Below are 144,179 nucleotides of genomic sequence, written 5' to 3' on the forward strand. Positions count from 1 at the left end.
TGGATTAAAGTATTTTTTTTTTTAATCTTCATCAGTTTACACACAATACCCCATAATGACAAAGTGAAAACAGGTTTTTAGACATTGTTGCGAAAAAAAAATGCAATTGATTGGACAAGATTTGGAAAGGCACACACCTGTTTATATAAGGTTCCACAGTTGACAGTGCGTGTCAAAGCAAAAACCAAGCCATGAGGTCGAAGGAATTGTCCGTGGGGCTCCGAGACAGGATTGTGTTGAGGCACAGATCTGGGGAAGGGCAGCAAAATATTTCTGCAGCATTGAAGGTCCCCAAGAACAGTGGCCTCCATCATTCTTAAATGGAAGAAGTTTGGAAGCACCAAGACTCTTCCTAGAGCTGGCCGCCCGGCCAAACTGAGCAATCGGGGGAGAAGGGCCTTGGTCAGGGAGGTGACCAAGAACCCGATGGTCACTCTGACAGAGCTCCAGAGTTCCTCTGTGGAGATGGGAGAGCCATCCAGAAGGAAAACCATCTCTGCAGCACTCCACCAAATCAGGCCTTTATGGTAGAGTGGCCAGACGGAAGCCACTCGTCAGTAAAAGGCACATGACAGCCCACTTGGAGTTTGCCAAAAGACACCTAAATGTTATAGCCTTACTTTATTCATGGCTCTGTTCTTCGGCAAAATTGTGAGTGAGCCCACTCCCTTGGCTGAGAAGCAACCCCACACATGAATGGTCTCAGGATGCTTTACTGTTGGCATGACACAGGACTGATGGTAGCGCTCACCTTGTCTTCTCCGGACAAGGTGTTTTCCAGATGTCCCAAACAATCATAAAGGGGATTCATCAGAGAAAATGACTTTACTCCAGTCCTCAGCAGTCCAATCCCTGTACCTTATGCAGAATATCAGTCTGTCCCTGATGTTTTTCCTGGAGAGAAGTTGCTTCTTTGCTGCCCTTCTTGACACCAGGCCATCCTCCAAAAGTCTTCGCCTCACTGTGCGTGCAGATGCACTCACACCTGCCTGCTGCCATTCCTGTGCCCCGATCCCGCAGCTGAAATCAACTTTAGGAGACGGTCCTGGCGCTTGCAGCAATATCCTTGCCTGTGAAGCCATTTTTGTGCAAAGCAATGATGACGGCACGTGTTTCCTTGCAGGTAACCATGGTTAACAGAGGAAGAACAATGATTTCAAGCACCAACCTCCTTTTAAAGCTTCCAGTCTGTTATTCTAACTCAATCAGCATGACAGAGTGATCTCCAGCCTTGTCCTCGTCAACACACTCACCTGTGTTAACGAGAGAATCACTGACATGATGGCAGCTGGTCCTTTTGTGGCAGGGCTGAAATGCAGTGCAAATGTTTTTTGGGGATTAAGTTAATTTTCATGGCAAAGAGGACTATGCAATTAATTGCAATTCATCTGATCACTCTTCATGACATTCTGGAGTATATGCAAATTGCCATCATCAAAACTGAGGCAGCAGACTTTGTGAAAATTAGTATTTGTGTCATTCTCAAACCTTTTGACCACGACTGTACAATGACACCTTTGATTTCTAGGCCCTTGATATTATTGTTGGATCTGATTTTAATAGCTAACATTTCGATGGCCATAATAAATAGATACGCCGATAGTGGACAACCTTGTTTTATTCCGACAGTTTAATACTTTCTGAGATAGCCATTATTTACTATTTTACACCTAGGGTTACTAATACACAACTTTAACCTATTGTATAAGAGATTCTCCAAAACTGAAATATTCCAGGAATTTATATATAAATCCCAGTCGTACTTTATCAAAAGCCTTTTCAAAGTCAGCTATGAATACAAGGCCTGGTTTCCCATATTTTCATGGTGTTCTAGTGTTTCCAGTACTTGTCTTATATTAAATCGTTAATGTATCGTCCATGTAAAAAACCTGTCTGATTAAGGTGTAATGTCCGACAACACCTTTAAAATTCTATGCGCTATGCATTTTGCGTCATAACACTGAAGTGTAACAGCCCTCCAATTTTTTTTAATGTACTGGATCTTTATATTTACCACCTGGGTCCTGTTTATGTAATTGTGAAATCATTCACAAAGTACTGAGTAAAGGGTCTGAATACTTATGTAAATGTGATATAATTTTTTTATATATATACATTTGCAAAAATGTCCAAACCTGTTTTTACTTTGTCATTATGGGGTATTGTGTGTAGATTGAGGGGGGAAAAAACTATTTAATCAATTTTAGAATAAGGCTGTAACGTAACAAAATTTGGAAAAAGTCAAGGGGTCTGAATACTTTCCGAATGCACTGTATACCGCAACTGGTATGCCATCCAGCCCTGGAGTTTTCCCGGACTTAAAGGCTTTAATTGCATCAAGAAATTCCTCCTCTAATTTTGCTTTCAAATGATTATTTCTGTACAGCTGTTCATTTTCCATTATTAATAGAAAATAAATCCCTACAATTAACTTCGGTTAGTGGAGATGGAGGAGACAAACGAAAATATGCTTAAAGTACGTCGCTTCCTGTTTAAAAATATCGTTTGGTGAATCATGGGTGACTCCATTTGTAAGTTTCAGTAAATTATTTTTGGTAGCATTTCTATGGTGAAGATTAAAAAATAATTTGGTGAATTTTTCCCCATATTCCATCCAGTTCATTTTATTTTTATAATATATTACACTTGATCTTTCTTGAATAAATTCCTCCAGTTCTTTTTATTTTTCCTCTAATTTATTCTGTGCCTCTGTTATTTTTTTTTATTGCTATCTATCTGTACTGTTAGTCCCTCTATTTCCTTTGTTAATATGAACTCTTTGAACCTAAACTGATTTTGTTTTAAAAGAGGAGTATTGAATTGCATGGCCTCTAAAGGCACATTTAAAAGTGTCCCATACAATAAGGTAATCTGCTGTACCTACAGTGGGGAAAAAAAGTATTTAGTCAGCCACCAATTGTGCAAGTTCTCCCACTTAAAAAGATGAGAGAGGCCTGTCATTTTCATCATAGGTACACGTCAACTATGACAGACAAATTGAGATTTTTTTTTCCAGAAAATCACATTGTAGGATTTTTTATGAATTTATTTGCAAATTATGGTGGAAAATAAGTATTTGGTCACCTACAAACAAGCAAGATTTCTGGCTCTCACAGACCTGTAACTTCTTCTTTAAGAGGCTCCTCTGTCCTCCACTCGTTACCTGTATTAATGGCACCTGTTTGAACTTGTTATCAGTATAAAAGACACCTGTCCACAACCTCAAACCGTCACACTCCAAACTCCACTATGGTCAAGACCAAAGAGCTGTCAAGGGACACCAGAAACAAAATTGTAGACCTGCACCAGGCTGGGAAGACTGAATCTGCAATAGGTAAGCAGCTTGGTTTGAAGAAATCAACTGTGGGAGCAATTATTAGGAAATGGAAGACATACAAGACCACTGATAATCTCCCTCGATCTGGGGCTCCACGCAAGATCTCACCCCGTGGGGTCAAAATGATCACAAGAACGGTGAGCAAAAATCCCAGAACCACACGGGGGGACCTAGTGAATGACCTGCAGAGAGCTGGGACCAAAGTAACAAAGCCTACCATCAGTAACACACTACGCCGCCAGGGACTCAAATCCTGCATTGCCAGACGTGTCCCCCTGCTTACGCCAGTACATGTCCAGGCCCGTCTGAAGTTTGCTAGAGTGCATTTGGATGATCCAGAAGAGGATTGGGAGAATGTCATATGGTCAGATGAAACCAAAATGGATAAGAGCGTCTGCTAAATGACTAATTATTATTATTATTATTATTATTAAAATATAACTTTTTGGTAAAAACTCAACTCATCGTGTTTGGAGGACAAAAAATGCTGAGTTGCATCCAAAGAACACCATACCTACTGTGAAGCATGGGGGTGGAAACTTCATGCTTTGGGGCTGTTTTTCTGCAAAGGGACCAGGACAACTGATCAGTGTAAAGGAAAGAATGAATGGGGCCATGTATCGTGAGATTTTGAGTGAAAACCTCCTTCCATCAGCAAGGGCATTGAAGATGAAACGTGGCTGGGTCTTTCAGCATGACAATGATCCCAAACACACCGCCCGGGCAACGAAGGAGTGGCTTCGTAAGAAGCATTTCAAGGTCCTGGAGTGGCCTAGCCAGTCTCCAGATCTCAACCCCATAGAAAATCTTTGGAGGGAGTTGAAAGTCCGTGTTACCCAGCGACAGCCCCAAAACATCACTGCTCTAGAGGAGATCTGCATGGAGGAATGGGCCAAAATACCAGCAACAGTGTGTGAAAACCTTGTGAAGACTTACAGAAAACGTTTGACCTGTGTCATTGCCAACAAAGGGTATATAACAAAGTATTGAGAAACTTTTGTTATTGACCAAATACTTATTTTCCACCATAATCAGCAAATAAATTCATTAAAAATCCTACAATGTGATTTTCTGGATTTTTTTTTCTCATTTTGTCTGTCATAGTTGACGTGTACCTATGATGAAAATTACAGGCCTCTCTCATCTTTTTAAGTGGGAGAACTTGCACAATTGGTGGCTGACTAAATACTTTTTTTCCCCACTGTATGTTATATTGGAAAAAGTAAGTTATAAATGCTTCTGTCCTGGTCAAAAACAAGTTGTCATCCAAAAGGCTTTGATAAAACTTCCAATAACCTTGCCCACGTGAAAATTCATTAAGAGTAATGTATATGCCAATTATATGATGGTCCGACCGTATTCTGTCCCCTATCAACACTTTTTCAACTTTTGGTGCCAGCGAGAATGACTTAAGAAAGTAGTCAAGACGACTAGCTTGATTGAGTCTCCGCCATGTACATCTCACTAGGTCAGGATATTTAAGCCTCCATATATCCACTAGTTCCAATATATCCATGATATTTGTGATTTCCTTAAGTGCATGAGGGTAATAGTTTGTGATGTGATTTCCTTTATGATCCATTGAGGTATTTAAAACAATATTATAATCTCCCACCATAATAATATAGTATTTTATTGCTGGTAGGGAATAAATTATTAGATATATTTTCAAAGAAGCGTGGATCATCATTATTTGGGTCATATAGATTAATGAGCCAAATCTGTTTATGGTCCAATAACATATTTAAAACAATCCATCTACCTTGTGGATCTGTTCGGACAATTTGCACATTCGGATCAAAATGATTGTTAATTAATATCAGCCCTTTTGAGTTTCTTTGCCCATTTGAGAAGTATATTTTGCCCCCCCCCCCCCCCCCCCCCCCCCAGTCCCTTTTCCACACAACTTGTTGAATGAGTTTCATGTAAACAATATATATTACATTCCTTCTCTTTTATCCAGGTAAATACTGACCGTCTTTTCTTATTATCTGCTAAGCCATTACAATTATAACTGGCTATACTTATTTCACCATTTACCATAATGAGATACATTTACATTTTTTTTTACATTTTAGTCATTTAGCAGACGCTCTTATTTCAATTCTATTTATCATGTTTGTAAACTTACCATTAAAAAGTACCATGATGATTGAGTGTCCATATAGCTTGTACCATGACATTTGCACTGCTATTGAGTAAACCTCAAATTGTTCTTCACTATTCCACCCGCTAAAACCTCCCCCCATCCCAAGTTGGGTTGTCCTCCCAGTGACTGGCAGACATCCTCTGCCCACCTTTGAGATTGGGATCCATCCTTTAAAAAAGACCACACAGTGCCACCTACAGAACATAAGCAGATTAACAACCAAAAGCATTTCCAACGCCCTCACCTCAATTCTATTGTATGCTGATATTTAAAAAAAATCTTGCATATCTTAATTTATGCTGAACAAAAATATAAAAGACGCAACATGCAACAATTTCAACGATTTTACTGAGTTACAGTTTATATAAGGAAATCGGTCAATTGAAATGAATTCATTAGGCCCTAATCTATGGATTTCACATGACTGGGCAGGGGCGCAGCCATGGGTGGGTCTGGGAAGGCATAGGCCCACCCACTGGGGAGCCTGGCCCAGCCAATCAGAATGAGTTTTTCCCCACAAAAGGGATTTTTTACAGACAGAAATACTCCTCAGTTTCATCAGCTGTCCGGGTGTCTGGTCTCAGACAATCACGCAGGTGAAGAAGCCAGATGTGGAGGTCCGGGGCTGGCGTGGTTAAACGTGGTATGCGGTTGTGAGGCCGTTTGGACGTACTGCCAAATTCTCTAAAACGACATTGGAGGAGGCTTATGGTAGAGAAAATAACACTAAATTCTCTAGCAACAGCTCTGGTGGACATTCCTGCAGTCAGCATGCCAATTGCACGCTCCCTCAAAACTTGAGACATCTGTGGCATTGTGTTGTGTGACAAAACTGCACATTTTAGAGTGGCCTTTTATTGTCCCCAGCACAAGGTGCATCTGTATAATGATCATGCTGTTTAATCCGCTTCTTGATATGCCACACCCGTCTTGTGGATAGATTATCTTGGCAAAGGAGAAATGCTCACTAACAGGGATGTAAACATGTGTACAAAGTGAGAGAAATAAGCTTTTGTGCGTTTCAGCTCATGAAACATGGGACCAACACTTTTCATTTTGCGTTTATATTTCCACAATTAACAAAAAATATGCGTAATAATGTAGGCACTTCATACGAAGGATTGTTACCTATAACCAGGAGTGGCATTACAATGTTACTTTTTTTTGGCAAGCACTTTTTTGGGGGGGAAACAATTATTGTGATTCATCCTATACTGTCCCTAACATCACTACCCCTTAGCAACAGATGTGGGATACATACACACACTCTCCCCACCCTTCCCCCACAAACAACCAAGAGAAGACTTGATGTGCGAATGCATATACAGTTGTAGCTGTTTGAGAAGGCATGCAAAATTTAGCAATGGGGAGATTTGCTTAACCAATGTGGTCCTAGCTGATGGAGCTCAGATACACCCCTTTCCCCTGACCCACACACATGCTTGTCCCCGGTTGTGACCATCTGCCCAAGCAGTTCAAACTTTCTTTCAATAATTTGCCCCCTTTCTGATTGTCCAAGTGTGACCCCCCTCCCGATGGGTTACTGCAGTTGGTGTTGCCAGCACTGCCACTACCTGGGTGGGGGTCTACCAGAATTCCCACCAGTTAGGTACAAGGTCGTCAAGGTTCTCATTAGCAGCTTTAATAAATTCCTTGTATATTATGCTCACCCACCCGGGGGCTTTGACTTTGTTGGACCAACTCTGCCAGGCAGGCTCAGACTCTTGAGGGGGCGGTGCTACTTTACTGGGTCTCTAATGTCAAATTAGTTTTGATTTAGAATGGCCCATCATCAAAATGGGCAGGAACAGGGGCAAGTGAAAAAAGACAAATCGAATAGCGAATGGAGACCACTTTCCTGCTCGTTTGTTTTTCACTCATGCCGGGTAGGCTACTCTGGTTATTTCACTCCACACATCAACCACTGTTTGAGGAGCATGCAGCCTCTCGCTGCGTGACAGGTGACATTCCGCCCAAACTCTGTATGCCATGGGCTCTCCAACCCTGTTCCTGCAACTACCCAGTGCTTAATTTGGGAAACTGTTCGGGAACAGCGATAGTAACATGTTTTCACAACTAAACATATTTCATTAAACTGTTGACAGCCCCTCTCTCTGTGCGCTCGAGAAAGGAATGAAGGATATGGGGAGAAGATGGAAACGCACGGTGGTGAGATATTCTAGAGCTAGAAGGTAATGTGTCAGCCTATTAATTATGAACATTTTAAAAATGCCCTATTAGTAGGCTATTCAAAATAAAATACAAAATCACTATAATTGTAGGCTATCTGTGTAAGCTGCCCTACACAATAAATAAACCAACAGCATCGCCTAGGGCTATATGTTCTCTCCCAGACTCATGGACAGAACGTTTGGAGCATAGCATAAGGTAACCAGTCCATCCAGTATGCATAATAATACAGTCCACACTCAAAGAAGATTACTATAATTTATTTAATTTTAGTGTATAGGCTACACCAATTATGTACCAACAATATCTTAAATATGTAAGGAATAATATGTGGTAGGCAATGTATTGTGTAATGACACAATCATTATTTTTATTCAAAATATTTTTCTTTGGGGGGGGGGGGGGGCTAGCGTATGCATAAGCTCTAATATGTGAATTGGTATTTTGAATTAATCATCACCTTAGAAAGTGCTGTCCATTTCGTTGTGTTAGGCTTTGAAACAACATCCACAACAACCATGTACTCCACACAGTTTCAACTTTTGTTGAACTTCTTTCTTCAAATTGATCAATCACAGTGAAGTGAGTTTTAAAAGCACATACTGTTTTGATGATATGTTTTTGATGTGATTTTAGATTGCATTGATGTCAGAGTGGTTAGAGGGACAATAGAGTACCAGGCCATTAGCGACCTGATGATTACTAGCGAGTTGGGTACTACCTATGCATGTCCAGAGTGCATAAGAGGATATTACCGTGACTCAATGGTCTCGTGGAATTTGACTGCGGTCATGACTCATGACTGCCGGTATGGTGGTGATAAGGTCACCGCAACAGGCCTAGTTCACAATCGAATTTAAATTACTGCACACTAAGACGTCATAGAATCAGGTTTAATTTAATCAACAAGATTCTACATTTTGGTTCACAGTGCACACAAAGAACTGTGAGCGTCCATCATGGGGTGTGTGTGTGTGTGTGTGTGCAGTCCAAACAAAGGCCTATTCTGCAGGATTTGCTGGCTCACGTTGAGTTGTCCTCTCCTAACCATGTCTTCCTGCCATGGCACACATCCATGAGGGGAGAGGAAGAAGTCCTTGAGCTTTTTTCTTGTTTCACTTGCAAGCCATGTCGCCCTGGCATGAGAGCTTCTCCCTGGCTCTTGGAGATTGTTGTCCCCTGCCACAACCCTCCTTCACTCTCCAGGTTGGTAGTTGGGGCATGTCAGCAAAAGTTAGAGGCATGCATCTTGCGTTTGGCTCATGAGCTTCATCCGTGGAGGACAGGTAGTTGTGGAGGGCCACATGCCTTCACAATGTCCTTAGCCTTTTCAGGGGTACACTCAATTGAGCGACCAAGAATCCTCATCCTTGCATCCATGATGCCAAATGCATTGTCTATGACTATCCGACAACGAGAGTGGCGGTAGTTGTAGGTACGCCCAGGTTCATTGAGATGGACAGCTGTGAATGAGACGTAACAAGAGAATATACTGTATGTCAGATATAAAATATTGCCTATTTGGTCAACAACAAAAAGAACACCATACCATTTTCCAGGAACCATATTCCAAAAGCCTTGATAAAATGGCATTTCTCATATAGAGGTGCACACATGTATGCAGTAACAAGGGAAATTAGAAACAGAAAAAGTGAAATTGATTCCAACATTCTATTATCAACATACAGTACCTGTCACGCCCTGGCTCTGGGGACTCTTAAATGTTGAGCCAGGGTGTGTAGTTTCTATGTTAGGTTTTCTATGTTTAGTTTCTAGATCGTTTAGATCTATGTTGGCCAGGGTGGTTCCCAATCAGAGGCAGCTGTAGCTCGTTGTCTCTGATTGGGGACAATACTTAGGCAGCCTGTTGGCACCAGTTAGTTGTGGGATCTTGTTCCGTGTAAGGTATGTTGTGTGTATGCTACCTTGGACTTCACGCTGCGCCTTGGTCCGTCTCATCCGTAAACGATCGTGACAGAAGATCCCACCAAATTAGGACCAAGCAGCGTGCCCAGGAAGAGAGAATAGCGATGTCTCAGGTGGGCAAATGGTGGTCATGGGAGGAGATATTCGCGGGGAAAGGGCCATGGGCGAAGGTAAATGCCCAGGCAGGAGAGGAGAAACGGTGCCAACCGTGCCGACGACGGACACCCGAGAGGCAACCCCAATAATTTTTTTGGGGGGGGCACAAGGCGTGGACGACGAGGCAGCGACAGGGCGAATCTGCAGACTAGGAGAGGAGGCCAACAGGTTACGGGGGCTATTGGTCCAGAGGGAGCAGGAGTTAATTGGTCAGAGGGAGGAGCTACAGGAGGCGATAAGGGAGAAGGAGAGTGTAGAGACACGGCGAGAGGAGCTGGTTAGGCAGCAGAAGGAGCGGTGGTTTATAAGGGAACCCAGTCCCGCTCCTCGCACCAAGCAAGTGGTGTGTGTCGCCAGTCCGGTCCAGCCCGTTCCTGATCCCGCACTAAGCCAGTGGTACGTGTTCCCAGTACAGCCCGACCCATTCCTGCTTCCCGCACAAGGCCAGTGGTGTGTGTTCCCAGTACAGTCCGGCCCGTTGCTGCTCCCCGCACGAAGCCAGTGGTGCGTGTTCCCAGTCCGGCCCGGCCCGTTCCTGCTCCCCGCACCAAGCCAGTGGTGCGTATTCCCAGTCCAGCCCGGCCTGTTCCTGTCCCTCGCACCAAGCAAGTGGTGTGTGTCGCCAGTCCGGTCCGGCCCGTTCCTGATCCCCGCACTAAGCCAGTGGTACGTGTTCCCAGTACGGCCCGACCCATTCCTGCTTCCCGCACAAGGCCAGTGGTGTGTGTTCCCAGTACAGTCCGGCCCGTTCCTGCTCCCCGCACCAAGCCAGTGGTGCGCGTCGTCAGCCCGGTCCGGCCCGTTCCTGCTCCCCGCACCAAGCCAGTGGTGCGTGTTCCCAGTCCGGCCCGGCCCGTTCCTGCTCCCCGCACCAAGCCAGTGGTGCGTATTCCCAGTCCAGCCCGGCCTGTTCCTGTCCCTCGCACCAAGCCAGTGGTGCGCGTCGTCAGCCCGGTCCGGCCCGTTCCTGCTCCCCGCACCAAGCCAGTGGTGCGTGTTCCCAGTCCGGCCCGGCCCGTTCCTGCTCCCCGCACCAAGCCAGTGGTGCGTATTCCCAGTCCAGCCCGGCCTGTTCCTGTCCCTCGCACCAAGTCAGTGGTGCGCGTCGCCAGCCCGGTCCGGCCTGTTCCTGTCCCTCGCACCAAGCCAGTGGTGCGCGTCGCCAGCCCGGCCCGGTCTGTTCCTGCTCCTCGCACGAGGCCAGTGGTGCGCGTAGCCAGTCCAGTACGTCCCGTTCCTGCTCCCCGCACCAAGCCAGTGGTGCGCGTCGTCAGCCCGGTCCGGCCCGTTCCTGTTCCTCGCATCAAGCCAGTGGTGCGCGTGTCCAATACGGCACGGCCCGTGCCTGTCCCACCGGTGCCTGGTCCGGCACCGGTTAGCTGCTCCACTCCGGAGCCAGAGCAATCCGCTCCACCGGGGTCCAGTCCAGCTCCGGTCAGCGGATCCACTCCGGAGCCAGAGCAGTCCGCTCCACCGGTGCCCAGTTCAGCTCCGGTCAGCTGCTCCACTCCGGAGCCAGAGTAATCCGCTCCACCGGGGTCCAGTCCAGATCCGGTCAGCGGCTCCAGTCCGGGGCCTGAGCAGTTCGCTCCACCGTCGTCGGGTCCAGCTCCAGTCAGCGGTTCCAGTCCAGACCCAGACGTCAGCCCCTCTCCAGGTTCGGGGTCTCCCACACCAGGGTCCAGACAGGACTTGGTACGTCGTGGGAGGAAGGAGAGGGGAAGCAGTGCGCCGAGGTCCAGACCAGACCAGGGGCGTAACAGGGAGGCGGATAATAGGTGGTGGTCACGCCCGGAGCCGGATCCGCCTCCGAGGCGGAATGCCCACCCGGCCCCTACCCTGTTATGTTTAGGTTGCGCGGTCGGAGTCCGCACCTTTGGGGGGGGGGGGGGGGGGTACTGTCACGCCCTGGCTCTGGGGACTCTTAAATGTTGAGCCAGGGTGTGTAGTTTCTATGTTAGGTTTTCTATGTTTAGTTTCTAGATCGTTTAGATCTGTTGGCCAGGGTGGTTCCCAATCAGAGGCAGCTGTAGCTCGTTGTCTCTGATTGGGGACAATACTTAGGCAGCCTGTTGGCACCAGTTAGTTGTGGGATCTTGTTCCGTGTAAGGTATGTTGTGTGTATGCTACCTTGGACTTCACGTTTCGTTTGTTGTTTTGTCGTGTGTTTAGTCGTTAATAAATATGAATGCATATCACGCTGCGCCTTGGTCCTTATAGTACCTGGATAAGGGCGCATTAGGTTCTCATGAAGGAGGAATCTCCAGTAAAACATGAGGACTTGGCGTTGTGGTACCTGGCAGGACAGCTGGCGGTGGTAAATCGAGGGTCTTCTGCAGCAGTTTGGACCCAAAATAACGTTTGAAACCATCATTGCTCTCTTGGCCGTATGCCCCTACATCCACCATTTTGTGAACCTGTACCGGACATCACACACTGCTATCAAGATAACGTAAATGGACTGGGTGCCTTTGTAGTTGATGTAGACTCTTAGCTTTTAAGTGACAACCAATTTGGACGGGTTGGACGGAGACCCAACATGTCTCCGTCCAACCCTCCGCATCCCCACCCCACCCGGAAACAATGTTTTCCACCCCGCCTAGCAACACAGGTTGGTCGTCAGTCCCCCACCCCACCATGGGTCATTTTAGATGGAAATGCCCAGAGGTTAAAATCGATTTAGCCGTCCTATACAGCCTAAGGCATAACCCCCACTCCACTGAGCCAGACTTGGCTGAGAAGGGGATTCCACATGTTTATTTTCATCATTTTGCAGATTTCTAGTGTATATCCAGGGTGCAAATAAAAGCATAAATATTTTCATTAAAGGAGACGCAGCAAGATATTGCCACGCGCAGCACTGCAGGTATTGAGATGAGCATGATGCAAGACTTTGCCTTCACACAGTCACACAGAGTATTTGCGCATGTGCACTGGTGGGCTTCACGCTGCTACAACGGATAGCTACGGGACCAAAACATTGGAGAAGTTTAGCCTCGCGCTTCTACGCTCTTAGTTGTTGAGGAAATTGACCCACTACTGCTGTTGACTTCGTGCATCTACGTCATCTCACTGAGTCTACCTCTAAAGCGAAGGCCCTGATTGTCACCTGTCAACACCAAATGCAACATGTTGATCGAGCTGGAACATTTTGCAACAAATGAATAAACATCTCTGGTAAGAAACAGAACAAATCTACGAATAACGTGTCCCTGTATACATACCATACATATTCCTTATTCACACAATACGTACACAGAACGCACTTTATGTAAACTTCAATTTGTACGTTCAATTCTAAGAGCCTAAACATCCAGACTACCATCAACTGTCAAGTAGTAGTAGACCAGCCAGATCATAACAGCTATCTATTGTCCAATACACTGTAGCTGTAGATCCCTGCTGTCTCTCTGTGTGTAGCCTATTGCGGTTTCTTTCTAAGCCTACATCTCCAGGCCAGATCAGTTTCTCCCTCTCCTCAACTAAGCCTCATTACACTCTTATTCTCCAACCATATCCCTCTTATAAATTGTTGCCCTCTCCTTTCCATCCATCTCCTCACCTTCATCCCTCTTTCAACATCTCTCCCCATCCTTTTCATTATCTCTCATGACCACTTTACTTTCCTCCATCTTTCTCACCTCATTCCTTTCCTCTATCACCCTCACAACTTCTCTCATTACCTCTCCTTTCCTCCATCTCGCTCATGACCCTTCTCCCTATCCTTCCGTCCATCTTTCTCACTTTGCCCCCTCTACATCCCTCTTTTTTTCCCTCCATCCTTCCCTTTTCTTTCCTCAATCCCTCCCTCTCCATACCTCCAGCCCTCTCGTGACTTCCACTTAGACACTCTTTATTTAAGGGAAAACACCACTGGGCATACCTGCTCATTCAAACCCATTTATCTTCACACACACAGCAGAAGAGAATACCATCTAATTAACTCACTCACTGTCATCCCCCATATGTCTAGCCAGGGAGATGTATGGAGACTCATTATGTGGGTGACTCACTCTCCTGTTCCCCCTCAGTGTCAGTCTGTCTGTCTGGCAGGGCAAAGGCATGCAGGATGGGTGGCTTGCTGGGGTTAAGTGAGCCGGTAAATTATTTGGCCTGTGATTGTGTGAGCACTGTAAGGGCACGGCCCTCATGTCTGTCTGGAACACAGTGACTGCCTGCTGACACTCCATGTGAACTGAACTGCTATCACACAACCAGGCACCTCAGAGGGCTTCTGAAAGTATTTACACCCCTTGACTTTTTCCACATTTTGTTGTGTTACAGCCTGAATTCAAAATGGATTATATTGAGATGTTGTGTCACTAGCTTACACACAATACCCCATAATGTGAAAGTGGAATTATGTTTGTAGACCATTTTACAAATGATTTTAAAAGGAAAAGCTGAAATGTCTTGAGTCAAATCAAATCAAATCAAATTTTATTGGTCACATGCGCCGAATACAACAGGTGCAGACATTACAGTGAAATGCTTACTTACAGCCCTTAACCAACAGTGCATTTATTTTAAACAAAAGAAGTAAAAATAAAACAACAACAACAACAAAAAGTGTTGAGAAAAAAAAAAAAGAGCAGAAGTAAAAATAAAGTGACAGTAGGGAGGCTATATATACAGGGGGGTACCGGTGCAGAGTCAATGTGCGGGGGCACCGGCTAGTTGAGGTAGTTGAAGTAATATGTACATGTGGGTAGAGTTAAAGTGACTATGCATAAATAATTAACAGAGTAGCAGCAGCGTAAAAAGGATGGGGTGGGGGGGCAGTGCAAATAGTCCGGGTAGCCATGATTAGCTGTTCAGGAGTCTTATGGCTTGGGGGTAGAAGCTGTTGAGAAGTCTTTTGGACCTAGACTTGGCACTCCGGTACCGCTTGCCGTGCGGTAGCAGAGAGAACAGTCTATGACTAGGGTGGCTGGAGTCTTTGACAATTTTGAGGGCCTTCCTCTGACACCGCCTGGTATAGAGGTCCTGGATGGCAGGAAGCTTTGCCCCAGTGATGTACTGGGCCGTACGCACTACCCTCTGTAGTGCCTTGCGGTCGGAGGCCAAGCAGTTGCCATACCAGGCGGTGATGCAACCAGTCAGGATGCTCTCGATGGTGCAGCTGTAGAATTTTTTGAGGATCTGAGGACCCATGCCAAATCTTTTTAGTCTCCTGAGGGGGAATAGGCTTTGTCGTGCCCTCTTCACGACTGTCTTGGTGTGTTTGGACCATGATAGTTCGTTGGTGATGTGGACACCAAGGAACTTGAAGCTCTCAACCTGTTCCACTACAGCCCCGTCGATGAGAATGGGGGCGTGCTCAGTCCTCTTTTTTTTCCTGTAGTCCACAATCATCTCCTTTGTCTTGGTCACGTTGAGGGAGAGGTTGTTGTCCTGGCACCACACGGCCAGATCTCTGACCTCCTCCCTATAGGCTGTCTCATCGTTGTCGGTGATCAGGCCTACCACTGTTGTGTCGTCGGCAAACTTAATGATGGTGTTGGAGTCGTGCCTGGCCATGCAGTCATGGGTGAACAGAGAGTACAGGAGGGGACTGAGCACGCACCCCTGAGGGGCCCCCGTGTTGAGGATCAGTGTGGCAGATGTGTTGTTACCTACCCTTACCACCTGGGGGCGGCCCGTCAGGAAGTCCAGGATCCAGTTGCAGAGGGAGGTGTTTAGTCCCAGGATCCTTAGCTTAGTGATGAGCTTAGAGGGCACTATGGTGTTGAATGCTGAGCTGTAGTCAATGAATAGCATTCTCACGTAGGTGTTCCTCTTGTCCAGGTGGGAAAGGGCAGTGTGGAGTGCAATAGAGATTGCATCATCTGTGGATCTGTTGGGGCGGTATGCAAATTGGAGTGGGTCTAGGGTTTCTGGGATAATGCTGTTGAGTCAATATGTATTCAACCCTTTTGTTGTTATGGCAAGCCTAAATAAGTTCAGGAGTAAAAATTTGCTTAACAAGTGACATAAGTTACATGGACTCACTCAGTCTGCAATAATAGTGTTTACATGATTTATGAATATTTACCTAATCTCTGTACCCCACACATACAATTATCTGTAAGGTCCGTCCATCGAGCAGTGAATTTCAACCACAGATTCAACCACAAAGAACAGGGAGGTTTTCCAATGCCTCGCAAAGAAGGGCACCTGACTTTAATAGTTGTGATATGAGAAAACTGAGGATGGATCAATAACATAGTAATTACTCCACAATACTAACCTAAATGACAGAGTGAAAAGAAGGAAGCCTGTACAGAATAAAAATAGGCTATTCCAAAACATGCATCATGTTTGCAACAAGGCACTAAAGTAAAACTGCAAGAAATGTGGCAAAGAAATTCACTTTATGTCCTAAATACAAAGCGTTATGTTCAGGGCAAATCCAACACAACACATCACTGAGTACCACTCTTCATATTTTCAAGCATGGTGGAGGCTGCATCATGTCATGGGTATGCTTGTCATCTGCATGGACTAGGGATAAAAATAAACAGAATAGAGCTAAGCACAGTCAAAATCCTAGAGGAAAACCTGGTTCAGTTTGCTTTCCAACAGACACTGGAAGACAAATTCACCTTTCAGCAGGACAATAACCTAAACCACAAGGCCCAATATACACTGGAATTGCTTACCAAGATTACATTGAATGTTCCTGAGTGGCCTAGTTACAGTTTAGACTTAAACCAGCTTGAAAATCTGTGGCAAGACTTGAAAATGGTTGTCTAACAATGATCAACAACCAATTTGAAGAATTAAAAAAATAATAATGTGCAGATATTGTACAATCCAGGTGTGGAAAGCTCTTAGACTTACCCAGAAAGACTCACAGCTGTAATCACTGGCAAAGGTGATTCTAACATGTATTGACTCAGGGGTGTGAATACTTATGTAAATGGATTATATATTTCGGTATTTCATTTTCAATACATTTTCAATAAATTCGAAAAACATGTTTTCACTTTGTCATTATGGGGTATTGTGTATAGATGGGTGAGAAAAAAATATATTTAATCAATTCTGAATTTAGGCTGTAACACAACAATGTGGAATAAGTCAAGGGGTATGAATACTTTCTGAAGGCACTGTACACTATCACACTTAAGAGAACACACACACAATTACACACACTCACACAAATGCTCTTTCTTAGAAAGCACACACCAACAGACTCACTCTCACACACTCGCCAAACCCTCATTCTCAGAATGACAAACTCTATCTCTCCCTCTCACACACATAATTTCTCAAGAAACAGTATATCTGAATAGTAAACCGATCCAGTGGGATGCAGATGTAGCAATCGTCAGACGCTTTTTTTTATATATATTTTTTTTTTTTACAGATGTCTGTTATCCCCGTTCCCCTGGGCTGACCTCCTGGTACAGACCGGCAGAAGGAAAACACTCCAAACTTTGTTATCATCCACTTCTTTGCTCCCAGCGAGCCCTTGTATTCATGCCACATCTGGGATAATCATATTTGTAACCATAACAAAGATACGAGGAGGTAAATCAAAGACAGACTTTCCCAGGCCAAGAGAAGTGTTATTTTTTGCTCAAAGAAATAGCAAAATGGAGTTTCCTTGGCTTTCATCACGTGAGTGTAATGTTTACTGTTAATTTTGTATTGTTTATTTCACTTTTGTTTATTATATTTTTCACTTGCTTTGGCAATGTAAACATATGTTTCCCATGCCAATAAAGCCCTTAAATTGAATTGAATTGAATTGAATTGAATTGAATTGAGAGACAGAGTGAGCGAGAGAGAGAGTTATGCTTTGAACAAACAAGCACTCATTAGTTTGGTCGTTCTCCCATGGAATCAGACCCTGCCCCGTTCCAAACTGAGTGACCTTCCGGAGTCTCCCTTCCCTTCGAAAAACAAAAAGGCCTATTCTATATTAGGCATGTTAAAACCCACTGAGTGTGACTGAAAACAAAGGTTTTGATTTGTCAATACCAGATCAGTATCTGACATACATTGGAGTCAGAAAACACTTATTTCTGTACAATCATACAATTATTATAACATCTATCAATGTTGACCTTAAGAGAGTCATCATCCAACAGGCTGCATTCCATGATAAACTGATGGAAAATCAATGAATTTAGTCTAGTTGTAAGTGGCCAGGAAGATTTCATTTTTATTTTGCGACATGCAGATGTACACTACCGGTCAAAAGTTTTAGAACACCTACTCATTCAAGGGTTTTTCTTTATTTTTACTATTTTCTACATTGTATAATAATAGTGAAGACATTACAACTATGAAATAACACATATTGAATCATTAAGTAACCAAAAAAGTGTTAAACAAATCAAAATATATTTTATATTTGAGATTCTTCAAAGTAGCCACCCTTTGCCTTGATGAGAGCTTTGCACACTCTTGGCATTCTCTCAACCAGCTTCACCTGGAATGCTTTTCCAACAGTCATGAAGGAGTTCCCACATATGCTGAGCACTAGTTGGCTGCTTTTCCTTCACTCCGCTGTCCGACTCGTCCCAAACCATCTCAATTGGGTTGAGGTCGGGGGATTGTGGAGGCCAGGTAATCTGATGCAGTACTCCATCACTCTCCTTCTTGGTCAAATAGCCCTTACACAGCCTGGAGGTGTGTTGGGTCATTGCCCTGTTGAAAAACAAATGATAGTCCCACTAAGCCCAAACCTGATGGGATGGCGTATTGCTGCAGAATGCTGTGGTAGCCATGTTGGTTAAGTGTGCCTTGAATTCTAAATAAATCACAGACCGTGTCACCAGCAAAGCACCCCCACACCATCACACCTCCTCCTCCATGCTTCACGGTGGGAAATACACATGCAGAGATAATCTGTTCACCTACTCTGCGTCTTTCAAAGACACAGTGGTATATAAATGCCTGGAGCATTTCAATTTTGGAGAATGTCATAAAATGGGTTAAAATCATGTATAGTAACCCTATGTGTAAAATAGTAAATAATGGCTATTTCTCAGAAAGTTTTAAACTGTCAAGAGGAGTGAAACAAGGTTGTGCACAATCGGCATATCTATTTATTATGGCCATCGAAATGTTAGCTATTAAAATCAGATCTAACAATAATATCAAGGGATTAGAAATCCAGGGCTTAAAAACAAAGGTGTCATTGTACGCTGATTATTCATATTTTCTTTTAAATCCAAAACTTGAATCCCTCCACAGCCTCATAGAGGATCTAGATACATTTTCTAACCACTCTGGATTACAACCAAATTATGATAAATGTACTATATTACGTATTGGATCACAAAAAAATACAATTTTTACATTACCATGTAGTTTACCAATAAAATGGTCTGATGGTGATGTGGATATACTCGGAATACATATCCCAAATGAAATAAATAATCTCGCTCCAGTACACTTAAATAGAAAGTTAGCAAAAATAGATAAGATCTTGCTACCATGGAAAGGTAAATACATGTCAATTTGTGGAAAAATCACCCTGATTAACTCTTTAGTATTATCCCAGTTTACCTATTTGCTTATGGTCTTGCCTACGCCTAGCAAACAGTTTTTTAAATTATATGAGAAAAAAATATTCCATTTTATTTGGAACGGCAAGCCAGACAAAATTAAACGGGCCTATTTATATAATGAATATGAATTCGGAGGACAGAAATTATTAAATATTAAAGCATTAGACCTATCACTAAAAGCTTCAGTCATACAAAAGTTATACTTAAATCCGAACTGGTTCTCTAGCAAATTAGTAAGAAGAAAAAAAATATATATATATGTAAGTCGCTCTGGATAAGAGCGTCTGCTAAATGACTAAAATGTAAAATGTAATTGTCTCACCCAATGTTCAAGAATGGTCTTTTTCCCTTTATTCAGATTACAACCTACTATTACAATAACTTTCAGTTATTTGAAAAGGAAATAATCTTCCAAATATCACTATTTCTAAAACAAGCCATAGAAAGTTGGTTGCAATTTCAATTGAATCCTCCAGAAACGACAGAACAAATATTGCAACAAATATTGTGGTTAAACTCAAATATACTAAATGATTTTTAAAAAACGTTAAAAAATTAATAAATAAATAAAGGTATAATCTTCGTAAATGATATCATAGGTAGGACTGGTGGAGTTATGTCGCACATGCAGCTAACAAAAACATATGGAAATATCTGATCTACCCAAAATTGCAACCAAATAATTGCAGCATTACCGCAAAAAACGGAAGAGGAAAGTGGAAGGGGGGAAAAGTAGGGAACTTGTCTGTCGGCCCTGCATTAAAGAACATAATTGGTTTCAGAAAATTGTGATAAATAAAAAAGTATACCAGTTTCATTTCAGGACCAAAGGATTGACAGCCGTCCCATATAGATTGCAAAATAGTTGGGAAGATTTTTTTTGACGTACCGATCCCATGGAATAGTGTTTATGAATTGATATGCAAAACGACGCCGGATTCAAAACGTAGAGTGTTTCAATTTAAATTATTATACAAAATGCTTGCTTAATGTTATTTATATGGGGGATACAATCTTCCCAGCTCTGCAGATTTAGCTGTGAAGAGACAGAATCATTAGATCATTTGTTTTGATACTGTCCATTTGTAGCTTGTTTTTGGACACAGGTCCAGGAATGGCTAAAGGATTGCAATATTTACCTGGAGTTAACCTTGCAGATAGCACTACTGGGTGATCTGAAAAGTCATAGTCAATCGAGCAATAATATAATAATACTTTTAGAAAAAATATTTATTTTCAATTTACAATCTGTATAAACAATGAGAATAGAAGGGTTCAGAACTTTTTTTAAACATCACAGTACAGTTGAAAAATATATGGCAAATAGAAATCCAATATGGGTGGTGATAAGAGATAGATGGGTAGTGTTGAATGGAGTTGAAGGATGGGACTAATAACAACTAATAACAACAAGATAACTAATAATAAGCATACTGTGTCCATAATAAGTATATAGGTTATAGGTTGAGAGCTTTTGTGAAAAAGCACAGTTAGAAAGATATGGCATATAGAAGCAAACCGGATGGACATCATGAAAATGATCGGAGAGGTTGAGGGAAGAGGAAGTTCAGGAGTAAAAACAAACAAAATAGAATTATTGTAAAATTGACTGTGTCCATAAAATGTATATACTATGTATAAGCTGGAAGTAGAGGCCTAAGCATTGTTGTTCACTAGTTTACTCCAATTAGGGAAGGGGTGGTGGGGTTGGAAAGTAATAAAGGGAAATATATATATACAGTGAGGGAAAAAAGTATTTGATCCCCTGCTGATTTTGTACGTTTGCCCACTGACAAAGACATGATCAGTCTATAATTTTAATGGTAGATTTATTTGAACAGTGAGAGACAGAATAACAACAACAAAATCCAGTAAAACGCATGTAAAACATTTTATAAATTGATTTGCATTTTAATGAGTGAAATAAGTATTTGACCCCTCTACAAAACATGACTTAGTACTTGGTGGCAAAACCCTTGCTGGCAATCACAGAGGTCAGACGTTTCTTGTAGTTGGCCACCAGGTTTGCACACATCTCAGGAGGGATTTTGTCCAACTCCTCTTTGCAGATCTTCTCCAAGTCATTAAGGTTTCGAGCCTGACGTTTGGCAACTCAAACCTTCAGCTCCCTCCACAGATTTTCTATGGGATTAAGGTCTGGAGACTGGCTAGGCCACTCCAGGACCTTAATGTGCTTCTTCTTGAGCCACTCCTTTGTTGCCTTGGCCGTGTGTTTTGGGTCATTGTCATGCTGGAATACCCATCCACGACCCATTTTCAATGCCCTGGCTGAGGGAAGGAGGTTCTCACCCAAGATTTGATGGTACATGGCCCGTCCATCGTCCCTTTGATGCGGTGAAGTTGTCCTGTCCCCTTAGCAGAAAATCACCCCCAAAGCATAATGTTTCCACCTCCATGTTTGACTGTGGGGATGGTGTTCTTGGGGTCATAGGCAGCATTCCTCCTCCTCCAAACACGGCGAGTTGAGTTGATGCCAAAGAGCTCCATTTTGGTCTCATCTGACCACAACACTTTCACCCAGTTCTCCTCTGGATCATCCAGATGGTCATTGGCAAACTTGAGATGGCCCTGTATATGTGCTTTCTTGAGCAGGGGGACCTTGCGGGCGCTGCAGGATTTCAGTCCTTCACGGCGTAGTGTGTTACCAATTGTTTTCTTGGTGACTATGGTCCCAGCTGCCTTGAGATCATTAACAAGATCCTCCCGTGTAGTTCTGGGCTGATTCCTCACCGTTCTCATGATCATTGCAACTCTACAAGGTAAGATCTTGCATGGAGCCCCAGGCCGAGGGAGATTGACAGGTCTTTTGTGTTTCTTCCATTTGCGAATAATCACACCAACTGTTGTCACCTTCTCACCAAGCTGCTTGGCGATGGTCTTGTAGCCCATTCCAGCCTTGTGTAGGTCTACAATCTTGTCGCTGACATCCTTGGAGAGCTCTTTGGTCTTGGCCATGGTGGAGAGTTTGGAATCTGATTGATTGATTGCTTCTGTGGACAGGTGTCTTTTATACTGGTAACAAGATGAGATTAGGAGCACTCCCTTTACGAGTGTGCTCCTAATCTCAGCTCGTTACCTGTATAAAAGACACCTGGGAGCCAGACATCTTTCTGATTGAGAGGGGGTCAAATACTTATTTCCCTCATTAAAATGCAAATCAATTTATAACATTTTTGACATGCGTTTTTCTGGATTTTTTTGTTGTTATTCTGTCTCTCACTGTTCAAATAAACCTACCATTAAAATTATAGACTGATCATTTCTTTGTTAGTGGGCAAACGTACAAAATCAGCAGGGGATCAAATACTTTTTCCCCTCACTGTATATATATATATATATATATATATTATATATATACACATACAGTGGGGAGAACAAGTATTTGATACACTGCTGATTTTGCAGGTTTTCCTACTTACAAAGCATGTAGAGGTCTGTAATTTTTATCATAGGTACACTTCAACTGTGAGAGACGGAATCTAAAACAAAAATCCAGAAAATCACATTGTATGATTTTTAAGTAATTAATTTGCATTTTATTTCATGACATAAGTATTTGATCACCTAGCAACCAGTAAGAATTCCGGCTCTCACAGACCTGTTCGTTTTTCTTTAAGAAGCCCTCCTGTTCTCCACTCATTACCTGTATTAACTGCACCTGTTTGAACTCGTTACCTGTATAAAAGACACCTGTCCACACACTCAATCAAACAGACTCCAACCTATCCACAATGGCCAAGACCAGAGAGATGTGTAAGGACATCAGGGATAAAATTGTAGACCTGCACAAGGCTGGGATGGGCTACAGGACAATAGGCAAGCAGCTTGGTGAGAAGGCAACAACTGTTGGCGCAATTATTAGAAAATGGAAGAAGTTCAAGATGACGGTCAATCACCCTCGGTCTGGGGCTCCATGCAAGATCTCACCTCGTGGGGCATCAATGATCATGAGGAAGGTGAGGGATCAGCCCAGAACTACACGGCAGGACCTGGTCAATGACCTGAAGAGAGCTGGGACCACAGTCTCAAAGAAAACCATTAGTAACACACTACGCCGTCATGGATTAAAATCCTGCAGCGCACGCAAGGTCCCCCTGCTCAAGCCAGCGCATGTCCAGGACCGTCTGAAGTTTGCCAATGACCATCTGGATGATCCAGAGGAGGAATGGGAGAAGGTCATGTGGTCTGATGAGACAAAAATATAGCTTTTTGGTCTAAACTCCACTCGCCGTGTTTGGAGGAAGAAGAAGGATGAGTACAACCCCAAGAACACCATCCCAACCGTGAAGCATTGAGGTGGAAACATCATTCTTTGGGGATGCTTTTCTGTAAAGGGCTACAGGACGACTGCACCGTATTGAGGGGAGGATGGATGGGGCCATGTATCGCAAGATCTTGGCCAACAACCTCCTTCCCTCAGTAAGAGCATTGAAGATGGGTCGTGGCTGGGTCTTCCAGCATGACAACGACCCGAAACACACAGCCAGGGCAACTAAGGAGTGGCTCCGTAAGAAGCATCTCAAGGTCCTGGAATGGCCTAGCCAGTCTCCAGACCTGAACCCAATAGAAAATCTTTGGAGGGAGCTGAAAGTCCGTATTGCCCAGCGACAGCCCCGAAACCTGAAGGATCTGGAGAAGGTCTGTATGGAGGAGTGGGCCAAAATCCCTGCTGCAGTGTGTGCAAACCTGTTCAAGACCTACAGGAAACGTAAGATCTCTGTAATTGCAAACAAAGGTTTCTGTACCAAATATTAAGTTCTGCTTTTCTGATGTATCAAATACTTATGTCATGCAATAAAATGCAAATTAATTACTTAAAAATCATACAAATGTGATTTTCTGGATTTTTGTGTATCAAATACTTGTTCTCCCCACTATATATATATATATATATATAGCCTGATTGGCTCAAACACATTAAGAAGGAAATAAATTCCACAAATGAACTTTTAAGAAAGCACACCTGTTAATTGAAATCCATTCCAGGTGACTACCTCATGAAGCAGGTTGAGAGAATGCCAAGAGTGTGCAACGCTGTCATCAAGGCAAAGGGTGGCTACTTAAAATAATCTAAAATATATATAACTTTTTTGGTTCCATGAGATATTTCTGTATTTCATTTTCAATACATTTGCTAACATTTCTACAAACATGGTTTTCACTGTCATTATGGGGTATTGTGTGTATATGGGTGAGAAAACTAAAAATATTTAATTGATTTTGAATTCATGCTGTAACACAAGAAAATGTTGAATAAGTCAAGGGGTATATACTTTCTGAAGGCACTGTAACTATAAGTGTGCCAAATACATTTTCTCCAGCTATGAGTTGGTTTGCTAACTATAGGTGGCTAGCTTGCAAGCTCAAGCTTCTTTGTTACATTAGAGAATCCTGGATCAAGTGTGAGTAGCCTTTTGTGTGAGTAGCCTTGAAATAGTTTGGTCGTTTCATTTGATTTCAATCACTTTTTGACCGCACCCCTTTTGATTTGAACAAAACTTCCCATACATATTTGCCCATGGTAGAAGTGGTCAGAAAGTTACTTTTTGGACCTGAATGCCAAAACATTTAAGGAGACTGAGGTGCTCAAAGTTGACCCATTATGCAAACCCCCACCCTACCATGAGACAGCCATGTCTTCATCACTGGAAAATATAAATGGTTGAGTTTGATTTCATTTAAAAAGCTTATAAACAGGGTAGTCAAATACTTTAATAATTTCTTGAATTATTTTTTATACAAATTGTCACTTTTTTACTTTTACCGTCAAGTATCTAAAAACACGTAAACTCAGATTCTTTGAAATGTTCACAATGGTTGTAGCTTAGTCCCTATTTTACGTCATCTGAGGTGTTTGTTGTGCCCGCTATCGGTTGAGACACAGCATACTCTTGAATGCAGGGTGGGTGTCATTTCAATCATAGAAATATAATTCTGTTACAGGCTTTGGTTTTTCCATTTATGTTTTGAGGTTGGACTTTAGCACGTATTGCTCGTTAGCACGTAGGGCGCACCGATTGGTGTCACCTCGTTAGTCAGTATGTGTTACACCTATGCTGGTTGCCATCTCATTAGTGGGAAGATGTTTCACCGGTGCTGGCCCAGGTGCTATTTAAGAGTGGCTGGCCCAGTGCTCCATTTGTCTGGAGAGCTGTGGAGGGTCAAGACCTTTAGTTGGTATCCCTATTTAATTTCTAGAAAAACATTCCTTTGTCTGATCTTCCCTGTTTTCGTTTTGCTAAACCTTTTGGTGTACTTCCTGTCTAAGTTTGGTGTGGGTTTTAATTTTGTTTGCATGTTAGTGGGCAAATTTAGTGGGCGCTCATGGTGGGTGTCTTTTAGGTTCCACTTGTTGTTGCTAGTCAACTTTCAGTGCATACCCCCATGAGCGTCTTTCAGAATCCCTCCTAAAACCCCACCTGTTTTGTTTTGGTTGTTATCAGTGACTCCTTGTTAGTTCTCCTTGTTAGACTCCTTGCCCCATACACTACCCACCACTGTGACCTGTACGCTCTTGTTGGCTGGTCCTCACTACATGTTCGTCGTCAAACCCACTGGCTCCAGGCCATCTATAAATCACTGCTAGGCAAATCCCCGCCTTATCTTAGCTCATTGGTCACCATAGCAGCACCCACCCGTAGTCTGCGCTCCAGCAGGTATATCTCACTGGTCATTCCCAAAGCCAACACCTCCTTTGGCCGCCATTCCTTCCAGTTCTCTGCTGCCAATGACTGGAACGAATTGCAAAAATCTCTGAAGCTGGAGACTCTTATCTCCCTCACTAACTTTAAGCATCAGTTGTCAGAGCACCTTACCGATCACTGCACCTGTACACAGCCCATCTGAAATTAGCCCACCCAACTACCTCATCCCTATATTGTTATTTATTTTGCTCTTTTGCACCCCAGTATCTCTATTTGCACACATTCTCTTGCACATCTAGCATTCCAGTGTTAATACTATTGTAATTATTTTGCACTATAGCCTATTTATTGCCTTACCTCCATAACTTGCTACATTTGCACCACTGTATATATATTTTCTGTTGTATTTTTGACTTTGTTTTTTTTACCCCATATGTAACTCTGTGTTGTTTTTATCGCACTGCTTTGCTTTATCTTGGCCAGGTCGCAGTTGTAAATGAGAACTTGTTCTCAACTGGCTTACCTGGTTAAATAAAGGTGAAATAAAATAAAAAATAAATAAAATAAAAGTTCCCCCTTCTGTTTGAGTGACTTTTGGTTTGCTTGCTGGAAAATGTAACAAAGAATGGACATATCCATTCAGACCACTGCAATTTAGCTGGTACATCATTGACATTTTAACTTCCAATTACTACCACAAAGATGGCTGCCGGTCCACCCACCGTCAACATTCTCTTTTTCAATAAAATACAATAGTTTGACAATCCTGTTTGTAAGCTTTTAACACTAGAACCGCCTGACCTTTCAGCCTATAAGTACCGCTAGAGAAAGTTGCCGGGCGTCTCCTTTAGCAGATGCATATCAACCTGCAAGGTGCAGCAAACATAAGCACCAACACTTGATAAATAGTGCATCAACTATCAGAAAGGATTAATTGCATTTAGAAATGTGGAAATATATACATAAAAAATAACAAAACCATTAGTGTAATCCATTTAAAATCAACTTTATTTGTAGATTCGATCAGTAATAATTATAGTAATGACACAGCTGTCACGATGTTAGAAATGGTGTGGTGTGGAATCAGGCGCAGAAGCAGAGAGACAGTCCAACAAGACTTTACTGGAGAGTGCAAAATAAATCCAAAAACAGCCAGAGGCCAAAAGACGCACACAGGCGTCAAAACACGAGCGCACAACACAGGGCGCAAAACTCTCCTCAACCGAGGAGGAAGCTAAATAGCAAATGGCGTACCGAAACACGGGTAACGCACAAACACCTGACACAAAACAATTACACACAACACTACACTAACAACAAGGAAACTAAATAGGGTGCTTAATGAGACATAACACAAGACAGGTGTGGCTAACAGACAAAACTAATCAAACAGGAAACATAGAGCGGTGGCAGCTAGTACTCCGGAGACGACGACCGGCGAAACCCGCCCGAACAAGGAGGAGGAGCTGCCTCGGCCGAAACCGTGACAACAGCTTCTTTTGACAAAGTAGAAACGAAAAATATAATAATAATAATAATAATAATAATAATATAACCAGGCAGGTGCACAGGTGAACTTATTTGCTGTATTCCTAAACAAAAGCACCAGTGCATGAACAATTGTAATTGGATGAATTGCAAATATATTGGAAATATATTAATGACAAGATATAAACAGTCATTTGTATCGGACACTGTATTGTGCCCTTATACGCGTGCCTTTACGCATTAATCAATCTTGTCTTCTCTTTATGCTTTGGGTCCACAGTCAGCACACAGCTTCGCAGCTGTGTGTGAGCAAGCCCAACAAACAAATTGGTTGCACTGCACAGTTTTCATGGGCCTTGTTTCATGTGCACCTGCCGCAGATATCGCATCATTTCTCTGAAGCAGTTGCGTGGCATGGTTTCTCTGAAAAAGTTCACCCCATAACAGTGGAGGCTCCTCAGAGGAGGAAGGGGAGGACCATCCTCCTCAGTGAAGTTCATAAAAATAAAAATGTTTATTCATTTTTAAAAAGTTATCCTTTTTAGATAAAACTATACTAAATATAATCACTTCACCAAATAATTGATTAAAACACACTGTTTTGCAATGAAGGTCTACAGTAGCCTCAACAGTACTCTGTAGGGTAGCACCATGGTGTAGCCGGAGGACAGCTAGCTTCCGTCCTCCTCTGGGTACATTGATTTCAATACAAAGCCTAGGAGGCTCATGGTTCTCACCCCTTCCATAGACTTACACAGTAATTAAGACAACTTCCGGAGGATGTCCTCCAACCTGTCAGAGCTCTTGCAGCATGAACTGACATGTTGTCCACCCAATCAAAGGATCAGAGAATGAATCTAGTACTGAAAGCATAAGCTACAGCTAGCTAGCACTGCAGTGCATAAATGTGGTGAGTAGTTGACTCAACGAGAGAGAAAGACAATAGTTGAACAGTTGAACAAATTAATTTCTTCCAAAATGAAGGAGAAGCGAGAGAGAGTCACTTTTCACTTTCAGTTTCACTTACTTAGCTAGCAAATGCAGCTAGCTAGTTTAAGCTACTCAAACACCCTGCTCAAACAGAGGAATGCTATGTTAGCTAGCTGGCTATGACTATCCAACACAACACTGGAACTCTTCCAAGTCAAGGTAAGCTTTTACTAATTTATTGCCACCGGGGCCCGTCGGTGTAACTGTTTGCTAACTGTACACTAACGTTACTGCATGATTGTAGCGGGTTTCCTAACGCGTTAGTTAGCTTTGTTGACTATGATGTTACTTTAGCTAATGTGGTGACAACGATGTAGGCTATGTGTAGATGTTATGATATGGTTTGGCTTGGAAAGGCTTTTTCGCCAGATCACATACAGCTGATGTGTTTGTGCATTGAAGTCCACAAGCGAAGGGACAAGTTGAGAGGAGGAGAGCGCATAGATGCGAGAAGGAATACAATATGGCTGCTATGAAAGTGAACTGTGTTTACGCGTGATCAGGGGTGTATTCATTTTGCAGATACTGTTGAAAAATGTTTATTAAACAGAAGAAAACGGAACAATACCTGAATTTGTCCAATAGAAACTCTCGTTTGCAACTGTTGGGCTAATGATTACACCCTATATCGGCTAGATGCAGGCAAGAGTGCGCAAGGCGGTATTGAATGTGTCACTGTCTGCCAGCTCAAAATTCTCTCGACCTGTGTGCACCTACATTGTAAACTTTCATTCATAGGCTAAGTTGTAGCAACCTCATGATGGGTTTAGGGAAAATTTGAGTATCATGTAGTAGCCTAACCCTATCGCTGTTACATTGAACTGGGTGAATGGAATATGAATGACAGTCATCCAATATGTTGTAATAGAAATAAGGCCATGCACATGAAAAATTAATATCGTCCTCCCTCATCTTAAATGGCACTGACCGCCACTGCCCCATACCTATCAGACCAAAATGACTCCACATCCATGCTCTTTCCGCCGTATGCCCCGCAGAAATACAAGATTGCAATAAATGTTTAGAGTTCATCCATGAGCAACAGTACAATCTCTGATGTGCTGCAACATCTGCATGTCACAAACTCATCCCTTTTTTGTACCCAAACCGTGCCATCCCTCCCAGACTCCTGTCTCAGTTGGCTCTGTTCTGAGGCGAGGCTCACATGCTGACCACACACACGTTACATGCGCGAGCGTTGCAAAATAAATGTACACATACAGGTTATTCAATCATTTCATCAAAACTGCCCGTGAGCGTCTGTGTAGTATTCAGACCCCTTGATTAAATTGTTTCTACACACAATACCCCATAATGACAAAGCAAAAAAAGGTTTTTATACATTTTGAAATATGACATTTACATATGTATGCAGACCCTTTCCTTAGTACTTTGTTGAAGCGCCTTTGGCAGCGATTACAGCCTCGAGTCTTCTTGGGTATGACGCTACAAGCTTCGCACACCTGTATTTGGGGAGTTTCTCCCATTCTTCTCTGCAGATCCTCTCAAGCTCTGTCAGGTTGGATGGGGAGGGTCGCTGCACAGCTATTTTCAGGTCTTTCCAGAGATGTTCGATCGGGTTCAAGTCCGGGCTCTGGCTGGGCCACTCAAGGACATTCAGAGACTTGTCCCAAAGCCACTCCTGCATTGTCTTGGCTGTGTTCTTAGGGTGATTGTCCTGTTGGAAGGTGACCCTTCGTCCCAGTCTGAGGTCCTGAGCACTCTGAAGCAGGTTTCCATCAAGGATTTCTCTGTACATTCATCTTTCCCTCGATCCTGACTAGTCTCCCAGTCCCTGCTGCTGAAAAACATCCCCACAGCATGATGCTGCCACCACCATGCATCACCGTAGGGATGGTGCCAGGTTTCCTCCAGACTTGACCCTTCGCCCTCATGGCTTGGTTTTTGCTCTGACACTTTCAACTGTGGGACCTTATATAGAAAGGTGTATGTTTTTCCAAATCATATCCAATCAATTGACTTTACCACAGGTGGACTCCAATCAAGTTGTAGAAACATCTCAAGGATGATTTTTACATTTTAGTCATTTAGCAGATGCTCTTATCCAGAGCGAGTTACAGTTAGTGAGTGCACACAAACTAACCCACAACCCTGGCGTTGCAAATGCCATGCTCTACCAACTGAGCTACACGGGACCAATGGAAACAGGATGCACCTGAGCTCAATTTTCAGTCTCATTGCAAAGGGTCTGAATACTTATGTAAATAAGGTATCCGTTTTTTTTTTTTTTTTTTATAAATGTGCAAACATTTCTAAAAACCTGTTTTGGCTTTGTCATTATGGGGTATTTGTATATTGTATTTGTATTTATTACGGATCCCCATTAGCTGCTGCCAAGGCAGCAGCTACTCTTCCTGGGGTCCAACCACAATTTACATACAATAAAACAATACATAGCACAACACCTTATTACATTGTGTGTAGATTGATGAGGATTATTCTTTTTTAAATCCATTTTAGAATAAGGCTACAACACCCAAGGCGTGCTGTCAAATTATTTGCTGCTGATAAATAGGCATAACAAACTCATCATTACACTATTGTCTGTGTAAATTAAATCAACCTCTTCACCCTCCTTATCATTCAGTTAGGCCTAATTTAAATTCAATTGTGAAGTAAGGTGCACAATTATCGCCCATTCATCCATTTGTCATTCATTCAGTGATGAGAGAGACTCATTAGCACCTGGATGGGTACCAATGTCCTACAGCACAAAGTATTGGCAGGTTAAGCAGGGAATAGGTGTTTAAAAAACAGGGAATTTCAACATTCGGACAAATGAACAGTGTAAAATACAAACATGTCAGTGGCGGTTCTAGTGTTAAATGATATCAAACTCAACCTTTCATATTTTCCAGTGATGAAGACGTCGATGTCTCAAGGTAAGGTGGGGTATGCAAAGTGTGTCAACTTTGAGCACCTCGATCTCCTAAATGTTTTGGCATTCAGGTCCAAAAAGCTACTTTCTGACCACTTCACCATGTGCAAATACTGTATGTATAGAAAGTTTGATTCAAATCAAAAGGGGTGCAGTCAAAATGCGATTTGAAATCAAATGGAATAACCCAGTTGTATAACTGTATGAGCTGGGTTGTTTGTCCTTGCATTTCGTTTATGTTCGCTTGCACTTGTTAGCATTTAGCTAGCGTCCTCTATGGGAATTCGCTAGTACTTTTTAGCATTTGTTTAGAAATAAATAGCGCCCGTTGTGTGTGCACTGCCGGTAATACCATTTAGTAGGGCTGCACAATTCATCTAATTCATATCGAAATTGCGATATTGACGTGCAATATCCATATAGCAAGAGGCTGCGATTCTCCTTTCTTTGACACTCCGTTAATACAAGAAAGACTGCGGTACCTTCTCCAGTGAGATGTGCTAGACTCCATTCATTCACTCTCTACATGCACAGATGATGCGGACCAATCACAAGCGGGCTCTCGCACTCTCTGCATGGCATGCACATGCTGGCCAATTATAAGTGTTCCCTCAGAGTGTGCAGTTAGATGCTGGTGAGGAGAGAAAGGGCTTCACCTCACGGGAGCTCCATTGTAGGCCGAGTGTGTGTCGGAAACATAAGTGCTGCTAGTGCTAATGAGAACATTGATTCAGTGCCAAAGAAGGGCGCACCTTCAGTGGTATGGCAGTATTTCGGCTACAGGCAAACAGATGTCAGTCAACCAAATGCAAGTGTTTTGCAAAAAGTGCCTCAGAGTTGTGGCGACAAGACGCAACACAAAAAATTTATTAAATCATTTGAAGAAGAACCATCCCCTACTTTACAATGATTGCATGACAGCAGCAAAGCCCCTCAACCACTAACATTAAACAGACATTGATTGCCGATGCGTTTTCAAATGTAACGCCCCTACGAAAAAGCATCCCGCCGACACACAAAAAAAATATTGAGGCTATCACCCATCACATAGCCAAAGACATGGTTCCTATTAATATTAACACAGTCAGCAAAGATGGCTTCAAGAAGATGACAAACAAGCTGGACAGGAGATACAAGATTCCATCTCATATTTCTCCAAAGTTGCCATACCAACACTGTATAACAAAATTAAGAGAGAAGTTGTAACAGAGCTCACACATGTGGATTATAACGCGGCTACATCAGACTTTTGGTCTAGTAGAACATTTGGTTTAGTGGGTCATTCTCACGAAACTGACATTTGATGGAAAAAATGTAGTGTCATTTTTTATTAAATTAACTCTTGGATCACCGAGATCATGATCTTTACTTATCAATCAATCAATTTTATTTTATATAGCCCTTCTTACATCAGCTAATATCTCGAAGTGCTGTACAGAAACCCAGCCTAAAACCCCAAACAGCTAGTAATGCAGGTGTAGAAGCACGGTGGCTAGGAAAAACTCCCTAGAAAGGCAAAACCTAGGAAGAAACCTAGAGAGGAACCAGGCTATGAGGGGTGGCCAGTCCTCTTCTGGCTGTGCCGGGTGGAGATTATAACAGAACCATGCCAAGATGTTCAAAAATGTTCATAAGTGACAAGCATGGTCAAATAATAATCAGGAATAAATCTCAGTTGGCTTTTCATAGCCGATCATTAGAGTTTAAAACAGCAGGTCTGGGACAGGTAGGGGTTCCATAACCGCAGGCAGAACAGTTTAAACTGGAATAGCAGCAAGGCCAGGCGGACTGGGGATAGCAAGGAGTCACCACGGCCGGTAGTCCCGACGTATGGTCCTAGGGCTCAGGTCTCTCAGTTGGCTTTTCATAGCCGATCATTTAGAGTTGAAAACAGCAGGTCTGGGACAGGTAGGGGTTTCGTAGCCGCAGGCAGAACAGTTGAAACTGGAATAGCAGCAAGGCCAGGCGGACTGGGGGCAGCAGGGTGTCATCATGCCCGGTAGTCCTGACGTATGGTCCTAGGGCTCAGGTTCTCAGAGAGAAAGAGAGAACGAGAGAATTAGAGAGAGCATACTTAAATTCACACAGGACACTGGATAAGACAGGAGAAGTACTCCAGGTATAACCAACTAACCCCAGCCCCCCGACACATAAACTACTGCAGCATAAATACTGGAGGCTGAGACAGGAGCGGTCCGGAGACACTGTGGCCCCATCCGAAGAAACCCCCGGACAGGGCCAAACAGGAAGGATATAACCCCACCCACTCCGCCAAAGCACAGCCCCCGCACCACTAGAGGGATATCCCCAACCACCAACTTACAATCCTGAGACAAGGCCGAGTATAGCCCACAGAGGTCTCCACCACAGCACAAACCAAGGGGGGGGGGGGGCGCCAACCCAGACAGGAAGATCACGTCAGTAACTCAACCCACTCAAGTGACGCACCCCTCCCAGGGACGGCATGAAAGAGCACCAGCAGGCCAGTGACTCAGCCCCTGCAACAGGGTTAGAGGCAGAGAACCCCAGTGGAGAGGGGAACCGGCCTGGCAGAGACAGCAAGGGCTGTTCGTTGCTCCAGCCTTTCCGTTCACCTTCACACTCCTGGGCCAGACTACACTCAATCATATGACCTACTGAAGAGATAAGTCTTCAGTAAAGACTTAAAGGTTGAGACCGAGTCTGCGTCTCTCACATGGGTAGGCAGACTGTTCCATAAAAATGGAGATCTATAGGAGAAAGCCCTGCCTCCCGCTGTTTGCTTAGAAATTCTACTTATCTATTTCACAATTATTATTCGTTTTTTCATCAGATATTATGCATTTTACCACAATTTCCACAAAATTCTCATTACAGTCCAAACAAGTAATTAACAAATCAATTTCAAAATATGTTTTAATATTGCTCCCGTAATGAAAAGGCCTGAGTTAAACATAACACTGAAAATAAAATAATTCTAAAATATATATATTTTTTTTTTTTGGGGGGGGGGGGGGGACTTTTTAGCCGTTTTGTTAATGAGAAGGCCAAATGGGGTAAAGGGATTGTTTGAGAATAAGAACCTCATTCTGAAGGCATAAAAGCGAATAAATTAACTTCTACTAATCCTCTAGATCAGGGGTGTCAAACGTACGGCCCGCGGGCCGGATCAGGCCCGCAAACGGGTTTAATCCGGCCCGCGAGATGATTTTGAAAAAAAAAGAAAAAAAAAAGATTTTTTTTTTTTTTTTTTTTTTTTTAAGTATAAAAATGCGCTGCAATTTTTCAATAAAATAAAATGCTGTTCCAATTGCGTCCACTGGATGGCGCAATAGCAATTGTGTTAAGCAAGCAAACTGTTTATACCGGGGCAGAGCAAGTAGGTCAAGCACGTGCAGCCAATGAGCTACTTTGTTTTGCCCGCGATATTTATTTCGGCTTCTACTTTTAACATTATGTGCTTTGGCACCCTCATTGCCCCAATATGTCTCTGTCAAAAAAGAGAAAAGTGGACGCAGAGTGCAGAGTGCAGTGTTCCAAGAAAAATTGTCATCCTATTTAATCACGGAATTGAATGGGAAAGCTGTATGTTTGGTGTGTTCAGAGCATGTTGCAGTGCTGAAAGAATATATCCTTCGTCGCCACTATGTGAGTCTTCATGCCGACAAATATGACAACTTTCAAGGACAGCGGAGATGAGAGAAGGTGAATGAACTGTTGGCGGGTCTGAAGAAACAGCAGTCTGTGTTTACTCACAGCCGAGACATCAGTGACGCTGCAGTGAAAGCTAGCTACCTCATTGCTAATGAAATCGCAGTGGCTTCAAAACCATTTAGTGAGGGTGAATTTGTAAAAACATGCATGATGAAGGCAGCGGAGATTGTGTGCCCTGAAAAGCGGCAGGCTTTTGCAAATATCAGCCTGACAAGAAACACAGTTGCAGACAGGATTTCCGATCTTTCAGTGGATTTGGACAGCCAGTTGAAGCAAAAAGTAAAGTCATTTATTGCGTTTTCGGTTGCAATTGATGAAAGCACGGACATTACAGATGTTGCACAACTGGCCATTTTTTCATCCGCGGAGTTGATGACACATTGACCGTCACCGAGGAGTTCGTGGAGTTGGTGCCGATGACAGATACAACGACAGCAGCTGATATTTTTACCGCACTCGTCGGCGCGCTGGACAGGGTCGGAGTGGACTGGTCCCGCGCTGTCAGCCTGGCTACAGATGGTGCGCCCTCAATGATCGGGAAAAAAGCAGGCGTTGTGACAAAGTTCAGAGAGAAAGTGCAATCTGCAAATGGAGGACGTGATTTTTTGACTTTTCACTGTATTTTGCACCAGGAGGCTTTGTGTTGCAAGTCATTAAAGATGGATAACGTCATGAAGGTGGTCATCCAAACTGTTAATTTCATCTGATCCAGAAGCCTGAATCACCGTCAGTTTGACAGCCTTCTCAGAGAGAAAGACCACATCTATGGCCTGCCATACCACACTGAGGTAAGATGGTTAAGCCGAGGTGCTGTGCTGAGGCGTTTCTTTGATTTACGAGAAGAAATTGAACAGTTCATGGAAGAAAAGGGCAAAACAGTGTTAGAATTTCATTCCGCAGAATGGATGCCGGACCTTGCATTTATGGTGGATGTTACAGAGCACCTGAATAACTTGAACAAACAGCTGCAAGGGCGCAACAAAGTTGTCATGCAGTATTATGACAGCATACGTTCTTTCAAGTTGAAGCTGTCATTGTGGGAGACGCAACTCGCCGGTGGTGATGCAGCTCACTTCCCCTGTCTGAAAAATGTGTGCGCGACCCAACATGTGGCAGACATGAAGTGGTTCAAAGATAAAATAACTGGACTGTTACGGGAGTTTGAGCAACGCTTTCAGATTTATGTTTATATGTTTTTATGTTGATGTGCTATTGTTTTTAATTGATTTTATTTTATTTGTATATTTAACCTATTCTTGACTCTGTGGTTCTTGCACTTGTTTGGGGAACAGGATTTCATTATTTTTATCTACATTTCTGCCTGAGAAATGACACCCTGATATAGTTCTGTGATCTGTGAAACAGTTCTGTTAATCACTGAGGCATTGTGTGTTTGTGTGTTCTTTTTCTTTAGAATTTTCAAATAAACATGACGTGTTTTATGATTAATAGTGATGTTGTGCTTGTACTATTTTGGACACACTGTCCTCAGGCTCCAGCTTTATGTTGTATGTTGATCGTATTAAAACAAAGAAAACAATCTGAAGTTGTTGTTTTTAAGTTATATATACCATGATTTTTCCGGTCCGGCCCACTTGGGAATAGATTTTCCTCCATGTGGCCCCTGAGCTAAAATGAGTTTGACACCCCTGCTCTAGATGATGCATCATGGGTGAATACAACTTTATTTCAAAACTGATTGGTGTTTTTACAGGAACTTCAAAAAGTATTACGGTTATTAGACATGTCCACAGACACTGTTTGTACATAATATTACAGTTTAATGTAAACTTCAACTAGTATAAACATTTTATGATTTATGGCCAAACTACAGCAACATATTTTGTGATTTATTCAAATAAGTTAGATTTTTCTAAAGTATAACTGTATAAAATGACCTGATAATTTAATTTCGGTAAGGAGAATTTGGGGTGAAAATGTACAAAATTCGGGCAAAAATGTCAAATCTATTTAAAATAAGACCCTTTGCCAAAAACTATACATCTTAGTCCTCAGAATGATCATTGATTTTTGCAGATGCGTCATGTATTTTGTAACTCAATTTGCTACAGACATGTTTAAAACTGGTTTCATGAGAATCACCCTTGTATTCAGTTAGCACAGTATGTATTAATTCATATGATCTAATTTTAGAAGTGATGTTCTTTACCCTGACACTTATTTTAAGCATGTCTGACAGAATAAATAAAAAACACTTAGGTGGTTGTTGGTTGCTTACCATATTTACCACATTACATAAATTCTGTCTAAAACAGACGTGACCACTTCCAATTGGGCACACATTAAAGAACATTAATCATGAATTGTTACGTGAATGGAACCGGCAAATGGCGGCAACCCAGTAACATATAGCGGTGCGCAAAGGCACGCTCGCTCCTGCCACACAACTCAAATTACACAGACAAGACAAGACACACGGAGCTCCGACACAACGTGGGAAGTATGAACAAAGGAAAGCATTAACTAAATGAAGCAAACAGTTTCTTGCTCGTGAGTGTTAAGATGATTCTGTGCACAGAAACAACGTTTCAGTCTGGTAGGCTTGAGACACAAAAATAACCGCATTTCTGTGTGGAACAGATTATACAAAACATGTCCTAACGAACTGGGCATGAACTTCAAACAGTAGTTTATTGCTAACAAAAAAACTAAAGAATAATAGTCATGTACGGTATAATGCTTCTAGGAAGAAATGGCTAAATGCATAAGGGAAATAGAACACGCTATTGTAAAATAGGGCCTAATGGCAGATTAGACAGTGTGCCTGTTTGTGACGAGTCGGCATAAATCCACATCACAGATTATTTTTTTTAAATAGCAAAAAGCCATTTCTCAAGCAAGAATTTTGCTAGGTCTGTCTGGGAGTGGTCTGAGTGAGGAGCTTAATGGGAGGGATATGTAACCTGAAAATTAGCTGTTATTGGCAGTGAAGTTTGAAACTCTCGTTGTTATTGGTCTGTACCACCTGGTGATGTCGCCAGTCGGTCCAAACCCCACCCATGCAAAATGAGCTGAAATTTCAGGTGGTCTTTTCAAACAGCTCTTACACGAAAAGGTCATTATCATAATTTTCTACATTTCACAGTATTATTCTAACTTCATAGAAATATAAATAAAACACAGCACTGCCACTTTAAAATAATTGTATTATTAAAGTTTCTGGATTGTGCATCACATTGCACCTTCATGGGAATCATCCAAAGAACACCAATGTAGAGTTCCTGGGAGACCACTCATCATCCTCCCTTCTTTCTTCCCAGTAGCTCTCTCCAAACCTCCCCTTCTGCATTACAACACCCACTCTATAAGCAACAGCCTAATGAAATACCTTTCCAAAAGCCTAACCCTGTTGATGTTGCTGTGACAGTGGCAACCATAGGCTAAGCCAGGGTTTTTTCATTCAGGCCAACTTTCCAGCATTGGGGAACATCCCCCCCCCCCCATGCGCACGTGCCACGTCTATTTTTATGTGCACAAGCACTGTTTATGACAACCCCCCCACCCCTTGCTGGCGGAGAGAAAATATTGCAGGTTTAAAGCTAATTTCCTGCAATTCCACACATTTTTGCCATGTCTTATGTGTGTTCATGTGATATTTGAGTGACTCAAACAAAATCAATGGGCTAAAATTAGCTGACATGGGCTAGTTGATCTGGACATTTCTGACAAGTTATAAATAGCTCTCTAAGGTCTGCAATGACTGACTTGACTAGGAAAACTGATGCACTACCCAATTTCGAAATTGCACCTTGTGTTTTCTACTGTTACAACTTTCAGGAGTAAGTTGAAAGCCAGACAGTTCCTTGCCGTTTCTAGTGGCCGTGCTCCACAGTTTGGGAACCACTGGGCTAAGCTACCTCACACCTACAGTCAATAGTGTGCAACTGCAGCCCGCAATTTGGGACGTTCCTGCATCTGCACCATAACGTTGGATGCCATCTGCAAGCAGGTGGGAGGCTGGAGCGACACTGTGTGCTAACTAGCTAGCTTGCTAGTTAGCGACACCATGTGCTAGCTTACTAGTTAGCTAGCTACACACTGTGTCGCATACGCCTCCTGGAAGCTGTGTACCGGAGAAAACTGCTAGCTACTCCGGTACACAGCAGGCAGCACCCACGCCTCCCTCCTGCTGTGTACTGGAGTCCTCCTTAGGGCTAGCTGGCTAAGCTAGCACACAGTGTCCTTCGCTCCTGCCTGCCGAACACCTGCCCTTGACGTCGTTAACAGAACTGTGGGAAAACAGTGGCTGACAGGCAGGGGGCGAAGGACACTACGGGTGTGTTTTTCGCCACTGCCTGCTGTGTAGCGGAGTCCTCTTTGCTAGCTAGCGGGAGCGACACCGGTAGACCGTGTCCTTCGCTCCTGCCTGCCGAACACCTGCCCTACCGTTGTCACCCCTGCCGCTTCTTCTTCCGTGTGGTTTATCGGCGGTTGGCATCCAACGTTCTGGTCATTACCGCCATCTACTGTACTGGAGCTCCCCTGCCTCCCACCTATGTACTGGAGTCATAACTTTAAAATGTACCAATAGAAGTATAAGGAGGGGTTCCTGCATATGTAGGAACGCCCCGAATTGCGGGCTGCAGTTGCACCTTTCTCCCTACAATACCAACCATGTGCATGTGCCACTGAATGCAGTTGTTCGTGTGACATGGGGATACGTCATGTATCACATTTTAAATTCCACTATGAAGTTGGATGTACAATTTGCACACAATAAATACTGTGTAGGCTCCCTCATTTGCGCATAAAGCATATCCTCCACCTCGCTGTATCGCATTAGTGGGATATGACTGTTCTCAGGGAAAGTCTGACGGTTTTGACTAGCAGAATAAACTTTCCATGGCAGGTTAGGAAAAGGGTTATGCCTCGATCACACTGATAGCATCATTGCACAAAATAGTATACAGCATCACCTGGATATGTGTGCAACAAAAGTTCAACATTCACCTTCTGCTACCATTTATGTCAAGCCGTCTACACATACAGTTTGACGCATACATTTGATAAATCCAAGGTATGCACCACACAGAACGCACTGCAGCTGCCTCTGCAACGCAATGCTGCAAGGCAAACGTAGCATTACATTGGAAATTAATGTACTTCTGGTGTACCAAAATGCAATGATGCTGTTGACAAATCCAATGTATGCACCACAGGAGGTTGGTGACACTTTAATTGGGGAGAACGTGCTCGTGGTAATGGCTGGAACGGAATCAGTGGAATGGTATCAAATACGTCAAACACATGGTTTCCATGTGTTTGATGCCTATCCATTTACTCCATTCCAGCTATTATTATGTGCCTTCCTCCCCTCAGCAGTCTCCACTGATATGCACCACACAGAACATACTGCATCTGCCTCTGCAACGCAATGCTGCAAGGCAAAGGCAGTGTTCCATTGGAAATGAATGTACTGCTGGTGTATCAAAATGCAAGAACACTGTTGGTGTGATCAAGGCTTTAGCTAAAATTGTCCCAGACACGACTCGAACATATCTAACTGTACAACCATGCCTGCCCTGAGAACAGTCTTGGTTTCCACTATTGCCTCCACATGAATGGGCTCAAAATAGCGTTTAAAAATCATATGAACTAGCCTACTGCACCAATGTAAATGCAATAAATGTCACCGTAAACGGTGTATTTAAGAAGTACATATTTGTCAATTTAGCAGGTTACGAGCTTGTTACCGACTGAACCTGTCAAAAGTTGTTTAATTCTCACGTCACCACTTCCGAAAGTTCAACGTGAGGACAATGCTGTGGTTTCCAAAACCGGCTCGGGAAAGAGAGGACGCATACAATGTCGTTTTCAGAGGTTAAACTCACCTACGACTTCCAAATGTAAGATGTCCAGGCTGCAATATGAGCTGTCATTTATCTTTCCGTCAGAACTGTAAACTACACTTTTCTTGTCTCTGCTCGAGCCACAGTACAACCTTCCTGCTCGAGCCCCAGTGCGCGGAGATTCCCTCCCCACAACCAAAGATTATATATAACCAACACAAGATAGACCACAGTTTATTGTTTCCAATGGGAGCAAATTAATCCTAGTGGGCAGAACAAGCAAGGAGGTGGGCAGAGCCAAACACGAGCTAGCGAGAGCCTTTTGGCGCGTTCTAGTATATGTTTGCATATTTCCATTAGGGAACGCCTACTCTGAAGTGCGTGTGTGTTATAACTCAATTCGCCCTTGCACTCCTTCTGAACAACGCATTAAAAAAAAGCTTTGGCAAAGGATAAAGTCAACAAAACGTAGTCCACTTTGTTCGTAACAGATTCTAGTTTTGGAAACAGAAAACTGTATTGAGATCAAATGTTTCATCGATGAGAAAATTAGCAGAATGTCGGCCATAATCTATCTCTCTCCATCTTCTCCCACTGCCAGCTACTGGGCTTCCGCTCACCACCATATTTGGTAGTGAGTGGAAACGCCAACCGGATGCTTCACATTTATATATACATCCGATGAATATCTGTCTCATTGTTCTATCTGTGGCGTAACTACTGCTCGTCCGCAGGAGAAAGGGTCCCTGCTATCCGGAATCATTGGGACGTCCCTAGCCCCATTGAAGTTGAAATGTAAAATGGTTAAGGCCAGGTAAGGGTTACTGATGGACTTTCTTGTAATTTGGGGAATATATTCTTATAGGGCCTAGTCTATCACGAATAATTCTTTAGAGGGCTCGGTGCCAAATTAGGCTATGTAGTGTAGGCCTACATCATTTTTTTTTTTTTTTTGAAAGGTAGGCGCGCGCGCGCACTACACCTGTGCGTCCGCATCTCACTCATCACTGCATGTTTAGGCTACTCCGCCCAATCCAGTTGTGAAAATTGGGCATTTTGAACAGATCTTGCCACACAGAGGATGCAATGTCAAAATATCCAACAATCTCATGTTGAAGACAAGTAAAACATGTTGTGTACAAAAAGTATCCCTAAAAACAAGTGTCACAACAGGCATTTTCCTTCATATGAAACAGACTCTTGGAGTTGAAATGTTGCATAAACTGTGCCTAATGTAACAAATTAAGCAGACTGTCAGATTTATTCAAACATTTAATCCAATATGGGATAGTTCACCTAAATTACACAAAATGACAAATTGGTTTTCTTACCCTGTAAGCAGTCTATGGACATGGTACCCCAATCCATGCTTTGGTTTAGTTTCCATGGCACTGTTTCCAAAATGCTATTTTAAAAAATTGCATTCAAGTCATGGTACCAATATTAACATTTTTCGCGCATCATGTTCAAATCATCTATAAGTGACTTTGTTAAGCTTCACAATCAATTTTAGATACTTTTCTGGATGATTTTTGATGTGCGGTCCTCTCAAATATGTTTTGCTCTCCTCTGTGTCGTCCCACTGGGCAAACTGGTTGAATCAACATTGTTTCAACTTAATTTGTCATCTTATTTTGACGTGGACTCTATGTAGAAAATACATTGGATTTGTTGTTTTGAGGGTGAAATTTCAACCACAGGATTGTGTCATCATGGTAACCAAATTTCAACATAGACAACCCTTGTATAAAATATGTTGAATTTGTACCTTTAAAACAACAACAGATTTTCAACTTTATATCCACTATCAGAAAAAGAAAAAAAAGGCTGGGCAGCACCTCCTGGAGAATTGATCTATCTACAGCAACCCTCTGGTCTCCTATCCAGGGTGTTAACCAAGCCCAGGCCTGTTTAGCTATGATATTTGTCACTGCCTATTACCACCCGCTATTGTGAGTATGATTGTTGTGAGATCTCCACTTAAAAACTAAATAGATTCACTATTGCTATCAAAGTTATTCCAAGGGGTAGGTTTACTAGAGCAAATGAAATGTGACCATACTTTCACTCATACATCATCAATGATGCTATTTAGGCATATATAGCATTTTGCAAAGTCCTCAACAGCTACAGTATTGTTTCAGTTCAACACAGAATTCAACTAAAAACAGACAATACAATAAGCTCTGATTGATTTCAAATGTAATTATATTTAGTGATACTGAATTGTGTTTGGTTATCAACGCAACCAAATATCAACATTTGAAGGAGATGTACCTTCTGCTTGCACTGGGGGCCAGTATGAAAAATGTATGCACTCACTAATTGGAAGTCGCTCTGGATAAGAGCGTCTGCTAAATGACTAAAATGTAAATGCTTGGATAGTTCCATCTGTGCCACTGACTTAGTCTGGGCTGGAGATGTGAATCAAAACATATACATTCTTAATTTGTTGACAAACTGAAATTAAAGCCAGACTCAGTCAGTGGCACAGATGGAACTATTCAAGCAGAAGATAAATAAATAAATGTTGATATTTGGTTGCATTGACAAACACAATTCAATATCAGTTTTGAAATACAATAAATAGCCTATTAACTTGTTGACAAGTTAACAAATGATATGTTGGATTAATGTCTCCAACTCAACCAAAAATAAAAGTTAAAGAATGGGAATTAAGCCATTGTTTGTATGATGTAGTCGTTTGTATGTTTTGTATTGTTTATAAAATATTAAATAACGTTAAAAAAATAATAATCTTGAATGGCATTAATCACTTGCACCATGTATTTTTTATGTAATCTCAACTGCAATCCTGCGCATTTGGTTCTACTATTAGATGAAGCACAGTGATACCACATTAATCTGTTGTATAAATAAACAAAATATCTGGCATTGTATTCCCATTTAAACTTTGTTGTGCTTTTAAATGGTTGAAAGCGCAGTGATAGACATTTGGGTGAAAACTAAACCAAAAATCAGACAATGTTTTTCCATTTGGTTGTGCTTTTAATAAATGATTATAAGCATAGTGATAACACATTAGAAATTCAACTAACTTTTGACTGTCTTTTTGAGTGGGTGAATATAGGTTGTAATCTCTGATCAACGTCTCAACCAAATATTACCCAGTTATCCACGTTGAAATTACATGGTGTGCCCAGTGGGCTTGGCCTGGCTTCCTCAAATACTCAATATGCATATTTCCTCCTTCACTTCACTGATGCAACACAATTGAATAGGTTTAAGTAATGGTTTAACTTTTATCACAGTTTTCACCCATCATGTTATATTGGCAATTACTTCAAGGGAAAGAGAATTTATAGGAAAGAGAATTTAACACCCTTGACTATTCCCATTAGAACGCCAGGTGTCTTGATAGTTAACCTACAGCTGGAACGTCTTATTGGCTCAGTGCAGTGCAGTCCTGTTGGTGGTCTCCACTCTCCAGCCTGCAGGTAGTTGGATAAATAATGGGAGCTGGAGTTCCTCAGACTCTCAGTGATCCCCATTTCTGGATGATCAATGTACCTGTCATGTCCGTGGACAACTCCACACAACATATGACATCTCCAGGCACTCAATGACCCAATTCTCTAATCAAACCAGCGTAAACACAACGCAAACACTCACATTTACTCATTCCCTAGTCAACATACAAACAATATCTCTCAACCCTTACCCAGCCACAAATCCCCTTGCACAAGACAGATTCATTCTACAGGGACACACACAGTTTGTCAGAGCCTGGGAGATGTAAAAGGGGTGGTGAGGAAATGTGTTAGCCGTAAACAGTGACTTCTCGGCCCTGGTGTTTCAGCTGAGTGTGTGCCAGCATCCGAGACATCCTGGCTCTGGGGGACTTTGTTTTTACAAGATTATAACAAGTGCTGATTTATTTCCCTGGAAACCCTTCATGTTTGGCTTTTATTTTCATTTCAGTCCAAACTATGTTCTCCGCATTTTATGTATCCCAGGATAACCCTTATCCTTATTGTAAAACTTCACTAGGGGGGAGATCTCCAAGGCATGGAAGCGAATAGTTCCCTGGTAACCTGGTCCCAGAATGTGCTTTAGCCAACTTCCCTGACGGCCGTTGTCATGCTATACATACAACTCATTGGACAATTGTTGGATCATTCATGGCACTCTGAGGAGTTGGCTAAGTACATACCGATCTACGATCAGGCTGGATGCTTGATGGGCCTGCCATCAAAAGAACATGGGAATATGTAGGTAGGGTGAAATGACTCCCTTCTCTCAACACCTCTCTCTTATTCTGGTCTCTGCCCATCCCTCCCTCCTTTAAACTCAGCCACCCCATCCCTCCATCATTCATCGCTGTTTTTCAGCAGATTACTGTGGTGGCGCCCAGAAGGCCCATGTCGTTTCTGTGGCAACCGCTCCAGTCCCCTGGCCAGGGCCCAGGGTTGTAAAAAGTGAAGGTTCCAAGCCGTTACGTCCAAGGCTGTTATCCTCAGCTTCAGGAAAGAGGACGGCCAGGTCCCCCTTGGAGGGATGGAGGAAGGGGGGAAGAGCAGGCCAGGGGGAGGCTGGGGCTGTCCATGCCAAGACTTACTGTTCCACAGTGTCAAAGAATGTGAGAGTCAGAGTCAGACAGAGGAAGAAGAGTCAGACGAAGAGAGAAACCAAGTGGGTTTGAAACAGAGGAGAGGCAGAGTGGAAGCAGACAGAGACACAGAGAAAATAAAAGGAAACCGTGTAGAGATGATTCTATCAAGTTCTGCTCTCCGAGTACGACTGGTACTTGCTGTCACTCCAAAATACACCATTACATCACACTGTGTGTGGGAAATCTCCCTGAAGCACAAAAGTGTTTTCTAAAGAGCCCCATTTATTTCCTCTTAGATATTCATCACTGGAACAGAATCGCTCCTTACACACAAATGCTGTATGCATGCACACGCGTGCGTGTGAGCGCACACAGAGGAAGTGAATGCTTTGAAGGTATGGAATAAATGAATAAATGATCAGTAGAATTAATCTATTTGAGCTGACAAAGTGTGGAAACTTACATCAGGTAACGTAAGCCATCCAGTAATATTACCCCACTGTGAATGTGTACATTTTAGTCATTTAGCACACTTCTCCAGAGCGACATACAGGAGCAATTAAGGGTACAGCGACAGATTTCTCATCTAGTCGGCTTGGGAATTTCGTACCAGCGACCTTTCGCTAACTGGCCCGACACTATTAACCACTAGGCTACCTGCCGCCCCAGGTATATTCCACCCTGAGCATGTCTAACGCTATGTAGCTGCATGTCAATCTTTATCAGTGTATCATGGTTCTTCGTAGCGTTACAATACATTGGTAATGTTTCTTTACCTGGATTGCATTAGATGGAAGACAGACCAACATGAGCGTCGGCCATGTGTAGTAGATCACCTGCTGAGTGTTGACAAACACTGGCGATTCAACATGTAGAATTGTTGGGTAATTCGTAGAAAATAATGGCTGATGTTCTGTGGTCAGAGGCGATAGGACGGCCACCCGCTTGAACACAACCATCATTTGTGATGGTTTGTCTTCCCTTTTAGAGAGGATAGGCCTTTAGAGTGCATTGAACACTGTTAAAACAATATTGCACAACATTTTTGACCTCAATCGCAATTTAAATGGAAAAAAACACAGACTAGCTCAAAAATAGCACAGCAATAGCATATCATCACACACCATAGACCCAAACACCCAAGTGCGTTACATCACACTCCCCTTACGGAAAAACAACATGAATTTCCAAAAACAAATTTTCATGTGATCTTATGTGAAGCGAATGTAATTTTTAAAAATTTTATATTTTACCTTTATTTAACTAGGCAAGTCAGTTAAGAACCAATTCTTATTTACAATGACGGCCTACACCGGCCAAACCCGGACGACGCTGGGCCAATTGTGCGCCGCCCTATGGGACACCCAATCACAGCCGGTTGTGATACAGCCTGGCAACATATGACAACATGTAAAGCAACATGTGATAACACTAAACTACACATGTGAAATGTGATCACCTGAGGTATTCCAAAAACATGTTTTCACATGTGAAATCATGTGGTTTTTCTGTAAGGGTTAGCACTGAGCACTCCCTCACTCTTTCAACATCTCCACAGAAGCATATTTCTGTACTAGAGGATTTTAAAATACATGTCAAAGTCAACATCAAACATTTTGGAGCTTGTTTTGGAGTTTGTCGACCACTGTCTATGGAGAGGAGATTAAAATACCATTGAAATGCAAGAGCAAAACACACATTTGTGGCAACCACAAAACATTTTATTCACACAAATATATCCTTCACAGAAATACAGCAGGAAAAACAAAAAAAACAAAAAATAATTCTGGGTACTCTACATGTAACTCATTGTCATGTATTATCATGAACATCATCTTTGCTATTTCATGGTCGTCTACCTCCAACCAAAGCTCTGCAAATATTTAGGCATGGTACAATTATGTACATGGAACAAACAAACAAAAGCTATGTGGGTTAACCAATATGAAAAAAATATGGGAAAAGATGGCGAAGAAAGTCGGGGTCCATCCCAGAAATGATGTACAAACAGAGAGAAAGAAAAAAAGACAGAAAACTCAACCATGAGTAAGTGCCTGTCTTGGCTTGTTCTACTTTCCACAGTAGTCCGGCATGACACGATTGCAGGATGCTAGAGAGGAGAACAGTACAGTATTGGTTGTGAGAAGTACGGGTCCAGGGTGTTAGCCTAGCCTACTGTAACCCCTCAAGAGGGGGATATTGAGCCGAGCGGCTTAACTTCTAATAGCTCCATGCTTTTCCAGAGTTGACGTAAACATTTCACGCTGATGCTGAGGTGTAGGCAGTGATGGTCTGCCTGAGCAGCATCCTTTATGGGTAGGATTTAATCCCCTGCACTGTGCCCAGGCGAGGTCTTCTGGTCCTCTTCCTGTTCTGATGACGACAATGTGAGTTAACTAGTTCTTGATAGAAGCTGTAAAAAAGTCTGTGTGCTCTATGGACATTTCCATACTGTTGGTTGACAATGAACGAACAGTATGGAAATGTCCATAGAGCACACAGAACGAACGAGTGGTTGCTGGACCAAGTCAATATAAAATAACAAAAACACTTCTCTTGATCTCTTCTGTTGACATTTGCTAACTTTCTCATTTATTTAATTGTATATTTAACGATCTGTCTATGAACCCCCCCACTTCTCCATCCCTTCCACCTACACCTCTGTAGCTCTGTCGTAGGGTGCTGGCCATCTCTCTCCAGGCCCTCGGGGGCCCTTATGTGCCCACAGTGGTGACGATCTGCAACACCTCCCCATTCTCCCCCGCTGGCAGATGGAGGGATCCCTCCTTCACCTCCATCTCACCCTGCATTGCTGGGGCCAGCTCCGCCACCTGGGAGGGGAAAGAAAGAAGGATGGAGGGGACGGGGGTGATTGGGGAGAGAAGAAACAAGGGAGGAAGAGGGGTAGGAGAAATGCAGGAGTGGATGAGGGGAAAGAGAGGGGAGGGAGAGAGGGGAAGAAAGAGACGGGGAGAAAGGTAGGAAGTCAGAGAAGAGAGAGTCAGTGGAGGACAGCGGAGGAAGGGGAGAGGGGTGAGAGAGGGAAGATGGAGAGAGAAAAAAAGGGAGAAAGAGAGACAAGTTATAAATAAAAAGCAGACATGTTATCTCCTGGGCCAACCTCAGATCAGAGAGGCACGGAGATGTGGAATGGGTAACCCCCAGTAAAAGATGAGAATAGTCAAGGATGAGTCACTGTGCTGGGAGAAAAAGAGAGGACCTCGTCTGGTCTGGTGAGTCATTCCTTCCTAGCCGAGATGCCAAAGTTCTCCCCAACAGCAAACCTGCATCTTTTAATCCTCCACTCAAATCAGCACAGCGTGTGCTCTCACAGGCTAGTGCGCACAGGGGAAGTGTCTGGTGCACCAGACTAGCCAACACAAGATAAAGGTGAGTGGATACCATCTGGCGTCTGATCTGGACAACAGTATTCTATCCACAATGAAGTGGTTTCACTAGATTAAAACAAACTCTCTTGACATCGACATTAGTAACAGCCATGAAATTGGCCCTGCAACAGAAACATCTTCAGCTTAAACTACCTAGCTACAGCATCCAACCAAACACACCTAATCAGTTGTAACATATCACACAAACATACCCAAGGATCGTATTCATTAGAGCACACCAGAGCAGGTTTTTCAACTGAAAACGAAAACAAGCGGTTGTAATTGAGCAAGTACAGGTAGTACCTCCTTGTTTTAGTCAGCTTTCTTCCGTTTGGTGCATAATGAATACGACCCAGGTGTCCAACTAAAACCTTTCCTATTCATCTCTCCATTTGATGGGCAATTGTTTTTCATCTGGCATATAACAGATGCCTCTGGCACTGTATGAGGACCCTGCCTGGGACCAGACCCTTTTGGGTTGTAGTAGGGCCAGCCATAGACTTGACCCGTATCTGAACCATCACAAGGCTAATGTCAAAAACTTTAAACACTGTTCTGTCAAGAGGCGCCGCCAAACCAGGGCAAACAACAGGCCTTCCTATTCTGAAATATGATCTTATTTGAGTCCGTTTTTTACTTTATTTTATCTAGCTTGTGTAATGGAAACTATTAAATAAAGAGTGGGATATTTTTTGGGGGAGATAAATAAAGAAAAAGCTGAAACAATTTATCAAGAGCTCTTAGTTATAAATGCTACCATATGTTAGGGAAAACAGATGAGAGCGATTCGCTTGGGTTCAACACTTTTTGGGGAGAGGGGAAAAGGCTGTTGTGACCTTTCCCTGACCTTTGGTTTATTTTAACAGTGAGAGACAGAATAACAACAACAAAAAATCCAGAAAAACACATTTCAAAAATGTTATAAATTTATTAGCATTTTAATGATGGAAATAAGTATTTGACCCCCTCTCAATCAGAAAGATTTCTGGCTCCCAGGTGTCTTTTATACAGATAACGAGCTGAGATTAGGAGCACACTCTTAAAGGGAGTGCTCCTAATCTCAGTTTGTTACCTGTATAAAAGACACCTGTCCACAGAAGCAATCAATCAAATCAGATTCCAAACTCTCCACCATGGCCAAGACCAAAGAGCTCTCCAAGGATGTCAGGGACAAGATTGTAGACCTACACAAGGCTGGAATGGGCTACAAGACCATCGCCAAGCAGCTTGGTGAGAAGGTGACAACAGTTGGTGCGATTATTCGCAAATGGAAGAAACACAAAATAACTGTCAATCTCCCTCGGCCTGGGGCTCCATGCAAGATTTCACCTCGTGGAGTTGCAATGATCATGAGAACGGTGAGGAATCAGCCCAGAACTACACGGGAGGATCTTGTCAATGATCTCAAGGCAGCTGGGACCATAGTCACCAAGAAAACAATTGGTAACACACTACGCCGTGAAGGACTGAAATCCTGCAGCTGCCGCAAGGTCCCCCTACTCAAGAAAGCACATATACAGGGCCATCTGAAGTTTGCCAATGAACATCTGAATGATTCGGAGGAGAACTGGGTGAAAGTGTTGTGGTCAGATGAGACCAAAATTGAGCTCTTTGGCATCAACTCAACTCGCCGTGTTTGGAGGAGGAGGAATGCTGCCTATGACCCCAAGAACACCATCCCCACCGTCAAACATGGAGGTGGAAACATTATGCTTTGGGGGTGTTTTTCTGCTAAGGGGACAGGACAACTTCACCGCATCAAAGGGACGATGGACGGGGCCATGTACCGTCAAATCTTGGGTGAGAACCTCCTTCCCTCAGCAAGGGCATTGAAAATGGGTCGTGGATGGGTATTCCAGCATGACAATGACCCAAAACACATGGCCAAGGCAACAAAGAAGTGGCTCAAGAAGAAGCACATTAAGGTCCTGGAGTGGCCTAGCCAGTCTCCAGACCTTAATCCCATAGAAAATCTGTGGAGGGAGCTGAAGGTTCGAGTTGCCAAATGTCAGCCTCGAAACCTTAATGACTTGGAGAAGATCTGCAAAGAGGAGTGGGACAAAATCCCTCCTGAGATGTGTGCAAACCTGGTGGCCAACTACAAGAAACGTCTGACCTCTGTGATTGCCAACAAGGGTTTTGCCACCAAGTACTAAGTCATATTTTGCAGAGGGGTCAAATACTTATTTCCCTCATTAAAATGCAAATCAATTTATAACATTTTTGACATTCGTTTTTCTGGATTTTGTTGTTGTTATTCTGTCTCTCACTGTTCAAATAAACTTACGATTAAATTTATAGACTGATAATTTCTTTGTCAGTGGGCAAACGTACAAAATCAGCAGGGGATCAAATACTTTTTTCCCTCACTGTGTGTGTATATATATATATATATATATATATATATATATATATATTTATATATATATATATATATATATATATATATATATATAACTACCAGTCAAAAGTTTGGACACACCTACTCATTAAAGGGTTTTTCTTTATTTTTTACATTGTAGAATAATAGTGAAGACATCAAAACTATGAAATAACACATATGGAATCATGTAGTAACCAAAAAAGTGTTAAACAAATCAAAATATATTTTATATTTGAGATTCTTCAAATAGCCACCCTTTGCCTTGATGACAGAAAAACGCTGGAATGAGTAGGTGTGTCCAAACTTTTGACTGGTACTGTATATATGGTGACATTACAAGCAAACACCAGCCTGGTCAAAGCGAGGAGGGAAAAATTAATCAATTTAGGATGTCAAATCACATCAAATGTTATTTGCCACATGCGCCGAATACAACAGGTGTAGACCTTACACTGAAATGATTACTTATAAGCCCTTAACAAACAATGCAGTTTTAAGAAGAAAAAAAGTGAAGTAAAAAATAGATAAGTAAAAAATAAAAAATAATTAAAGAAGAGACGGTGGCAGAAACATTATGTACAGAATAAATTACAAATTATGCGAAAAAACACACATAATAATAATAATAATAATAATAATAATAGCACAATTGGTTAGAGGGCCGTAAAACGGCAGCCATCTCCTCCAGCGCCATCTTTCTATTGTTCTAAGAGAGGAATGGGGGTACGGGTGTGACAAATTACAGAGCTGACAGAAAGGGACACAAGTGGTTATCGAGGATGCCATACCTCATTCAGCTACACTCATTCAGCTACACTAAACGCAACATGCAACAATTTCAAAGATTTTACTGAATTCATATAAGGAAATCAGTCAATGGAAATAAATTCATTAGGCCCTAATCTATGGCTTTCACATGATTGTGAATACAGACATGCATCTGTTGATCACGGATACCTTTAAAAAAAGATAGGGGCATGGATCAGAAAACCAGTCAGTATCTGGTGTGACCACCATTTGCCTCATGCAGCGCAACACATCTCATTCGCATAGAGTTGATCAGGCTGTTGATTGTGGCCTGTGGAATGTTGTCCCATTCCTCTTCAATGGCTGTGCGAAGTTGCTGGATATTGGCGGGAAATGGAACACGTTGTCATACACGTCGATCCAGAGCATCCCAAACATGCTCAATGGGAGACAGGTCTGGTGAGTATGCAGGCCATGGAAGAACTGGGACATTTTCTGCTTCCAAGAATTGTGTACAGATCCTTGCGACATGGAGTCGTGCAGTATCATGCTGAAACATGAGGTGATGGCGGCGGACGAATGGCACGACAATGGGCCTCAGGATCTCGTCACAGTATCTCTGTGCATTAAAATTGCCATCGATAAAATGCAATTGTGTTTGTTGTCCGTAGCTTATGCCTGCCCATACCATAACCCCACCACCACCATGGGGCACTCTGTTCACAACGTTGACATCAGCAAACCGCTCGCCAACACGACACCATACACACTGTCTGCCATTTGCCTGGTACAGTTGAAACTGGGATTAATCTGTAAAGAGCACACTTCTCCAGCATGTCAGTGGCCATCGAAGGTGAGCATTTGCTCACTGAAGTCAGTTACAATGTCGAACTACAGTCAGGTCAAGAACCTGGTGAGGATGACGAGCACGCAGATGAGCTTGCCTGAGACGGTTTCTGACAGTTTGTGCAGAAATTCTTCGGTTGTGCAAACCCAGTTTCATCATTACTCCGGGTAGCTGGTCTCAGACGATCCCGCAGGTGAAGAAGCCGGATGTGGAGGTCCTGGGCTCGTGTGGTTACACGTGGTCTGCGGTTGTGAGGCCGGTTGGACGTACTGCCAAATGATCTAAAACGACGTTGGAGGCGGCTTATGGTAGTGAAATTAACATTCATTTATCTGGCAACAGCTCTGGTGGACATTCCTGCAGTCTGCATGCCAATTGCACGCTCCCTCAAAACTTAAGACATCTGTGGCATTGTGTTGTGTGACAAAACTGCACATTTTAGAGTGTCATTTTATTATCCCCAGCACAAGGTGCACTTGTGTAATGAGTATGCTGTTTAATCAGCTTTCTGATATGCCACACCTGTCAGGTGGATGGATTATCTTGGCAATGGAGAAATGCTCACTAACAGGGATGTAAACAAATTTGTGCACAACATTTGAGAGAAAGAAGCTTTTTGCTTGTATGAAACATTTCTGAGATCTTTTATTTCAGCTAATGAAACATGGGACCAACACTTCCGTATAGTTGCCCAGAAGAGTGATAGGTGGTAAGGAAGGATACTCTCTGCATATGCCTGCATTTAGCCAGCAGAAAGTATACAATCACTCACACTAAATGAACAAGAAGACTCAAATTACTCCAACTCCAGGTAGGATTGGCATTTCTACAAACAGCTAAACAACAAGTCAATTTTAAAAATAGCCAAGAAGCTTTTTTTCGGGTCCTATTTTTTATAATGTTGCACAGCATGAAAATAATGCCTTTGCTAAGGATGAGACGAATCAGCGATACCTATAAAAAACGTGACTTCAGGGAAAAGTGAGCAAACCGAACATTACTGAGGATGTGACATTTAACATGCTTTGGAAAAACAAAGGAAAAAACTGAGTCTCCTTCGTTTCTGGAAGTGCCAAGCCGGCCACTTAAAGGAGGACCTGCTGTGGGTGCATGTGCACCCTTCCTGCTTCCAACACATGGCTCCCAGTCTCAGAGCTCAATCATCAAGGGATTCTAAACTAATCTAGTAATTATTACTTTCCTCTTTCTGACGCTGCATCTGTGCATTTCACATTGTTAAATGCCTGTTAACTAAACACCAGCTGTAGGACTGAAAGGATAAGGGCATTAGCTTTGAGTGAAAGCATTATAATAGGGAGAATAGCTGTGCGTTGAGTACATGTAAGCAGTTTGATGAAATTGCTAGGTATTACGCTGATATTTCGATTTCAACATGTCACTAATTATAAGGAGAAATATGGCAGTGCGCCGCATAACCAGTCTTACTGGGAGACTGCACAATATATGTTTCTGTCATTTAAAGAGCAAGTGAGAGACTGAGGGCTCTACAGTCGTGGTCAAAAGTTTTGAGAATGACACAAATACTAATTTTCACAAAGTCTGCTGCCTCAGTTTTGATGATGGCAATTTGCATATACTCCAGAATGTCATGAAGAGTGATCAAGAGTGATCAAAGTCCCTCTTTGCCATTAAAATGAACTTAATCCCCCAAAAACATTTCCACTGCATTTCAGCCCTGCCACAAAAGGACCAGCTGACATGTCAGTGATTCTCTCGTTAACACAGGTGAGAGTGTTGACGAGGACAAGGCTGGAGATCACTCTGTCATGCTGATTGAGTTAGAATAAAAGACTGGAAGCTTTAAAAGGAGGGTGGTGCTTGAAATCATTGTTCTTCCTCTGTTAACCATGGTTACCTGCAAGGAAACACATGCCGTCATCATTGCTTTGCACAAAAGGGGCTTCACAGGCAAGTGTATTGCTGCTAGTAAGATTGCACCTAAATCAACCATTTTTCGGATCATCAAAAACTTCAAGGAGAGAGGTTCAATTGTTGTAAAGAAGGCGTCAGGGCGCCCAAGAAAGTCCAGCAAGCGCCAGGACCGTCTCCTAAAGTTGATTCAGCTGCGGGATCGGGGCACCACCAGTGCAGAGCTTGCTCAGGAATGGCAGCAGGCAGGTGTGAGTGCATCTGCACACCCAGTGAGGCAAATACTTTTGGAGGATGGCCTGGTGTCAAGAAGGGCAGCAAAGAAGCCACTTCTCTCCAGGAAAAACATCAGGGACAGACTGATATTCTGCAAAAGGTACAGGGATTGGACTGCTGAGGACTGGGGTAAAGTCATTTTCTCTGATGAACCCCTTTCCGATTGTTTGGTGCATCCGGAAAACACCTTGTCCGGAGAAGACAAGGTGAGCGCTACCATCAGTCCTGTGTCATGCCAACAGTAAAGCATCCTGAGACCATTCATGTGTGGGGTTGCTTCTCAGCCAAGGGAGTGGGCTCACTCACAATTTTGCCTAAGAACACAGCCATGAATAAAGAATGGTACCAACACATCCTCCGAGAGCAACTTCTCCCAACCATCCAAGAACAGTTTGGTGATGACCAATGCCTTTTCCAGCATGATGGAGCACCTTGCCATAAGGCAAAAGTGATAACTAAGTGGCTCGGGGAACAAAACATCGACATTTTGGGTCCATGGCCAGGAAACCGCCCAGACCTTAATCCCATTGAGAACTTGTGGTCGATCCTCAAGAGGTGGGTGGACAAACAAAAACCCACAAATTCTGACAAACTCCAAGCATTGATTATGCAAGAATGGGCTGCCATCAGTCAGGATGTGGCCCAGAAGTTAATTGACAGCATGCCAGGGCAGATTGCAGAGGTCTTGAAAAAGAAGGGTCAACACTGCAAATATTGACTCTTTGCATAAACTGAATGTAATTGTCAATAAAAGCCTTTGACACTTATGGAATGATTGTAATTATACTTCAGTATACCATAGTAACATCTGACAAAAATATCTCATAACACTGAAGCAGTGAACTTTATGAAGAACAATACTTGTGTCATTCTCAAAACTTTTGACCAAGACTGTATTCTCGGCTGGTGCTAAGGAGGCGCAAGTGTCAAACGCACGTTAGTTTGTAATTTCATAATGTAAAAACTGGCGCACTGGCCTTTTCCAGCCCTAACGCCAGGTTCGGCAATTTACCTGTCTAACAGGTGGGAGGGGTGGCAATATCAGAGGCGTGTCCTAAAAAACAAGCGCAAAAGACCCATAAAAAGCAGGCGTTAACGGTAACGCAGTTGATAATGGCATGGATTTTGAGAACGGAAGGGCAGCCTATCCAGCCATGACTCGCAGTGCCCATGGACGGAGAGATGTGCCCTTTGTGCCGGTGAATCTCATATTTAGAAACATAAAAAAACGTTTGGCTTCTCCCCATTGATTAAAAACCAAGCATAGCCTACACTCCCCTTAATCAAGGCTGGTTTAGCGTTGCATAGTTGCGTCTTTTTATCCTGGCCATTAGCCAAAAGTACCCTATGAATAAAGGGGTTTTAAATGGTCTACTGAGTGTGCTTTGTAATATTTCGCCCTGATTCTTTTTCAATATTCACATACCTGCATTTCACTTGTTCAAGTAGGCTATCCATCCCCATTTTCAAAGAGTTCCCCTCGTCCGATTACCAAAGACACACGACTCCAACCTATTCAGTCCTCCTATAATGCCATATCAATGTCAGATTTCTTTCCGAATCTGTCTCGCACATAGGCAAAGACACAATTGACAGAAGCCTAGTATTTTGTATAGACATGCGAATGTTATGCGTAAAGACATTTAGGCCTACGTGTGTACACAATGCCATGGAACGAGAAGCGATTTATGATATCATGCTTCTGACCAAATCCTATTTAGAAATATTATTGTTGGTTTAAAAAAACAGTGATTGTTTTTCGTTTAATTTAATTAAAAAACAAACTTATTAGAAAGATTCACCGTCCATGGGTTTATGGTAAGAACGTACATGGCTCGAATGCAATGCAATTTCGTCTGCTATTTCTGGATAAGTGCAAATACGATATGTAAGATGGTTCCTTGATGTTTATAAAACATAACATTTGCGTATAAAGGTGAGTGGACATTCCCCCTTTCTCTTTACATTGGAGCTTTATCCAGCTCCTGTGAAAAGTTTGGATTTGCGTACAACCCTCTATAGTCTAAGTTGCCTTGTCTCTATTATATGCCCAGCCTATTTAAAATAAGTTGTCGTTTTGTTTCCAATTTTTTGGCTTTATCAATAGCCTAGTGATTGTAATCTTGCTTATTGACTACATGTGGCATGTCCAGTTCTAGACTGCAATTTACAGTAGGCCTAGCCCCTATATCAGTGTGAATGCTATAGCCTATATTTAACAATGTATTTCCATATTGAAGCAATGCAATTAGAACAAAACATTTTCAACATATTTAACAAATATGGGGCAGGCTCTTTAACGAACTAGGCTATAATGGACTAACATTCAAATTGGAGTTGATGACAACGCAATACATAAAAGAGTGTAAAGACAACTTGAAGCAACCACATACGCAACATGACCAAAAGTATATGGAGACCTGCTCGTGGAACATGTCATTCCAAAATCATGGGCATTAATATGGAGTTGGTCCCCCCTTTCCTGCTATAACAGCCTCCACTCTTCTGGGAAGGCTTTCCACTAGATGTTGGAACATTGCTGCGGGGCCTTGCTTCCATTCAGCCACAAGAGCATTAGTGAGGTCGGGCACTGATGTTGGGTGATTAAGCCTGGCTCACAGTCGGCGTTCCAATTCATCCCAAAGGTGTTCGATGGGGCTGAGGTCAGGGCTCTGTGCAGGCCAGTCCAGTTCTTCCACACCGATCTCGACAAACCATTTCTGTATGGACTTCGCTTTGTGCACGGGGGCATTGTCATGCTGAAACAGGAAAGGGCCTTCCCCAAACTGTTACCACAAAGTTGGAAGCACAAAATCGTCTAGAATATCATTGTATGCTGTACCTTTCAGATTTTCCTTCACTCAAACTAAGGGGCCTAGCCCGAACCATGAAAAACTGCCCCAGACCATTATTCCTCCTCCACCAAACTTTACAGTTGGCACTATGCATTGGGGCAGGTAGCGTTCTCCTGGCATCCGCCAAACCCAGATTTGTCCGCCGGACTGCCAGATGGTGAAGCGTGATTCATCACTATAGAGAACGTGTTTTCACTGCTCCAGAGTCCAATGGCATTGAGCTTTACAACACTCCAGCCAACACTTGGCATTGCACCTGGTGATCTTAGGCTTGTGTGCGGCTGCTCGGCCATGGAAACCCATTTCATGAAGCTCCCGATGAACAGTTCTTGTGCTGACGTTGCTTCCAGAGGCAATTTGGAACTTGGTATTGAGTGTTGCAACCGAGGTCAGATGATTTTTACGCTCTACGCACTTCAGCACTCAGGGTCCCGTTCTGTGAGCTTGTGTGGCCTACCACTTCGCGGCTGAGCAGTTGTTGCTCCTAGATGTTTCCACTTCACAATAACACTTACAGTTGACTGGGGCAGCTCTAGCAGAGCAGAAATTTGATGAACTGACTTGTTGGAAAGGTGGCATCCTATGACGGTGCCACATTGAAAGTTACTGAGCTCTTCAGTAAGGCCATTCTACTGCCAATGTTTGTCTATGGAGATTGCATGACTGTGTGTTCCACTTTATACACCTGTCAGCAACGGGTGTGGCTGAAATAGCCAAATCTACTTATTTGAATGGGTGTCCACATACTTTTGTATATATAGTGTATTTAACCATGGAACACGTTCTGATTGGCCAGTGAGGGGCCAAGCCTCGACACACCACAACTTGTTTATTAATCAAAACCCAGCCCTTTCGCGCCACCGCCAGCTACTGCAACCATAATTCTGGTTCAGAAAATAGCAAAACATATTTGACACAGGCAGCGCAAATATTTACTAATGCGTTAGGTTTGTTTAAAGAGAGCCCAGAATGTCTTTGTGTGAGCTCTTAACCGTCCTCAGGTATATTTAGAACCCAACCCTCTATACTCCTCCCTTCCTCACCTCAACCACCCCCCAAACATCCCTAACATCCCTAACACTTCAACAAAATTCTCTGTCACATCTCATCTGAACCACCCCCTACACACAAAAGCCATAACTATCAACCACCTAATCTAACATCTGCAAATGCTTACTCCATCCATTTCCCCCTCACCTCCACAATACCCTACACTAATCCACCCCCCTCCCCCTCTACTCCAGAGCCAGGACCTGTGATGGCTCCATCAGCCCCTCGCTCTCCCCTGATGTCTGAGAACACCAGTGTAAACCGCCCACCGCCCTGACTTTGATACTCTATAATGGCATCATGGGGGAATGATTAATGATCTCCCTCCGCAGATAGACGAAGGGAGTGGGGGATGGATAGATAAAGAGAGGCTATTTATTATGATTTGTTTAAAAAAACGAAATGCATTGTGTAGTGCAATTGGTGTAGATTAGTGGTGAGGACCTGTTTCACCTCACCGCGAGGGAGCTGTGCCATGCTCACGCCCTTGGAATGTTCACAGTCAACTGGGCTGACTGACTGTAAACTCCGTACAGCCCTGTACAGTGTAAACTTAATGTGTTATGTTTTGTATTGTATATAACTGCCTTAATGTTGCTGGACCCAAGGAAGAGTAGCTGCTGCCTTGGCAGCAGCTAATGGGGATCCTTAATAAATACAAATGTAGCCTCTCTGGGTGAGCTCACAGATATGGCCTGGGCTGGGGAGATACGTTTCATAGGTATGTACAGAATAGCATGTAAAATAGATTTTATACACCATGCATGTTTGAAGTCTACTCTACTGGATGTGTGGAAATGTAAATGTCACAGGTGTGTCTCAGGAGTTTGAGCGAACAGTAAGTTGGAACCGTAGCTGGGATGCAAAAGAGAAACAGTCAGGAATGTTGCTGTCAGGTCCGGCAGACTCAACGACTGGTTGTGATCCTCACCTGTACAGTAGCGGTGTGGTCGTTGACTTGGGCCAGTTGGACATACTGCACCTGTATGTCACTGGCCTGTAGGGGGGAGCCCTCCACTGCTGTGGTCCCCCCGTCAGCTGACGCCACCGCTATCAGTTGGGCCCCACGCAGCACCTGACCATGGGGAGGAGAGATAGGCAGGAAGGAAGGGGAGGAGAAACAGAGAGAAAGGTAAAGAAATTATGAATATAAAATGGAATTGGAAAAATGCTAAATTGGAGCAAATATTTATTATCACAATGGCAAGACTATGATTTGTATAATTAATCACAAAACTATGATTAATATAACTGCAAGAAAAATATTGCCTCTGGTGAGAGCTTGTGCAGGGGTCAGCCAATGTGTCTGTTTGTACATGGCTTCAAACTTTCTCACACACACACAACCCCTAGCTTTCTCTCCCATGATATGGGGCGGCAGGTAGCTTAGTGTGCCAGTAACCGAAAGGTCGCTGGTTCTAATCCCCGAGCCGACTAGGTGAAAAATCTGTCGATGTGCCCTTGAGCAAGGCACTTAACCCTAATTGCTCCTGTAAGTCGCTCTGGATAAGAGCGTCTGCTAAATGACAAAAAAAAATTAAAAAAAATAAATGATATCACATCATCATGAGAGAGCAGCCACTATGGTCTTGAAGATGTCTGCTTAGCATTACAGTGCCCACAATGGCACCCTATTAATACCTTTTAGTGTACTGCCATAGGGCTCTGGTCAAAAGTAGTGCACTATGTAGTGCACTATGTAAAGAACAGGATGCCATTGCAGATGCAGCCAGTGTTAGCTGCCTCTGCCAACTAGCTAATGCTTTGAATCAAGAGTTTACTGCCAGGATCTGGGTCTGCTCTCTAGCTCACTGATTGGCTACACTTCCCTGAAGAGAGGCCAATTAACAACAAACAGCAGACAGAAGTATTTATGCCCGATCTGATGTGTGTTTACATTCTTTCATTAGACACAGTTTTCAGGGTGTAACAAGCACAGACTAGCGCACACACACGAAGACACACAGATCACTGAACATGTCCCTCTCATTGCCACCTGAGCGAGAGAGATGGACAAAGAAAGAAAGAAAAAGAAAGAAAGATGGAAAGAGAGAAACAGAGAGAAGAGGAGAGAGGGGAAACCCCTAAACTCTGTTGTGTTGAACTACAGCCAAGCTGTGCCAAAGCTCGGCTTTTAAACACACTCATTAATAACAGAGCAGGATAGTGCAGCTGCAACATGGTGTGGAGTATTCCGATAGATTTACATTTATACACACACACTGAAGGGCCTTGGGGCTATAGATTTAGAGCTATGATGTCTAGGCCTAATTGGATAACATACAGTAGGCCTACTGTAATAAGTTGTGGAATGTTTAAAACAGTCATGCAAAGCTAACATACAATCATACTGTCACACCTGACCCAGCAAGATTGATGGAGGAAAATATTAAATGAACTCTTTGTGTGTGTGTAAATGAAACCATGCATCTCTCTTGCAATTACTACTTTACACAGCACTACAACATGGTCTGTCTCGCTCTCCTTTTTGCATGACCTACATGTCCTCTGGCATGTGTGCTTTGTCTCCAGCTCTAACCAGTCTGACTTACTCCCATGCCAGTAGAGTAGAGCAGAGCAGCTGGGTGCAGGCTTAACAGACATTCCCAATTTGGGGATGAATCAGAATCTGCTTGTCTGCAGAAAAAACCCAAACCTCACAAACCCCAATTACAGATGCTGTTTGTGCCCCCTTTCCATATCAACCCGCCCCGTTCCACCCCCTCACCAAACCCCAACCTTCGCTTTGAAGTTGGTGACTCGGTTACGTGTTTCATGAGTCGTGTTAACCCCCCTGGAGCCCGGTGGGTTGTGTCAGGCTCCGGGAGATTTTGCCAGAGTTTTCTGTTTCACCACAATGTCTGATGCCGCCATGCCGGCTCACCAGGACACGCCAGTTCCAGCCGGCCTGATGGGAACTATTAGATGAGGAGGAAGACTCCCTGGCTACGCTAGCAGGATCAGAGACACAAAACGGACACAACATAGGGAACCACATAGAGGGTGATTGGGGGCGAAGGTAATCTTGAGAGGCGCACCAGTAAACCGAGAGTTGCTGGTTCAAATCCCAGGGCTGACGGAGGAATTCTGCAGGGAATGAGCCGGCAGCTGGAGGCTTCCTGGCTTCAATATCCCATGTGCTACCTACTGCCATTGTGCCCTTGAGCAAGGCACTTAACCCTCAAAATCTGCTCCAGGGCCACTGCTTTACGGCTATTGGCACTGCTCTGCGGTATTGTAATTGACTGTGGGAGTATATACACAAACTGACAGGGGGTGTATGTGATTGGACAAGGGGTCCGTATACACACTGACCACTTAGAGAGCAATAAATAGCCTTAATCTGAGTGGTCTTGCTGAGTGAGTGTCATCTGAGTGAACATACACTAACTGACCGAAGGGCTATAGATCGTAGTCTGAATAACGGTAATGACAGACTATACACAAACTGACCACAGGGAAACTGACCCTTCTGTGAGAGAATAAACACACTGACCACAGAGACAGACTGACTGACTAAGGGCCTGTCATATTCATCTGCATCTAATACGTTCTGTCATATGCATCTGCGGTCCATCAAAAGTTAAACCTTTTTCCACTCTTCAGGCAAGTCAGCTCTGCTCTGCACAAAAAGACAAACAGCTGTGAAAGAAATGTGGATAGACCATCTGTCATATGAACCCTGTAGAAAGACACACTAGGCTAATCTGTTTATTAGGGATACACACTTTGTCTGAACAGGCCCCTAAATCTGAGAGACAAATTATCAAAGTAAAACTGACCCTAGTTATTTACATAAATCTCTGAAGCTGGACACACTTATCTCCCTCACTATCTTTAAGCATTAGTTGTCAGAGCAGCTTACCGATCACTGCACCTGTACACAGCCCATCTGTAATTAGCCCACCCAACTACCTCATCCCCATATTGTTATTTACATTGTTATTTATTTTGCTCATTTGCACCCCGGTATCTCTCTCTATTTGCACATCATCTTCTGCACATATATTTCTCCAGTGTTAATACTAAATTATAATTGTAATTATTTTGCACTATGGCCTATTTATTGCCTTACCTCCATAACTTACTACATTTGCACACACTGTATATAGATTTTCTATTGTGTTATTGACTGTACGTTTTGTTTATTCCATATGTAACTCTGTGTTGTTGTTTTTTCCGCACTGCTTTGCTTTATCTTGGCCAGGTCGCAGTTGTAAATGAGAACTTGTTCTCAACTGGCTTACCTGGTTAAATAAAGGTGGAATAAAAATACAACAATAAATACAGGTGGAGCAGGAATGTCGTGAGAGTACGCTTGGAATGTAGTAGGTAGGCAGAGGTAATTAATTTAATTAAACTTAATTTTTAAGCCCACGTTTTATCATAATTATTTATTTATTTATATAATTATTTATAAAAATATCTGTCAGCTATATTTTGCGGAGGGGGCACACTGACTGGACCAGGCAAAGAGTACCTCCCCTTATTCTCCCTAGTAAGTGGTTCCTTCCAAGGTGCACCACAGAGCAAAGACATGCTAGGCAGGATGCTAGATACTCTAGTGCTTGCAGACAGTCTCGTCAGTAGAGAAGGAGAGGGAGTGTCGAGGGACACACAGCATTTGATTTGATTTAAGCTGCCGGTATGTTAGTAAATTAATATGATCAAGCTATGTAGCCTATTTATTTATTCATCAAGAAGGAATCAAATGAAAATGTTTTGTTGTTCTCTGTAATATTAGCCACTTAGCAATTTTATGAAGTTGGCTTTAGCTAGCTAGCTAGCTAGCTAGCTAGATACACTACATGACCAAAAGTATGTTGACACCTGCTCGTCGAACATCTAATTCCAAAATCATGGGTATTAATATGAGTTGGTCCCCCCTGTGCTGCTATAACAGCCTCCACTCTTCTGGGAAAGCTTTCCACTAGATGTTCGAACATTGCTGCTGGGACTTGCTTCCATTCAGCCACAAGAGCATTAGTGAGGTCGGGCACTGATGTTGGGCGATTAGGCCTGGCTCGCAGTCGGCGTTCCAATTCATACCAAAGGTGTTCAATGGGGTTGAGGTCAGGGCTCTGTGCAGGCCAGTCAAGTTCTTCCACACCGATCTTGACAAAACATTTCTGTATGGACCTCGCTTTGGCAACGGGGTCCTTGTCATGCTGAAACAAGAAAAGGGCCTTCCCCAAACTGTTTTCATGAAGTTGGAAGCACAGAATAGTCTAGAATGTAGTTGTATGCTGTAGTGTTAAGATTTCCCTTCACTGGAACTAAGGGGCCTAGCCCGAATCATGAAAAACAAATTCAATTGATTGGACATGATTTGGAAAGGCACACACCTGTCTATATAAGGTCCCACAGTTGACAGTGCATGTCAGAACAAAAACCAAGCTATCAGGTCGAAGGAATTGTCCGTAGAGCTCTGAGACAGGGTTATGTCAAGGCACAGATCTAGGGAAGGGTACCAAAGAATGTCTGCAGCATTGAAGGTCCCCAAGAACACAGTGGCCTCCATCATTCTTAAATGGAAGAAGTTAACCACCAAGACTCTTCCTAGAGCTGGCCGCCCGGCCAAATTGAGCAATCGGGGGAGAAGGGCCTTGGTCAGAGAGGTGACCAAGAACCCGATGGTCACTCTGACAGAGCTCCAGAGTTCCTCTGTGGAGATGGGAGGACCTTCCAGAAGGACAACCATCTCTGCAGCACTCCACCAATCAGGCCTTTATGGTAGTGGCCAGACGGAAGCCACTCCTCAGTAAAAGGCACATGACAGCCCGCTTGGAGTTTGCCAAAAGGCACCTAAAGGACTCTCAGACATGAGAAACAAGATATTATAATTTTTTTGGGTCATTTTTAGCAGACGCTCTTATCCAGAGCGACTTACATGAGCAATTAGGGTTAAGTGCCTTGCTCAAGGGCACATCGACAGATTTTTCACCTAGTCGGCTCGGGGATTAGAACCAGCGACCTTTCGGTTACTAGCACAACGCTCTTAACCACTTAGCTACCTGGTCTGATGAAACCAAGATTGAACTCTTTGGCCTGAATACCAAGCGTCACGTCTGGAGGAAACCTGGCACCATCCCCACGGTGAAGCGTGGTGGTGGCAGCATCATGCTGTGGGGATGTTTTTCAGTGGCAGGGACTGGGAGAGTAGTCAGGATCGAGGGAAAGGTGAAGGGAGCAAAGTACAGAGAGGTCCTTGTTGAAAACCTGCTCCAGAGCGCTCAGGACCTCAGACTGGGACGAAGGTTCACCTTCCAACAGGACAACGACCCTAAGCACACAGCCAAGACAACACAGGAGTGGCTTCGGGACAAGTCTCTGAATGTCCTTGAGTGGCCCAGCCAGAGCCCAGACTTGAACCCGATCGAACATAACATCCCCTGAAAATAGCTGTGCAGCGACGCTCCCCATCCAACCTGACAGAGCTTGAGAGGATCTGCAGAGAAGAATGGGAGAAACTCCCCAAATACAGGTGTGCCAAGCTTGTAGTATCATACCCAAGAAGACTCTAGGCTGTAATCGCTGCCAAAGGTGCTTCAACAAAGTACTGAGTAAAGGGTCTGAATACTTAGTCTCTCTATTTCTAAAAAACAGTTTTCGCTTTGTCATTATGGGGTATTGTGTGTAAATTGATGAGGAAAAAAAGTAATTTAATCCATTTAGAATAAGGCTGTAATGTAACAAAATGTGGAAAAAGTCAAGGGGTCTGAATACTTTCCGAATGCACTGTATAGTGTAGGTTGGGAACCTCATAACTACCTACAAAGAAGCCATTTCAGGCTATCGATCAAGTTAGAGTAGCTTGTCTAACTATATTAGCTGGCATGCCTGCTGGCAAGGTTGCTAGAAAAAATGTGCTTTCATTCTTGGGTTATGATACTACACTGAGTGTACAAAACATTAGGAACACCTGTTCTTTCCATGACAGACTGACCAGGTCAATCCAGGTGAAAGCTATAATCCCTTATTGATGTCACTTGTTAAATCCAGTCCAATCTGTGTAGATGAAGGGGAGGAGACAGGTTAAAGAAGGATTTTTAAGCCTTGAGACAATTGAGAGAGGGATTGTGTATGTGTGTCATTCAGAGGGTGAATGGGCAAGATAAACATTTTAAGTGCCTTTGAACTGGGTATGGTAGTAAGTGCCAGGCGCACCGGTTTGAGTGTATCAAGAACTGCAACGCTGCTGGGGTTTTCACGCTCAACAGTTTCCCATGTGTATCAAGAATGGTCCACCACCCAAAGGACATCCAGCAAACTTGACACAACTGTGGGAAGCATTTGAGTCAACATGGGCCAGCCTCCCTGTGGAATGCTATCAACACCTTATAGGAGTCCATGCTCCGACGAATTGAGGCTGTTCAGAGAGCAAAAGGGGGTGCATCTCAATATAAGGAAGGTGTTCCTAATGTTTTGTACAGAGTGTATATACACCAGTGTCAATGTGCATCATTAATTGAAATGACAATTAACATAGAATTAGGCATAATGATTATTGCTCTAGAGGGCAGGAAAAAGCTGTTTTAGGCTAAATTCTCCAACTTCCGGAGGAGGGACAGCCCACTCAAGGACATTCAGAGACTTGTCCCGAAGCCACTCCTGCGTTGTCTTGGTTGTGTGCAAAGGGTCGTTGTCCTGTTGGAAGGTGAACCTTCGACCCAGTCTGAGGTCCTGAGCACCCTGGAGTAGGTTTTCATGAAGGATCTCTCTGTACTTAGCTCCGTTCATCTTTCCCTCGATCCTGACAAATCTCCCAGTCCCTGCTGCTGAAAAACATCCCCACAGCATGGTCTAAGAGTCCTTTAGGTGCCTTTTGGCAAACTCCAAGCGGGCTGTCATGTGCCTTTTATTGAGAAGTGGCTTCCGTCTGGCCACTCTACCATAAAGGCCTGATTGGTGGAGTGCTGCAGAGACGGTTGTCCTTCTGGAAGGTTCTCCCATCCTGACAGAGGAACTCTGGAGCTCTGTTAGAGTGACCATTGGGTTCTTGGTCACCTCCCTGACCAAGGCCCTTCTCCCCCGATTGCTCAGTTTGGCCGGGCGGCCAGCTCTAGGAAGAGTCTTGGAGGTTCCAAACTTCTTCTATTTAAGAATGATGGAGGCCACTGTGTTCTTGGGGATCTTCAATGCTGCAGACATTCTTTGGTACCCTTCCTCAGATCTGTGCCTCAACACAATCCTGTCTCGGAGCTCTACGGACAATTCCTTCGACCTCATAGCTTGGTTTTTGCTCTGACATGCACTGTCAACTGTGGGACCTTATATAGACAGGTGTGTGCCTTTCCAAATCATGTCCAATCGATTGAATTTACCACAGGTGGACTCCAATCAAGTTGTAGAAACATCTCAAGGATGATCAATGGAAACAGGATGCACCTGAGCTCAATTTCGAGTCTCATAGCAAAGGGTCTGAATACTTATAGTCTCTCCATTTCAGTTTTTTACTTTTAATACATTTGCAAACATTTCTAAAAACCTGTTTTCGCTTTGTCATTATGGGGTATTGTGTGTAGATTGATGAGGACATTTTTTTTATTTAATCCATTTTAGAAGAAGGCTGTAACGTAACAAAATGTGGAAAAAGTCAATGGGTCTGAATACTTTCCGAATGCACTTTATGTTGTCTATGTGAACTAAAATGATTTATGGTTGAGGGTGTGCTTAATGATCAGAGAATAATGATTAAATGATTCTGGTCTTGTCAGGTAAAGATAAATTCTAAGTGTGATTGAGTTTGCTAAGTGTAGTATTTGAGTGTCTGCTGCTAAGTCTACTAGTATATTTAAGTGTGTAATCAAGGAGGACAGGGGGGTTCAAGGGTTGACTAAAACGTGTCTGATTCAATTAAAGGTTGGGACTTCAAGCCTCCATGAGAGAGCTGTTAGGGTTCATCACTACAGCCATTACATGAAGTCTACCAGGGCCCACTTCCTATCCTACAACGCGGTTTGTAAAGAAAACGAATCTCTTTCCCAATTTGTCTTTCTCTGATTCCTCAAATCGTCTCCTCACCTACTTCTCAGAATGCATTGGAGGAAAAGATAAGAGGGGAGGTCTTCTCCTCCAATGAGGTTTGAGAAAGAGGTGAGGAGAGGACAAGTAATTGATGAAATACGAATTGAGAAAGAGCCATCATCTCCCATATCTGGGCTAAGACTGATATGTCTGGAAGAAGAATGTGTTCTGATCAAAAACACAAACTGTCGTATGAAATTATGGATCTGACACTCACGAGATACACAATGACCACATATAACCCAAACACATGATGGAGATCTGTAAGCAATATGGAGCAAACAACACACCATCTCACACTCTTTCACAAACACTGGCACACAGTCTGAGAGACACACACACACACACACCCGGGGGGCCAAATCCATTCAGTGCCATATTCTGACTTATACACAGGCACACAATTCTTACAATGCTTCCAATGGCCTAATTCGTGTTAAGGCCCAAGTTCGCACAAGTCCAAATCACATCAACATGCAGTGAGTAGAAATAAATATCAAACTTGGCGAGAGAAAAGCAGCACAAATCAGAATAGACCGTTGTGGTTGGGCGGCTCTTAAGTGCATTAGTTACTGTTGACCTCCGGCTTGCAGGATTGGGGTCCCTAAATGATAAGAACTGGCTGGCCACACCAGTACTGTACTGGCAGGGCCCACTGAGGTGTGTGTGTGTGTGTGTGTGTGTGTGTGTGGGAAGGATTAGAAGGCTGCATCAGACAAGCCAACGCTGTCTCCGTGCCAAGGAGAACTGGAGGAGAAAATACACCGAACAATCAAGAGGCATCTCAAATTCACTTCAGCAGAGTTTGCTAGTTGCTAGGACCTGAAAGTAACAAAAAAGTGGATAAAGCTTTCTTTTTTGTTGTTGATGCCAATCTTTCTTTTTTTGTTCTTGATGCTTTCAACAGTAACGGAGACAGGATACTGAAGAAATACAGCAACGGGTGAGAGAAGACAGAACTAAACAACAACAGCAGCTTAATGCAAAAAAACAGATAGAAAGGCCAGATTGAAACACAATACCCAACTGTGCAAACAAGGGCCTTTTCTGTTGTTGCAATCTGAACGGTACCTTTGGGTGCATATGAATATGGTTAAGATTAAATAATGCAAGATAGAGGACAATAAGATAGTTGTTCGAAAACAAAAGAAAGCATATTTGTTATGATACCCCTCGGTCTTCAACTGTTACAATTAGATCACAGTCCTTGGCCTAGCTGATGCATTTTTACAAGGGCCTTTAAATCGATCTATTCACAATTATATTTTTTAGGGGGTAGATTAGCTTTAATATTGCAGATAGATTGTGGCTTCTATCAGTGTAATTGTCTGTATCATTTCCAATCCCCCATAATTTGTTGTGTGTATAATATATATATATATATATATATACACACACACACAGTGGGGAAAAAAAGTATTTAGTCAGCCACCAATTGTGCAAGTTCTCCCACTTAAAAAGATGAGAGGCCTGTAATTTTCATCATAGGTACACGTCAACTATGACAGACAAATTGAGGGAAAAAAATCTAGAAAATCACATTGTAGGATTTTTAATGAATTTATTTGCAAATTATGGTGGAAAATAAGTATTTGGTCACCTACAAACAAGCAAGATTTCTGGCTCTCACAGACCTGTAACTTCTTCTTTAAGAGGCTCCTCTGTCCTCCACTCGTTACCTGTATTAATGGCACCTGTTTGAACTTGTTATCAGTATAAAAGACACCTGTCCACAACCTCAAACAGTCACACTCCAAACTCCACTATGGCCAAGACCAAAGAGCTGTCAAAGGACACCAGAAACAAAATGGTAGACCTGCACCAGGCTGGGAAGACTGAATCTGCAATAGGTAAGCAGCTTGGTTTGAAGAAATCAACTGTGGGAGCAATTATTAGGAAATGTAAGACATACAAGACCACTGATAATCTCCCTCGATCTGGGGCTCCACGCAAGATCTCACCCCGTGGGGTCAAAATGATCACAAGAACGGTGAGCAAAAATCCCAGAACCACACGGGGGGACCTAGTGAATGACCTGCAGAGAGCTGTGACCAAAGTAACAAAGCCTACCATCAGTAACACACTACGCCGCCAGGGACTCAAATCCTGCAGTGCCAGACGTGTCCCCCTGCTTAAGCCAGGACATGTCCAGGCCCGTCTGAATGCATTTGGATGATCCAGAAGAGGATTGGGAGAATGTCATATGGTCAGATGAAATCGAAATAGAACTTTTTGGTAAAAACTCAACTCGTCGTGTTTGGAGGACAAAGAATGCTGAGTTGCATCCAGAGAACACCATACCTACTGTGAAGCATGGGGGTGGAAACATCATGCTTTGGGGCTGTTTTTCTGCAAAGGGACCAGGACGACTGATCCGTGTAAAGGAAAGAATGAATGGGGCCATGTATCGTGAGATTTTGAGTGAAAACCTCCTTCCATCAGCAAGGGCATTGAAGATGAAACGTGGCTGGGTCTTTCAGCATGACAATGATCCCAAACACACCGCCCGGGCAACGAATGAGTGGCTTCGTAAGAAGCATTTCAAGGTCCTGGAGTGGCCTAGCCAGTCTCCAGATCTCAACCCCATAGAAAATCTTTGGAGGGAGTTGAAAGTCTGTGTTGCCCAGCGACAGCCCCAAAACATCACTGCTCTAGAGGAGATCTGCATGGAGGAATGGGCCAAAATACCAGCAACAGTGTGTGAAAACCTTGTGAAGACTTACAGAAAAGTATTGACCTGTGTCATTGCCAACAAAGGGTATATAACAAAGTATTGAGAAACTTTTGTTATTGACCAAATACTTATTGTCCACCATAATTTGCAAATAATTTCATAAAATATCCTACAATGTGATTTTCTGGATTTTTTTCTCCACATTTTGTCTGTCATTGTTGACGTGTACCTATGATGAAAATTACAGGCCTCTCTCATCTTTTTAAGTGGGAGAACTTGCACAATTGGTGGCTGACTAAATACTTTTTTCCCCCACTGTATATATAGTTGAAGTCGGAAGTTTACATACACCTTAGCCAAATACATTTAAACTCAGTTTTTCACAATTCCTGACATTTAATCCTAGTACAAATTCCCTGTTTTAGGTCAGTTAGGATCACCACTTTATTTTAAGAATGTGAAATGTCAGAATAATAGTAGAGAGAATTATTTATTTCAGCTTTTATTTATTTCATCACATTCCCAGTGGGTCAGAAGTTTACATACACTCAATTAGTGTTTGGTAGCATTGCCTTTAAATTGTTTAACTTGGGTCAAACGTTTCGGGTAGCCTTCCACAAGGTTCCCACAATAAATTGGGTGAATTTTGGCCCATTCCTCCTGACAGAGCTGGTGTAACTGAGTCAGGTTTGTAGGCCTCCTTGCTCACACACACTTTTTCAGTTCTGCCCACAAATGTTCTATAGGATTGAGGTCAGGGCTTTGAGATGGCCACTCCAATACCTTGACTTTGTTGTCCTTAAGCCATTTTGTCAGAACATTGGAAGTATGCTTGGGGTCATTGTCCATTTGGAAGACCCATTTGCGACCAAGCTTTAACTTCCTGACTGATTTCTTGAGATGTTGCTTCAATATATCCACATCATTTTCCTTCCTCATGATGCCATCTATTTTGTGAAGTGCACCAGTCCCTCCTGCAGCAAAGCACCCCCACAGCATGATGCTGCCACCCCTGTGCTTCACGGTTGGGATGGTGTTCTTCGGCTTGCAAGGTCCCCCTTTTACCTCCAAACTTAACAATGGTCATTATGTTCAAACAGTTCTATTTTTGTTTAATCAGACCAGAAGACATTTCTCCAAAAAGTACGATCTTTGTCCCCATGTGCAGTTGCAAACCTTAGTCTGGCTTTTTTATGGCGGTTTTGGATCACTGGCTTCTTCCTTGCTGAGTGGCCTTTCAGGTTATGTCGATATAGGACTCGTTTTACTGTGGATATAGATACTTTTGTACCTGTTTCCTCCAGCATCTTCACAAGGTCATTTGCTGTTGTTCTGGGATTGATTTGCACTTTTCACACCAAAGTAAGTTAATCTCTAGGAGACAGAACGCATCTCCTTCCTGAATGGTATGATGGCTGCGTGGTCCCATGGTGTTTATACTTGCGTACTATTGTTTGTACAGATGAACGTGGTACCTTCAGGCGTTTGGAAATTGCTCCCAAGGATGAACCAGACTTGTGGAGGTCTACATTTTTTTTCTGAGGTCTTGGCTGATTTCTTTTGGTTTTCCCATGATGGCAAGCAAAGAGGCACTGAGTTTGAAGGTAGGCCTTGAAATACATCCACAGGTATACCTCCAATTGACTCAAATGATGTCAATTAGCCGATCAGAAGCTTCTAAAGCCATAACATCATTTTCTGGAATTTTCCAAGCTGTTTAAAGGCACAGTCAACTTAGTGTATGTAAACTTCTGACCCACTGAAATTGTGATACAGTGAATTATAAGTGAAATAATCTGTCCGTAAACAATTGTTGGAAAAATTACATATGTCATGCACAAAGTAGATGCCCTAACTGACTTGCCAAAACTATAGTTTGTTAACAAGAAATTTGTGGAGTGGTTGAAAAACAAGTTTTAATGACTCCAACCTAAGTGTATGTAAACTTCCGACACACACAAACACACACACACACACACACACACACACACACACACACACACACACACACATATATACTGGTCAAAAGTTTTAGAACACCTACTCATTCAAGGGTTTTTCTTTATTTTTTACTATTTTCTACATTGTAGAATAATAGTGAAGACATCAAAACTATGAAATAACACATTTGGAATCATGTAGTAACCAAAAAAGTGTTAAACAAATCAAAATATATTTTATAGTTGAGATTCTTCAAATAGCCACCCTTTGCCTTGATGACAGCTTTGCACACTCTTGGCATTCTCTTAACCAGCTTCACCTGGAATGCTTTTCCAACAGTCTTGAAGGAGTTCCCACATATGCTGAGCACTTGTTGGCTGCTTTTCCTTCACTCTGCGGTCCTACTCATCCCAAACCATCTCAATTTGGTTGAGGTCGGGGGATTGTGGAGGTCAAATAGCGATGTTTTGGAGATAACTGAAAGTTAGAGGTTGTAATCTGAATGAAGGAAAAAAGGCCATTCTTGAACACAGGATGAGCCATTCTTACTAATCTACTAGAGAACCAGTTTGTATTTAAGTATAGTTTTTGTATGATTGAAGCCTTTAATGAGAGGTCCAATGCTTTAATATTTAATCATTTCTGCCCTCCGAATTCCGTTTAAACTTTGTCTGGCTTGCCGATCCAAATAAAGTGGAATATTTTTTGATCATATAATTTAAAAAACAAGTCATTAGGTGTAGGCAGGGCCATAAGTATATAGGTAAACTGGGATATGACTAATGAATTAATCAGAAATAGACAGGTGTTTTTCTTTCCATGGTAGCAAAATCTTATCTAATTTGGCAAACTTTCTATTAAAAATGTATTGAGGTGAGATCATTTATTTATAATTTCAACGTTGGCGCATTTTAAACTAAACGGTAATGTAAAAGTTGTATTTTTAAGAGCTCCAATACGTAATATGGTGCATTTATCAAAATTCGGTTCTAATCCAGATGTTAGAAAAATTATCTAGATCCTCTATTAGGGCTGTGCAGGGATCCAAATTGCGGATTTAAAAGAAAACATGAATCGTCAGCGTACAATGACACCTTTGTTTTTAATCCCTGGATGTCTAGCCCCTTGATATTATTGTTGGATCTGATTTTAATAGCTAACATTTCAATGGACAAAATAAATAGATATGCTGATAGTGGACAACCTTGTTTTACTCCTCGACAGTGTCATGACTTTCCCTCATGGGCTGAGGATCAAAGATGCCGGCTAGGCAAAGGTTTGAACACCCCCTCTGCTGGGGGCCAGTTTTATGACCGGTGGTAAATTCCTTGCAGAAACGTTATTTTCCATGCCATGCAGTATTGGGAGAGGGAATTTCCCTGTGAGACAAAGGAAGTCTTCCCGCCAAGACTCGAACATCCAAAAGTGGATAATGAAACAATATTCCTACTTAAAATAATGTGGGAATTGGTCGGTGGGGACTTAAAGAACAACGTCATTAAAGACGGTGGAACAACATAACTGTATCTCTGGGGGTGTACACATCCCAGTTATGAGGTTTGCATCTAATTGTTGTATAAAACAAATTATTAAGTATAATACTTTTGTGAAGATAACAATGTGATTTTAGCATTCTAGATGAGATGATTGTTTCCATATTGATTTGTTCTCAGTCAGTGGCCACGCCCAGATGAGCACATGAAACACCCCCTTTTCTACTCAAATATAAAACCCCTCGTGACGAAATTCACCTCAAACCAGGAAGCCCTACAGACCAGCAGACGTGAAGCGTGAACTAAACGTTACAAAAACAACAGCATGTAGTAGGAATTCTACATTTTTGTCAAAAGATGCATACACTCACTTACTCACCCCACCCAAACAAACACCTCTGCCCCACTCTTCCTTTCCACCCATAGATCGACCTACACCCCCCCCCCCCCCCCCCACCACCACACACACACACACACAACCACAAATGTTCAACAGTTGTTCCATCCCCGAGCCCAACTCATGAGAAGACTTGATGTGTGAATGCGTATACAGTTTGGTTGTTTAAGAAGGCATGCCAAATTGAGAAGGAATGGGAATATTTGATTACCTAATATCTAGTCCTAGCTGATGGAGCTTGGATTCCCCTCTTCCCCCCAACACCCACACGCGCTGGTCCCCCGTTGTGACCCATCTCCCCAAGCACCTCTGCGCAGTCAGACCGTTTGATTATTCTGTGCCGCCAGGGCCACAATAATATGCCCCATCTCTGATTGTCCAAGTGTGACTCCCTCCCCATGGGTTACTGCAGCCAGTGTTGCCAGCACTGCTACTACCTGGGTGGGGTACTCCACCGGAATTCCTTCGGGCTAGGTCCGAGGTCGTCAGGGTTCTCATTAGCAGCTTTGAGAAAATCCTTGTATATTATGCTCACCCATGCGGGGGCTTTGGCTTTTGGACCTATCCTGCCAGGCAGGCTCTGACCGCGTTCACCTTTCTGTCAAGGCTGTGTAGGCTACTTGCAGTAGGCCTATAAAATGGATAAGGACTTCTCCTTATTTTTATTTTATTTAACTAGGCAAGTCATTTAAGAACAAATTCTTATTTACAATGACAGCCTACCAAAAGGTGGGGATGGAGGCAGGGATGGAGGCTCGGATTAAAAATAAAAATATAGGACAAAACGCACATCACGACAAGAGACACCACAACACTACATAAAGAGAGACCTAAGACAACAACACAGCATGGTAGCAACACCACATGACAACAACTAATGTGGGTGGGTCGCTCAGGTCGGTGTCTAGGATATAGAGTTGGCACCGTTCCATAAAGAAATTATAAAAATAAACAAACTACATATTTTTATTGTAAAATGTATATCCCATATTTGTGCAAGAGTGAAGACTTCCGCTCTGTCACATCTCCTGCTCGGAGACACACAATGATGATTTTATGATGGTTCTAATTAGCTTGTTTCTTTAGATTGAGCGTGTAGACCTGATATACAGTGGGGGAAAAAAGTATTTAGTCAGCCACCAATTGTGCAAGTTCTCCCACTTAAAAAGATGAGAGAGGCCTGTAATTTTCATCATAGGTACACGTCAACTATGACAGACAAAATGAGAGAAAAAAATCCAGAAAATCACATTGTAGGATTTTTAATGAATTTATTTGCAAATTATGGTGGAAAATAAGTATTTGGTCACCTACAAACAAGCAAGATTTCTTGCTCTCACAGACCTGTAACTTCTTCTTTAAGAGGCTCCTCTGTCCTCCACTCGTTACCTGTATTAATGGCACCTGTTTGAACTTGTTATCAGTATAAAAGACACCTGTCCACAACCTCAAACAGTCACACTCCAAACTCCACTATGGCCAAGACCAAAGAGCTGTTAAAGGACACCAGAAACAAAATTGTAGACCTACACCAGGCTGGGAAGACTGAATCTGCAATAGGTAAGCAGCTTGGTTTGAAGAAATCAACTGTGGGAGCAATTATTAGGAAATGGAAGATATACAAGACCACTGATAATCTCCCTCGATCTGGGGCTCCACGCAGGATCTCACCCCGTGGGGTCAAAATGATCACAAGAACGGTGAGCAAAAATCCCAGAACCACACGGGGGGACCTAGTGAATGACCTGCAGAGAGCTGGGACCAAAGTAACAAAGCCTACCATCAGTAACACACTACGCCGCCAGGGACTCAGATCCTGCAGTGCCAGACGTGTCCCCCTGCTTAAGCCAGTACATGTCCAGGCCCGTCTGAAGTTTGCTAGAGTGCATTTGGATGATCCAGAAGAGGATTGGGAGAATGTCATATGAAACCAAAATATAACTTTTTGGTAAAAACTCAACTCGTCGTGTTTGGAGGACAAAGAATGCTGAGTTGCATCCAAAGAACACCATTCCTACTGTGAAGCATGGGGGTGGAAACATCATGCTTTGGGGCTGTTTTTCTGCAAAGGGACCAGGACGACTGATCCGTGTAAAGGAAATAATTAATGGGGCCATGTATCGTGAGATTTTGAGTGAAAACCTCCTTCCATCAGCAAGGGCATTGAAGATGAAACGTGGCTGGGTCTTTCAGCATGACAATGATCCCAAACACACCGCCCGGGCAACGAAGGAGTGGCTTCGTAAGAAGCATTTCAAGGTCCTGGAGTGGCCTAGCCAGTCTCCAGATCTCAACCCCATAGAAAATCTTTGGAGGGAGTTGAAAGTCTGTGTTGCCCAGCGACAGCCCCAAAACATCACTGCTCTAGAGGAGATCTGCATGGAGGAATGGGCCAAAATACCAGCAACAGTGTGTGGAAAAACTTGTGAAGACTTACAGAAAACATTTGACCTGTGTCATTGCCAACAAAGGGTATATAACAAAGTATTGAGAAACTTTTGTTATTGACCAAATACTTATTTTCCACCATAATTTGCAAATAAATTCATTAAAAATCCTACAATGTGATTTTCTGGATTTTTCTCTCTCATTTTGTCTGTCATAGTTGACGTGTACCTATGATAAATTACAGGCCTCTCTCATCTTTTTAAGTGGGAGAACTTGCACAATTGGTGGCTGACTAAATACTTTTTTTCCCCACTGTACACACGCTGTAAAATAAAATATCGAAGTGAGCAAAAAATCGTCCTGACCTCCCGTCAACCAACTGAGGGAGCCCAACAGGGAGCGACCACACACTCGCCTCTGTGCTTTTCACACGCAGCCCACATGGCCCATGATACAACTGTCACCGCTGGGTTTTCATGTCTTCCATGAAAGATCATCTCTGGCTTATGTACAGGTGTAAATAATCTTTATCCATCATACAGGGTGTTTTACTGCTGTTTATACGAGCAGGCTTCATCAGAAATGGAAACAAAAAGATCAAATAAAATGTTATTTGTCACATGCTTCGTAAACAACAGGTGTAGACTAAACAGTGAAATACTTACTTACGGGTCCTTTCCCAACAATGCAGAGTTAAAGATAAAAAAAATAATACAATTTGACACGAGGAATAAATTCACAATGAAAAACAATAAGGAGTAAGAATAACATGGCTATATACACTGTACAGTTGAAGTCAGAAGTTTACATACACTTAGGTTGGTGTCAATAAAACTTGTTTTTCAACCACTCCACAAATTTCTTGTTAACAAAGTCGGTTAGGACATCTACTTTGTGCATGACTCAAGTAATTTTTCCAACAATTGTTTACAGACTATTTCACTTATAATTCACTGTATCACAATTCCAGTGGGTCAGAAGTTAACATACACTAAGTTGACTGTGCCTTTAAACAGCTTCGAAAATTCGAGGAAATGATGTCATGGCTTTAGAAGCTTCTGATAGGCTAATTGACATAATTTGAGTCAATTGGAGGTGTACCTGTGGATGTATTTCAAGGCCTACCTTCAAACTCATTGCCTCTTTGCTTGACATCATGGGAAAACCAAAAGAAATCAGCCAAGACCTCAGAAAAAAAATTGTAGACCTCCACAAGCCTGAAGGTACCACGTTCATCTGCACAAACAATAGTACGCAAGTATAAACACCATGGGACCACGCAGCCGTCATACCTCTCAGGAAGGAGACGCGTTCTGTCTCCTAGATATGAATGTACTTTGGTGCGAAAAGTGCAACTCAATCCCAGAACAACAGCAAAGGACCTTGTGAAGATGCTGGAGGAAACAGGTACAAAAGTATCTATATCCACAGTAAAACAAGTCCTACATCGACATAACCTGAAAGGCCACTCAGCAAGGAAGAAGCCACTGCTCCAAAACCGCCATAAAAAAGCCAGACTACAGTTTGCAACTGCAAATGGGGACAAAGATCGTAGTTTTTGGAGGAATGTCCTCTGGTCTGATTAAACAAAAATAGAACTGTTTGGCCATAATGAACTTCGTTATGTTTGGAGGAAAAAGGGGGTTCTTGCAAGCCGAAGAACACCATCCCAACCGTGAAGCACGGGGGTGGCAGCATCATGCTGTGGGGGTGCTTTGATGCAGGAGGGTCTGGTGCCCTTCACAAAATAGATGGCATCATGAGGAAGGAAAATGATGTGGATATATTGAAGCAACATCTCAAGACATCAGTCGGGAAGTTAAAGCTTGGTCGCAAATGGGTCTTCCAAATGGACAATGACCCCAAGCATACTTCAAAAGTTGTGGCAAAATGGCTTAAGGACAACAAAGTCAAGGTATTGGAGTGGCCATTACAAAGCCCTGACCTCAATCCTATAGAACATTTGTGGGCAGAACTGAAAAAGTGAGTGCGAGCAAGGAGGCCTAAAAACCTGACTCAGTTACACCAGCTCTGTCAGGAGGAATGGGCCAAAATTCACCCAATTTATTGTGGGAAGCTTGTGGAAGGCTACCCGAAACGTTTGACCCAAGTTAAACAATTTAAAGGCAATGCTACAAAAAACGAATTGAGTGTATGTAAACTTCTGACCCACTGGGAATGTGATGAAATAAATAAAAGCAGAAAATAAATCATTCTCTTTACTATTATTCTGACATCTCACAATCTTAATATAAAGTGGTGATCCTAACTGACCTAAGACAGGGAATCTTTACCAGGATTAAATGTCAGGAATTGTGAAAAACTGAGTTTAAATGTATTTGGCTAAGGTGTATGTAAACTTCCGACTTCAACTGTATATATACAGTGAGGGAAAAAAGTATTTGATCCCCTGCTGATTTTGTATGTTTGCCCACTGACAAAGAAATGATCAGTCTATAATTTTAATGGTAGGTTTATTTGAACAGTGAGAGACAGAATAACGTCAAAAATGTTATAAATTGATTTGCATTTTAAATGAGGGAAATAAGTATTTGACCCCCTCTCAATCAGAAAGATTTCTGGCTCCCAGGTGTCTTTTATACAGGTAATGAGCTGAGATTAGGAGCACACTCTTAAAAGGAGTGCTCCTAATCTCAGCTTGTTACCTGTATAAAAGAAACCTGTCCACAGAAGCAATCAATCAATCAGATTCCAAACTCTCCACCATGGCCAAGACCAAAGAGCTCTCCAAGGATGTCAGGGCCAAGATTGTAGACCTACACAAGGCAGGAATGGGCTACAAGACCATCGCCAAGCAGCTTGGTGAGAAGGTGACAACAGTTGGTGCGATTATTCGCAAATGGAAGAAACACAAAATAACTGTCAATCTCCCTTGGCCTGGGGCTCCATGCAAGATCTCACCTCGTGGAGTTGCAATGATCATGAGAACGGTGAGGAATCAGCCCAGAACTACACGGGAGGATCTTGTCAATGATCTCAAGGCAGCTGGGACCATAGTCACCAAGAAAACAATTGGTAACACACTACGCCGTGAAGGACTGAAATCCTGCAGCGCCCGCAAGGTCCCCCTACTCAAGAAAGCACATATACAGGCTCGTCTGAAGTTTGAATCATTCAGATGTTCATTGGCAGAGGAGAACTGGGTGAAAGTGTTGTGGTCAGATGAGACCAAAATCGAGCTCTTTGGCATCAACTCAACTCGCCGTGTTTGGAGGAGGAGGAATGCTGCCTATGACCCCAAGAACACCATCCCCACCGTCAAACATGGAGGTGGAAACATTATGCTTTGGGGGTGTTTTTCTGCAAAGGGGACAGGACAACTTCACCGCATCAAAGGGACGATGGACGGGGCCATGTACCGTCAAATCTTGGGTGAGAACCTCCTTCCCTCAGCCAGGGCATTGAAAATGGGTCGTAGATGGGTATTCCAGCATGACAATGACCCAAAACACACGGCCAAGGCAACAAAGGAGTGGCTCAAGAAGAGGCACATTAAGGTCCTGGAGTGGCCTAGCCAGTCTCCAGACCTTAATCCCATAGAAAATCTGTGGAGGGAGCTGAAGGTTCGAGTTGCCAAACGTCAGCCTCGAAACCTTAATGACTTGGAGAAGATCTGCAAAGAGGAGTGGGACAAAATCTCTCCTGAGATGTGTGCAAACCTGGTGGCCAACTAACAAGAAACGTCTGACCTCTGTGATTGCCAACAAGGGTTTTGCCACCAAGTAATAAGTCATGTTTTGCAGAGGGGTCAAATACTTATTTCCCTCATTAAAATGCAAATCAATTTATAACATTTTTGACATGCGTTTTTCTGGATTTTTTTGTTGTTATTCCGTCTCTCACTGTTCAAATAAACCTACCATTAAAATTATATACTGATCATATCTTTGTCAGTGGGCAAACGTACAAAATCAGCAGGGGATCAAATACTTTTTTCCCCTCACTGTATATTCACATATATACACACACACTACCAGTCAAAGGTTTGGACACACCTACTCATTAAAGGGTTTTTCTTTATTTTACAGATTTTTACATTGTAGAATAATAGTGAAGACATCAAAACTATGAAATAACACATATGGAATCATGTAGTAACCAAAAAAGTTTCAAATATTTTATATTTGAGTTTCTTCAAATAGCCACCCTTTGCCTTGATGACAGCTTTGCACACTCTTGGCATTCTCTCAACCAGCTTCATGAGGTAGTCACCTGGAATGCATTTCAATTAACAGGTGTGCCTTGTTAAAAGTTAATTTGTGGAATTTCTTTCCTTCTTAATGCGTTTGAGCCAATCAGTTGTGTTGTGACAAGGTAGGGGGGGTATACAGAAGATAGCCCTATTTGGTAAAAGACCAAGTCCATATTATGGCAAGAACAGCTCAAATAAGCAAAGAGAAATGACAGTCCATCATTACTTTAAGACATGAAGGTCAGTCAATACGGAACAATTCAAGAAGTTTCTTCAAGTGCAGTCGCAAAAACCATCAAGAGCTATGATGAAACTGGCTCTCATGAGGACCGCCACAGGAATGGAAGACCCAGAGTTACCTCTGCTGCAGAGGATAAGTTCATTAGAGTTACCAGCCTCAGAAATTGCAGCCCAAATAAATGCTTCACAGAGTTCAAGTAACAGACACATCTCAACATCAACTGTTCAAAGGAGACATTAGGCCTTCATGGTCAAATTGCTGCAAGGAAACCACTACTAAAGGACACCAATAAAAAGAAGAGACCTGCTTGGGCCAAGAAACACGAGCAATGGACATTAGACCGGTGGAAATCTGTCCTTTGGTCCAAATTTGAGATTTTTGGTTCAAACCGCCGTGTCTTTGTGAGATCTCCACATGTGTAGTTCCCATTGAAAGCATGGAGGAGGAGGTGTTATGGTGTGGGGGTGCTTTGCTGGTGACACTGTCTGTGATTTATTTAGAATTCAAGGCACACTTAACCAGCATGGCTACCACAGCATTCTGCAGCGATATGCCATCCCATCTGGTTTGGGCTTAGTGGGACTATCATTTGTTTTTCAACAGGACAATGAGCCAACACACCTCCAGGCTGTGTAAGGGCTATTTTACCAAGAAGGAGAGTGATGGAGTGCTGCATCAGATGACCTGGCCTCCACAATCCCCCGACATCAACCCAACTGAGATGGTGTGGGATGAGTCGGAAGGCAGAGTGAAGGAAAAGCATCTAACAAGTGCTCAGCATATGTGGGAACTCCTTCAAGACTGTTGGAAAAGCATTCCAGGTGAAGCTGGTTGAGAGAATGCCAAGAGTGTGCAAAGCTGTCATCAAGGCAAAAGGTGGCTATTTGAAAAATGTCAAATATAAAATATATTTTGATTTGCTTAACACTTTTTTGGTTACTACATGATTCAATGTGTTATTTCATAGTTTTTATATGTCTTTACTATATATATAGTACATGTGTCCAAACTTTTGACTGGTACTGTATTTATATAGAAACTGACCCTTTTAAAAGATCCTCTTGATCATATTTAATTGCTTGTGTCATCAAAGCGTGACGGGATGAGACGTGTTTCTATTGGCCGTGTCTATTCTTAAAGAGATAGTTAATCCACAATTGAGTTGTGTCTGGCTGTAATTCATGGTACCGATGTTAGGAAAGCTGCATTGCAGGCCGAAACCTCCTCAAAAACAATTCCAGTGGCCACCGTCCCCTAGGTGGTCCACCGCTGCTAAATGAATATAGGGAAAACACTGACTTCAAACTAAATTCATGTAATTCATGGTACCGATGTTAGCAAAGCTGCATTGCAAGCTGAAAAACACTTAACTAAGTTTGGTAGCTGTTTTTTTTCATACTGCTGGAATAGTCACTGGAATTTTGTTACTCAAAACTGGAACTATTTCCTCATGCAGTCTCACAGCCACATCTGTGTCTGTTGTTTGCTGTAACATAGACAAAGTTGTATTGTATGCTTTGTCTTCTATTGGGCACTCAGACGCAGATTGATTACCAGAGCTGTGAACAAACTCACCGATGGCTTGATGGAACTATCAAGAGCATTGAAATTTTCTGATATTACTGCAAAAGATTATGACATTCTCGCTGGAAAGAAAACATGGACAGATTCTTCTCGAAGTATCGACGCTACAAAACTTAGTTTGAAGTCAGTGTTTTCCCTATATTCATTTAGCAGCGGTGGACCACCTAGGGGACGGTGGCCCACTAGAAGTGTTTTTGAGGAGGTTTCGGCCTGCAATGCAGCTTTGTTAATATCGGTACCATGGATTACATTCATTTTTTGCGACGATGCTTATCATGCTACCTCCTGGCTGTGGCAAAAGTAAACAGATTATTGTGCATGCTGTCACTACTTGCCTACAGACAGCTCTGTGTCACATTTTCACTTAAGATTGAATTGATGTCAATGGGAGACTGAGAACATTTTTGACTTAAGTGGTAGTTACGATTAACCCCCAAAAATGGGGAATAGGGTGTAATTAGAGACTCTCCATCCCTCTCTAAGCCCTGCTGTGGTGCATCTTCCTGGGGTAGCTGTGGGCTTGAACCCAGCAGGAGTCTGGAGGTCTGGTGTGGTGGTGATGCTCCAGGCACAGTAAAGTTGCTACAAGAGGCATCTGGTTCTTGTTAACACACTACCAGGGAGCCGGGCAGGCTCCACAGATCGTATCTGCCCAGGGGACGACACACTACTGGGGACATGATATGAACACCAACACAGCATACACCAACTAGACAGTAGACAGACATATTTTGACATGCGATCTGTGATCTCCATCTTTGATCTCGGATATCTACAGAGTGATCTGTGATCTGAGAGGAAAGCCCCTTATCGTCCTCCTATAATGCCATAGGTCTATTGGAGACAGTGCAGACTCCCTATTAAAACAAGGCTCTTTTGAAAGGGGAACCTCTTTAATAGCACAAGCTTTAAATCCTACACCGCTAACATGCATTACACAAACATGGATATAAAACATACATCTCTCTGTATGTACATTACACTGTTTCCAAGTATGCAACTCTCTCTTCCCCTCCCCTTATGGATGTAATTTACTCCCTCCCTCCCTCCCACATTCTTGGACAGGGAGAAATAGGAAGATTAAATAACAATTCAGGCTGTGGTCCAGCGGTTCGATCCGGAGTGTCTTATGTTCTTAACCCTGTAGAACACCCCAGCATCTGCTCTGTGTGTTAGACATCAGTAACAGTAGAGCTGGACAAACATCAATTTTGCGATAAATTACCTTAACGATAAATAGAACTACCAATGAGTGATTGGTATGGTCAGTGTCACACACACACTCCACGCTGCCAATGGCATTTACTAGTTCGAGTGCAATCTCCTGGTGCTTTTCTTATATTCTCTGGGCAATGAACTAAGTGCAGTCCAGCCCAGAACTCCAGTGTTAGAAGCAGAGAGAGCGGAGCTCCAAACAGCCATACTACAGTATGGTGCTGTTTCCCCTTTTCTCATCCCTCTACCTCTCCTTGTCCCTCTAGTCCCTCTACCTGTCCCATCCGCCCTCTCGCTCTCTCACATACTCTGTACTTCCATTTCTACCCCTACTTGTTCCTTTCCTTGTCACTCTAACTCTACCTGTCCCATCCTCCCCATCACTTACTCTGCATCTCCATTACTCTCCTTCTTCCCCGCTACTTACCTTTCTTTCCCTCACCCCCTCCCTCCCATCCACTTCTCCCTCTCTCTTTCCCTCCCTCCCTCTTTCTTTCCCTTCCACTCCTCTCTAGTGATTAAAGCCCCTGACTGATAGACGGGCCTGGGGAAGTGAGAGGGGACTGGGTTTCTGGACAGACTCCAGGACACACAGTCGTCCGTCCTGGCAGGGACCACTCAGTTCCCTGACCCGGTTCCCACACTGCTGATCCACAAGAGCACAACGTCAGAACGTTCCAGGTGTTACGCCACATCTGCCTGACAGGATGAGGCCTGGCCCGAGTCTCTACCGGAGGTTGCATGGAAGGGGGGAGAGCAAAAGATGGGGAGAGAGGATGTGGGGGGGTTCAAAGCCACTTCCTCCTGCCTGAGCACCAAGTGGGTTACCTCAGTATCACTTAAGGAATGTATACATCTATGACCATATATATATATTCATTTAGCAGGTGCACGTCCTGTCACTCCTTTTATGTGTGTGTGAGGAGTGCCACACCGGCATTGGGTATCGTGTGTTTGTGTACGTGTCTAGCTGTGTGTGTGCATGAATGACACAGAGTTCTGCCTGCCTCTCAATTTCCCCTCAGTGTCGGCATGAACATCATTTCCAGAATTTCTCTCCCTCTCATCAGCCTTTCCTTTTTATCTCTGAATCCTCCAGTCGGTCATCAGGGCATGGGTTAGATCCCAGCAGAGAGGACAGGGGGGAGCAGATAAGAGGTTTAAGGGGGGCTGAGGAGAGCTGAGGAGGAGTGCAGTAAAAGTGTAGCTCTTTATGGTTTCACAGGCCAGCCTGCTCTTCCAGCAGCATGAAAGAGCTTTTATGGGACAGCCAGGTGGCAGGTGCTTTGGATCCATCATCCAGCCCTGCCCATACCTCAACAGCAATATGAGGGTTACACACACATACAAGCGCACAGACCGACCGACGACACACACACAAACACACAGTGAGTGATATACCATGCCGCTGTCTCTTAGCAAGCAGTACAGTGCCTTGCAAAAGTATTCATCTCCATTGGCGTTTTTCCTATTTTGTTGCATTACAACCTGTAATTTAAAATTGATTTTTATTTGGATTTCATGTAATGGACATACACAAAATAGTCCAAATTGGTGAAGTGAAATGAAAAAATTAACTTCTTTCAAAAAGTTCTACAAAATAAATAACGGAAAAATGGTGCGTGTATATGTATTCACCCCCTTTGCTATGAAGCCCCCAAATAAGATCTGGTGCTACCAATTACCTTCAGAAGTCACATAATTAGTTAAATAAAGTCCACCTGTGTGCAATCTAAGTGTCACATGATCTGTCACATGATCTCAGTATATATACACCTGTTCTGAAAGGCCCCAGAGTCTGCAACACCACTAAGCAAGGGGCACCACCAAGCAAGCGGCACCATGAAGACCAAGGAGCTCTCCAAACAGGTCAGGGTTGGGTTATGAAAAAATATCCAAAACTTTGAACATTCCACGGAGCACCATTAAATCCATTATTAAAAAATTGAAAGAATATGGCACCACAACAAACCTGCCAAGAGAGGGCAGCCCACCAAAACTCACGGACCAGGCAAGGAGGGCATTAATCAGAGGCAACAAAGAGACCAAAGATAACCCCGAAGGAGCTGCAAAACTCCACAGCAGAGATTGGAGTATCTGTCCATAGGACCACTTTAAGCCATACACTCCACAGAGCTGGGCTTTATGGAAGAGTGACCAGAAAAAAGCCATTGCTTGAAGAACAAAATAAGCAAACACGTTTGGTGTTCGCCAAAAGGCATGTGGGAGATTCCCCGGGGGCAAACTACCCGCCCTCCAAGACACATACAACACCCGATGTCACAGGAAGGCCAAAAAGATCATCAAGGACATCAACCACCTGAGCCACTGCCTGTTCACCCCGCTATCATCCAGAAGGCGAGGTCAGTACAGGTGCATCAAAGCTGGGACCGAGAGAATGAAAAACAGCTTCTATCTCAAGGCCATCAGACTGTTAAATAGCCATCACTAGCACATTAGAGGCTGCTGCTGCCTATTGAAATCACTGGCCACTTTAAGAAATGGAACACTAGTCACTTTAATAATGTTTACAGTCACCTTAATAATGTTTACATATCTTGCACCACTCATCTCATATGTATATACTGCATTCAATTCTATAATATTCTAGTGTATCTTAGTCCATGCCGCTCTGTCATTGCTTGTCCATATGTGTACACATTCTTAAATCCCATTCCTTACTAGTTTTGTGTGTATTGGGTATATGTTGTGAAATTTAAAGGGAAAACATTTAAATGTCTTGGAATGGCCTAGTCAAAGCCCAGACCTCAATCCAATTGAGAATCTGTGGTATGACTTAAAGATTGCTGTACACCAGCGGAAGTCATTCAACTTGAAGGAGCTGGAGCAGTTTTGCCTTGAAGAATGGGCACAAATCCCAGTGGCTAGATGTGCCAAGCTTATAGAGACATACCCAAGAGACTTGCAGCTGTAATTGCTGCAAAAGGTGGCTCTACAAAGTATTGACTTTGGGGGGGGGGGGGGGGGGACAGTGATGCACGCTCAAGTTTCCAGTTTTTTTTGTCTTGTTTGTTTCACAAGAAAAAATATTTTGCATCTTCAAAGTGGTAGGCATGTTGTGTAAATCAAATGATACAAACCCCCCAAAAATCCATTTTAATTCCAGGATGTAAGGCAACAAAATAGCAAAAATGCCAAGGGGGGTGAATACTTTCGCAAGCCACTGTAAATCTTTGTACCGTCACAGAAGGGTAGAGGGCAAGGAGGGAGCAGACAGGGGGTCAGTCTGCACCCCTCTCAGCTTTTTTAACTCTTTCTGTTTGGCTAAAACATTCTTATCGCAGTCTTCCCCTCTCTCTGTTCCCCTTTAACCCCAGAGCCCTTCTTCCACCCTCACCAATCAACTAGCCCGCAGACCACTGACAGGGAGTCACAACCCCCAGTATGTAACACATACAACACTGCAATGAGACAGCCCTATAATATAACTGCTCTGTCTGGACCAAGAATACACGCCCCTTACACAAGCCACAATGTCCTAAACGACCACAGTGGATCCCACCGCCACAGAAACACCAGTCACCACATGAAACATAGCATCCCCGCAACCACCCACCCTCCCACCCCCGGACACACACACCACCCTCGCACACTCACCAACCACCCCGTCACTAGGGGGCCTCAGGGGGCAGCAGTCTGCAGCTGTGACAAGAGGAAGTGAGCATTGCAGAGGGAAGCACCCTGCTGCCTGATAGGGCCAGTCTATCTATAACAGAAGGAGATGAAAAAAGCGAGGGAGGGAGAGAGGGACGAGGAGAGCCCCGGATAAGAGAGAGAGGGAGCATCGGGGGGAGGGAGGAAATGTGGAGGCCTTCCAGCAGTGTGATATAGGCTATACTAACAAAGCATGAGTGAGCAGTATCCCACTGCGCTGGAGGAACAATGACATCACACAGAGACTAAGTGTAGCTGTAGCCTACGTACTCAGAAACAGGCCTTGTAGATTCATGCGCAGACCCAAATGGACAGGCTGCAAATTGGACAATGACATTTCTCTATGGTCTTTTGACAATGTGTGCTGTGCTCTCACCATGTTAGAGCAATCCTCATTACCGACGCACAATGAACAGAACACAATCCGGGATGCGATCAAATCGAGTTATTCTGAGAAATCTGACTTCACTTATAAGTAAGTGACTCATAAGTCAGAAGTGAAACAACTTCACGCTCCGTTCCTCTGTGCCTTTCTCCGTGTGTGTGTCCTTCCTTTAATCTGATCTGGGTTGCATCAACGTTCAAAGCAATCAGTCACACAAAAACACACCAGGCTCATTTGAGAACAACACTGTCAGTCTGAGTCAGCTAGTGCTATTCCTGTCTCACTCCCTGGGAAAACACACTAGCAAGGAGGGGAAGATACCCTTGAGTCACTGTGTGTGTGTGTGTGTGTGTGTGTGTGTGTGTGAAAAGCCAGACCTGGAACACAAGGTTAGAAGAAGTCGTCAGTGTGTGTTTGTTTTGGCGCTGGCCTCATATCATTTTACAGACACAATCAAAATACGAGCTATAAAGTTAAGCGGGAAAATAAAAGAGTGGGTCTTTATTGGACAAGGCTCTCATGCTCTGCCAGGGGGATAGAGGTCCTGCCTCATTAAGTCCCTATACACAGCTAGGGTGCGTCCCAAATGGCACCCTATTCCCTATGTAGTGCACTAGTAGTACTCTATAAAATAGGGGATAGAGCGCCATTTGAGACACTGCATCAGCGACACTCTGGCACTGTGAGGGACAATTAGATCTAAGACACACTCTGCTCTTCAGTGGGACTTAGTCAAATGTTTACACAGTGTGGCAGGAGCTAGTGTTAATGGCAGTAGTTGGTGTTTTACATCAGGCTAACAGAGGAGTGTGTTGCGGTGGGTGGGTGGGAAAGGGGGATACCTAGTCAACTGCACAACAGAATGCACTCAACCGAAATGTGTCTTATGCATTTAACCCAACCCCTCAATCAGAGAGGTGGGGGGCTGACTTAAATCGACGTCCACGTCATCAGGGCCCGGTGAGCAGTTGTTGTTGGGGGTTAACTGCCTTGCTCAAGGGCAGAACTACAGATTTTTCCACCTTGCCAGCTCGGGGATTCGAACCAGCGACCTTTCGGTTACTGGCCCAATGCTCTTAACCACTAGGCTACATGCCGCGATGGTTGGTGTGTGAGTGTGTGTGTGTGTGTGTGCGCGCATTTGATAGTCAAACCGATGAGGAACCAGCCCTAACCTGACAAGTGAGACGTACTGGCAGAAAGCCTAAGAGTTAACAACACGTTATTGCTGAATAACATCGGAAACAGGGTTGTACAACTACTGTAGAACTTGGGTTAAGGCGGCTTCAAATTCAGAACAAGAACAGAGTCGTAACCGGAGCCAAGATACAAAAGAGAAACAGTCCGGAATGCTGCTGTGCCGTCACGCCCACCGGACTCAACGACCGGTTCATCTGAGGATGTGTGTGTTTGTGTCTCCGTCTCAGTGTGTGTGTGTGTCTCCGTCTGTGTGTGTTTGTGTGTATGCGTGCAAGAGTGTGTTTCTGTAAGGGGTAAGGGACGAATACCTCAATCTGTGGAAATGAGAACACATGTGCAACCGGAAAATAATAATATAAAAAACAATGAATGCTTGAAATGCAGATCTAATATAAACCAAAACCATGCCACACACACACACACAGGTGTCATTAAAGAGACTCACACTGAGGCCCTGACTAGAACAGACAAATGGCTCCAATAACTCTGATCCAAGCTAGCCTGGTCCCAGATCTGTTAGTGCTTTTGCCTTCTCCATTGTCAAAGTCAACAACATGTTTGGAATAATAATTCCATAAGGAGTTGGCAAAAGAGCAGAAACAGACTGGCATCCAGGCTAGATTTTTAATTCGCACTCATTTTAATATCACTGAGTTCAAGGAGTTATGGAGATACTGAGAACAGCTGGAGTTGAATATTGGTTGATAACTGATAAACTACCATTTGTGGAAAGTACCATTGGCACCCCTAGGGCCATTAACTCCAATCTAGAGTTTGGAGTTGCCAGGTCTGTTGGAGTTCCTTACCCAACTCTCGCTCCTTTCCAAACGCAGAGAGCACCTTGGAATAAGGGGTGAGCTAATTGGCTGAAAAATAGCTTGGGTTTAGTAAAAACTGTTCTCATAAGCTGAGAAGGAGTTAAACTTCACACAATCGGTGCTGTGCACACACGCACCTATCCTCAAAGAGAAAAACAGTCTAGGGAGCGTGAGAAAGAGTGTGAGCCACTTCCTCTACGGCCAGGCTTCTAGACGATCGCAATGAGATCATGAATATTAAATAATGCCTGGTCTGCACAGCGCCCATCTGTGATGTGTGATCTGTGATCATCACACAGCCCTGGTGCTTTGATCAGGAGGCTCTCTTTGATCCCAGAGGAAAGAACAGAGAAACAGGAAGAACAGGGCCCTCTGTATCATACACACCATCCCTTCCTCTACCCACAAAGAGAGAAGGGAGGGATGGACAGAGGAGGAGAAAGACTGACAGGAAGTTGAGAAAGCATGTGAGACAGACGGCGAGAGAGGCTGGGTAAGACAGAGTGAGAGAGGGAGGGAAGGAGAGAAAGACATGAGAGAGAGAGAGGCAAACAGGGTACGACAGAGAGAAACATAAGACCGAGAGAGAGAAAGGGAACAATTAGATAGAAAGACATTTGAGAGAGAGAGCGAGACACACAGACAGGCAGGCCAAACAGGGATGGAGAAATACTGTAGCTCCTCTCTATGTGTGTTTGAAGGATCCACAGGAAAGAGGAGGACCAGCACATGGAGGTAACCCAGAAGTAATGAAGAATTTGGGAACTAAACTAAACCTCCATGGGTCGTATTCATTAGGCACCAAACAGAACAAAACGGCCTGAAACAGGGATGGGCTACATGGACTCGTCCAATAAGAACCACTAGTTCACATGTTCCATTGCTAAATGTTTTCCGTGATGAAGCTTGGGGGTAAAATATGAGGGGAGAGTTACTGTAGGGACTTACCTGTCCATCCTGCCCAACATGCACCTGGTGGATCTGAAGATTCCCCTGAGAGAGAGAGCGCGAGAGAGAGCGAGAGAGAGAGCGAGAGCGAGAGAGAGCGAGAGCGAGAGAGAGAGAGAGCGAGAGAGAGAGAGAATTCAGACAGCATCACAGTCACTTGACATTGGCAACACCACATGAAAAACAAGCCCAAATAAGCGCCATTTATTCCCTCTGTGCTATTTTCCTTCCTAATTGTATTTCATTCATATCCAATGCTGTCTGAGCTGCCATATGGACAGGCAGCATGGTAATCTCTCCCAAATAGCCTAATTTCCTTCTCCAACATGATGAAACCAATCGCTTTGATGAGGAGGGCCCCATTCCTAATGAAAACACACACTGTGAGTGGCAGTTAGGAGAAGTGGGATTTTGTTGCTAAGCTTTGAACTCCCAAAACAAACAAGATCATCCAGTGGGAAGGAGACAAAAAAAATACTTTTCTGGCATCCAATCACAAAGAGCAGAAAGGCTTTTCAAGCTTTTCTTCCTCCGTCTCTCTCGCTCTCTCCTTCTCCCTGCTTGTATTGGTTAAGAACCTCTGTAGAATACCTGGTCAGTGTGTCAGCCCTATTTGCATGAGTGCAGGTGTTTATTTATTTGTTTGTGAGTGAGTTTAGGCATGTTTTTGTGCTTGAGTGAGTATTCAAGTGTATGTGTGTTTGTGCGTGCGTGTGTATATTCAAGTTTGTGTGTATAAATGAACGCTCATATATACACACAAACTTGAATATACACAAACGTGTTTGTCTACTCAAGTGTGTGTGCACGCGCAGTGGCGCCTTGAAATAAATATCTCTCCCCCCACATCTTATTAAACAAAATGTTTAACTATGATGCTGAGGCAGAGAATTCTTTCTCAGACACTTGGTGTGGTTTTGTGAAAGATTCTTATAGAGCCAATCCATTGTGTGCATGCAAGGCTGTCTGGTGAGAGACACGGGCCATCTGGGTATTATGTGGAAACAAATAGTATAATAACCCATGCATAAGCACGCAGTAGATCTAAACAAGCACTCTTAACATCTGCTTGTGGTGAACTCCTGCCTAATGACTTTAATACTTGCTACCATTACTGACTATTACCATGCACTTTCGATTTACTGACTGGGATACCCGGATAGACAGACAGACAAACAGATGGACGGACAGACAAACAGACAGAAACACTTACCTCACTGTCCTGTGTGATCTGCACCTCTTCCCCCTGTGGCACCTGGGCAATGTGGAGATGTCCCTGAGGGATCTGATAATGGCGAGAGAGAACAAGATGAAGGAAGGAAGGAAGAAAGAAAGAAAGAAAGAAAGAAAGAAAGAAAGAAAGAAAGAAAGAAAGAAAGAAAGAAAGAAAGAAAGAAAGAAAGAAAGAAAGAAAGAAAGAAAGAAAGAAAGAAAGAAAGAAAGAAAGAAAGAAAGAAAGAAAGAAAGAAAGAAAGAAAGAAAGAAAGAAAGAAAGAAAGAAAGAAAGAAAGAAAGAAAGAAAGAAAGAAAGAAAGAAAGAAAGAAAGAAAGAAAGAAAGAAAGAAAGAAAGAAAGAAAGAAAGAAAGAAAGAAAGAAAGAAAGAAAGAAAGAAAGAAAGAGAAAGAAAGAGAAAAGAACTCACAATATGAGGTGTGTATGTACTATAATGTGCACTACTCTTCTGGCACCGTTAACACATACAGTTAGTGAGTCCACTCTCACCCCTCCACCATCAGCCACTAGTCTGAGCCCCGCTGCAGTCGCTGCCTGACAGATCATATGCTTTACATTTCCTCAACTGCATTAGCAGCACTCGTACATTTTAGGCTCGGATGCACCCGCTAATACTCTAGAACAGTGTTTACCAACTCCAGTCCGACCTTGAGTACCCCCAACAGCACACATTTTTGTTGTAGCCCTGTACAAGCACACCAGATTCAACTTGTCAACTAATCATCAAGCCCTTGATTAGTTGAATCAGTTGAGTTTGTCAGAGGTAACAACAAAAATGTGTGCTATTGGGGGTACTCGAGGACTGGAGTCCGATGCCATTTTAAATCTTTCAAAAATGTACTTTGAACGTTTGCTCTAGCCTGCCTGGAGTGCCAGATAGTCCTAAAACTTAAAAGCCCATCTATTACATTTGTCCATTAAGCCAGGCAAGCTCAATTATAAACAGATTGAGTATTTAAATTAGTTAAAATAGTATTTGAACCCAGGTCTACTCACTAATACCACTTCCTCTCCTCCCTCTTCCTCTTTAATAACACGAGGGACTGATCAGCTTTGAATAAAAGCAGAGTAGAAGTTTACCAGGAAGATCAATCGAAAAGTCTGACAATGGTGTAATGTTGCATTTTCATTGGATTTTGACTCACAACTAAACTGGACTTTTCATTTGAAACACAAATAATGATTGTTTACTTTCTTTTTTTTTTGGTCGGCAAGGGTGGAATTCCAGCATTAGTCTGTTCTTAGCCTGTCTTTTTATGCATTACTACACTCGTCCATTTTTGAGAAACCGGTTCCAGAAAGCGTTTTAGTGTGCACGGGGCACGGACCTGACAGAGAATATAATATTAGCAGTATTTCCAGTAATGCTCTCTGCCTCTATACCACGTATAAACATTTACGACAGAGTCAACCTGCTAGCCTGGTCCCAGATCTGTTTGTGCTCTTGCCAACTATTTGGCTGTCATTGTCAAGCCAAACAGTCTGACTGGCCTCACAGCAATCTTCAAATAGCTTATAAACATAATTTTCCCCCAATTTGGCATGACAATAAGTAACACAGAGTTGGCATGATAGCACAAGCTGCTGCTTCACTCAATAACACATTCCAGCCCGGTGGAAGAGGTGAGATCTCGGAGTAGTACAGTACTTGCTCCTTAGTTGGGCTTCAACACATTTGAATGGCATACATAAGATTTACTTGTAGGTCCTTTACCTCATTAACACTGAAAGGTCAAAGCACATTTCTTCTTTCTAAGTAATAGTGTGGACATTGGAATAGTGCCACAGTGTGACTCCATGAAGATGCACAGGGAACAGGAAGTGATCAGACACAGGTTACTTCCTGTTGGCCCACCCACCCATAGTGATGTAGTGGGCCTGAGTGTGACCTCTGACCCCTACAGCTGTATAAGGTTGTCCAATCAAATCCCTGAGCATGATGGAACTCTGCTACATTGACACACTGTCTTCCTGTGGAGCGGTGGACAGTCTCAGTGTAGTAGGGTGAGGTGATCTACCCACACAACATAGATAAGAGACTCACTCTGGGACTCTCAGATGACTAAGGAACAGGAGGAGGGTTGTGTGTGTGTGTGTTTGTGTGGAGAGAAGGAGAGTGTGATAGAACCAGAACAAGACAGAGAGAATCGAGACAGAAGGCAGAGAGATAGGTAGTGCAAAAGAGGAGAGGGGAAAAGAGTGACAGATAGAAATGAAAGCGGGATCACGAGAGGAGAAAGAGAGAAAAAGAAGAGAGCTACGAGGCCCAAGAAAGAAATAGGTCCGGTTAGAGATTGAGAGGAAAGCGAAAGAGGATGAGAGAGATTATCAGAGAAATTGGGTAGTAGGGCAGGAAGGAGAGAGAGAGAGCGCGATGGAAGGAGAGAGGAGACGCAGACAGAGGGGGGAGACAGTGACACTCACCACTTGCACCTGTCCATCCTCTCCTATGCGGTGGATCTGGACCTGCTGGACAGCCTGGTTGGCCAGGGTGTAGTGTAGAGTCTGTTGGGCTGCCTCCACCACAGCGCCACCCTCTGGGCATGAGCACAGGGCAGATGAGTTAACAACAGTAAGGTGTGGTAGAAAATATACTCTGGATAGAAGTTACCCAGCCCCATTCACCTCTGAAGGAACACTTGGCATAGGCCAGGTTTCCCGATAGCGAGGGAACTTAGGCTTACAAGTGTTTTAACGATGTACAGTGAGGGAAAAAAGTATTTGATCCCCTGCTGTTTTTGTACGTTTGCCCACTGACAAAGACATGATCAGTCTATAATTTTAATGGTAGGTTTATTTGAACAGTGAGAGACAGAATAACAACAACAAAATCCAGAAAAACGCATGTCAAAAATGTTATAAATTGATTAGCATTTTAATGAGGGAAATAAGTATTTGACCCCTCTGCAAAACATGACTTAGTACTTGGTGGCAAAACCCTTGTTGGCAATCACAGAGGTCAGACGTTTCTTGTAGTTGGCCACCAGGTTTGCACACATCTCAGGAGAGATTTTGTCCCACTCCTCTTTGCAGATCTTCTCCAAGTCATTAAGGTTTCGAGGCTGACGTTTGGCAACTCGAACCTTCAGCTCCCTCCACAGATTTTCTATGGGATTAAGGTCTGGAGACTGGCTAGACCACTCCAGGACCTTAATGTGCCTCTTCTTGAGCCACTCCTTTGTTGCCTTGGCCGTGTGTTTTGGGTCATTGTCATGCTGGAATACCCATCTACGACCCATTTTCAATGCCCTGGCTGAGGGAAGGAGGTTCTCACCCAAGATTTGACGGTACATGGCGCCGTCCATCGTCCCTTTGATGCGGTGAAGTTGTCCTGTCCCCTTAGCAGAAAAACACCCCCAAAGCATAATGTTTCCACCTCCATGCTTGACGGTGGGGATGGTGTTCTTGGAGTCATAGGCAGCATTCCTCCTCCTCCAAACACGGCGAGTTGAGTTGATGCCAAAGAGCTCGATTTTGGTCTCATCTGACAACAACACTTTCACCCAGTTCTCCTCTGAATCATTCAGATGTTCATTGGCAAACTTCAGACGAGCCTGTATATGTGCTTTCTTGAGCAGGGGGACCTTGCGGGCGCTGCAGGATTTCAGTCCTTCACTGCGTAGTGTGTTACCAATTGTTTTCTTGGTGACTATGGTCCCAGCTGCCTTGAGATCATTGACAAGATCCTCCTGTGTAGTTCTGAGCTGATTCCTCACTGTTCTCATGATCATTGCAACTCCACGAGGTGAGATCTTGCATGGAGCTCCAGGCCGAGGGAGATTGACAGTTATTTTGTGTTTCTTCCATTTGCGAATAATCGCACCAACTGTTGTCACCTTCTCACCAAGCTGCTTGGCGATGGTCTTGTAGCCCATTCCAGCCTTGTGTAGGTCTACAATCTTGTCCCTGACATCCTTGGAGAGCTCTTTGGTCTTGGCCATGGTGGAGAGTTTGGAATCTGATTGATTGATTGCTTCTGTGGACAGGTGTCTTTTATACAGGTAACAAACTGAGATTATGAGCACTCCCTTTAAGAGTGTGCTCCTAACCTCAGCTCGTTACCTGTATAAAAGACACCTGGGAGCCAGAAATCTTTCTGATTGAGAGGGGGTCAAATACTTATTTCCCTCATTAAAATGCAAATCAATTTATAACATTTTTGACATGCGTTTTTCTGGATTTTTCTGTTGTTATTCTGTCTCTCACTGTTCAAATAAACCTACCATTAAAATTATAGACTGATCATTTCTTTGTCAGTGGGCAAACGTACAAAATCAGCAGGGGATCAAATACTTTTTTCCCTCACTGTATCTTTCCTGCAATGGCCGAAGATGTAACATGTGTTTCCCAAAACACCACGCAGAAAGAACGTTCGCTAAGTGCCTCATTGAGGCATGTGTCGATAATGACAGGTTCGAAAGAAAGGCAGCGCTGCTCTCGGATCAGCTTTCTCCATTAAAATCTTACCGTAACATTATAATTATTCCACAATACTGATGACGGATCACGTCCTAGAGAGATATTATCACCTATGGATGCAAATATTGAGGCAACTTATTCTAATGCTTACCCAATAATATTGCACTAAATCAAGATTTGGCACACCTGTTAGGCTACACATCATCAAATATATTGAGGCAAAAAAATACAGACAGTAGCCAAATAGCCAAATAAAACTAAATTGAATGGACATGAAATTGATTTTAATATCATTGAAATATATAGGCCTATGTAACCTATACTTTTGGTAGGCTATTTATCTTTTATTGCAGTCATCTCGGTTTTCATTTCAAGCATCTTTTTATCCTTCGCTTGTTTGTAACAACTGCAAAGACATTGGTAACTTTGTATTTGTAGTCAACTTCGTTGTGAAGTTATCGGCGGTCACAGAGAGACAGAAACATCTTGATTTATGTTCAGTAGAGATATTCTGGGGGAAATGCATCTAAACATGCACTTAACTGCTCTACGAGTGGTCTGAGGCAGTCGGTAAATAACGAGCGTTTTTTTTGTTTTTGGAAACGATACCCCTACGAAGGTTCTAATGATGAACTTTAGCCTTAAGAGGCTTTTGGAAAACTGGGCCCATCTGCTGGATGATGCCGTGTGTTTATACTGTATCAAACATGTCTAAATAACACAAGGACTCTCAAGCTAGCAATTCAAAATACACACATGACCCTGCAGCCAAACACAAACCCCCAGCCTCAGTCTAAACACCCACCACTATCACACCCACAGCCCACAGCCCATAACGTCCCCCATCGGCCCACCACAGCTTCACCTATTATCTCAGTGTGTGTGTGTGTGTGTTTACACTGGTGCATGCGTGTGTGCCTGCTCGCTATGAGAATTGTTGCTAGATTGATGTAGGCCTACATTGAGGAAATCCCACCACAATGAGAAGTAACAAAGTAGGCCTAAAGAATTCACTCAAAATAATAATATCATGATATACAAAACATATGTAGCACAGATATCTGCTTGGTACAGCTCATATCATAGACGTGTTGTGTTTACTGCCAGCGAGTTCTTTCTCCTGTCCTTCAGCATGACCATGGCTATGTCCCAAATGGCACCCTTTACCTTATGTACAGGTAACTGACAAAATAAAGGAAACACTTGAGTAAATGAGGGATAAAAAGTATATTGAAAGCAGGTGCTTCCACACAGGTGAAGTTCCTGAGTTAATTAAGCAATTAACATCTCATCATGCTTAGGGTCATATATAAAAATGCTGGGCAGGTCAGTATTTGTGGCCATTATTTTGGCTACCATGACTTTGCCCCCATCCACAGGGCACGAGTGTTCACTGAATTGTTTAATGAGCATGAGAACGATGTAAACCATATGCCATGGCGGTCTCAGTCACCAGATCTCAACCCAATTGAACACTTATGGGAGATTCTGGAGCGGCGCTTGAGACAGCGTTTTCCACCACCATCAACAAAACACCAAATAATGGCATTTCTTGTGGAACAATGGTGTCAGATCCCTCCAATAGAGTTCCAGACACTAGTAGAATCTATGCCCAGGTGCATTGAAGCGGTTCTGAGTCGTGGCGGCCCAACACCCTATTTAGACACTTTATGTTGGAGTTTCCTTTATGTTGGCAGTTACCTATAGCACACTACATTTGACCAGAGAGAGCCCTATGGGCCCTGGTCAAAAGTAGTGCACTATATAGGGATTAGGGTGCCATTTGAGACACAGTCCAAGTACTGCAGTATGTAAATTATCCCCAGCCCAGTTATTGACAGTGAGGCGAGAGCCAGGTGGCTCGTGGAGACTGTACTTTGTGTTAGCCCTCTCTCCCCGTTCATTAATAAATAACTGTTTAAAAACAGACCCAGTCACCTCTTTCCAGCCCATTAGTTTAATGTTGAAGCAGTTTTACTAAGGGGAGTGCGAGAGAACTTTCTCTGGGGTGTGTGTGCTCTGGTAGATGTGTGTGTGTGTTTATTTTACAGTGCTGTGTGTGCTGTTTGAGTGTGTGTGTGTTTAGTTTACAGTGCTGTGTGTGCTCTGGTGGGGTGTGTGTGGCCAGGGAGGAGAGCGGGCTGTGACTGTATAATGTACACACAGTGGGCTCACAGGATATTTGGGTTTCCCCTGCTGTCCCACTCTCTCCGGTCAGGGGTGAGAGGTGATGGATCTCAGGGAGGGGAGGACAGGAGGCGTTGTTGTGTTGTGGAGATTATAACCATCTGCTACACTCTGCATCTGCACTACTCGCTGGGTTCCTTACATACGCATAAGTGAAAAGCTATGTGTGTGTCTGTGTGTGCATGTGTGTCTGCGTGTGTGTGTGCTTGCTATTTCCAGGAATTACCTGAGCTTCCCGGTGCGTTGGTGCTACGTCTGGAGAAGCTCTTGACCGCCAGACTCTGGCCGCGCTGCTTGCGTCTCCACGCAGTGCGACACTTGGAGTCAATGCTCTGCTTGATACGGTACCAGTCCGACTCAGTGATGCCAAACTTATAGAACAGGTGACCTGAGGGAAACAACGACAGAGGGCACATCAGTTCAGGGTCATGTAATTTAACAATCTTAAGATAACCATTGTAATCTTAAACTAAAGCTAACTCACCATGACAAGGTAGTATAAGTCACATGCATTGCTTAGGATGGACAGCAGTTCATGCCAAGTCTGTGTGTGTAGTTTGTACAGTGCAACCTTGTCCCACTATCAATGAAACTCTGCCTGAGGTATCAAAATGTCAGAACCACTGAAAACTCTAGATAGATTCTAAATCTGGTGGTCAAGGTACAAGTGGTCAGGTACTCTGATAGTACCACATATCATCCTAATCCCTGACACATGCCCCTATACAATGTAAGTGTGTATATAGTATGTGAGAGAGTGCGGTTACGTTAGCGGGGTGTTAATAGCTGGTTTGAGGGCGTGACAGAGTTGATAACTTCTTTCTACCTCGATTAACCCCTGTAAGTCTAAGACGTTGGGGGGAGGTATGTAATTGTTTTAAGATGGTCATACTATGGATCATTCAGCTATTTGATTTAGAATTTTAGGACCCCTTTAGGTATCAAATAATTTTTTTAAATGATTTGCTAAAATATTGAATTTGACCTTTGCTACTATAGCGCAGAGAAACAGATTGAATAACACACATTCATAAATGGCAAAAAAGACAGCTTCTACCAGCCCACAGCGAAGTTGATAGTCGTCTCTACTGTGTGAGATTTCAAAACTTTAAAAAACATGACTAGAGAGAGACTGTCAATGAATACAGCAAAGAGCTAATGTTTTTATGAGTGAGTTCATGTTTAAGATTTTATTCAGCACTGTCAACACTTATAAGCCATAAAAACGCCCTCTCCTCTGCAGTCTCCCCTCCCTCCTTTTAGCTGTCTCCCCTCCACCGTCTCCCCTCCCTCCCCTCTGCTGTCTCCCATCTGCTGTCTCCCCTCCCCTTCCTCCCTTCCGCTGTCCCCTCTCCCCTCCCGCTGTCTTCCCTCCGCCGTCTCCCCTCCCTCCCCTCTCCCATCTGCTTTCTCCCCTCCCTTCCGCTCCCCCCCCCCCCTCTGTCTGCCCTCCCTTCCCCTGTCTCCCCTCCCTCCCTCCGCTGTCTCACTCCCTGGTCAACGGAAGGGAATTTGATGGTCAGTTAGATGGTTTTCTGTCAGTTGGTTAACCCTTGGAGTCAATGTCCACGCCACAGCGGAAATCTAATTAGCATAATAATAATAATAAAACACATAATAAATACATCTGTTAGTTTAAGCTAGATAACTTTTTTTTTTATTGGATGCGTCTCAATCCACCACCTCCACCGATGTCGCACTTCCGCATCTGCGGTGAAAGGTGACAGAGCTAGAGTGGTGTTTGTCAGACCATGAGACATCCCATAAATCAGTCTTCTCAAAAGAACTGTCTGTAGCGTCTGAACGGTTTGGCCTACAAAACGATTATGACCCCTCTATGGAAAGAAATACTCTCACGAACACGATGGTGTTCTCCGTTTTCCTCTTAGACCCCCACAAGCATCTTGGGACTCGTCTGAAGGTACAGCCGACCTGCCAACTTCTGTCTGTTGAGTCTGAACACTTTGGGCAACACACTAATATGACCCCTCTGTGGAAAGGTGAGACTCTCACGAACACGTTTAGCTCTAGGACGCCCACAGGCCTCACAAGACTCGTCTGAAGGTCCCCCGGTACCAGTTGAAAAATATCATGGAAGTATATGGAGACTGTTTAGTGCCAAAAATAAGGGGTTACAGAGCATTCGTAAAGTATTCAGACCCCTTGACTTTTTCCACATTTTGTTACGTTATAGCCTTATTCTAAAATGGATGAAATAGTTTTTTACCTCTTCAATCTACACAACCCCATAAAGAAAATGCAAAAACAGGCTTTTATATATTTTTGCAAATGTATAAAAACATTTAAACGGAAATATCACATTTACATAAGTATTCAGACCCTTTACTCAGTACTTTGTTGAAGCACCTTTGGCAGCGATTACAGCCTGGAGTCTTCTTGGGTATGACGCTACAAGCATGGCACACCTGTATTTGGGAAGTTTCTCCCATTCTTCTCTGCAAATCCTCTCAAGCTCTGTCAGGTTGGATGGGGAGCGTCGCTGCACAGCTATTTTCAAGTCTCTAGAGATGTTCGATTGGGTTCAAGTCCGGGCTCTGGCTGGGCCACTCAAGGACATTCAGAGACTTGTCCCGAAGCCACTGCTGTGTTGTCTTGGCTGTATGCTTAGGGTCGTTGTCCTGTTGGAAGGTGACCCTTCGCCCCAGTCTGAGGTCCTGAGTGCTCTGGCATAGGTTTTCATCACGGATCTCTCTGCACTTTGCTCCGTTAATCTTTGCCTCAATCCTGACTAGTCTCCCAGTTCCTGCCACTGAAAAACATCCCCACAGCATAATGGTGCCACCAACCTGCTTCACCGTAGGGATGGTGCAAGGTTTCCTCCAGACATGACGCTTGGCATTCAGGCCAAAGAGTTCAATCTTGGTTTCATCAGACCAGAGAATCTTGTTTCTCATGGTCTGAGAGTCCTTTAAGTGCCTTTTGGCAAACTACAAGCGGGCTGTCATATGCCTTTTACTGAGAAGAGGCTTCCGTCTTGCCACTCTACCATAAAGGCCTGATTGGTGGAGTGCTGCAGAGATGGTTGTCCTTCTGGAAGGTTATCCCTTCTCCACAGAGGAACTCTGGAGCTCTGTCAGAGTGACCATCAGGTTCTTGGTCACCTCCCTGACCAAGGCCCTTCTTCCCCGATTGCTCAGTTTGGCCGGGCGGCCAGCTCCATGAAGTCTTGTTGGTTCCAAACTTCTTCCATTTAAGAATGATGGAGGCCACTGTGTTCTTGGGGACATTTTTTGGTACCCTTCCCCAGATCTGTGCCTCAACACAATCATGTCTCGGAGCTCTAAGGACAATTCCTTCGACCTCATGGTTTGGTTTTTGCTCTGACATGCACAGTCAACTGTGGGACCTTATATAGACAGGTGTGTGCCTTTCCAAATCATGTCCAATCAATTCAATTTACCACAGGTGGACTCCAATCAAGGTAGAAACATCTCAAGGATGATCAATGGAAACAGGATGCACCTGAGCTCAACTTCGAGTCTCATAGCAAAGGGTCTGAATACTTATGTAAATAAGGATTACATTTGCAAAAAATTCTAAAAACCTGTTTTCGCTTTGTCATTATGGGGTATTGTGTGTAGAATTAATGAGGAAAAACATTACTTATCAATTTTAGAATAAGGCTGTAACGTAACAAAATGTGGAAAAGGGAAGGGGTCTGAATACTTTCCGAATGCACTGTAAATACATGTAAAACAAAATGTAGTGAACCTGTTATTAAATGCGTTTGTATGGGCTAATAGCAGTAAGGCCAAAAATATGTTTTTTAGCAAATATATATATATATATATATGTATATATTTTATACTTCAGGGGGTCTTAAAACTAAAACTAAAATAGCTAAATTACCCTAAATGACCCCCTCCCCCCCGCTTAGTCAGGACAGGGTTAAACAGCAGTGTGAGTAATGGAGTGAGTGTGTAGGTGTGCGTGACTCACAGCGTATGCCGTAGATCATGAGTGGGTCGAGCTGCTTCTTGCCGTGCTTGCCCTGGCCCGACAGGTTGGAGATGGCCTGCACCTCGCGGTGGAATAGGTAGTCCAACAGTGTCAGCGCCATCTTCTCCGCCGTGCGGCAGTTGGTGCTGATGTGGAGCATGTCGCCAGGCGACACTGGGCAGCGCACGCGCATCTCTGCATTGTTCTCGTCGCCAAGCCACGTACCTGCTGGGTAGTCATCTATAAAGAGAGAGGGGGGCAAGAGTATAGTGGTAATGATATGACCCCTAAAGCTGCTCCCAGTCTGTTGTATGTGTGGGTCTGTGTCTATACTAAATATATACAGTACCAGTCAAAAGTTTGGACACACCTACTCATTCCAGGGTTTTTCTTTATCTTTACAATTTTCTACATTGTAGAATAATAGTGAAGACATCAAAACTATGAAATAACACATATGGAATCATGTAGTAACCAAAAAAAAGTGTTAAACAAATCAAAATATATTTTATATTTGAGATTCTTCAAAGTAGCCACCCTTTGCCTAGATGACAGCTTTGCACACTCTTGGCATTCTCTCAAACAGCTTCACCTGGAATGCTTTTCAACAGTCTTGAAGGAGTTCCCACATATGCTGAGCACTTGTTGGCTGCTTTTCCTTCACTCTGCGGTCCAACTCATCCCAAACCATCTCAATTGGGTTGAGGTTGGGTGATTGTGGAGGCCAGATCATCTGACGCAGCACTCCATCACTCTCCTTCTTGGTCAAATAGCCCTTACACAGCCTGGAGGTGTGTTGGGTCATTGTCCTGTTGAAAAACAAATGATAGTCCCACTAAGCCCAAATCTCAAATTTGGACTCATCAGACCAAAGGACAGATTTCCACCGGTCTAATGTCCATTGCTCGTGTTTCTTGGCCCAAGCAAGTCTCTTCTTCTTATTGGTGTCCTTTAGTATTGGTTTCTTTGCAGCAATTCGACCATGGAGGCCTGATTCATGCAGTCTCCTCTGACCTTGTCACAACACAACTGATTGGCTCAAACGCATTAAGAAGGAAAGAAATGACACAAATTAACTTTTAACAAGGCACAACTGTTAACTGAAATGCATTCCAGGTGACTACCTCATGAAGCTGGTTGAGAGAATGCCAAGAGTGTGCAAAGCTGTCATCAAGGCAAAGGGTGGCTACTTTGAAGAATCTCAAATATAAAATATATTTTGATTTGTTTAACACTTTGTTGGTTACTACATGATTCCATATGTGTTATTTCATAGTTTTGATGTCTTCACTATTATTCTACAATGTAGAAAATAGTAAAAATAAAGAAAAACCCTGGAATGAGTAGGTGTGTCCAAACTTTTGACTGGTACTGTATATCAAATCAAATCAAATTTTATTGGTCACATGCGCCAAATACAACAGGTGCAGACATTACAGTGAAATGCTTACTTACAGCCCTTAACCAACAGTGCATTTATTTTAAACAAAAAAAAGTAAAAATAAAACAACAACAAAAAAAAGTGTTGAGAAAAAAAGAGCAGAAGTAAAATAAAGTGACAGTAGGGAGGCTATATATACAGGGGGGTACCGTTGCAGAGTCAATGTGCGGGGGCACCGGCTAGTTGAGGTAGTTGAGGTAATATGTACATGCGGGTAGAGGATATGTAGGGATATGTGTAGGGATATGTGTGTGTGTGTGTGTGTGTGTCAGGGAGAGCAGCTGTAATATATCTAACACCTGTTCATGTGTGAGGGTTTTTGGGCTCAATGTTTTATGAATATTTATTCTTGTAGTCTTCGTATATACACAGATCCCACATGCATGTGCATGCACTGAAATACTTCACAGATAGGCCTACACCTTCCTAATCTCTGCTTGCGCTTGAGCACAACCTTGTGGCGACCATCAGGACTACACCGGCATACAGTTCTGGAGGTTATTATGAGTGTTGTTGTGTGACATTCTCTAACATTAGAATGTCATCTCCACGGAGCATTACAGAGTTCAACAAGGAACCGATCAGTGGAACATCAGACTTCCTATATATTATATCTATATAAAGTTTAGTAACCTGAGAGCTCACTTTGTCTATGGAGAGGTGTGGAGAGGCAGACAGCTGACAGTGACATTGATATAGAGAGTAAAATGCAGGGAGGTCGAAGGATCGCACACACACACACACACACACACACACACACACGTTTCCTTTTGGAGAAAAACATGGTGCCCTCCGGCTAATGCTGACTAAAACACATTGTCATGTAAACTTGCAGCTGCAAATAAATGAATGTATGCCAAAGGAACGTCTTTGAAGCTAACCAAGGAACCACTCAAAACAGCCCAAACAACATAAACAACAGCATGCGCTGTAGTCAGAAACTTTGCTCAATCATAAAAACCTTTCCTCTCCTCAGGCTTGTCCGTGACTACTGGGAAAGCCGCTGAGTCCCGAGACATCATCCTAGAAGACTTCAAAACAAGTCCGAGTGAGACAATAGCTACCACAGATGCCTCACCACAGATGTCTACGCTGGTAATGATAGTGAAACATCACTACACATCAACACAGCACCATTATACACCAAGACAGGTGGTAGTATTTGGCAATTAAGGCAGAAGTAGCCAGGCAACATATCACATTCACAAATCAAAGTCAAGCTGCCTTTGAGTTCAAATTTGTTTGATGGTATCCGTCTCACTGATAAGACTCCAGCCGGATTCACAACGATGAACAGTTCATCAAGTGACTTGTTCTTTACACACTTTAAGCCACGTTTGGGACACGCGTGTGTGTTTCAGTATGTGTTTGTGTGTGCGTGTTTCTTGGTTTCTGTGTATGTGTGCACGTGTTCTGACAGGGCCGTACCCTCTGAGTTGAGGGTGATGAGGGTGACGTTCTGGGTGCTCTGGGCGTTGTTGGTCTGGCCGCTGTTGGACACCGAGTCACTGGCCTCTGAGCCGCTCTCCTGGTCCTCCTGGCTGTCCTCCGGCACTGGCACCTTCACCAGGAACGTGTTCTGCCTCCGCCCGCCCACCGTGCTGACGGAACACACACACGCATAGAAACACACACAGGCTGAGTTAGAACCACGTACCAACACAGGGACCTGTGAGCCGAGCTGATATGTGTTCCATTGTGTTCTGTGTGAGCCACTAAACTCTGCAGGGTTCAGAGAACCATTGTATTATGAGGGTTCTGTGTAGATTAAACATTAGTGGGGATCACAGTTTCGTGCACAACAGTGTTTGTTCTATACTCAATTCTACATTCTGCATGATGACAGAAGAAAACAGGTGTCAATCACTCACTTGCTAAGGAGGTTCTCCAGGGAATCTGCCCCTCGAGCTACTGGCTCCTCCTGGCCCTTTGGTCGGTCTTGGCTCACTATCACATTGGTCTGTGGAACAACACTGCAGGGGCAGACGGGGAATTCTTCATTGTCAAATACCTCAACAGGCTCCAGTGTCAAATTGTCTTCATGGGAATAGGCGCATTCTACTCTAGCACTCACTTGTAAGAGAATGAGTACTCCCCCACAACTCCATAACCCTCATAAAGCACAAGTCAACCATTGTCATTGTCCCCCAGTGTACCACCCTCAACTCACCCTGACCAGTCCCAGCGTTTTATCCCACTACAATCCCCAGTCCTAACCAGGGTCGTATTCATTAGGCACCAAGCGGAAGAAAACGACAGGGAAAGACTACCTCAACTTGTCCAAATTGTCAGTTGCAAAATGGCCTGCTACGGTGTGCCCTAATTAATATAGGCCCAGGTCCAAACCTCAACTCACCAGCGCACTTTATTCCAGGTCTGGGTGGCCCCCAGAGGGGAACCGGCCACCATGGGGACCTGGATGGGCGCCTGGTTCTTGTTGACGACGGCATCCAGCTTCCTCTCCAGGGCCCGGCACGTCGCCTCCACCACCTGCAGCTTGGCCTCCATGTTGTCCAGACGCTGGCAGATCGTCTGGCTGATGGAGTACAACAAGGTCTGGAGAGAGGAAGGGGGAAAGAGGCAGAGGCAGAGGGAGAGAAAGTTCATTGCGTGTGCGTAAGAAAAGGTGGGTGCTACATGTTACACATTGGTGGTTGATGAAGTGAGCTCCCCTCTTAAAAAGCAGAGAGCTTAGAGACCTTGTAAAAATCACTACAGTAGGCCTTTATAAATGCAATGTATGATATATTTTCATAGGACAAACAAGCGGACATGCTCACATGACTGATTCAGTTTGGAAGTACATACTGAATCCAATCTCTCACAGCAACATACCTTTAGAGATGCATCCTGGGAGCCGTTGTCCACCCTTGGCCTTTTCCTGTCAGGCTTGTCATCACAATCTTCATGATTGTCCAACACATCTAAAACAAATCCCAAATGCAGTCACGCACAGTAAAACATACACACAATCATGAAAAAACTACCAGATGCACTGTTGCTGCTTATAAGTAGCTCTTCCAAATCAAGCGATTTAACCAAATGTACCCAAATGGTCCATAACTACCATCAAGATAAAACAACTTAAGCCAGAAGTAAAGCTGAACCATTAGCCAATGGATAGTCAGTCAGTGGTGACCCTTCCTTTACAATACAGGCAAATGGTTGTAAAGAGACAACTTCGGAGGGATGAGCATGACATTTATCTTGAGCCAGCAATTTCCCCCTAATGGTTTTCCTGGCCAGGTCACATGGCCCTAGTTATGGTGATTGGACAGAGCTTTGTGGTCTGTAATATAGATCTTACCAGTCTGGTCACCCTGGCCCAAGTCCTCCACTGCTATCTGTACCATCTCTGCCAAATCTTGTTCCGACATCATTCAGACCTGTAAAGCCAGAGAGAGCCACAAAACAACATCATTATTGCAAATAAAAGAGCATTGACATTCTCTGGCTGTTCAACCCCAACATAAGTGAATTTATGACTGTCAGTAATAAGCAAACAAAACAAAGGGGGTTGTTTTAAAAGAAAACCTGATATTTGCCTGTGGTTTGTTCTGTGCCTTTTGTTTACCTGGACCTCATGATTCAAGAATGAGTCAGACACCACCACTCACTGCATTGGCTCCATCTTACACTGACTCTAATCACACTCACAAGACTATATCCACTCATTCACACAAACACTCATAACACACACACACGCATACCGACACCACAGACATACACACACTGATCATATAGTGCTGCTACCCTGGTCTTCATTTTACTCTTATTATCATCTATCCTGATGCCTAGTCACTTTACCCTTGCTTATATGTCCATATCTACCTCAAGTACCCCTGCGCATTGATATGGTTCTGGTACACCCTGTATGGCTTAATTATTGTGCATTTTATTCCCCTTGTGTTATTATTTGTATTTTTCTTATTTTTAACTCTGCATCGTTGGGAAGGGCTCGTATTTAAGCATTTCACTGTAAAGTGACGTGACAAATACAATTTGATTGGGGACTGGGATGCATTTATTTCAATATTGGTTGGGTCATGTGAATTTACTAGGCTTATTTAGAGGGCCATATATCCTGATTTGGCATAGAATATGCATATTGTATCATTTCAATATTACAACCTGCCATTATATTACAGGCAAATTACCACAAGGTCAATATAACATGACTGAAGGACTGACTACCTGAGCCATTCGCTGCAACTGAGATATATTACATTTGCTCTGAGCCCGGTAGCTAGTAAAAGTATTTATTTTATTTTCTATTTGATTAAATGTCTATCAACTCAGGTAATGAAATGCTGTTGATAGTAATAATGACTGGTTAATGTCTGGTTCTATTTTTCAAAACACCTGATTTCCACAAGAGGGCACTCAACTCCCACCCTGTTTGAAATTCAGGTTGACTCTCAAAGCTCTTTCCTTGACAGGATGTAGCCTTGATTTTTCACAATGAATCAAGGTGAGAATCTCAATTGCATTTCCTTGACTCCTCATGTCCTCTCTCCTCACCTACCTCTCAAAACCCATCGGAGGAGGTCATAAGCAAACGATCTCTGACTTTCTAATCCAATGGGTTTTGAGGAGGCGAGAGGACATGAGGAGTCAAGGAAATGCAATTGAGATTTTCCCAACGGCTCTGTCCAGAAACAACCCCTAGCTACTTGTGGAGATCAAATAGGATATGATGAGTTAAAAATAATATGATGATAGCTCCACCTTGGCCTCTGACATGCTAGATTAAATGTTTGTCAAATTGCTTACACCTGTTCAATCCTCTCAAAGGACGAGGAGTCAAGGAAATGCAACTGAGATTCTCCAAAGGGCCCTGTCCAGAAACAACCCCTAGCCACTTGTGGAGATCAAAGAGGGTATGGTGATAGCTCCACCTTGACCTCTGACATGCTAGAAGAAATGTTTGCCATATTGCTTACACCTGTTCAACTCTCTCAAATCTCCACAATTGTCCAGATGTTAGGGGCTGTTTCTAGACAGGGCCCTGGAATCGAGGACAAAACAATTGAGAAAGAGCCTTTTTCATTGATATTCTGTGTGCTGGGGTGAAGTTTTACCTGAGTGGGTCTGAGTCATAGAACAAATAACACTATTTATAAGCCACTCACTAGTGTTGGCTTCTTGTTGAGCAAGACTCCTAATGTGGGTGCATCTGGAAAGGAGAGGAAGTTACTTTATACTCCTGAGAATGATGTACCCTATGGTTCCTTGAAATAAACATGTATTTTAAAAGTTATCAGTTTACACATCAATTTCTCTTCTTTCACAGTTCCACACCAATGTTTAATTAGTTGAATATACTGGAGAACGGTTCAATGAGTATGTGCCATGGTCTAACTTTGCCTGCTAATCATGGAATATTGTGTAGTGCCTAGTGGCACAAAAAGTACACCACTACCTAAATGCAGATACGTTTGTGGATTTTGGTGTGAAGGCCACCATGTGAATGGGTGTAAAAATGAATTAACAATTTAAACTGAGTAATGGTCATTACCATGTTGACAATAACATGACAGGCACTAAAATTATGTCAACTTGATCAAACGGGCAAATGGACCAGAGGCTCCTGACAACGAGCTGTTTATTTGCATTAGCTTGATCATGGTTGTAGACAATGTTAGCTTGCAAGCTACATTTTAAGACGAAGTTGCAGATACATGTTTTAGGTCTTCTTGATATTTATTCTTAGCTATCTAAATCGACACTCCCTAAAAACACGCCACTTCCATCTACGACCGGAAGTTACTTTTTCGTAGCAGGTTAGAACTTAAGCAGCAGGTTGGGAGAATTAGGTTATGGTTAGGAAAAGGGTTCGCGAAAAGTTACTTCCGGTCGTAGCTGTAAAGAAGTGGCGTGTTTTAAGAGTCCCGCCTGGTCCTAAATCATGACTGTCCACCATTGCATGTAGCTAGCTTGCTAACTGACAAGTCTCATTTACATTCTAGATAGGCCTAGATTTATCAATGCATTGTGCATTTTGATGTAGATGCTATTGGATTTCTTAGTTAAATTGAAATTATGTAAGGGGAAACCATTGCATGGCAAACCATTACTGAGCAGTTAGCAGGCGTGCGCTACTTTGCTAGTTTGTTGGGCTAGTATCTATGCAGGGTAAATAGGGAAACATAACGTTAGCTGACATATCTTCCAGAACAGGCTACAAATTGAGTCACAGATAGCAGTGTATTTAGATGTGATGTATCCGGGCAAAAACATTGCCATTCCATCAGGTAAACTAGCTAGCGACCTCACATTAGCTATTTGTAGACGGAAGAAGAGCGTTAGCTGCAGCGTGCTACTAGCCAGAAGACACAAGCACGCAATGGTAGCTAGCTAGGCCTCAATGTCTGTCCGTAGCCGCGGAATAGATATATGTTGCGGTTTGTATCATATTAATAGTCCTGTGAAACAACATTTTGAATGCGGGTTCAAAGCACCCAGTATCTCCACTTCTGGCTCACGAGATATGTACCGTGTTAGATTGGGTTATATTACCGTGTGAATGATGAATTCTCGTGTTGTTTGTAGGGATTCCGATAACGGCGTCCTTCCTCGCGAGAGAAAAAGCCTGAACATCGCCTCGCTTCCTCGCCTTCTTTCTTCTTTTTTTGGGAGGGGCGGATCGCAACCAACTGACATGTGCATACACCGCCACCTACTGTACAGGAGTGTGAGTCCGGTCACGACCGATCTATACCACTATATTCTCTTATGAACCTCTTAAATGTAAAGTGCCCATATTTGGGGACCCTACTTGATTTGTTTTATTCAATTCAGTCTGGTATGAGAACAGTAGCCCCTATCTGCAAAAGCAGGGTGTCTGCGGAAAGCTGAGTATCTTGGCTATTGATCGGTGCCTTCAAATCTTTAGTTAGACTTACAAACATATATGGGCATACACATTTATAAGGGCAGGCTGACCCAATGACCTCATTTCAAGATGGCTGCTACCTACATTCCGGTTAGCGTTGTGAAGCATAAACGAAATAAACACGGAATACATTGATACACACCGAAAGCCGGGACTCCACAGATCATGAGGATATCATATTTGTCTGCCTGTGACCTACCGTTATTGATCACCAGCCCAGAGTGTCAAAATGTTTATTTTTCACCAAACATCTTACAAGGTAAGCTTCCATTTGGTCTGTGTTTGAGCTATAGCTACATGGGGGGTATCAAATTAATCCTTAGGTTGGTAAGGACAAATCTAGCCTATTGCCAATGTAATCTGATGATGTATGACTTAATGGGAACATCGAATGTCCACCGAGTGACTATATCTTTGCATGTCAGAATCATGTAATTACACATGAATAGCAGTTACATTTGGGTATGTGTATTTAGGCGGAAATCTACATTTTGCCATTATATTTAAGAGGAGTGTGAGGCCGATCACGACCTATCTATACCACTATATTCTCTTAACTAACCCTGAATTTCTAACAAAATTAAACAATTCCCTACGAACCTCATTACTCCTATCACCCCCACCAAAAATACCACCCACTCCCCATTCCCGTCCAACCTCTCTGACCCTGTCAAACCAGCTCTCCCTTTCTACATCATACATTTCACAAAATAATAATACTTGGTTCAACCGTTTCCTCTACCATACAGCCATTACACATTCCAGTACCATGTTTCTCTATCAATTTCAGAGGTATTCAATCCCGTATGCCCTAATCTCTTCCTACACAACATAACCTCAACATAACTATTCCCATTATATGACACTATCTCCCATACAGATTTCCTTGTACTATAAAAATGTCTGCCCTTACTACTTTCATCCTATTATCTCTGCCAGCAGTCTAACCCATTTTTCAGAATCAATGTTTTAATGCCCTTCTACCCAACTGCACCTGTATATCCACAATATTATTTTTTACTGCTTTTTTTGCTATTATATCGACTATCATTTCCATAAACTCCTGTATGAGCCAGAATCCAACAGAACTGAATGTCAATACCATTTCTTTGCAAGCTCAACAACAGCCTCATTATTTCTAACCATAAATCCTCACGTTCTGACTTTCCAGATCTTAAACTACACAAAACTGATGCAGAGTCCGAACATATTACTATTCTTCTTGGTTGCACCTCCTCTATTCATTGCAATCCAACAATTATCGCAACAATTTCTGTTGAATATACAGATTAATCATTTGTTAGTCTCTTGCATAGAATAACATTGAACTCAGGAATAAATACACCTGGTCCTGTCTTCCCAATTATGGGATCCTTTGAACCATCTGTATACACTGCAAGGCAAGAATAAAACAGATTACTAATATATTGATCCACTATTGTTCCTACATTATCTTCTTCACACCACTGTTTCTTTTATTCGATCAGGCTAAGATCAAATATGTGGTCTTGTATAAAACCACGGTGGCACATTTCCTATTGCCACAGATGGCCCTATAACAAGGTCCCTGAGTCCATATTCATCAACCCTTTTCCCAACCTCTGGACCAAAACCCCTCTTTTGATATTGTTCATATTGCCAGCAGTCTTCCAATACTGTCAGTGTAGGATGATCTACCGTACTACCCTTCAGTCTTGCCCAGTATGCCAGAGCTAGCTTAACCTGTCTAAGGGATAGTGGCATTTCCCCAGTATCTACTTGTAAAGCCTCAACCGGTGTAGTTTTAAATGCACCATCGCACATGCTGAGTGCCCTTGCTTGCTTCCTATCAAGGCACAACAGTGATGTAAAAGCCACAGAACCATATGCAAAGCACCCATAATCTATGGATGATCTCATCAAAGTACGATAAATATCAGTAAAGATTGCCTATCTGCCCCCTGTTGTGGAAATTCTACACACAGTGACACTCAAAGTCAATCTTAAATGAATCATTGTTTATTATCAGCGCGCTGGAGAGGTTCCAACCAACTCAATGCACCAAGTACACATGTCGTTCAGGAGCTCTACCGGGGCAGTCCCGTTAGTTCTCTTCTATACAGACAAGTTATATTTGATTTAGCTTATTCATCATTCATAATTAATTCATAATTAACGTTTGCTTCATTCATGTGACCGACCAATACTGGGTCATGCATGTGACAGACCAATACCTCACGAGGCTTCTTTTCTCTAAGCTGAGACCTTGAAACTGAGATATCTTTCGTTCTCAAAACAAGGGTCTGGGCGTACTGCCAAATTGCAGATACTGATAGTGAGGATTCGTTCAATCAGTCACTTGCATGAACATAGAAATTGGTTATTAGAAAAGCACAAACGTAAAAAATTCCATCACACCCCCAATCGTGCCCAACTATTGTCCTCATAAGATGTAATACTTTCTTACATTTAGTGTCAATACATGTAATGTGATGTCTCCATGTAAGCTTTTCATCAAACCATAGCCCCAAATTCTGTTAACCTTTCCATTTGTTCTCCATATAATCGAACACTGACATCTTCCTTAATCTTTTTGTTAGCGAACAACATATGGCAAGATTTAGATACAGATAACTTAAAACCCCATTATAAGGACCATTCCTCTACTGCTACAACAGCACCTTGCATTTTCTCTATTACATGAGGAATTTCTTCCCCTTTTCCATATGGCACCATCATCTGCATATAAGGCCACCCCTATACCCTGTCCGATATCCCCAAAGATATCATCAATCATCAACGTGAATAAGATAGGACTAATAGCACTACCCTGTGGAGTTCCATTTTCCACCATATTCTGTTGATAACTCCGATCCCACCATGACCTGGAAGGTTCGGTCAAACAAGAAATCCATAATCAAGTTGTACATTCTCCCACTAATACCCATTCAATTTAATCAGTAGACCTTCCTGCCACATTGTATCATATGCTTTTTCAATGTCAAACTATATTATTGACATCACTTCCTTCATTGCCAAAGGTTTGGTCATCTCAGTACTAACTGTAACCAATGCGTCAAGGGTAGTCCTTCCTTTTCTGAATCCACTCTGGTAAGGGCTTAATTAGACACCTATGTTCCAGATAATACATAAATCTGCCTACAATCAACTTTTCCATTAATTTACAGAGATTTGATGGAAGTGCAATAGTTTTATAACTAGCAGGACTGGGTGGATCTTTACCAGGCTTCTCAAAAGGCAAAACCACAGCACATTTCCATCCTGATGGTAGCACTACTGTCCTCCATATTTTGTTAAATAAACTCAAACTCTTTCCCAAAACTTCTCTAGGCAGTTGTTTAAACATAATGTAGCATAATCGGTCCTCACCTGGACCAGTGCAACCACACCCCTCCAAAGCCCTAGTTATTTCAAACATGGGGAATTCAGCATCCAGTGATCACACTTCTTACGGTATACATCTTCATGCATTCTTAGCTTTCCTTCCTTACATCTTTTACATTTATCACTTTTAGATTGTCAACTTTATGCTCTGCTTCAAAAGCTCTTCCCAAAGCGTCTGCTTTTTCTTTGTTTGAAAGAGCCATAACATATTCCTCAGCTAACACAGGTATCTGTATTGACTTTCCTTTCCCCATCATCCTCTTTAACATTTTCCACACATCCCCAGTTGTTTCCCTTCCTATAGAAGCACCTTTCTTTGCATTCTTAATTACTTTCCTAGCCAATGCTCTCTTTCTCTGAAAGACTATCATTAGGGCAGGCCCGCTCATTAGGCAGGATTAATAGCCTTTGTACACTAGGTAGCGGTAAATTGCAGTGTGCCGCTTCGGCCGCCCAGAGTGGTTCGCTTGTGGGTGTGCTGGCAGCATATACTGTAGCAGCACGTTAGTTCGGTTGTGCATGAAGAATTCAGTATAGCAAATTTGTATGAAGGTCTGGTTATGAAATGTGTAAATAGTTGAATCCATTCTCCGTTTCATGAATTTATTCATGGGTAAATAGTAATTGAAGCTTTTTTTAAATGGTTGATAAAAAACGTGTTTCAAATCAGAAAATGTATTTAATTGTTTATTGCATATAATAGGCACATTATTGATACCTTGACACCGAATGAAATGTCTTCCCGATAATATTGAGATTTTTGGAGGGAGAGTATTTGCCTATAAATAGTGATTTCATCCTCATATCTCTATTTCCAGCATGAATCGCAAACTGAGGAAACTCTTGGCTATTGCGGCGATCTATCAACGGTGGAACCTGTGGCGACGGCACTCCATGTGGGTTCACTCCATCCTGATGTCCCACAGCCAGTATGGAGAGTATCATCATCTGGTGCAGGAGCTGCGGTTCGACGATGTGATGTGCCAGGGATATTTCAGGCTTGATAAAGCCCAGTTCAATGACCTGCTGACCAGGATGGGACCTCGCATTGCAAGGGCAGACACAACATTTCGGCAAGCTATTTGTCCAGCTGAACTTTTCACCATTTGTCTAATGTAATTATTGTCAAGGAACTCTAGAATCCTGACATGTTATTATCGATCGATAAATATAGAATGAGTGAGACAATAGCCTATATGAAAAGATCAGAACAATAACAAATAGCATTGTAACACAAAATGTTTAATAGGCTACACACAAAAAAACATTATTTATGGGATTCATTTATATTAAATGTGTATTGATTACATCTTTGAGGTTACTGATGCTACTGTTGTATTGTGGTATTTATATATTCATTTGTGATGCAATCATTCATATGATCCTGTTGTCACATGCTACACATGCACATGTGTGTGCACATGCATCTATCTATATATCCAGATGTTATCATGATTTGTTATGAGAGATATTATACTTAATTAATCCACAATGACCTGGTGATGTAGAAGTCTAATTATGGCATTATTTTCCATATTCCTACAGATACCTTGCAACTGGAGATTCCTTCAAAACCATTGCCTACAGTTACCGTGTAGGGCACTGCACGGTTGGGTGCATCATCGAGAGTGTGACCAGGGCCATCTGGGACTGTCTCGTGGGGGAATTCATGCCTGTACCAACCAAGGACGACTGGAGGGCCATCACTGCTGGCTTTGAAGAATGGTGGAACTTTCCTCATTGTCTGGGATCAGTGGATGGCAAGCATGTAGTCCTGCAAGCCCCCCCCCCCCCCCCAAACTCCGGCTCCCTGTTCTACAACTACAAGTGGACATTCTCCATTGTTCTCTTGCTGGTTGTGGATGCCAATTACCTCTTCCGGTTAGTGGAATGTATTTGTGGGAGATGAGGCCTTTCCTCTCCGGAGAAACCTCATGCGGCCCTTCCTTGGAGCAAACATCCCCAGGAGGAACAGGGTCTTCAACTACCGCCTCTCCCGAGCCAGACTGACCATCGAGTGCACCTTCGGTATTCTTGCGTCCTAGTAGCGGATGTACCAGCGAGTCATCAGGACAGGCTCTTTTAAGGGTGTGGACTGTGCTCCTTCCCCCTTCAAAGAATAGGCAAGATAACCAACCATGGAGAATAGTAAGACACTCCATTATTTATATTTATGTATGCTATATTGTTTGTGTTCATATGTGTGTGTCTGTGCATGTTTTTCAGTGTAAAGCACTCTGCAGTCACTCAGTGTGGACACTGTGGTCACCAGGTGTTATGATGTCTTTTCATGGTGTTGTGGGAACAAGGTTAAATCTAGTAGATGGGTGACTCTTGGTGCCACACAGTCTGAATAACAAGGATTCCAGTATGTCGAGGGAGATTACTGAGGTTTATCTTAGAATGATTGATGGACATAATATACTGACTTGGGGTACAAGGTAATAACATAAAAGAAGGGAGTGCCCACTGATGGTTAACAGATGGTGTTGAAGAAACGTGTAACATGACGTATATAAACTGAGAGGTTTTCTTTGTCTAGTAGTTGGTATGACAAGAGGCAGAGCATGCGCCTTTTGTTAGATGAACCCGGTACCGTACCTATTAAATATTTGTATGAACTCTCCATCTAAGTGTTAAATATCTTCTTGCATCATGAATTACTTGATACCCGAGAAACTCATCATAACAGATTGGCGTCTAAACGAACAGGATGCAGTTTACAGCCGAACTAACAGGTAAGCAGACTTTCATTTTTTTTGATTATGTCAAATTCTGCTTATCTGTGGTAAAGCTGAGCTGTAACAAACGTTTAAAATTCAATATTTTTAAAGGGGGACGATGAGTGGTGTTGAGTTGTGTAGAAGGGATGTAAGGAGGAATATCAAATTAGACAATGACATGGTGCTATGATATCGAAACAGGGTGTGTTAAGAGTAATGAGTACAAAGACAAAAGAGAATACAGGAGTGGGTGTAGGACTTAAAGAGATGTGTTGTATCATCATGAAATAAGTATTCTGATGTGTAGTATCATCATGGAATAAGTCATGAAATAAGCATTGAGATGTGTTGTATCATCATGAAATGAGTCATGAAATGAGTTATCTGATCTGTTGTATCATCATTTGAATACCTTGGTAAAGAGAGAGAATTAAAGAAATAGGTTATGGACCTCTGATGTGTTGTATCATCATTTGAATACCTTGGTAAAGAGAGAGAATTAAATAAATAGGTTATGGACCTCTGATGTGTTGTATCATCATTAGATTTGAATACCTTGGTTAGGAGAGAATACATGTTTTATTTTTTATTTTTGTGAAAGACTCAGAGCAGATACAATTGAGCATGTTGAATCATGGCACCAATGACAAAATAGGAAAATTAAATTTTAATAAAGATCAAGGTGGGGATTTGATTAAAGTATTTGATTACTAATATTGCATGAACTAATAGCAGTAATGAAGGGCCAGCTTAGTAGACCGGTATCTGGAAAAACAGTCACCATTAAGAGTAAATCAGAGCTTAATTTACCTCGAAGAGAGAGACAGGAAATTACGAAATTATTACAGACAAATCCGCATTTAGAACAAGTCTCTTGTAAAGTAATGTAAATCAGACAATGTGCAAATGGATGTTAAGTAAATTAGGATTTTTCTATGTGGAACCATATCTTAGTGATTTATCAGCATGGACAGATTAAAATTATATGAATGTGTATGATAAATTGATATAAGTTTGGATAATAAGCTTTGATATAACATTATATTGTGGTTCCGTACATCAATGCCTATCATATAATATCAAAGAGGGGTATAGAGAGCGTGAGGTTATTTTAGAGAGTAGTGGAAAAGTCTGTATTTTCTGGGACAGGCAGGGCAGTGTCCTGGAAATTAAAGTCTGTTTTTTTGGGGGTCCGCTGGGAGTATGTTTGAAGAAGTTGATTTGTGTCGATTGAGAATTGGTTAAAAACCACGAAAGTATTCTTTGATGTGAGTACCTGGAAGTTTCTAACGTTCTATATGGAGTTTGTGACGATGTGAAAATAGGATAAAGTTTATGTGTGTAATCGATTACTAGAGAAGTGAGAAAATCATAATTAGAGTGCTATGTATGTATTAACTTGCTCACCCAAACGTAGACGTACGTCATGGGTGGGAAATAATGAATATGGGTTTTCTAAATTTGTACCGTTGTTAGATCCTTTGACAGAGATAAGGTTTAAGAAATTAACTGCCCATAAGGAGTGGAATTTATAGACGTAACTTATAACATAGTACAAAGCCCATTCAGGGTTTCCATTAAACTAATTATCATTGCGGAGCTAAGGTGGTGAAGTGAAGGAACTTCATTTTGTATCAGATGGTAAGATGATAAACCAGTGTAATTGGGCTATTTATGGGATGTATTTGTCATTTCAATGGCATAGAGTAAAATCTGGGTTTCTGAGTGTAATTCAACTGTTGGTATGTGTTGCTTAGACAGATACTACAAAGTATTTGGTTTGGTGATGTAGAATGGAAGGTTTGTAGCGTGCTTGGTTAATTTTTTTTTTGTTGCGTTGCCTAATGGTTTGCTCGCTTAAACGATTGAGAATGGTGGCGTAATGTCAATCCATAAATTGGATATTGATACTATGGATATAAATTCAATATATTCTTGTCAACTACAGCAAGTATTTGGTTTATTGCTTGCTTAGAAAGGACAGTTACCTAGATCTGCTGTATTCTAATAATGGCGGATTGGTGGTTTCATAAGAGCTGTGGCTATGATCTTAGTTGATAACAGGTGAAAATAAGGGTGTAGTGCCGAAGCACAGGGAAGCGAGTGTCTTATCTTAATGGGAAATGAAGCAAGGGAACTCGGAGAATAAAAGGAATAGAGGAACTTGTAGCAGAGGTCACTACAGAAATATTACTGACACAATATTGTAACAGATAAACTGAACCAAACATGACGCTACTACAGCAATTGATTGTTAACGTTGTTAAGTTAGTTTTTAAACCCTACGATAGAGGTAAATGCAGAACACTTTTTGAGAATGGTTTTTATTTGTTGTCTGGAGAATTTCTAGGTGTTGATCTGCGGGTGTTAGCAACTGGGGCTCGTTGAACGTGAGAGAGAAGTAAGTGTCATAATGTGTTAAATGTGGTGTACCTGGATCACTGATTGCTGCGAAGAAGGAGGGAGTCAAAGGGTGGTGAATGTTACCGATGTGAAAGGGCTAGCTAGTTAGTGGTGCGAACTAGTAGCGTTTAGAGTGGTGACGTAACTTGCTCTGCGACATGGAAGTAGTTGTTTGCCTTGCTTTGCAAGGGTCGTGGCTTTTGTGGAGCTACGGGTAACGGTGCTTCGAGGGTGACTGTTGTCGATGTGTGCAGAGGGTCCCTGGTTCAAGCCCATGTAGGGACGGAAGCAAAACTGTTCCATTGATGCTATTGACCTAGATCACTGGGTGAATTGATATGATTATAGGAAAGGGATTGTCTTACCAACACATGGCGGCATAGGATAACATAGTAATTAAAGTTGCATCACTGTGAACAGATGTTTTGTTTGTTTTGACTATAACTTAAAAATAATTTGTCATATGCTAAAGTACCGTTAGATGGAAAGTCAGCGATAGAGAATAATAGATATTGTAGAGGGTTTTCTGTGTTATAAGGATAAGTAGGTTCATTGGGAGATGAGAAATGTTGAATTGGATTGTTTGAAGAAGGAAAGTAGGTTAATTGGGAGTTGAGAAATGTTGAATTGGATTGTTTGAGTAGAGTGGTATTAAAATAATGCTTTCTAGTTAGGTGAATGAAAATATGTTATTAAGTAGTAGTGGTTTGTGGATAGAATTTACTAATGCCATGATTTAGTAAGAGGGTGAAAGAGAATAATGCTAGTTGGGCTATATTGAGATGTACAGGACGCAGAGGGTAATGTGGAGCACATGTCTAGATAGTTGAATATAGAACGTTCTTTGACAATTTTTTATTATTATTATTAAATTCTATAGTTTGTTTAGACAACAATTAGTTATGCAGGCAGTTCATTAATTCTAAAAACTATAATATGTTTCTGGTACATTGAACAATGGCAGATAGTTTTTACTATTAGGCTGATGGAGTAGTAAACATTTTTTTGTAAGTTCTGAAGTTATTAAACAATACGTTTTTGTTTTAAGACATCAATGCAACAAGTGGAGGAGATTACATTACTGAAAAGGGGTTATAGGTTTATATTAGTAGGTGTAGTGAGGTCCCCTACAGTATATGTTAAGGGAAAAGTAGGAGACAATGTCTCAAACAATTGTTTTAATGCCTGGGATAAAATATAACGGTTTCCTTACGCAGAGTAATTGATTATATTGGCGAATGAATAAAATATGACATTTAGGGGGGTGACAGGAACAATATAAGGGGAAACAGATATTTCCTATGTTATTGATCAAGTAACGATACTAGCATAATTTCATATGGGATCAAACGGAGCTGATTTTGGGGTTGAATAATCATTGTGAGCATTACAGAGGATGAAGTCTAAAGGGTAATCAAGTAAAAATACTCATTGTAAACTCAGGGAAACGTGAGTGATTTTCATCTTTTGAGATATTTTAGGTAATCTTCTTCTGGAGTAGTTATGAGGAATTAGATTGAAACAAATGAGTATTGGTGTGAGGTAGGATGGTGTACATCTGCATCATGTTTAGTGTGTAATTACCATTTTTGGATTACTGATTGTAACTGAATGTTAACGAAATGTATACTTTCTCTTCCAGGAGAATTGGGATTTCCTTATCTCTCATTGGAATGTTTCCCAAGTCTGTGGGCTGGGGGGAGCAGTTAGTAAAATTCGGCACTCTTATAATTAGGCCGTAAAAGGGAGCTACCAAATTAAATAAGGCCTGGCTATTTTTGTTTGTTGTTTTCCAATTGGGTTTTTCAAATAACCACACACAACCCACCTATTACAATGGTTATATAGAGTTGTTATTTTGATTTTAGGGGGTTTTAACAGGTCAAAGATGTTACGTCTTAAAGGAGCACACACATGGAGCTTTATTAAGTTTATTTTCTTTTATGAGTAAGTTTTGGGTAAACACGTGATTTATTTTGAGAAGAAAAGTCATGAGGACTTAATGTACACTTGGGATAAGTAACATTTATGAAATGTTTTGACTGTTAGTGATTAGTTTATACTATAGAATGGAACATTTCTTTGAAGGGTTTGAATGACCTCTGAACTCTGTCCTGACTCTCTAGTGTGATTTGATCACCCACACTGGAAAACCGAGAGACATAGGATGAGGAATTTAAGGTAATTTATTATACCGAGTTGAGGATAATTTATAATACTGATAATTATGAAAAAGTTTATAATTTGGCAATAGTCATATATATGATTCGGACCATAATAAGGTCAGAGTTAGAGAGCTAGTCCTGAATGAGGAACACCTGGCGCTAGTCAATGTTGATATTACTTGAATTACTTTATGGGATACAAGTAAGTTAAGGTATTATCAAATGTTGTCATTTTAATTTCATTTATTATTTTGGTTTAATAGGCAATGTTGTTGTTTTGTTTTTGAACGCATTAATCAAGATGTGAGTCATGTGTCCTAAGGGGCGAAGTACTGATCGCATAATGATTTTTGGTCAATATGCAAATTGTAGTAAGAATATGAGCAGTAGTAATTAATGTGTTATGGGTTAGTTTTTTTTTTTTTGTGGTGTAAGGCGGGATGTAGAGGAGGCCTGTCTATGGAACGAGTGGACTGCAACAAGCTGCAAGAGGTGCACTTCCTAATATCAAGGCTTCTCCTGACTGATGAGAAGACAGGGTATGGTAGCATATGGTGTCTCACCTAACAATGTGGCTTTCTTCCCAAGGGTGAAGGCTTCTCTGCCAACCTCAGGAGAATCTGAGCATTTTCTGTGCCTTGGAGACTATGTGGCAGTAAAGGATTACAGAAGTCAGAGATGGACAAAACCTACGTGGGGAGGTCAGTACTAGGTGTTGCTGGCTACCTCGATGGAGGGGAAAGTAGCAGAGACAGATTCCTAGATCTATGTGTCCCATTGTAAGAGTTTTCTAACTCAGAGGAGGAAGATGGCATCGCCACTGCGGAGCATTGTTTTCTTTTATGTCTGTGTGTTTTTGCAGCAGGGACACTCAACTTCCCTTTGGTAAGCTGCCAGAAGGACACTCTCCGAAGACCGATGTCGATGGATTGAGAGGGACTCTGGATGATCCAGAGACCCTAGTGACGGACGAAGATTCAGAGCTAAAGGGACCATACATCGTCACCCAGTCATACACCAACGGATGTACGGATAGAGGGGAGATCGACCTGATATCATGTAAACCACTCCAACAGACTACTACGAGGAAACGACGAGATGAGGATAATGGATCTGACAAGGATTAGGTGATGGGAGACGATGTCAAGGGGAATGCTACTGATGAGCTATGTGTTATAGCTGATTCCCTTGGTGGAGGCAGACCTCCAAGTACTTCAAGATCTTCCAGATTTTCAAGAATCACCTGACTGTCACACCATTCAGTTCTATGTCTGTGGAGGGTTTACCTGACAGAAATTGGGGAGTATATTAGTAATTGGTATTAAGAATAATTGGTAAAACATAATAATTTGTTATATAGGCAATGCTTATATGGATTTATTGGATTAGAAATGAACTCAACTAAACTGTTATGTTCTGTCTTCTAGTGAGGTAAATACAGATGGTGTCTTGATGCATAGCAGGGATAGAATGGTGTGAACCTTTAAAAGAAACAACCTCTGAACCGGCTGAAGATGTTCCTGTACAGCACCACTTCTACATGCAACCGGTCTACAACAGCCAATCGAAGCTATCAACGGATTTTCTCTCATGTTTTTATCTCGAGGGAGTGGGACAGAAGTCCACCATTGAGTGAGAAGGGAGAAATATCTGTTCAAATGCAACATTTCTCATGTTGGTGGTATAATGGTTGGCAAAATGGACAAGAGACAATGAGGTTGTAGGGATGGTGGTGACTCGGATGAGACATTGTAATTGTGACATTGTCATGGGCAATTCATTTTGAAATATGAAGCTGTCTGAAGAACATAATGAAGGGACGCCAGAAGATTTAAGTGCCGGAGAAAGAAGGGGTTGCTTAGCTGGGTTGATAATACATTTGGATTTATCTAATTTAGCTAATTTGGGTAGGAGGTATACACACTGCTAAATTAATAGTACTAGGAATGCATTGAGATGATGGTCTGTAATTATTCTCTGGATGAGGAAAATAATAATAGCATTATGGAGATATATAATGTATGTTAATATAAGTGTTCATTCTGACAGTTGTAATGGGTGATAGAGTTGTGGGTTTTAACTTTGATTGATAAGGACCAAGTGAATCAATAAGAATTGTCATTCTAAATTTGGTTGAGTTAAGTAATTTGGTTTTGGTTATAATTCATAAGATGACTGAGTGATTTAAGTAAATCATTAGTATAACTATTTTCAGCATGCAGGGTATTCTTTGTACAATTGTGATAACAGTCTTATATAGATATTATGGTTAAAACAGCTAAACATTATGGTACTGTTTTGGGATACACTTATATGATTTATTTTAAGTAGACATTTTTTAATCTTAATGTTTGAAACATGTAAGTTAATGTGAGCATTGTGACTGAAATCATGAATATGTTGATTATTAAGTTACCATATTAACATATTAGTCACTATATACATCTGAAGTATTGGGTGGTATTGAAATGGAGGTTTAGTGTGGTACATATCTCTGATGCTAGGCAATAACTTAAGTGGTTCCTATCATGGGGTTTTGGTATTTGAGACATAGGAATGTTTATGCTATTTTCATCTGATCTGACTTTGGTTGAATTCCTCAATCCTAACTAGTCCAAGGAGGTACTGATTTAACAGGGACTGAAAACAGAGTGTTATCCTTTATCTCTATCTCAGGCATATTACGGTAATGGAGTCAGGGTTGAACAGAGTTCGGAGTAAACATGGTACATATTAATAGTCTTGGATTTTCAAGCAATTGGGTCTGAAATGTCACTCATTGGGCACTATGCAATTGATAATCGCATAGCATTGGATGCTATTACAGTAGATAACGGGGGAATGTATGCGATTATATGCCAGTGATTACAGCTAGAGATGTATCAGTCAATATTAATGCAAGGAGGGAAAGTACTAATTATGAATCTATATCATCTTATTCCAGTGTAGAGTTCATTGATAATGTTGATTGAATGGGGAATGTTAAGTTGGAACTGTATAACGTGGAATTTAAGGTTTACAGGATTGAAGATGGGGAAACAAGACTCTCAGTCGATCAGATAGCGCCCCAAGTGACCAGAGAAAAGCTTGGGGTTCCTCTTAATGAACATGGATGAAGAAGACTGACATTATTTTTATTTAGATATATTCATCTGACCATATTATAATATCCATGTAACGTAGAAAGTGTCATGTATCATTGTATTTGTGTGGATGATGTCATGATGTTAAGAATTTATTTGTTTTCTTGGTAGCATGTCTAAGAGGATGGGTATATTTGAAAATGATGTATACAAGGGTGTCATTTTAAAAAATAGGGATAGTCTATGTGGGATTTTTTCCTTATATATCAGTAAGGTTTTGACTACATAGATTTTTAGCATGAATATATAGTAGTTAATCATGTATCTATCTTTTACCCAGACTGACTACATAAAGGTTAGAGAGGTTTGATGGTGCATGAGATAAGTGACTGAGAATGTATACCTTTGTTACTAGTCCAAGGAGGTACTGATTTAACAGGGACTGAAAACAGTGGTCCTCTGTAGCTCAGCTGGTAGAGAAAAAAAAATGTATGCACGCATGACTGTAAGTCGCTTTGGATAAAAGCGTCTGCTAAATGGCATATTATTTTATTATTATTTGTTGATTAAATATATTGAGAATCTGGTTGGATTCAGGTATAGAAAGTAAGGGGGATGAATTCTCAGTTATCTATCATAGTTTAGACTCTAATCATATATCTATACTACTGGTTGGAGAACATTTTATTTTATATGAAGTTTTAGGTGAATTGTTGGGGTTAAGTAAATGTTATATCTGAGTATTGTTACTTACCACAAAGAAAAAATAAAATAAGGATTGTTATGATGTCTTTTCATGGTGTTGTGGGAACGAGGTTAAATCTAGTAGATAGGTGACTCTTGGTGCCACACAGTCTGAATAACAAGGATTCCAGGATGTTGAGGGAGATTACTGAGGTTTATCTTAGAATGATTGATGGACATAATATACTGACTTGGGGTACAAGGTAATAACATCAAAGAAGGGAGTGCCCACTGATGGTTAACAGATGTTGTGGAAGAAACGTTTAACTTGACGTATATAAACTGAGAGGTTTTCTTTGTCTAGTAGTTGGTATGACAAGAGGCAGAGCATGCGCCTTTTGTTAGATGAACCCGGTACCGTACCTATTAAATATTTGTATGAACTCTCCATCTAAGTGTTAAATATCTTCTTGCATCATGAATTACTTGATACCCGAGAAACTCATCATAACACCAGGTGAGGCCACAGACAAACACAGAGATTCCTGTTGAACTCTTTGTTACTGAGAAAATAAGGTATTTAGTCTCCCTCCCTCACTTCATCCCTCTTCCCCCTTCTCCCTAAATCCTCTAGATTATGTAATCTGTGTCAGTGAACCCCTCCCCTTCTGAACTGCCTGACACAGAGGGAACAGCATGATCAAAGAGGTGAGAGGTCACTTGGTCGGGTCAACAGGAAGTATTATTAAAGAGATGCTTTACATTGTAATACCGATAGAAATGTAGTAGTCCCAGAGTTAATGATCAAAGGTCAGTTTAGCATTTCACCTGATGATTATGATGACTGAGATAGTGTTAGAATTAAAAAGACACAAGGCTTAATCATGCCATCTCTCTCGCCATCTGTCTCTCATCTGTAGGTATGTTTTGATGTCAGTCCCGTCATCGCCACCTCACTCACTCTAAGATAACCCTCAGGCCAACTGGGGGCCCAAGGCCTGTTAGGAGACACCGCTAGAGACACTATTATGTAATTGTGATGACCTGAGAGAATATAAAGTTTAGTAGCGCTGTAATTCATTAATCATATGCTGTCTTCCCTGCTCCTCTGTTCTTAACTCTTTCCCTTTCTGTCTTTTACACTCTCTCACACCTCTCTCCCAGTCCTCTCTTTCTTCCCCTCTCTGTTTTTATAATGCACACCAGATGTTCATTGAAGTACAGATTGAACTTGTATTTATAATATAATAAATATTACAATTATCATATTTATAATGCATGTCTTATGCATTTATAACACTTGGATAATGTACTTATTTCAATAAACCTTTTCACATTCTCTACTGGAATTGGTTTACTTTCTCTTCTGGTTGAAATTAAGTCTTTCATTCGATGAAATACTACACCTATCCTGAGTCCTCAGATCAGTGCTAATAAAGGAACTGAGATGGTGGGATGAACCTGTTTTACAGTATTTAAATGATGCATAGGAAGTGTAGTGTACTGTTTTTTAATTCTGGTCCTATATATTTGAATTATAAATCAGCCTTTAACTAGTTAAATCATGTGTCTTAGTCTACTGCAGAGTTACAATGTGTAACCATTGATGTCCCAGGAACAGGATTGGTAAACACTGTTGAAGTGTATAATTGTAATACATACATGCGGACACAGCATCATTCAAAGACGTTTGGAGTTTGATACTCCTGGTATTGGATATGACTGAAAAATAATGTTTTACAGACATTCATAACTGAACAGCACCTTTATTTTCCAAGGCATAATAACTTAACAACAATAACAATAATGACAAACACACACACACACTAGTGATGTGCAGTTCGCAAACAACTCTTTACTGACTCGATAGTCATGATTCGCTTTTCTGAGTGACGCGTTCATTTTAGTCGTTCGTTTGACCTGGGTCTAGTGAGAATGTGCAGCAACAGCTTGCAGAAACGAATCATGCTGTCACTCCGTTTTTCAGCGCGTCACTTGTCTCCGTGCTACGCTGTTTGTTGCTGCTTGGCTTCCTGCCGTTTAATCTATCTTCACTTAACATATTTTACCAACGTCTTAGTTATTTTTATATATTTTTTTTTCTTCCTCGCTCAACTTTTTTCATTCAACTTTTTCACCCCAGACGCTTTATCTGGACATGGTTCTACAGGACCTCCACCAGCCGAAGCTAAGTAGTAACATTACACTATGCCATCTAATTGCAGTCGCTGTACTCATAATATACAGGAGAACTATCGCCTTATGGTGAGGATAGCCGTGCTGCAAGCACTGCTTCTGTCGCAATCGTTCGGCAAGGGCAATGTAAGTGTAGGAAAGGATGAAACAGCATCTGTGCCACCAGTAAGTACAGATAGTAGTATAAATCCCCTTGCACAGTCCCCACAGCCGGACAATTTTCTCAAGGCTTCTGGAAAGAAATGCTGGCATGCTCAACCGGTCTTGCTCATTCAGCCGACAGAAACTTTCAACCGGTTCTCCCCATTAAGCAACGAGTCGGAGTCAGACGAGTCGGAGTCAGAGCCCGAGCCTTCTCAAGTCTCTCCTCCACCCGTTACTGGGTCTGAGCCACCGAAGCCTCGCACCATTAGCTCTGACAAATTGAAAACCCTAGCCATTGGCGACTCCATTATTCGCAATATTAGACTTAAAAAGAATCATCCAGCGATCATACCCTGTTTACCAGGGGGCAGGGCTACCGACGTAAATGCTAATCTGAAGATGATGCTGGCTAAGGCAAAAACTGGCGAGTGTAGAGAGTATAGGGATATTGTTATCCACGTCGACACCAACGATGTTAGGATGAAACAGTCAGAGGTCACCAAGAGCAACATAGCTTCAGCGTGTAAATTAGCTAGAAAGATGTGTCGGCATCGAGTAATTGTCTCTGGCCCCCTCCCATTTAGGGCGAGTGATGAGCTCTACCGCAGAGTCTCACAACTCAATCGCTGGTTGAAAACTGTTTTCTGCCCCTCCCAAAAGATAGAATTTGTAGATAATTGGCCCTCTTTCTGGGACTCACCCACAAACAGGACCAAGCCTGGCCTGCTGAGGAGTGACGGACTCCATCCTAGCTGGAGGGGTGCTCTCATCTTATCTACCAACATAAACAGGGCTCTAACTCCTCTAGCTCCACAATGAGATAGGGTGCAGGCCAGGCAGCAGGCTTTTAGCCAGCCTGCCAGCTTAGTGGAGTCTGCCACTAGCAAAGTCAGTGTAGTCAGCTCAAATATCCCCATTGAGACCGTGTCTGTGCCTCGATCTAGGTTGAGCAAAACTAAACATGGCGGTGTTTGCCTTAGCAATCTCACTGGAATAAAGACCTCCTCCATTCCTGTCATTATTGAAAGAGATTGTGATATCTCACATCTCAAAATAGGGCTACTTAATGTTAGATCCCTCACTTCCAAGGCAGGTATGGTCAATGAACTAATCACTGATCATAGTCTTGATGTGATTGGCCTGACTGAAACATGGCTTAAGCCTGATTAATTTACTGTGTTAAATGAGGCCTCTCCTCCTGGTTACACTAGTGACCATATCCCCTGCACATCCCGCAAAGGTGGAGGTGTTGCTAACATTTACGATAGCAAATGTCAATTTACCCTCCCATAAATGACTGCGTTTTTGTCTTTTGAGTTTCTAGTCATGAAATCTATGCAGCCTACTCAATCACTTTTTATAGCTACTGTTTACAGGCCTCCTGGGCCGTATACAGAGTTCCTCACCGAGTTCCCTGAATTCCTATCGGACCTTGTAGTCATAGCAGATAATATTCTAATTTTTGGTGACTTTAATATTCACATGGAAAAGTCCACAAACCCACTCCAAAAGGCTTTCGGAGCCATCATCGACTGGGTTTTGTCCAACATGTCTCCGGACCAACTCATTGCCACAGTCATACCCTGGATCTAGTTTTGTCTTGTGGAATAAATATTGTGGATCTAAATGTTTTTCCTCATAACCCTGGACTATCGGACCACCATCTTATTACGTTTTCAATCGCAACAAATAATCTGCTCAGACCCCAACCAAGGACCATCAAAAGCCGTGCTATAAATTCTCTGACAACCCAAAGATTCCTAGAGGCCCTTCCAAGACTCCCTCCACCTACTCAAGGACGTCGGAGTACAGAAATCAGTTAACAACCTAACTGAGGATCTAAATTTAACCTTGCGTAATACCCTAGATGCAGTCGCACCCCTAAAAACAAAAAACGTTTGTCACAAGAAACTAGCTCCCTGCTATACAGAAAATACCCAAGCCCTGAAGCAAGCCTCCAGAAAATTGGAACGGAAATGGCGCTCCACCAAACTGTTAGTCTTTCTACTAGCTTGGAAAGAAAGAACAGAGCAATATCGAAGAGCCCTGCTGCTCGATCCTCCTATTTTTCCAACCTAATTGAGGAGAATAAGAACAATCCAAAATGTATATTTGATACTGCCGCAAAGCTAACTAAAAAGCAGCATTCCCCAAGAGAGGATGCCTTTCACTTCAGCAGTGATGAATTCATGAACTTCTTCGATGAAAAGATCATGATCATTAGAAAGCAAATTACGGACTCCTCTTTGAATCTGCGTATTTCTCCAAAGCTCAGCTGTCCTGAGTCTGCACAAAACTGCCAGGACCTAGGATCAATGGAGACACTCAAGTTTTTAATCCTATATCTCTTGACACATTCATGAAAATAGTAATGGCCTCTAAACCTTCAAACTGCATACTGGACCCTATTCCAACTAAACTACTGAAAGAGCTACTTCCTGCGCTTGGCCCTCCTATGTTGAACATAATAAATGGCTCCCTATCCACTGGATGTGTACCAAACTCACTAAAAGTGGCAGTAATAAAGCCTCTCTTGAAAATGCCAAACCTTGACCCAGAAAATGTAAAAAACGATTGGCCTATATCGAATCTCCTATTCCTCTCAAAATGTTTTGAAAAAGCTGTTGTGCAGCAACTCACTGCCTTCCTGAAGACAAAAAATGTATACGAAACGCTTCAGTCTGGTTTTAGACCCCATCATAGCACTGAGACCGCACTCGTGAAGGTGGTAAATGACCTTTTAATGGCGTCAGACCAAGGCTCTGCATCTGTCGTCGTGCTCCTAGACCTTAGTGCTGCTTTTGACACCATCAATCACCACATTATTTTGGAGAGATTGGAAACCTTAATTGGTCTACACAGACAAGTTCTTGCCTGGTTTAGATCTTATCTGTCGGAAAGATATCAGTTCGTCTCTGTGGATGGTTTGTCCTCTGACAAATCAATTGTACGTTTCGGTGTTCCTCAAGGTTCTGTTTTAGGACCACTATTGTTTTCAATATATATTTTACCTCTTGGTGATGTCATTCGGAAACACAATGTTAACTTTCATTGCTATGCGGACGACACACAGCTCTACATTTCGATTAAACATGGTGAAGCCCCAAAATTGCCTACCCTGGAAGCATGTGTTTCAGAAATAAGGAAGTGGATGTCTGCAAATGTTTTACTTTTAAACTCGGACAAAACAGAGATGCTAGTTCTAGGTCCCAAGAAACAAAGAGATCTTTTGTTGGATCTGACAATTAATGTTGATGGTTGTACAGTCATCTCAAGGACCTCGGCGTTACTCTGGACCCTGATCTCTCTTTTGACGAACATATCAAGAATATTTCAAGGACAGCTTTTTTCCATCTTCGTAACATTGCAAAAATCAGAAACCTTTTGTCCAAAAATGATGCAGAAAAGCTCATCCATGCTTTTGTCACTTCTAGATTATACTACTGCAATGCTCTACTCTCCGGCTACCTGGATAAAGCACTAAATAAACTTCAGTTAGTGCTAAACACGGCTGCTAGAATCTTGACTAGAACCCCCAAAAAATTGATCATATTACTCCAGTGCTAGCCTCGCTACACTGGCTTCCTATTAAGGCTAGAGCTGATTTCAAGGTTTTACTGCTAACCTACAAAGCATTACATGGGCTTGCTCCTACCAATCTCTCCGATTTGGTCCTGCCGTACATACCTACACGTACGCTACGGTCACAAGACGCAGGCCTCCTTATTGTCCCTAGAATTTATGAGTTTAAACTTGGGTCAAACATTTCGTGTAGCTTTCCACAAGCTTCCCACAATAAGTTGGGTGAATTTTGGTCCATTCCTCCTGACAGAGCTGGTGTAACTGAGTCAGGTTTTTAGGACTCCTTGCTTGCACATGCTTTTTCAGTTCTGCCCACAAATGTTCTATAGGATTGAGGTCAGGGCTTTGTGATGGCCACTCCAATACCTTGACTTTGTTGTCCTTAAGCCATTTTGCCACAACTTTGGAAGTCTGCTTGGGGTCATTGTCCATTTGGAAGACCCATTTGCGACTAAGCTTTAACTTCCTGACTGATGTCTTGGGATGTTGCTTCAATATATCCACATAATTTTCCTTCCTCATGATGCCATCTATTTTGTGAAGTGCACCAGTCCCTCCTGCAGCAAAGCACCCCCACAGCATGATGCTGCCACCCCCGTGCTTCACGGTTGGGATGGTGTTCTTCGGCTTGCAAGCCACCCCCTTTTTCCTACAAACATAACAATGGTCATTATGGCCAAACAGTTCTATTTTTGTTTCATCAGACCAGAGGACATTTCTCTAAAAAGAAAGAAATGTTCCATACGCACAAAAATATTATTTCTAAAAAATTGGCGGTTTTGGAGCTGTGGCTTCTTCCTTGCTGAGTGGCCTTTCAGGTTATGTCGATATAGGACTCGTTTTACTGTGGATATAGATACTATTGTACCTGTTTCCTCCAGCATCTTCACAAGGTCCTTTGCTGTTGTTCTGGGATTGATTTGCACTTTTCGCACCAAAGTACGTTCATCTCTAGGAGACAGAATGCGTCTCCTTCCTGAGCGGTATGACGGCTGCGTGGTCCCATGGTGTTTATACTTGCGTACTATTGTTTGTACAGATGAACATGGTACCTTCAGTCATTTGGAAATTGCTCCCAAGGATGAACCAGACTTGTGGAGGTCTACAATTTTTGGCTGATTTCTTTTGATTTTCCCATGATGTCAAGCAAAGAGGCACTGAGTTTGAAGGTAGGCCTTGAAATACATCCACAGGTACACCTCCAATTGACTCAAATGATGTCAATTAGCCTATCAGAAGCTTCTAAAGCCATGACATCATTTTCTGGAATTTTCCAAGCTGTTTAAAGGCACAGTCAACTTAGTGTATGTAAACTTCTGACCCACTGGAATTGTGATACAGTGAATTATAAGTGAAATAGTCTGTAAACAATTGTTGGAAAAATTACGTGTCATGCACAAAGTAGATGTCCTAACCGACTTGCCAAAACTATAGTTTGTTAACAAGAAATTTGTGGAGTAGTTGAAAAACAAGTTTTAACGACTCCAACCTAAGTGTATGTACAAAGGGCTTTATAAATAAAATGTGATTGATTGATTGATTCAACTTTGAGGCACGCGTGGTGTGAATTGAACTTGATATCAATACCAAGAACACTGATAGTGAGCTCAGTGCAAAAACCACAATTTCCAACAGCCAGATAGATTATCAATAGGAATAAAACAGCAAAAACATTTTTTGCCGGTTATTGTATTACACTCCTGAGTGGCGCAGTGGTCTAAGGCACTGCATCGCAGTGCTAACTGTGCCACTAGAGATCCTGGTTCGAATCCACGACCGGGAGACTCATGGGCGGCGCACAATTGGCCCAGGGTAGGGGATGGAATGGCCGGCAGGGATGTAGCTCAGTTGATAGAGCATGGCGTTTGCAACTCCAGGGTTGTGGGTTCGATTCCCACGGGGGGCCAGTATAAAAAAAAAAAAATTACATTACATTAAACTAACATTGCTTCTGTAACCATTTCCATTTCCATTGATTCTTAGTTTCAATTTCTGAAGTGTATATATAGTCGGGGGCCAGACACACACACACACATGCACAGCTAGTCCTCCTTGGCCTCTGCTTCATAAATGATCCTATGGATGTGGATTCTGACGGCTGCTTTTTTGGCAATGGTCAGCTTTTTCATGGGTGGGAGTAAGCTTTTAATAAAAAGATTGTCCTCATCCAGATCCAGAGGGGCCTGGATTGGGGCCTGGGTGTGTGGTGGTGATGGTCGACACGCCAACGCCATCCTTGGTACTACAAGGAGCTCTTTCTCGAAAAGAGTCATTGGTTTCTGGGGGGGACTCGTCTCTTGACAGAGGGGGCTTCCGGCTCAGCCCTGGGAGGGAACACTGAGTTGCTTGTGGTTGCTTGTGGTTGACCATTTCCCTCACCGTCACTATCCTCACTCTCTGATGATGTGGCTTCTCCTCCGTCTCTCCCTCTTTCTCTCTTTGCCCCTGCCACTCCTCCTTCGTCGCTGCTACTCCTACTTCTCCTCCCCCTGCCGCTGCTCCTACTTCTCCTCTCCCTGCCACTGCTATTGCTGCTCCTTCCCCCGCCGCTCCTCCTCCCCCTGCCGCTACTACTGCTGCTCCTCCCCCTGCCGCTGCTACTGCTGCTTCTCCCCCTGCCGCTGCTACTGCTGCTCCTCCCCCTGCCGTTGCTACTGCTGCTCCTCCCCCTGCCGCTACTACTGCTGTTCCTCCCCCTGCCGCTGCTTCTGCTGCTCCTCCTGCCACTGCTACTGCTGCTCCTCCTGCCACTGCTACTGCTGTTCCTCCTGCCACCTCTACTGCTGCTCCTCCGCTCCTACTTGTCCTCCTCCTGGCGCTCCATGGCTGTCCATCGCTCCCCAACCCCTCCAGCCATGTTGGAAGTGGTCTGGCGGGACTCAAGGAAGAGGTTGAGGAAACTCATGACAGCCATGATGCGCCATGACCGGTGTTGTACTGCCCCTGCCCCACTCCTCCTCAACTCCTTCTCCATGTTTCTTTGCTTGACGAAATTGTCCCTGAGGTTCTTCCACTTTCTCCTGCAAAGTTCATCTAATGAAAACTGGTGAAAAACGAAATTAATGAAATTAAAGTAACATTATCACATTTTATGTACTTGAACCAGATTTATTAAATGATCTAAATGTGTCAAGACTTCCGCCGAGGCTGCCCCCCCTCCTGGTTCGGGCAGGCTTCGGCGTTCGTCGTCACCGGAGTACTAGCTACTGCCGATCCCATTCTCATCACTCCACTTGTCATGTCTTGACAGTCACACACACCTGGGGCTCATTCCCCTAATTAGTATGTGTATAAGTGTTCCCTCTGTTCCCCTTGTCTTTGTGAGTGATTGTTTGTTGTGAGAGTATGTAGCTCGGTTGAGCTACTATTCACTGTGTTTATGCCAAGGTAGATGTTTTCCCTTGTAATTGTTTTGTTTGACGCTTTGGGCGTTTGATTTATGTAAACGGCATAAACTCTGGACTTCGGTATTTTACCTCCTGCGCCTGACTCCTTCATTCACACCTCGTCACAAAATGTTACTTTTTACGGTGATAGATTGAGCATATGTTCTCACTGAACAAAGAAATGTAACTACAAGGTCATATCTGAAACTCATTAATGGTATGTAACACAGAGAATAGACTACATGATCAGTGAATATATTCAATGTATAGGCTACAATGTGGGGAACTCATGCTTGGTAATAACATGTAGCTATATACGACTTGCATCCTTATCCAACCATAAGTTCAGTTATATTCTACTCAATCCATAGGCTTCATTGATGCCATTCATAGTGTCTTGAAGTCAATTGTCACGCCCTGGCTCTGGGGACTCTTAAATGTTGAGCCAGGGTGTGGATTTTCTATGTTTAGTTTTCTATGTTTTTTGTTCTAGATCGTTTAGTTCTATGTTGGCCAGGGTGGTTCCCAATCAGAGGCAGCTGTAGCTCGTTGTCTCTGATTGGGAACCATACTTAGGCAGCCTGTTGGCACCAGTTAGTTTGTGGGATCTTGATCCGTAAAGGTTTGGTGTGTGTAACCTCAGGACTTCACGTATCGTTGGTTTGGTTTTGTTCGTGTGTTAAGTACTAATTAAAGATGTACGCTTATCACGCTGCGCCTTGGTCCGTCTCATCCAATAACGATCGTGACATCAATACAACCGGCTATGCTAGCTGAGGTTTATAGCTAGCCAGCCAGTCATCTAGTTAGCCAGCTAGCTAATATTGACATTATATTTAATATTGACATATATGTTATTTTATGAAACCCACCAGGGACACCAACGACTTCTGCCACATTCCTCCATGCTGTGTTTTGTTTGTGTCTCTATAAAAAGAGTCACGTCATAGAGTTCTGGGAACCCCATCACAACAATAATCAAACTCATGTCAAAACGCCCATAAAGCAAACTAGCTGGCTAATATTAGCTATTCAGCTAGCTTGTTATATAGCAATTTTCGTACATATACTTTATGGTGATTTGCATAAAGTCGGGAAATGCTGAACTTTTTCACCGCCTACCACGCCACGTTCGCGCCGCCAACGTTCCCCCGCCCACTCGGAACCATTCCATTTTCAATGGAAGGAAAGTGGTGAGAAGCGGTGTTTCACCGCACGGTTCCGCCCCCTAGTGTGCACTGGCCGTGGCGGCCGCCTATATGGTGGCAGATTGAGGATCGAAGCTGACCAAGGGCAGCCACATAAAACACATAAAACCTCACATAATTCTGCCCGAAAACAACTTCTCTCAATCATATGGGCTTTTTAGGTGAGCGCTGATGCCGCCCTGTAATAAGCAGTGCCCACTTTGTCTTGTCCATTCCCAGCACGCCTCTCCCGGGTGCTGTTGGAGATACGCATCGCTGCAGCGCTCCACCAACATTCTGTCAAAAAATTATGTTGCAGATATAGCATATGGTAGAAATAGTATGTGGCCTTTTCTGTAGCCTACAGACTGGACATAAAATGTATGACTTTTTACATCAGGTTTCTCCGATCAAATAACCTAAATGGCGCCCAATTAAATAAAAATACGCTGACAAACAACATATCCTAAAAACAGGACAGGTCAAAGTAAAATGGACAATATGGAATGGACAATCAGGCTACCAACAGCTGCTGTCCAGGAGTTTCATTCTGTGGGCTAAATTGTCACGATCAGTGGTTGGAAGTTTGTATCCTTCAATTTTTTACGAGTTGATTACAGCGAAAAATTAAATACTTCTGCATTTCCCACTGTGTAAACACATTGCCAATAGGCTCCTCCGCCCACTTCGCTTCTCACCGCTTTCCTTCCATTGAAAATTAATGGGAAGCGGGGTTCGCCCCCTAGTGTATACTGCCCTTTTAGTATCGTGGAATGTGCATGGTCTCGGGCACGCGCAAGAGGGGCATGGTATTTGGGGCGGCGGGTAGCTTAGTGATTAAGAGCGTTGTGCCAGTAACTGAAAGGTCGCTGGTTCTAATCCCCGAGCCGACTAGGTGAAAAATCTGTCGATGTGCCCTTGAGCAAGGCACTTAACCCTAATTGCTCCTGTAAGTCGCTCTGGATAAGAGCGTCTGTTAAATGTAAAAATGTATTTAAGCACTTAAAATCACTTGGTGCTGACAATTTTTATCAATCACCCTTCTCTGCCAAGGCTAGAGGTGTTGCTATTTTCTTTTATAAAAACATCCCTTTTCAACTCTCGTCCATGTCTACAAACCCGTACGGTAGGTGCATCCAGTGGTGTAAAGTACTTAAGTAGTTCTTTAAAGTATTTTTACTTAAGTAGTTTTTTGGGGTATATGTTCTTCACTTTACCATTAATATTTTTGACAACTTTTACTTTTACTTCATTGCATTCCTAAAGAAAATCATTTACTTTTTACTCCATACATTTTCCCTGACACCTTTTGAATGCTTAGCAGTACAGGAAAATGGTCAAATTCACGCACTTATCAAGAGAACATCCCTGGTCATCCCTACTGCCTCCGATCTAGCGGACTCACTAAACACAAATGCTTTGTTTGTAAATTATGTCTGAGTGTTGGAGTCTTCCCCTGGCTACCCCTTTTTTTTATGGTGCCGTCTGATTTGCTTAATGTAAGGAAAATTGAAATGATTTACTTTTACTTTTGATACTTAAGTATATTTTAGCAATTACATTTACTTTTGAGGCTTAAGTATATTTTAAAACAAATACTTTTAGACTTACTCAAGTAGTATTTTACTGGGTGACTTTCACTTTTACTTGAGTCATTTTGTATTAAGGTATCTTTACCTTTACTCAAGTATGACATTTGGGTACTTTTTCCACCACTGGGTACATAATACTATCACCCTATTGAACGTCTATGGCCCAAACATTGATGACCCAAATTTATTTTGTAATGTTTTTCATTTACTCCCAGATCTTTATACCACTGATCTAATAATTGGAGGCGATTTTAATTGTTACCTTGATCCGTATCTTGACAGACTGTCTACATGTACTCCACCAAATATCACCTCTGTCCAGGTTCTAAATAATCAAATCAAATCCAGGAATCTAGTGGACATCTGGAGACTGCAACATCCCACAGACAAAGACTAATCATTCTCAGTGGCGATTTTAGCATGTCAATCTTGGCTGGGGAAACGTTTTTATGCCAGCAAAGCCACACAACACAAAATAATACATTAAATGCACTATAACGGTGACAAATGGTGCCCACAAACTGTTAGGGCCTACATAAAGCTGTCCCAACTGCAGAGTCCCAACAGCAGTCCCAACACCTTACCACTGCTATCAGCGGAGCCTTGTCTGGAAGAGAAACAGTTCATTCAGCCTCATTTACTGCCTTTTAAAAAACATAGCTAATATGGCAGACTTGCTTAAACAAATGTGGTTTCTACTGACAATTGAGATATACAAACTATGGCATAAGGGAATGACAAGTGGATAAGAGGCAATCTGTAATTTTGATTAAGACATTAATGAGCGAGCAAGGATGGACGTAGTCAATATAACTATTTGTTCAGCACTTTTGAAATGTACAGCGACAGAATTCAGAACATGGGTCGTTCTTACAGTATCCTCCCTGAACACCAAGTCAGAACCGTAGGATAAATAAAGGGCACATACAGTGGGGAGAACAAGTATTTGATACACTGCCGATTTTGCAGGTTTTCCTACTTACAAAGCATGTAGAGGTCTGTAATTTTTATCATAGGTACACTTCAACTGTGAGAGACGGAATCTAAAACAAAAATCCAGAAAATCACATTGTATGATTTTTAAGTAATTAATTTGCATTTTATTGCATGACATAAGTATTTGATCTCCTACCAACCAGTAAGAATTCCGGCTCTCACAGACGTGTTAGTTTTTCTTTAAGAAGCCCTCCTGTTCTCCACTCATTACCTGTATTAACTGCACATGTTTGAACTTGTTACCTGTATAAAAGACACCTGTCCACACACTCAATCAAACAGCCTCCAACCTCTCCACAATGGCCAAGACCAGAGAGCTGTGTAAGGACATCAGGGATAAAACTGTAGACCTGCACAAGGCTGGGATGGGCTACAGGACAATAGGCAAGCAGCTTGGTGAGAAGGCAACAACTGTTGGCGCAATTATTAGAAAATGGAAGAAGTTCAAGATGACGGTCAATCACCCTCGGTCTGGGGCTCCATGCAAGATCTCACCTCGTGGGGCATCAATGATCATGAGGAAGGTGAGGGATCAGTCCAGAACTACATGGCAGGACCTGGTCAATGACCTGAAGAGAGCTGGGACCACAGTCTCAAAGAAAACCATTAGTAACACACTACGCCGTCATGGATAAAAATCCTGCAGCGCACGCAAGGTCCCGCTGCTCAAGCCAGCGCATGTCCAGGCCCGTCTGAAGTTTGCCAATGACCATCTGGATGATCCAGAGGAGGAATGGGAGAAGGTCATGTGGTCTGATGAGACAAAAATAGAGCTTTTTGGTCTAAACTCCACTCGCCGTGTTTGGAGGAAGAAGAAGGATGAGTACAACCCCAAGAACACCATCCCAACCGTGAAGCATGGAGGTGGAAACATCATTCTTTGGGGATGCTCTTCTGCAAAGGGGACAGGACGACTGCACCGTATTGAAGGGAGGATGGATGGGGCCATGTATCGCGAGATCTTGGCCAACAACCTCCTTCCCTCAGTAAGAGCATTGAAGATGGGTCGTGGCTGGGTCTTCCAGCATGACAACGACCCGAAACACACAGCCAGGGCAACTAAGGAGTGGCTCCGTAAGAAGCATCTCAAGGTCCTGGAGTGGCCTAGCCTGTCTCCAGACCTGAACCCAATAGAAAATCTTTGGAGGGAGCTGAAAGTCCGTATTGCCCAGCGACAGCCCCGAAACCTGAAGGATCTGGAGAAGGTCTGTATGGAGGAGTGGGCCAAAATCCCTGCTGCAGTGTGTGCAAACCTGGTCAAGACCTACAGGAAACGTGTGATCTCTGTAATTGCAAACAATGGTTTCTGTACCAAATATTAAGTTCTGCTTTTCTGATGTATCAAATACTTATGTCATGCAATAAAATGCAAATTAATTACTTTAAAATCATACAATGTGATTTTCTGGATTTTTGTTTTAGATTCCGTCTCTCACAGTTGAAGTGTACCTATTATAGTACCTACTATTAAAATTACAGACCTCTACATGCTTTGTAAGTAGGAAAACCTGCTAAATCGGCAGTGTATCAAATACTTGTTCTCCCCACTGTATGTGGTAGTTACACTTAACATAATGTAAGAGAACAATGTAGATTGTAGAAAGAGCGGAGAGCACCAAAGTAGCGCAAAATGTCAGATAGGGCCTAACGTGTTTTTTCCCCCCACTCCTCTCCAATGCCAGATGATCATGGGACTTTTGCAGCGGACACTCTGTTGTCTGGCTTATTGTTTTATATTCTTAATTTAAGTTTTTCTTCCCAATCCCCATTCGATGTCAATGTGACTTGATGGCCGAGGCATAGCCTACTCTTTCATGATCAACCATTGATTTAATCTATAGGCCTAACGGACTTCCATCTCAGAAAGTTGTTTGCGAATAGCCTAAATAACACCTAGTATAGTAATAATGAGAGAGATAACAAACAATTGCAAGATAGACTAATCGAATAAGAAGTTTAAACAAACCTGATACGTTTCTGCTTTACTTGAACAAAGTGTAGGCAAAATACATTGTGCATTTAACTAAAAGTCAACAATCAGATCATACAATGTGATTTTCTGGATTTTTGTTTTAGATTCCGTCTCTCACAGTTGAAGTGTACCTATGATAAAAATTACAGACCTCTACATGCTTCGTAAGTAGGAAAACCTGCAAAATCGGCAGTGTATCAAATACTTGTTCTCCCCACTGTTTAAGCAGACTGTCACGATCGTCGACAGATGCGGACCAAGGCGCAGCGTGATAGGCGTACATACTTTGAGTGTACACAACACGAACCGAACCGAACCAAAACAATAAACGAAACGATACGTGAAGTCCTAGGTCATAACACAAACCTTTCGGATCAAGATCCCACAAAGTAACATGCCCGCAGGCTGCCTAAGTATGGTTCCCAATCAGAGACAACAAGCTACAGCTGCCTCTGATTGGGAACCACCCTGGCCAACATAGATCTAAACGATCTAGAACGCAAACATAGAAAACTAAACAATGAAACCTACACACCCTGGCTCAACATAAAGAGTCCCCAGAGCCAGGGCGTGACAGTACCCCCCCCCCCCCAAAGGCGTGGACTGCGACCGCGCCACACCAACACAACAGGGTAGGGGCCGGGTGGGCATTCCGCCTTGGAGGCGGATCCGGACCACCACACTCTCTCTACCCCCCCGTTGCGCCCCTGGTCTGGTCCCGCTGGCCGGATCTGGACTGAACACCGGTGGAGCAGATTGCTCTGGCTCCGGCGTGGAGCAGCTGACCGGTGACGGACCAGGCACCGGTGGAACAGGCACGGACCGTGCCGGACTGACGACGTGCACCACTGGCTTGGTGCGGGGAGCAGGAATGGGCCGGACCGGGCTGACGACGCGCACCATTGGCTTGGTGCGGGGAGCAGGAATGGGCCGGACCGGGCTGACGACGCGCACCATTGGCTTGGTGCGGGGAGCAGGAATAGGCCGGACCGGGCTTGCGACGCGCACCACTGGCTTGGTGCGGGGAGCAGGAACGGGCCGGACCGGGCTGACGACGCGCACCACTGGCTTGGTGCGGGTAGCAGGAACGGGCCGGACCGGGCTGACGACGCGCACCATTGGCTTGGTGCGGGGAGCAGGAACGGGCCGGACCGGGCTGACGACGCGCACCATTGGCTTGGTGCGGGGAGCAGGAACGGGCCGGACCGGGCTGACGACGCGCACCATTGACTTGGTGCGGGGAGCAGGAACAGGCCGGACCGGGCTGGCGAGGCGCACCATTGGCTTGGTGCGGGGAGCAGGAACAGGCCGGACCGGGCTGGCGACGCGCACCACAGGCTTAGTGCGGGGAGCAGGAACGGGCCTGACCGTACTGGGAACACACACCACTGGCCTTGTGCGGGAATCAGGAACGGGCCGGACCGGACTGGTGACACACACCACTTGCTTGGTGCGAGGAGCGGGACTGGGTTTCCTCATAAACCTCCGCTCCCTCTGCTGCCTACTCAGTTCCTCTCGCCGTGCCTCCACACTATCCTTCTCCCTCGTGACCAGTGGCCCCCGTAACCTGGAGGCCATGCAATTCAGTACTCATCTCGAAAACAAAAGCAATTTAGGTCAAAAGAGTTTATACTAAGAAAGGAAATAGAAAGTCGAACAGAACAGATAGATGGCAATAAAAACTGTAACATAGAGGCTCAGAATAAATTAGAGGAAAAACAAAAAGAAATGGAGAAACTTATTCAAGAAAGATCAAGTGTAATATATTATAAAAATAAAGCAAACTGGATGGAATATGGGGAAAAATGCACAAAATTCTTTTTTAATCTTCAACATAGGAATGCTACCAAAAAGAATTTAATGAAACTGGTTACAATTGACGGAGTCACCCATAATTCACCAAATGATATTTTGAAGGAAGAAACAAAGTACTTTAAGCATATGTTTTCTTTTCAGTCGCCTCCATCTCCTCTAACTTAAGCTAATTGTAGAGATTTTTTTTCTATAGATAATGTCAAATTAACAGCCACACAGAAAGACTCATGTGAAGGTGAAATTACAGAGGAGGAACTTCTGGATGCAATTAAAGACTAAGTCTGGGAAAACTCCAGGGTTGGATGGCATACCAGTCGAGCTATACCAAACCTTTTTTGATATACTAAGAGGACCGTTATTAGCATGTTTTAACCACTCCTATGTAAATGGTAGATTATCTGACACTCAATGTCACGCTCGTCGGGAACAGAGGACCAATGCGCAGCGTCATTTGCGAACATGCTTTTATTTATGATTACACTAACAAAATAACAAAATCGATACGTGACGTCCAAAGGTGCAAAACACAAACCTACACAGAAACAAGATCCCACAAATACTGTGGAAAAACAGACTGTTTAAATATGGTTCCCAATCAGAGACAACCAGCAACAGCTGACACTCGTTGCCTCTGATTGAGAACCACTCTGGCCAACATAGAAACACAATAACTAGAACACCCTAGAAACACAAAACTAGAACAACACAAAGAACACTCACACCCTGGCTCAACATACAAGCGTCCCCAGAGCCAGGGCGTGACAGTACCCCCCCCCCCCAAAGGCGCGGACTCCGACCGCGCCACCAGAACACCACAGGGGAGGGACCGGGTGGGCACTCCGCCTTGGCGGCGGATCCGGCTCCGGGCATGATCCCCACTCCCTCTCTAACCCCCCACCGTACCCCTGGTCCGGTCCTGCTGGCCGGAGCTGGACTGAACACTGGTGGAGCGGATTGCTCTAGCTCCGGCGTGGAGCAGCTGACCGGTGCCGGACCAGGCACCGGTGGAACAGGCACAAGCTGTGCCGGACTGACGACGCACACCACTGGCTTGGTGTGGGGAGCAGGAACAGGCAGAGCCGGGCTGGCGACGCGCACCATTGGCTTGGTGCGGGGAGCAGGAACAGGCCGGGCCGGGTTGGCGACGCGCACCATTGGCTTGGTGCGGGGAGCAGGAACAGGCCGGGCTGGCGACGCGCACCATAGGCTTGGTGCGGGGAGAAGGAACAGGCCGGGCCGGGCTGGCGACGCGCACCATTGGCTTGGTGCGGGGAGCAGGAACAGGCCGGGCCGGGCTGGCGACGCGCACCATAGGCTTGGTGCGGGGAGCAGGAATAGGCCGGACTGGGTTGGCGACGCGCACCACAGGCTCGGTGCGAGGGACAGGAACAGGCCGGACCGTACTGGGGACACACACCACTGGCCCTACGCGGGGATCAGGAACGGGCCGGACCGGACTGGTAACACACCCCAGTACCTCTCGCCGTGCCTCTACACTTTCCTTCCCCTTTGTGACCAGCGGCCCCCGTAACCTGGCGGCCTCCTCTGCCAACCCGCTGGACCGCTCTATTGCGGCCTCCTGCTGCCCCGTCGTCCACGGCGTGAGCCCCCCCCTAAAAAAATTCTGGGCGGCTCTCCTCTTGGACCAGGCCTCCATGTCTCTAGCCAGACACTCACTCCACTGCTTCAAAGTCCAACCTCTCTGCTCTTCAC

General features: G+C 43.0%; 1 protein-coding gene across 4 annotated transcripts; it reads right to left on the reverse strand.

The window, feature by feature from the left end:
• Positions 1 to 47,084: 47,084 nt before the first annotated feature.
• On the reverse strand, positions 47,085 to 110,866 carry LOC311135033 (protein BANP-like). Of its 4 annotated transcripts, none has more exons than XR_014613731.1 (14): positions 110,779 to 110,866; positions 107,567 to 107,645; positions 107,095 to 107,183; positions 106,616 to 106,815; positions 106,131 to 106,232; positions 105,688 to 105,860; positions 102,819 to 103,058; positions 99,085 to 99,246; positions 94,677 to 94,789; positions 92,232 to 92,303; positions 91,019 to 91,063; positions 59,751 to 59,894; positions 48,040 to 48,213; positions 47,085 to 47,755 (listed from the first exon to the last, which is right to left on the reverse strand). XR_014613731.1 is itself a non-coding variant. In XM_084168892.1 (14 exons), the coding sequence occupies exons 3-14, from the start codon at positions 107,637 to 107,639 to the stop codon at positions 48,097 to 48,099; spliced, it is 1,530 nt and encodes a 509-aa protein (XP_084025018.1). In that variant the 5' UTR covers positions 107,640 to 107,645; positions 109,392 to 109,435; positions 110,779 to 110,830; the 3' UTR covers positions 47,085 to 48,096. The 4 variants fall into 4 exon arrangements, 2 of the variants coding, with proteins under 2 accessions (XP_084025018.1, XP_084025017.1); XR_014613732.1 differs by having other exon boundaries at positions 47,085 to 47,807; positions 47,892 to 48,213; XM_084168892.1 differs by adding an exon at positions 109,392 to 109,435 and having other exon boundaries at positions 47,085 to 48,213; positions 110,779 to 110,830.
• Between the last annotated feature and the right edge of the window lie 33,313 nt (positions 110,867 to 144,179).

The sequence above is a fragment of the Coregonus lavaretus genome (genome assembly GCF_964263955.1).
Source record: "Coregonus lavaretus genome assembly, chromosome: 9".
NCBI lineage: Eukaryota > Metazoa > Chordata > Actinopteri > Salmoniformes > Salmonidae > Coregonus > Coregonus lavaretus.

Bases quoted from the DNA above. Each gene is read 5' to 3' on its own strand.
- LOC311135033 (XM_084168891.1), bottom strand. From the start codon at position 107,639: ATGATGTCGGAACAAGATTTGGCAGAGATGGTACAGATAGCAGTGGAG. The intron at 103,059-105,687 runs GTACGGCCCTGT...CTCTCTTTATAG, and splicing joins CATCACCCTCAACTCAGAGG to ATGACTACCCAGCAGGTACG. The intron at 59,895-91,018 runs GTAAGTCCCTAC...CCCCATGGTCAG, and splicing joins ATGTTGGGCAGGATGGACAG to GTGCTGCGTGGGGCCCAACT.